The 144,179-nt window shown below is 30.9% G+C and overlaps 1 protein-coding gene across 1 annotated transcript; it reads right to left on the bottom strand.

The window, feature by feature from the left end:
• Positions 1 to 40,330: 40,330 nt before the first annotated feature.
• Positions 40,331 to 94,116, bottom strand: LOC116772754 (protein embryonic gonad-like). The gene is made up of 3 exons (XM_032665044.2): positions 93,640 to 94,116; positions 67,666 to 67,743; positions 40,331 to 42,421 (listed from the first exon to the last, which is right to left on the bottom strand). The coding sequence occupies exons 2-3, from the start codon at positions 67,741 to 67,743 to the stop codon at positions 41,498 to 41,500; spliced, it is 1,002 nt and encodes a 333-aa protein (XP_032520935.2). The 5' UTR covers positions 93,640 to 94,116; the 3' UTR covers positions 40,331 to 41,497.
• Between the last annotated feature and the right edge of the window lie 50,063 nt (positions 94,117 to 144,179).

Here is a 144,179-nt window from a genome sequence, read left to right as displayed (position 1 = left end):
TGACGGGACTAATTTCTTTCGTTTGCTTTACGTCTCTGATATTTTTATCCTCTCATTTAAATGTATCAACACCTCGCTACATAATATTAAAACAGATATTTTAACACCGTTAAACATATATCGTCTTTGTTATATCTCGTTGTTTGATTAATTCTTATACTTTTTCACTTTGATTCATAGGAATGATATGGTTTCGTGGGAAATCCACGATCGTAAATTTTAGAACATTCTCTTTTGTTTATTTTTCAAATTGGAAGTTTGATTTGGTTTTAGTCACCTGATATGATTTTAATTCAAGTAAGTTGATGAAAATAATACAAAGATATAGTTGGGAATGCCATCTACAAAAGAAAATAATGAATTTAAGCTTTTCGGATACAACGCGTTTTTATTACTTTGTAACTACGTAATTCCGACATTTCGGTTCCTTCACAGAAACCGTGATCGCGGACGGACGACAGAGACGAGACGAAAGTGTGACATTCTGAAAAGTTTAATTTCATTTAAATGAATAGACGCGAAAATCTTAGATATCATTAAAAAAAGGTGAAACTCTATATAAAAATAAAAATAATAGCGACAAAAGATTAGGTGAAAATGTTTAAGAAATATTTTGTATTCAAGGGTAAGTTAAAGATAAAAATATTAATTGTAATTTGGTTTTATGAAATCACTTAACAAAAAACTCAACTGAAAATATGTAGGAAAATTTTGGTATAGACACTAAGAACGCGTTCCTAATCTTAAATTAGAAAGATGAAAATAAGAAATTAATGATAGACAAGACATCGAACTGTAAAAATATAATTCTAACTGATTAGTGCAGAATAGAAAATAATGAATATAATATTAACGCGTGTGTATATATTGTTCTGCTATATGACATGGACAAACGCTGTGAAAAATGGCATAGGCTTTTGATTTAATTAATGATAGTAATAGCAAAGTAAGCGAATTACACGAGGGGCGGAGGGAGCAGCGAGGAAGGTGTTGCGGAAAGCACCCGTTATTAGCGGGTGTAATAACAGAAGCTATTGCTCCGCTCATAAATTATTTATGTCATAGAATAACAGATGCAGATGGTGAGCGTTACCAACTGAATAGATGCTCTTTTTGTTTAATAGAATTGTCTTACATTCCTAAACTTCGCGGAGTGTCCATATAAATTAGGAGGAACTTAACGGTCTTGAGTTTTTGTTTATTAAAAATTAAGTTTCTAAAGCTTAAATATTATTTTACTATATATTAATACAAACAGCATTCTTTTAATTATGTCTTCAGAATAGAATTATATTAAAATTTATATCTTTCTGATTGGGTCAGTATTTAGTATGCAATTAGATTCTTTTATTACATACGGAAATTTCTATATTATAATATTATCAATATAATACTTCTTTGTTGAATTGTTATTTCAGTAAATTATAAATTAAGAGGCAAATATGTATGAATAGCAAAATAAACGGCAAAAAATACTTTAACAGGAAATAAAAAGTAAAATTGAAAAACAAGTTTTACAAATACATGTACTCAATCAGCTGCATCAAAAGCAAATAATCTTTGGCACTATCTCTGACGGAGGCACAAATTGATACCGCCTTATATATTATTGATATTCTCATGGGAGGTGCGAAATCTATTCGCGTATAGTTGGACGCATGGCTTCTTGGTTGTGTGACCTATCCCACGATTTTACAGCCATTTTACAGACACCTAATTTAAATAGCTATCGTTAAGATGAGTGATCATTGCAGTTCTTAAATGGGATCTCGCGAAGTCACAGTAATCACACAGGAAATCGATGTAATATGCTGCCATCGATAATTAAATTCGTTAATAAATATTTTACATTACCGAACGAGTGGACGTGAACCCATCAAAAAAATCCTTACCTTTTTTACTTCATTTTCATTATTTTTATTCTTTAAATGTAATATTTAATAAAAAAATATATAGCTCATACTTTACAGTGAATTAGTTATTGAGTATCGTATAAAGTCATTAAAGAGGCGGTTACACTAAAATATGGTAATTTTTAGAAATATGGACTACGAGGCCGAAGTCGAGCATCCGAGAGATTGGTTGTTTTTAATTGATTGCATGTTTATTCAAAACTGAATTCTTAAGTGAGCGTGTAAAGAAATATGTTCCTATACATCATATAATTAAAACAATGTTTCGTATTACATTCCATAATGCACCATGAATATGCAATCACTGTATGAAGGCGTATAAATGTTTTACGAAAATACATTGTTCACTCAATATGTTACAGTATTATAATTAGTCATCGATGTATTAATGTGCTTTATTCCCTGGAGTTTAATATTTAATAATAATTTCAAGAATCATCAAAATTAAACAAAAAAAAAATTACTAGAAAATTGGATTTTTTTTTTAATATTATTCAGTTGTTTTGTTTAAATAAATAAATTTCGGACAACAAGAACTCTTAACAAATTAGATGCTTATATTCACTACGGAACACCACTTAGTCTGATACAAACTTATAAAATTTCTCGAATCGTGATTGCCGGAGGCCGAAATCATTTACAAAATACCTAATTAATTATTTATCGAAGGTTGTGCTAGTTGTATGGAAAATAGGTAATCTTTCATATTTGACACCTACCGGTTCTAAAGGCTGCACACGTACCACAATATATTAAAAATGGTAACATAATGACAGGAAAAATTAATTTATTGAATTAATATTTTTGTGCGTACGATAATTTAATTGATGTCAATAAAATGGAAATTCTTTAGTCAATTAAATCACCAGCAGGTTCCAACCTGTAAATACCTTATTCGTTTCATTCGTAATCTGCTCTTCATCTTATATATGCCACTGACGGCTACAGATTTAACTTGGACTTAAATCATTTCCCATAAACAGTTTTAGTAGATCGTTTGAAAAACACGATACACAACATAAATACTGAAAAAACATGTACACTAGTCATTTTAAATCTATAATTTGTAATCTATGAACGACGGACGCAACAAATCGATGTGCTAAGTGACATATTCTAGTGTAATTTTATGTGAATGAAAAAATTTCACACCACTTTGTGTTCTTTAAACAGGAACATGAATACTCCATGATGTATCTTACTGAATATTTGATACAACATGTTGAGTAAGGCACTAGCGAAGAGCGTTCCTCTCAGCGACCAAAAAATATTGTACAAATAATTGTCATACAAGAAGTATAAATATGTGTATTAAAAAGAAAATTGTAGTATTTCGTTTCATTTCCACGATCGAGTATATCTTCAATACGTAATATATACACACATTATATCTCCATGGACGATAAGTTCTTATACCTTAGACCTCAACATCGCAGAAAGATCAATGGGATACCAGCTTCTGACGTTTTTCTTTCACTCTAAGAACTTGTTTCAGCAAAAACTCTTTTAATTAGACTCTCAAGATCTCATCAGAAACGATCATTTGGCTCAAAGACCACGTACACTTGTGTTAAATACATTTCGTGTTTTAAAGGCAATTGCTCTTTATGTTTTTAACTGAAGGAGTGTTAAGAATGTTGAACCATTTGTGATTTGTACCTGACGTTTGTTATTTTAACTGTCATATTTTAACGATTACACGAAACTGATCTTACAAAAAAAAAGATACAGATATTCCTAGCAACCAACTATGTACCATATTTAATCGTTTTAAAAATATCTTCTTCAATGAAGTCTTGTTCTTTTGAAACCAGAGTATTTTTATACTAGTTTTTTTTTCTCACATTCTATACTTTGCCTTCGTTTTCAATGAATTGATATTCCTTGCATACATTTTTAGGATATTTTATTGAGATTTCATTTTCTATTACTACGCTTAACGGTTCAATGTCGCTGCACTTCATTTCGTTATCTCGCTCAGGGCTATACAGAAAACGGTCTAAGTGTGTTTAGAACTAATAAATAATAACAAGTCATCTTGAAAGTTATCTGACGGTTGTTTTACGATTATTTAATTGATGCCATTAACGTCTCATATATTGATTACGATTTATAGCTCTGTTAAGAAAAGGTGGGAGTTTGTTGAAAACCAAATAATATCGAAGATTAAAACCGTACATTATGAGTTTGTTGAAAAAAAAAAACAATTTTCATGTAATAAAACAGTTTAGTCAAATTATTTTTTATAAAAATCTTTTAAATTAATAAGATTCTCTCACCAGATATTCCCTTTACGGGTATGTTACACTTAACTACAATTATCTATAATTTAGCGTGCCGAGCTAAGCGAACTCAATTTTTAATGGCTCCTACATTTGTACTATAAAAAATATTTCACTAGAACCATAACAGTAAATAAGACATACAAATCACAGCCTTTCCATAAAATTCAATAATTTATACCATTACATTTGTCTGTACGTAGATCACTTGGTATCAATAAATAAAGATTGTGGACAGCTAAATTGCTCTGCTTCCGTACCACGCTGCAAATTTAATATATATCCATGTAATCACTTTTAATTTAAAACCTTAAATTCAGTGCATTTAAACCGATATTCGAAAAACTCGTTTAACACAAAAAAGAATATACCCGTTTCATATTCAATTCTATTCCCAAGGGATAAGTGGGAGTTTAGTCGGCAGGGTCTCTAAGAGAACTGGATTATTAAAATATGAACCTAGCTCTGTTCCAATTATGGTTGATATTTGAATATAGTACAGTTAAACTGCTACAATTATTTAGTAGCACGGTAAGATAACTAACGAGGTATCAGATCGTTCTAAGCGGACCCTTGGAAATGTCTTTTAGACAGCAACTCCTAAAGGGTGCACCGACAAATTGTTCTATTCAATGGTTTATGCTACGTCTAAATGGAGGTAAGCAATTATTGGTACGACTCCTTACTTTGGTATTCGTTTAATGAACATTGTTTCAGAAGTTCCCTTTAGTGAACCACTGAATAGTCTAAGATAATGTTGGCACAATGATTTGTTTAGTATTCGTAATAACTCTGTTAATTGCAATAAGGTAATTCTGAACAGAAGTATTGAGTGCCTCTGAGAATTACATATCGTACAATAATTTACACGACGCAATCATACGATTTTTGGACCTGACGAAATAATTGTATGATATTGGTAATACACAATGAATTTTAATGTAAGGAAAGTTTCTTAAGCAGATAATGACAGAGCCGAGTGTCGACGAACAATAAACTAAAATATTAATTGGACAATAATGGGAAAACAAAACTAACAACTAATTGAAATACATGATTATTGACAGAAACACAATGATCTCCACAAACAAGGAAGATGAGGATATGTTGGCGATTCAGAGGCGTGCAATTAAAATCATGAGATAATGTTAATTGAAAAACATTTACAAATGATTTTATTAAGTCGGGGATCGCCGTCTGCCGGAGTGGGTGTCACGCTGCTAACACCGAACCGGTTTTGGATAAAAATGGAATGACGACAATTTTTCGATGATTCGATTGTTCTTCCCCAGTCATTTTTCATCAAACTTATATACAATGTAATAAATATGTATTAACAGTAATGACACATTCAAAAGTAATCAACTAAGAATTTCATATATGCTGTTCTGTGATACTTTTCAATTCTTATAATAAATAGCACTTTACTGTGTATTTCTTGTTCTTGTCGTTATAAAGAAATAATTATTTGGAAAGTATTTTTTTTATATTTTGGTTTGTTATTAACACAATACTTTCAATTATCATAAAAAATCTAGGAATAGAAAAATCAGGCTTTTTTTTTGTTTATGCAAATGTTGCCACAGAATGTATACGAATTATCATAAAAGTGAGACACGCTAAAATAAGTTAGATTCATCCCAAATTGATTAAATATTTGACACAAATAAGTCATCCGCGTCAAAGAAATTCACAGAGTAATACTAAAAGCAGTACAACAATCACGGTCAATATATAATTACTGTTGGCTTTAGATACATTTCAGTAAGCATCGTATTGTCATCAAGATTAACAAGGCACATAAAGCTTTCAGGTTCCGTGTCCTCTGCATTCCGATCTTTACTCACATCCATTGAAGATAAGTATCGCCGACTGAAATACTAGGCGGAATTTATATAGTGTTGTGCATTACGCATCGGTGAATTCTAAGATGCCATTTTTGATTACAATGACTTTTTAATGTATTATTTATTATTAAATTATAAAACTAATAACATGTTCTCAACAAATTGTTGGGGTAAATTTTGCTACCTCCAAGTTATTATTCTTATTAATTCAAGTACATATTATAGACGTCTTACATTAATTAACTTCTGAATTTTATTCAACTTCAGCAAAGAAACGAGTTTCTAAGTTTATTAAAATGGTTAAATATTATTTGTCGAGTAATTAATTACACAGTCTTTTTACTCGGTGCATTAAATGTAAATAATTCCTGGATTCCATTTTAAATGGTATTCAATGGGCACTACTAATAAAGCCGAGTTGTGAGTGACCATTGAATGGCTCGAACATGTGATGCGCCAGCGCCGGTCCGTGGGCATGTTTATCAGAATTTATGTGACTTACAAGTTATGTATTTGGGTCTTGTATATATATTTAGAGTGTTGGCCGACGTTGGTTAATCGTCGGACGTATTGGTTTATAACTTATGCATTATATCAATCGTCGCTAATTGCGGCTCTTCTTGTAGACATTTTGTAAACTTCACGTTTATTAGTTACCGTTTAATTATACCCGACCTTCTGTGTTGGAATCTATGTAGCGACGTGAGAGCTGTTTTTTAGGATATCGTATATATTTATTAAGCATTCAATTGGTAATGTATGGTAAAATGATCTGGGTTGTTTGCTAGATGGAGAAATCGTGGTGGTAATATATGGAGGAATTTCTATATCTCGGAAGAAGTTTTCTCTTAGATAACCCAAAATCAGTTGAAAATTTTATCATATGGCTGTATAGATAATCGGCTATTCTTTTCACATCTTAAATTTTATTTGCCTTTTAAGATATATCGACGAGAGCTTTTTAGCATTAAGTCGAAGGTTTCACAACACTTAGATACTGGCTCTTTGTATGGAATTAGAAACATAATCAATAACTTGGTGGTAATCAAGAAGGCAACGGCCGCAGTAGAAACAAATAAATTATTACTTGGCAGGCCATATAATGTTGAAAAGTAAGTTCCTTGTAAAACCATACTAGGCTGGCACACCGGGCGCTGCTCGCAATGGTTGATAGAATTAATTTCTGCCGCTTCATCGGAATTGAATCGATACTTATGACAAAAAGAAACTGAATTTACGAGCTGCGAAAAAGAAATCGAATAATAATCGTTTTGTTTTGAACCTAGTTTGGTAAAACCAAACGCATATGGCGTTATATTATATGGAATCCCTTGGAAATGGTTTCAGAGAAGCTGGGTGGAGGTATATCAGTAAATTGAGTATTCGATGCAAGTTTTTGTTTACAACTTGGTTTTATATGAATTTGCCCTGTTTTATTAGGACGTGTAACCGTTTTCACTTTTAAATAAACGACTTTTTTAAATCTTTTTCTAAGGAGGTTTAAAGTAAAGGCACGTTGCTATTACACTTGTATGTTTTTCTCTATATGACGGTTGAAGATATCAATACCAACAAGCTGACCTCATCACATATAGAACTTAATAACTATAAATATTAAATTTGAAAATATATAACAGATGAAGTACTCTTATTCTAAGTATGCGTGTATTCATGAAAACAAGTTCGTTTATTTAAAACAAGTCCCATTTCCGAACGCATACGGCGCATTTATTAATAATACAAAATTATTTTTGATACCCATTTATAAAAGAGCTAAAAATTTATTCGATCCAAAAAAGAATTAAAATATTTTTTTTATATTATTAAATAACTCAATAGCATTGTTTGTGGCGCAATTAAAATTATTAAAAAAAATAAAACGATCTCCTAGAACAAGGCACTGCCGTTTATTAATATCCCATTATATTTAATAATAGACGAACACATGATCAGTTAGTTTATTTATAACCAATGATGTATGAAATATCAAACACATCTAATAAATCAAAACAGTGCAGTGTAGCTTCACTGAATACCATTAATCTACGGGAGCTAAGCCCTAGTAAAATATTATATATTACCCGCAGGTTTATCCTTAACATTTTAAGAAGTTCATCTTATATATCAATGTTTGAGTGTGAAATTACATTGTTATGACACGGTCTATGTTTCGTTATTTAACTGTTCTGTTCGTTTGAAAAATAATAATGCACTTAATACGAAAATACAAAGTTACTTTAATATTGTAACAAAGATAAATGTAGGAACAGAGACAATTAACACGACGTTATCAGGATACAATGAATAGCAAATATATTACTGAATAGGTGAAGTATATGCAAAGTATTCTCGATGCAAAGTTTGAATGTTATAAAAGAATATTTCACATTTAAGTAACAATATTAATTACAGGATGCACGTTTTCTAATATATTCCACTCGCTCGAGCAATGTGCACTTTAAATCATCTTCAGAATGCAAAACATTGCATTAACCGTCCGTTAATGAGAGCGTGCCTTGTGTTTGTGTAAGCTGGGGCCGGTATAAATGGGCCTTTTTGCACTATTTTAATTACCAACTACGCCTATAGAAATTACTTTATTCTGCTGAATGTACTAAGTGACCGGCGACGGTACAGATTGAATAGCGACAACAGTTATTGTAGTTATATATTACAAAACCACTACATGTAGCTGTTGAACAAATACATATTTTTAGGTCCAGAGAAATGTTGTAATTTGGTTTTAATATACCAAATGTTTGAAATTTATCTTTAAAAAACGAGGTATCTTCTAAGCATTTCTATTTTATATTTTTAGATACAATTTTTTCAGTTCCAATGTATTTAAAAGGATATGAAATGTAAATATCAAATTATAAATTATTTATTGTTACATTTCTATTAAATCTTAGTTATAGTTACTAAGACTTGGATATATCAAATTTACTTTTTCTTGGATCTCTTAAATCTGATTTATCTTTGCGGTGTCATTCATTTAGATATAATTAAAGATTATTGTGACGTGTAGATCTCCATCTATTAAAGGAGTATTTTATAGGTTATTTGTACTATTATAGTAATAAATGTGACAACAAAAACTGTCCTTTTCCCATTTCCTGTACGCTAAAGCTTGTAACTCGAATCAGATTCGATAATGGGTCTAGATCATGTTGACAAGTAAATTGCTAAATTGTAACTGTCGGCAGAGCCTTCTTGATTTATCCCCGGATAAATTGATTTACGACTATAAACCGTATCTTCTGTATCATTAAAACATTTTTTGCATAATGTCCAAGTAATTTGAATGAAAATTGTAAGTGATGTTGATATATGCTCCCCGATAGAATACGGATACTTGAACTTGAGATATTTTTATATAATTTACTATCGCATTAGCGCAATAACTCGTTCTGGCAGGGAGAAGCGACTTAGCCGTGGCTCTTTCTTAAGTTATACATTCATGTTTTTGTGACAGCAATCATTATTAAGTGAAATGTGATGAACAGCCCTTGGATTCAAGTAATCACATCGGTTTTATGTTACTTCCTATTACAGGACTTTGAAAAAAATACCTCTGTCTTATATTTTAATCAATTTTTTTTAAGGAAATGAAATAGAAATACAAATAAAACTAAGTATAACACTAAGGCGTAATGTTTTGATTATACCTATATTAACTTAGCGACACTTTCATTTTTGTTTGAACGTAGCCGAATCCCTCCAGATTTCACCAGGATTATTTAGTGTATGAACTTATACTTAAATATATTTGTATGATAAAACATTTGTTTATTATAAAAAAAATCATAAGGTAATATAAGACGTAATAGTAAATAATGTAAGATTTGTCTAGCCTTCGATTACCGGATACCGCATTCGAGTGTAAATCAGTTATTGAATTCTTTCAAACCAAAATCCATGCTGTCATTGAAACAGTTTTATATATATTTAGTGAATCCTTTATAATCGTTGTAGAATAATGCTGTAGAGATGTCGTCGCTATTGTCAAATAGTTATAATTCTGTTTTTACTCAAAAGAAGCCTCATTTAGAAAATACTTCCTTTTTTGTCCTTCTTCGTCATTTGTTAAAGTAATTTAATCAATTAAGGTTGAATTCTAAACACACGCACACACATACATACACACACACACATATATATATATATATGTATACATACATATTTTTTTAATTATTATCACACTATTTATCTTGACTTTGTCATATTTAAAAAAAAGAACCAGTCGTAAATTACGAATAAGCATTGCGATGATGGTGAAAATTTTACTGAGAGTTTAAATTTATTACTGAACTTTTAAAAGAATTACTTTTAACTCTTAATAAATAAATGTTTATGATATTTAAATTAAACTTTTTGATATATTATCTTATTTTAAATGTTTAAGACTTCTGAACAATTTATATTAAAATCAGGTTAAAGTGATTAAATCCAAAATTATAGTTTTATTTAGTTAACATAAAATTTAAATTAATATTATAAGGTTTAGAATCAAAAATAAATGAAGCTAGAAAAACAAATAATATGCTCCCACTGTATAAAATGTTCTAAAACAGTTCACCTTATACAGCTCATCTTACATTTTCATATTAAACAAGGAAATGTAAGCTGACTTTATCGTCTTATTACAAAATAATCATCGGTACACTTGAATATCATAAGGTACGAATATAATTACCGAGTTGACTCTACACCTAACATAACCTTATCTCCTAAGATATATGGTTTAATATCAGTTAAATCGGTTGCGTACACAATGTTGTTATTAAAGCGGCCCATGAGGTGAAAGTAGGCGCATCCGAGGAGATAACCTTTGGCTTCACCTGTCGTTGCTGTAGTATTGTGAGCGATACACCTATTAGCGAATGGTGCAAACATAAAATATCATAGATTACGTAAATTGATTGCATGTGAGATACTATTAATTTGGTCCATATAAGTCTTACGGGATGCTGTGAAATGTCACCCGTTAGCTATAAAAGCTTTGAGGTTAATGAAGTTGAAATATTCATGATTTTGGATAGAACAGGATAATTGTAACTATTAATTTGAGACTCACTATGTTTTACAATAATGTTTCTGCATACATTTGATATATTTAAGTCTTTATATTGTTGTGAAGTGCCGTCGAGATTCCGTTGTCACATTGGTTAACTGAAAAGTATAATAATATGATCTCACTACACACGGATCGTAAATAACAAATTTATCTCGAGACGCTTGGAATTCGGACAGGATCTTTAAGTAATGGCGGGTAATTAAATACTTTTTGGACTTCTGTATTTTTACATTCTGTTCGCTTGTTTTTATGTTTTGTTGTATATTATTTAGACAGTTGTTAGTGAACATTTTTACTTTATAAAATATTTCATATACATATATATATACAAGTATATTTTTGTTCCAACCTGAAATATGCCGATACTTAAAGAAAAAACAAATAATTTTATTAAATTAATGTTAAATACGTTACTCAAATTGTCTTAATTGGGTAAAAATAATTTAAAGTATTCATAATGCACAATATATGAATCTGCTAAGTAATAAGAGAGCAACATCTCACCGCAGTCCCATTCCGTTTGATGGTGCTTATTAACATGAGTTCATACAAAAAGTAGAAATGATCACGACTCGACTCACGTAAGTGCTTTTTGGAGGAAAACCTATTAATTTTTATGAGTGTTTTCCATACTTGTCCTGCTCCAATTTTTTGTGTTCAGTATTTTTAATTCCCTTGCTTTATAACCTCCACTGGAAGCGGCATGAGTGTACAGTTTGAAAAACAATCATTGATCTCTCTTTGCTTCTAAGAAATATTATTTTCACACTAGTTTTAGGTAGTATATCAACATTTATTTAATTTATTAGTATTTTGTTGCTATGTTAATAAAAATTTATGTATAGTTAACTTTTTTGTTACTTCAATAAAAACGGTACATCTAGACTGTTGTATCGTCTCAGGCGGTTCGGAGGCTGCAACGAGATCTTGATCCTCGTAAAATTTTATGTCTTTCGGACAAAGCGAATTTTGTTAATTAACAGTTCCCCTCCCCCGCCCGGCTGCCTCCCTCACCCCCCCTTGTGCTCCGGAGTGCTAGATATTGTTCATCTTTTTATATAACCTTGACGCAGCTTCTCAAATGATGCCAAAAAGCCATGTCCGTCGATCTTGTATCAAAATTATTTGTCTTTTGGTATGGTAATTTTAATTAAGTGTATTACTTCTCAAAAATCGATTTCGTTAATGACCGAGCGAATTATATTTAATAAAATTTTAAATACGGCCCTCGCTAACTATTTTAACGAGTCGTTTAAAGAATTACACTCATTCTTAGTGCGATATAAAATGTTATGATAGTGTTTATCATATTTGGAAGAAAAAGAAAACAACACAGACTATTAAAATAACTAGATTTTTATATAATTTAAGTATTTCTAATAAAATAATGTTATAACTATTTAAAAAAGCGACTACATGTTACGATTAAAGCTCCTTCAAAAAGTTAAAATATAAGTTTTTTTACATAGATAGTTATATATAACAGTTCTCTAGGAACTATGTTTCTAATGTAATTAATAAAAAATATATATCTACAAGACACTTCAATGTTAAAAAAATAGTATTTCGATCTCTTAAAAAAATAACTGAGTAATATTAGTTGCAACCTTATTTAAAAAATATAAATAAATCCAGTTGTTTTTGGGTCTCAATTAATGCTTTCCAATGCATACCGATACCCAGAGGGGCATCTTCCGCCATACCTGGACAACTGCTGCACATGATATTGCGGAGGTACAGATATGTCTTAAGATTATTCTTACGTATTGTAATCGATTTTTCTTTGATTTGAAGAGCGTGCCTAAAAATTTATGTCAATCATTTAAATGAAAATTACAGCTTTTTTAAATTCCCTCACTTAATTCAGTTTACCCTTTTAAATTATTTTATTTAAAAAAATATCTTAAAATTTAAAAATATTTCGGGATGTATCACAAGAACCGTTATGTCTGTGCGCGTTTTAAAGTCATCAATAAATCAATTGTGAGAGCGGTCCTTTTAAAGACGAAAGTTGATCATACAGCCTACGGAATTGTATGTTTGGGGTAATTCTTTTCAGGTGGTCACCGTATTGCATCGAATTATATTTTTTCTTATATAAAACTCGATAAATTTGTTTAAATTATATCTCATATAAGGTCTGTCTTTAAATTCAATCAGTGTACAAATTGTATTGGTTAAAATGTAAAAATTTCACTTCACTAAAATGTAATATTTTATATTAAAGAACATACTTCAAATACGAAATATTCATCTTGGTTGACTAGTATTCTGAAGGGAATGTAAAAAGTGTATTTTTTATTGGTAACATCATGTTTGTTTAGTATTGTGTTAATTTTTTTTAGTTTAAAACTATATGACTATAAAAATATGTAATAAGTGCAATATTTTCCTTTGATAATAGTATGATTGTTTTGTACTATCATCTGATTTCTTTTGTTTGCTACAGTTTCTGGTAGTTTTTGCATTCCTTCGGATTTTATGAGTTGCGATATTCTACTTTGCTTATTAAAACAAGAGAGTTAGAGTTCAACAGAAGTTCAATCGGTTTATCCGTCCCCTTAAGCCTGATTGAAGATAACTTGAATTGCACATATTGCAATTCATATATCCACGAGTTAAGAGATCTTAAAATGTTAACCTTATCTTAATGTTAACACTTTATTCGAGCTGAGCAATTCAGAGCAGAATTGTTTTAATCGCACTTAAGGCTAAGGCAGTAAGTAGGCTTTTCTCAATTTATTTGTTATTATTATTTATAGATAATTTATGTGATTTAAATTTAATTTTTGGGTAAATTTCATTGAGATTCTTTTTTTTACAATGTTTTAATTTATATAAGACATACATATACAAACCTATAGAATCTTTGTTTCATGATTGAGTTCATTTTGATTTTCTGATTCTCTCCAATAGTGTTTTCTTAGACTATGTGGTAAAAAACTCAGTACCGCTACTAATAAAACCGTTAATGACGAGACATCAATTATTCAATTAGAGATGCTAATACCATTTTGATTGTTTAATGTTAATTTAACAATTTCCTTTAAATTAGTTACATAACATCTAATATACTGTTTTCCACAGAGTTCATGATCTCTACCGTGTACGGTATGAATGTTATAGTGGAAGCCATTGAGTTTTAGTTTGTGCCTTAACGTTTTCGGTATGTTCGCCAAACGACATGTAACAAGTTATCGCAGCAATAAAGCACGAACGTCAAGTCCTGATTATAATTATAAATAATGCACTTAAAACGTCCAACCACCAAGATATTCATACTTTACTTATTTAGACTGATTTAGAAGCTGTGATCTTTTATCGTCAGTTTTTTGTAAATCAGATATATACGTTGCTGCGGTCAGCCGAATTTAATGCATTATTTTCTTCAAATATTCCTTTAGTTTAGACATAATCCATTAATATGTTGAGAGTTCGTGTTAAATAAATTAAATTAAGTGTTCAGAGAAATATCTTAATAGAAAAACATAATACATATACGCATATAAATCTCGCTATTTAAAGGATCTTTTGAAAATCGTATAATTTAAAGCTAAGTGCTTATATTATCTTGGAATCAGCTAGTATTGGTAATTTACTACAATTCAAACTACATATTCGATCTTATTAAATAAAAAAATATATAGAAAATCTGTCATCAACATTCAAATTCGTGGGGAACGTTTAAAATCTAAAATTTTAATTATGTTAGAGTCCGTACAAAACCGTATAGTCTAGGAATAGATAAAGCTAGACCAAAATAGGCTATCGGTTGAATCGGCGTCGTGCCAGTTACGCGCACCTCATTAATTAGCTCTTCCCATTAACATGATAATAAATAGGCGTTCGAATACAGACTTTGAGGTATTTGTTAGCCATTACAACCGAAGGTGCTATAAAAAAATATTAAACACTTTTTATGTGTATATAGCGAGAATATTCTGTGATTCTAATTAAAAAAAAAAAAAGAAATATTTCGTTACTTAATTTTTACTAATATAAATTTGCGGAACTTTGTGTTTAATAATACTCCCGATTATTACGAATTTTTTTTTTTCACATATTGATTGATATGCTATTTAACATGTAGATGCCTAGCAATAGAACTGAAAATACATGACATACTTTAATTTGTTCCACCAATCTCTAAATTAGCTTAAAGGTATTTTTTTTTATATCGAATTTTTATTTAAATCTTATGCGAGATAAAATTTATAATTCGGCTTCTTTTGTTACGTGGCGCATCTTTATTATTATTATTCTCACAGATGCAACATATTTAACGCCTGTGATTTATATATCTTTGTAGATTTGTATGGCATTATTATGAAAGTATTCCCGTGTTTATTCGAGGCGCGTGTCAAGAACTCTACAAACGTTTGTCTTGAAAGCGAAACGCCAAACAGTGTGTTTGCTTAACCTGCATGACGTGAAAGCTCGTGTGTCGTATGTATTTCTCTGCATTCATGTAAATTTATACGGATATATTAATATATGTATATGTCGCTTGAGAAAAAATAAGCTATACGTTAAGACCCGCTCTCGTATATAGGGTTTCAATTATATGTTACCCGAAAATCTATGCTTATTTTTTTCTTACTATTAAATTCGTCTACTAATTTCAAAGGCGATCCCGGATAAGCAGTAAGCCAAACAGACAAAAATGATTAAAGTCTTGGATTGTGTAAATATTCACTGAAAAACATTTATGTTAATATATTAATTTCCTTTTATGTTTAAATAATATTGTATTTTACGTACATATTTTAATATTTATACTAATTAATTGTAATCATGAATGACCAATTTTATAAAGAAGTCTTAAATGCAATAGATTTCGTTTATTCGACTTTTTAGCAAGGAACATCTGTAAGCTTTATTTACTTACTCGTTCTAACTCAGAGTACTAGAGACATTATAATATTTTTTGTACTGATTTCTCTATTTGCTGCTGTATCTATACCTCTAAGACTTTTACAATGTTAGATAAATAATGAAAAATGTCTCAGAGTCTACAGTAAGAAGTAAAATATATATTTTTGAAAAATAAAAAGCTAATTTAGTAATACTTCCATAGGTTAGGGAAAATCTAAGTAACGATTTTTATATTAAATTCATATTTTATTTTAGAACATCTTCATATTTTAACAAAACAAACGTCATAAAAATTCGTTCGCCGAGATTCGTTTGCTGATTTTTCGTTCGATATTTTTATGTGTGTACGATTTGAATTTTATTGTTCTCTGTTCCAGGTTTTAAGTTACGCTTCGATAACATTCCTTTAGGTGGAAGTTTTCGTTTCGTTTTGCTAACATATTTGCTGACTGAAATTAAACAGTCACCCATATAAAAGAAAATCGTACTACTTACAATATTTATAACTCAAAAACAGCTGTTCGGATTTTTCTGCAAATCAGTGGAGACTCGTCTTAGAATCAGAAGACAGACAGGATACTTATCATAGCGTTAAACTAAAAAGAAAAAAAATAACTGAATAATATCCAAAATCTGTTCATTGACTGCCTCTAAGGTGGCACAGACTTTGCTCGGTCAGCTATACACTTCTAATTTTAAAACTGACTCATACGAAGTCGCGGTCAAAAAGTGTTATAATATCTAAAATATTTACTCATCCGATATACATTGTATGCGTCGGATAGAAAAACTGAAAATTTGTTGCATAAAAATCGTGCATCAGTCCTACACATGCAACATAATTAAAGTAAAATATACTTCAAAACCTTACTACACATATGCATATAAATTTTAATGTCATAACGTGTCCGTTACTCTTTTGTTAACCCGTCATCACAATGAGATTTTTGGAAAATCTCAAAATAATATAAAGAATGATGATAAATTAGTGTGCCGGTGAAAGTTCGCCTTGTAATTGATTCTGAGCTCAACACAAAATTAATTTTTGTATCGATACTGTAAATGAAAAAAAATAATGTATTATACTACATAATTGCAATTTTCAAAATATAATTAACATCAAATTAATATTTTTTGTGCATATTAAACATCATTTATGAATTTTATTGAACCCATTAATAACAAAACAAAATACGAAACCGAAAAGAGGTTATTAAATTCAAAATACATATAGGAACAAGCGTAGGCAGATATTATAGCGCGTCGTTCATCATTGTTGGAAGGTGCGATATGATCGAGGATAATATTCCAAAGTGAATTTGTAGGTCCTAAACAAATTGTTTTCTTCTCGTTAAGAATACAACAAAAATGGCGAACACCCATCTCGAAATTAAAAATGTCAATAAATTAAACTAAAAGGCAATCATTGAGGAGTCAAGATTCCTTAAAATACCGCACTTACTGTCCTTTACAGTCTTAAAAATAACGAAAAAAAAAAAATGAACTCGACGTAAGTTATTTTACAGTTTTATATCAACTTTTTGTTCACATTTTAAATTAAAAGCGTTCATTAAGAATTTCATCGCATTGTAATGCGCATAATCGTCACCGATGTTCTTAAAGCTATCAATGGTTGATCACGGGAACACTAATTGTGTATCAGAAATAGTTATGTCTAGCAATTCTGTATTATGAACTAACATGTCTTAATGGCAACGAGATCTGATCTTATCTCTTACATTAAAACGAAAAAAATCGAATACTTGAGAACGAAGAAACGACATACTTTATTTAGTGTCGCTACGTTCATGATATTAAAAGGAAAAAATTAAAATACATCCAGTAACAGATACTTATCAGATGTACAGCAGCGTGTTGCTGTCCGATTATTGATAAGACGTAATTAATAGGTGTCGGTGAATATTATGGGCGATATTGTTAACATTCGATGAGAAGCCGACGTGACCTTCTGTAAGCCTAGCCGAAATACTTGAATCGGGTGAATTTGAATACTTGACTTGGTTCCTGTGAAATTAATGACTATAACGAGAAGTTTTTAATTTTTGTTTTTTAAGAGTTGGATACACGTATATACCACATATATTTATTCCGGATAATTAATACGTTGTTTATGGATTTTGGATGTGTTTTTGGATTTAGTGCATTCAACTTAACATTTTTAGAGCTCAGTAAAAAATTTTATGTGAATGAATGTTATAGATTAATAGAGGGTTTTGGAAAAATCGGGGAACGTTTTATTGATTTTGTTAATACATCAAATAATAAAGTGAATAATGATTCAAAATCATCAGAAGATTACTGTTAATTTACATATTTCTTTATCCTTTACTATAATATAAGCGAGAAATTTATTATAGGAAAATAAATGAGGCTAACTTCAAACTCCTCACTGAACAATCGGCCTATGATATTTATATCCTAATAAAACCATCAGTTCCATCGACTGCCAGAAAAATGTTCTTATAAGGAAATACGAACCTTATTAACTTTGATAGCTTAAAGAATAATTTGATACGTTAACAATAATTTATCGGGAGCACCAATTGTTTCACTCCCCTGGTCACCTGTCATACCATATAAGGCCTCTTTGATTTAATTTAAACTTCAAATATCACTAGTATAGTAATAAGCCTCTAACTTATGAACATTTAAGTATTGAATGGCCTGGGGGACATCATCTACCAGTTTAGTAAATGTACACGTATGTTGCATGTTACATGCTAAGTTTCACAACAAGAGTGGAATATTTTTATTTAGAGTTTAATGAAAAAAAAAAAAAAAGTAAACTCTACGAGATAAAAATGTGGATACTTATATGAAATAATCCTTTTCATTCAAATAAAATTTACTCGATTCATAAATGTCGAATTAATCAAATTAAGTTATATGTAGCACTATTTTTATAACATTCTCTTTAATAACTAACTAAGTAATGCCAGCGCTAACAATGAAATTTCCTTAAAAAAGGATTCCTTAATGTTTGTGTGTTACAGTGTTAAAATAATTTGCCTCATTTGAATAAGCTCGTTCAATGTTAAATAGATGTTGAGAATATAACTCCTATACAAGAAGTCCATCTTATATAGGCCGCAATAGTGACGGTGGTAAGATGGGGACAAGTCATCGGATATATGTCCTGAATCATTTTGGTTTAAGTAAGCTCACTAACTACGGGTATAGCTAGACGACGTACTTTCCACACTACGTCAATTGTAAACAATATAATGCGAAAGCTTCTAATGTAAGTCTATAATTTTTGAGATTAAATGGGCTTAGTCAATAATCTATTCACCCAGACTAGTATATATGAACTTTAAACTGATATTATAATTGCTCATGTCTTACGCGGACGGATGTTTTAGCATATCATTTATATAGGTTGTTCCATTCGACTTTAAGACCTAATCTTATTAGAGAGACTTTCTTTATATTTGCAGTACGATATTATAAAATGCGTCTCATAGTTGCTAGGCCTACAATAATTACGTCAACACACACATATATAGGTAAGACCTGTGACGTTTTACTGTACCTGGTGACACTTTTTTTTGATCATCCTTACTTTTTCTATAGCACATAATGTGGTTGTTGAATAATTTCATATTTATTTAAATCTATCCAAGTTTTTATATGAGTTTTATTTGTGTTCGGATTTAAAACGTCCAAGAGAAATAAAAATTTCTATTGATTTCAAGTAAAACTACAAGTTGTCTGTAATTTTTGAGTTCTATAAATAACTTTCGTTAATGAATAAAAGAAACTTGAAATAATTGTAAAGTAAGTTTGATTATTCCTAAAAATATTTTCTTAATTTATAATATTCAAATTTTCTTTTTGTAATTTTTTTTGTTTATTTAGATATATCTTAATGTTTAACATTTTTCCAGTAAAGTTAATATCATTGGCCCAAGTTCTCTATTCCGCGCTCTAAACTTCGTTGTTATAGTTCAGAAATGATAGTTTTTATGTCTTTAATGTCTATATTTTTTTGATCTTAAAGATTCTTAATATATGTAAATTTGAATAAACAGGTTTAGATTATATATAGTATTTCAATTGAAAAAGCGATAAAGCAAAACAAGCGAAGGAACTTATATTTGGCAAAAACTGATGAGAACAGAGAATGGCTGGTTACTATTAAGTTAATGAAAATAACTGGGTTTTGCGTGGTCCCTTTACTTCGATTATCTATTTACTGTTATGGCCGAGCCGTGGACGGAACAGTAAAAAACTTCTGTCAGTACGTTTCAAGTAATTTGGTATATTGGTTGGTTTTTGTGCTGTAAATGGGTTATGATTAGTGTTTCTGTGTAGGTTGAAATACAATATCTAAAAGTCATAGGTTAATAGATAATTACTTTTGGCCTTGTGCTGAATATGTTTTTAGTTTTAAATGAATTACCTTGCAATATAATTATAATAAACAATAAATAAACAGCGATTTGAATGTCAAGAGATCAATAAAAATTGTTTTGTTATAAATAAAAAAAAATATCCAAATGTCATTTCATTCTGTCTCGAAATAATTTCTTCATTTATTTTTGACAAAAACTTTGTTTGTTGTCATTTTATTATATTTTGCATAAATACCACATTGATAAGTTGTCAAAGATATAAATATAGAATGAATGCAGATGTTTTACATCAGATACAACATATTTAATTATAGCCATCAATATTATCTAGAAAAGATATAAAATGTAAAAGGAAAAAAATCTTTATTCAATCAATTATGCCTATAAATAATTAATATTTTATAATTTTTTGTGTCAAATGACTAAAAGTTTAATTATACAGTTAGTAACGGATCAGATTTTAGTTGCGTATTGTAATAATGTCTGATCTATATGTTTTATTTGAACCACATTACAGTTATGTTAATGATCTGTATTAGCCGTGTCACATTCCATATTTTTCACGTTTACTTGTCAGTCCACTCAGCTCATATATTCCTTAAATTCTCCCTTAAACAAACGCAGCCCGGCTACCTCAGTAGTGAAACAAACATAACACGGTCCACTCAACTGCATGTAATTTAACTTGGCTAACATTAATGTTGTTTTATGGTTTTTGCTCGACCACACACGACGACGTCCATCAAAACTTGATGATACCTCGGATACGTCGCCTTTATGAAAAGGATTACTCAGTTCTAATAACTTTCTTAACGTGTCGTAAGTTATTATTTTAAAAAAGCAACAAATATAACAAAGGTATATTGTATTTGTTACAATATATAAGAATTTATGAACGAAAATAAGAGATCAAGATTCCCTTTTTCGTATGAAAACGAAAAATAAAATAAATACTAAGCTTTCACCGACCTTTTTTGTTTTGGGTAAAACGATTCCGAGTTTAAATTTTTAAGCAAGAAAAAATGGCTCAAATTTATGCGCGCGATCCGCCATGTTTCACAATGCGCCTGCGCACCCAAAAACGTGAGCTTTAAAATAAGAACACTTCTTAAATAAGTTACGGTCGCGCATCGGAAATTTATTGTAAGGACTTTGTATGAACTGTAATTCTGATTCCGCGATGTTGTCATTATGAAATAAATGCAGTCCCTCCAAATTGCATTTTATGGTTGGATTAGTCGTTAATTGTGTGTTTGTATTAATAATTATTTCCAACGTAACCGAATATCTCTCATTATAGAAATTCCGTCTTACAAAACGTTGGAATACAGCAAATGTGTAGACAATTTTCCTAAATCACGGTTAGTGATACTCCTATTGTTTACAAAACAATGATATTGATCGCGTTGTTTACTACCGTACACCTGGTTCTACATCGAATAGGTTTTGGATTCACGTACGCGACCGGACGACATCCGACGACAATCGGGTTAGGTGTTTGTTATAAGAGGAGCGGGAGGCGATGTGTTACTTTTTATTTTTCCATGTCTCTCAGAATGAGTAAAACGTGGAGTAAAATAAAGGATAATAAAAAAACTCGCCGATATAATAGTTTTATTTAAATGCGTGTCCTTGAGAGTCAGAATCAAAAGAAAATTTATAACCAAATTGTAGGAAAAGAGGAGAATCGATATCATGCAATGTAAATGAAACGAGAGTAGGTATACATGGAAATATTCATGTAATAATATTAAAATACTATCAAAATAATAATAAAACAGTCTAGTCTTATGCTATACGTATAAACTGCATCTAAAACATGCGAACACGTACATGAAGGTAGCCTTACAAATCATATGGAGCAGACGGGCGCTTAGTTACTTTACTTTACTCGTACGTTCTATACATAATATTATGCTGTATATCGAAGAAGTTTTATTCATCGTATTATTGTATTTAAGCAATTATGTTTTAATATTAAGCAATGCTGAGATGATATTTGATTTAAAATCTTAATTAGAATATAATTAGAATATATAGTATGAAATATTTATCGACTCGAACAGGAATCGAACCTAAAACCTCCGCAAAACGGCGTTTCAGTTTCTTTACTAATCAAGATATAGTGACGCAGTAGCTCAATTATATTATTGCGCATATTTTTGATGACCATTTCCTCATGCTTCTAAAATTATGTCCTTTAATAGAGAGGTTTTATCAAATGTTCCTCTAAATCTCACGAAGTGATGAAAAGTATATTTGTTGATACACATACATACCAGTACTTTTTACATCGTAGCACGATGAATAAGCCGTAAATTCCCGCTGTTAAGTATCAATCTTCTAAAGTACATAGGTTGTGTACCAGGTGTACTCTCTCTATTAAGTATGAGGATAATGGTAGGTATTGTTACCTTCAAAAATTTCGTGACACAGCTAAAAGAGTTTCGAGGCCTAGTTTCCGTGAGGCTCAAATATAAGTTCGTTAAGACAATAGTTTAAAATGGGAATTTGAAGAATATTTTCCTTTAACAATATTGGTATGCGTGAAACTGGCTTTCATTTGTTCAAAGAAACGATTTGCCTAGATGTGGTTACCATGTGACGGAACACGTTATCTGATGTAGGCTTCAACACGAAATAACTTCATTCTTATCTTCATCTGAGTTTTCATTCACTCGTTCTTATTTATAGTTTTATAATTTCAATTCAGTACACGTTCCGTTTTCGACATGACTTTACTTCCTGAATGTTCATCATAAAAATAAACTGATATCATCAACCTCTATGGTTGTTTTTTAATACATGATGTAAAAAATTAAGTTTCCTACAACAGAAGACACTAATAAAATATATAAAATGTATCATTGTGCGACATTAAGTTATTTTTAATAATCGCGTATGCAAATATTTGCAAAATTAAATTTGCATAATATAATTGCTCATTGTTTTTAATAGCTGGGCAATGTCGTGTCGTTATCGTATCGTCAATCATAAAAGTCATTAAAAGATCGATAAAAATGGAAACTTGGAGATCCAAGACTTTTGTATAAAACGCTTCCTTAATTCATTATACTAATTAACTTAAACAGAATAGTTTATTTCTTAATAAAACTTAAAATAGCTAATACATACAGTATTGAAAATATTCTAATAATTCCATTCAAAAGGAAGACCAAATTTTTTTTTTTTATATATATTTTTTATTTTGATCTTATCTTTATCAACATTTTATAGTTATCTTATAATAATGGGAAACATTGTGTTATATCTTATAATATTAAAAAAACGACTTATGAAACACAGATCTTAGCGATAATATTTATATTAATAAAAGGTTATGCATCAGGAATTCATTCGGAATCAAAATATAACTTATCTCTATAGGCCGTAATGTTTATATCTCAATAAGATATATGAATGTTATCGCAAAATCAAATAATATGTATGTTGTTCAGATAAATAAGTTACTTTTACATATCATTTAAAGAGAATTTGTTCATATTTTTTTATAGATCCATCCATACAACCTCACAAAACACCTTGTACGATATTACAATATGTAAACATCATAGTTAAGTCATAATACATATCAATAAACTTGAGTAAACATCTCTTGTAAGTGTTTTATCTGTTAAATTCTTTACCATATTTACGTCGACAAATATAATTACTTTCGAACGAAATCTTTAAGGAGTATCGCTGTATGGCACTTAACAATACATTTTATTGGCGAGTTTGACAGAAATCATTTTACCGGGGCCTTTGGATTAAAGTATATCGAATTTTAACACTGATTATCATAACTAAGGACGCCCGTCGGGGAGCTTGATCGCCCATCAATATCGCTGTGAATTGGGTAGTTTCTTTATAACTGTGATTGCTATATTTATTCGTATTAATATGTTTAAATTAAAGAAGATTTTACATTTTAATATTAATATTAATACATACAACCTTAATATATTAAACGCTGTGTTGTAGATGATTGTGTTAGACTTCAAGTATCGCCTCGTGTCGCAGTCGCCGAATGCAATTCATTCCTCGTAACTTTCGGTGCCTTACATGGAGTGCCCTTTATTTGGTTGTTCTGATTTATTGGTTGCAGGTGATCTGGATGTGTGGAATATATTTGATATATTATGTATCTTGGATATAACTGATTTGTTCCCATTGGCACTTTTCGTTTATTTTAGAGAGAAAAAATAAAAAATTTCGATAAGAAAAAAATTGCGTTTATGAAACGGAAAGAGTGAATGCTAAGTTTAATTCTAATTTTTATTAATTGTACATGTAATATTGAAGGTTTATTAAAATAATGAAGGCTGTGTAAACTCGTTTTAAATAGAGTAAACCATTCCGTCTCAGTTAGACGTGATGTTTTTCCTATCTAATACGTTACCCTCTTAAGGAGTCACCGATCGCATTTAGATCATACTCTGACCATAACTTTGAAGCCATTGATTCTTGTACCTCAGTCACTTTGATATAAAACTGTCAATGTTATAATTTCGTTTGCAATTTACTGCGTAAATTTGGTTATATCTTTATAACGTAACTTCTTATTTGGTAATATTTGTAAAAGTATATTTTGATACGATCGTATTTATATATGTTAAGAATAAAATAGGTTATTTAAATAATAAAAATGATAATTATAACAAAACAAATATTTAGTCACAATATGGATTATTTTAGCTTATCAATTTTTTGCGTCCGACATTTCTGTCTCACGTGTGTGCAATAACTATAACACTTAGAAGTAAGGCGTAGTGGTATTAAATATTACACTACATAGACATTTTATTCCGGTTATTAACATCTAATTCTCACTAAGTCCTGACCCACGCCATATGTGGATACACATTAGGTAGTAACTTGCAATGAAACTTTACGGTAATGTTAAGTGATTTTTTTATATATTTGATATGAAGACTTTTTGTGTGTTAACTTCATAAAAATGTATTGAGCATTTTCAAAACCATCAATGTTAACAAAGATTATGCGGATGAAATTTTAATATTTTTATTCATTTATTACTATTGTATGCACTACATTTTTTATTTTCGTATTTCTTTATATATTAAGCAAGTAAATAAGAAATTGCATCGGATAGAATATCTACATTAAATTAGCGTGTAAGGTTCAAACGTGTTTCATGTGTCGAAATTAATTACTGGCTTTAGGCGCCAACCTCATTCAGATTCCAATTTTAAATATTTTAAAGCAACGACAAATTTACTAAAAATAAATAAAATTGTTCTTATGAAACATTACTTTAAAAACGCTTATTTTCTGCTAATGCGAAATATATAAATATGTGAACAATTTATGTATATATCCCCAGAAGCTGCTGATGATATTACTATATGTATTGTTCCTCCTAGTCAAATATAATAAATACATTTTTTAGATTGTTTACACGGTTTATGTTTCTCGCTCAAGTCAACTGACTAGAGCTTAGCCGATAGTGAGACAAATTTTATTTATAATAAAATATAGCTAACTCACATCCAGATACATTCAGTTCCACCTCCAGACTTTCCATGATCACTTTATTGCTAAAAACATCTGATAAGAAAACTATAAAGTATTTTTACCGTTTCTCTCGTATTACAAAGGATTCCATAATAAAATTATCTTTACGATGTGCTTTTAGAAGGTTGTTAAAGAATGTTTTTAACATAAACGAAACAATTTAAGGCGTCGCCCTGTAAGTTGAAATACATTCTTTATATTTCAAGTTATTTGTAACAAAGTCGAGGTTACACTTCAAATAGGAAATATAATCTAATAAAAATTGCTATATACCCATCCGGGTCGATCTAGTCAGAGAAAGAGTAAACAAACATGGCGTATTTTAAAAGATCAGTTTTCACCGAGTCTCGGAGTATAGTATTGGGCTTAGGTAAAGGCTCCACTTATATTGGAAATAAATCCTAAGCGTTCAATTATCAGTTTAATATCATTTATTGTCATGGAACTATCCTGACCTTTGTTATAATTTATTATACATAAAAATATGTTTCAAATATTAGTACTTGCAATCTCTAAACACAGATGTTTTAAAGACTCTACATGGTATATAACACTGTGTTTCTTATTAATTGTATCAAAAGGGTGTTCTGTGGATAAAATATTTATTAGTATCAGATTTTATCTCTTCCGCATATTGATATTATTTCTAATTAATCGAGCATAAGCATCTTACAAGTCTTATACTTGACACAGATTTTTCGACACACGCTATGTAATAATAGATCACTCTTAATAACCATTACATACCAAAATTAAATAAATTTCAATCCTTGAATATTAAAAGAACTGTATTTCCCTTAAAACAACAATAAATGACAACATTTATCATACAAGTTTAACACACTCCTCGATGTGCGCTATCTTTATTAAGTCAACTCGTAAACTTAACGATTCTGTCATGACACACTCGATTCTGAAATGTTTTTTTAATGAGATTCAATGCAGTCAATTGCCAAATAACACGCTAGTTTTTTACCAAAGCTTCTCCAGTTTTAAAAACATGTTCCTTTTATTCAGAAACATTGAAATTTTCTTAATTGAAGACAATCAATTATTACATCGTTAGACAACAAAGATAGGCACCTTGAAAACTTATCCCGCGTTTAATGTTTGGTTAGTACTTTTCAAATGTTTAACCCAATTTAATAAATTATTTTTCTTCTTCAACCGTTATTCTAGCTAATAAAGAAACACAACTATAACAATAAAATAATCTTTTTTCAAAAACTTTAATATTATGTGATTACCTAAAATTATTATTATTATAATACTATTTATCTCATTATAAGTGACAACATTTGTAGTCATTTAAGCGTAACTTCCAGCTTAATTTACATCAACAAAATTTAACCCCAAGAATGACAGGTAAAGAACAGTTGGATTAGTTATAAGAAAAAAAAGATCTCGAGCCTCTTATCAAGCCAGGCCTCTGTATAATAATCCTATACAATCTGCATATCTATGAGGAGATTCAATTAGTTTAAAAACTAATACAGGCATGTAAAGAATTCAACTGAGTAACTGGCTGGGTAAGTTTCTTACATTTTTTTATGTTTTAACTCAACGTTATGTTAAATATCCTATAACCGTTATCATTAAATATTTTTACACTTTACTCAAGAAACGAGTACAAATAAATCCACACATTCGTTTACTGGAAATAACGTTCCAAGTTCCCAGGTTCTATTAGGTGATAGGCGATCAATATAGTGGACATTCAAATTGCCCCAAGGCACGCTAGATAGAATTAAACCAGTTACAAATTGCGTAAGTAATTTTCATGTGTTGGATTGTCTTCTTTATTTTTATAGCATTCCGTATTTGATATTCGTTGAGACGATCATGTTCTTATAAATGTTATGTCAGCTTGTTCGTCGATGTGAGTTTGTAATGATGATAATAATAAGTTTTTTTCTTCTTAATTCATTTTACGTCATATTTTTAGCTCTAAAATATTACCGGCCTAAAAATATATAAGATATTTTTAGTAAGAATTTATTTAATGTAAAATTGATCTCCAAGCAAGTATTCTTATGTTGATTTCATAATTATTGTGTTAAGAAAAAAGCTATTTCATGAAATCGTTTTGCATTTCCGATTCACCTATCCGCAGTCCGCCGTCCGAGTGAAGCGTGTGATAACGTTAATATTTGAAATATTCAATATTGTCGGGTCCATAAATCGTGAAGCGATGCTATCAGCCGTCCACACGTCATGACACGGCCACACTCGCTGTGAGATTGAATAAATCAATTAAATTTAAGTTACTGCGTTTCTAACGACGCGGAATAAGCTGAATGCTACATGAAGCTACTCCTATCTCGACTTATGTTACAAATAAAATTTTTATGTGAGCCAATAAATTTAAACATATTATAATCTTGCCCAAACTTATATATAAAATATTAATAATTGTAAAAATATATTTCTTATAAATAAATACGAATTATTTTCATAAAAGCATTGAAATCTGAAATCGGAACGATTGATAAATTCAAGCAAATATCTAAAGGTGGTACACTAAAATCTACAATGGAGTTTAAGTGGTCGCGCTATCCGCCATTCCCACGATTCGCTATTTAACAAGGGAACAGTAGTCACGACGGGGCCCAGGACCGCTTTTAATTGATGTTTCTGATAGTTAGAAGTCAACTTCGCGTGAATTGCTCATAAATCAATTGTGGAGCAGATTTAGGCTAAAGGATTTATAGTGGGGCTTTAAGCTTTCTAACATACACAAAGTGGGCTTTGTAGAGCTTTGAGATTATTGATATTTATTGCGAACGGTCGAAGACGTTTCTGATTGTTTCTCCTTAAGCTTCACCATGACGTGTTTAAATCGAGAAACCAAAATGCAGTTCAACAACCAGAATAATTATAAAGTTGATTCTTAATTCTGGATGTGTTGTTATTTGGCGGGCGAGTTTTTTGGACGTTCATGTTGGTACCCAGTCTCCGCTTATCTGGAACGATGTTTTTATATAACATGTAGTGTCGACAATTTGTCATAACGGTACTGATATTTTATTTATCATTTCTGATACATTGTTTCATTTTATTTGGATGAGGTTTCTTCTTAATCGGCGGAGGTTCGCCTTTAAACCGTCGATTGTAATTAACATTACGGTCATATCAATTAACAAATGATATTAAAATTGTGTTTTAACTAATCTAAGCGAAAATTTTGCCATAAAAAATCAATGGTAATAAGCAAATAATACAAAGAAATGCCAATTAGTATCGGTGAATGATCATAAGGCGCTATTAATTTAAATCCACTGGGCTGTCATATAAATAATTAATACAATACATCATATGATACGCGTGATATTTTTTCGCGCCATTGTATTCATAGTAATGGATCCATAATTGATTACTTGATATATTAATGTATCACTTCAAGCGGTGTGAAGATGAATGTGAATGCTGATAGTACTAGTTTTTGTTATCGCATACCGATAACTAGTGTGCAAATGTATGAACACTGACCTAACGTAATACTCCGCTAGAATGACGTCCCATCATATCAACTCCTAATTAATTTTACCTTATATAAGCGAGGTAAAAACTTTCTCATTGTTAAAAATATTGTCTCATATTAAAAATAAATACAAAATAACATGTACCATGCTCCATAATTTAAATCAATGTACCAATAAAGAACAGTTGATTGAAAAAAAAAATCGCGAAAGGAATTCGTAATTCGAAATGTAATTACAAATTAAGATAGCCATCAGAATTCAGTCGGTATCTTATCATTATATATCTAGAACGTCAGGAAGTCATAACCTTTTATAATACAACAAAAAATTGTGAAACATAACTTTCAAAAGACAGAACGAACGGGCGACATTTTTGTTTACTCTGTGTAATCAATCGATTCGTTTTATCGAGTGAGTCTCTCGAATGATTTATGGTTGTGACACGTACTTTTTGTAACGCACTTGCGGAAACAATTTCGAATTGATGCTGAACCGCTGCACCGAATATGGCTCTGAGATGAACAACCGGAGGGGCAGGTTTCGATATGCTCCTCTCAAAATTTTTACCCTTTTTTATTTGTTCCTTTTGGAATATTAATTGAAATTTATGTATTCTATTTTAAATATAAAATAATAATATTTATAATGCTAAGTTACTTCTTTAGATACAAATGCATTGGGTATATGTTTTTCTTGCTTATTTGCGCTAGCTTAATTTTTTAGGCAGAATTAATAACACATCCTTGCCACAGCTGTACATTATGTATCTGACATCAATTTAAAATTTTTTTTCTTTTCAAAGTCATCATAAAAAACTGAAAAGCTAATATTTTTATATGTTTAAAAGTCGAGACTTAGGAGTCGTAAATGAATGTAGTGACAGAGAGCTTTATAAATTTGCTTGTTACTTTTTGTATAGTGATAAACCGTAATAAGTCATATTAATTTACTTAATAATTGTTAACAATATATATAATTTAAGAAACATCTTTATAACTCGTTTATTGCGTTATAAAGGAATTAATGCGTTAACAACAGAAATAAATGCCAAATGTAACGATATCATAATTTCATTTAGTTATTTACAACACTGTTTTATGAACGTTAAAATTTAAGCGTTTAAAAGGGCATAAAGAATTTTATTTAAAATATTCATTAAAAATGATTGCGATCATTATTTTTGAAGATTCTTCACTAAGGGCCGATGTTCATAATATTACGAAATCTTGTGTGAGAAACGACGGCTGAAGTTCCTGTGAAAGTTTATAATCACCAACAAAATATTTAATTTTACTTTAAATTTTTTTTTCTATTAATCATATTAAACAAATTATATACTTATATATACATATTTCAATGGCTATAATAATCTAGAACTTTTTATTTTCTTTAAGTTTATAAAAATTGAAATTGAGACGAGACAAATTGCGAGTGTATTTCTTATAATGCAAGCCGACAGAGCCTTTCTTGAGAATACATAAATTTTCATGAGCGCATATGCTCCAATTTTTTGTTGTGCAAAACATGAGACCGCCTTTAGTTTGATACCCATAAATTTTTATAGCCCCAGAAACCTTTAGAGTCAGGATAATATAACCCTTATTTTTATTTCCATACATTATACAATCGATTAACTTATTTAGTCGCTCGTTTGCGGATACGGCTATAGGTAAATATTCAGTGAAATTATTACTTTCGCATATATTTCGTTGAAAACATGAAATAAAAGTTATTATGTGTAATATTAGTATTCAATAACATTTGAGGTCTGATATTATGAGACGTTAAATATAAATTTATTATGTTCTCACAGGCTAATACAAACAGTGTATTGTGGATTCATAAAATGCCTTAAAATATTTTCTCCATTTTTACGTGAAATTAATGGGAGCACGTAAACGTTAAAACAAATTTAATGTTCGAATAGCAAAAACGCCATATTCTATAAATTGCGCCATTATAACTGTAACTAAAATTCGTTTCAACAAAAACCCGTTCAAGCGACAACTCAAGGGTGCAATTAATTAAACAATTAATCAGCTAATTGCCGTATGATTTGCTTTTTACGGTTGGAACAATTTGTCCGAATCGGGATGTAACTGGTTCACAATGTTTAAATTTTAAAAAAGGCTTTTTAATCTAAAAGAATTTAAAACAATTCCCGTCATAAGCTCAACCTTTACCTAATTTACATGACGGTACATTGTGAAGTGTATGTGTATTTGTTTGTGTACTACCCTATTGCGTAAAATTGTACAAACTTACATAAATGCCATTTCGATCTTTGTTACTATTCAGCAAAAAAATGTAATGCTTTCATTCATTCTCAGTTGGATAAAAGTGAAACGTAAGTATTTTAAAGACTCGATGAACCTATTTATAAACAGGAATAAGACTCTAAGAAAAAAACAGAGTAATATAATTTAATAATGATTAAATAAAATTTAGTTATTATACTTGCTACAGTTTCCTTTTATTTCTTTTACCACTTAAAAACCATTTGGCGAAGATACGTAGCTTTTTAAGGTTTCACAATTCATATGTATCCAAGGTTTGATAACGTCCTGTTTTTTGTTGTCCTGGACGATCTCTAGTAGTTAGAAAGAAGCATCCTTTGGTTTTATGGAGTTCTGATACAGCCCTGTATTTTAATATTGTAAGGCAAATAAAAGTTTAGGGCCACAAGACTTCGATTTTTCAAAAGTGAAAATGTTTTAAATATCAAAAAGAAATGATTATTTTTTATTTGGATTGTTTTTAAAACTTATTCCACACTTGTTCGCGGCTTTATAATGAACTGTGTTGTTCTTTCAAATTCGAATCTAAGCTTTATGTAATATTTTCTGGCTATATATATTTCTGGGTATATATACCAGAGCACACAAAATAAAAAACAGTGACATCTCAGTATAATAAATTAGGAACGGAATGACAAACAAGATGTTGCTGACCGCAAAACGCACCCAAATCGTATCCTAAGCAAATATTTCAAATATGCAAATTTAAATATGCAAAAATGCACCATATTTCAATTAATGAAAGAACCAAAACTGTATCACATAATTAGCTTCAGTTATCATCACAATCCAAAACAGTGTGCGCAGATATGAAAGTTTTCACGTATGCCAAAATATTATCTAATGACGTTATTATGAAGGAATAAAGTCGTGCTTAATAATTTTGGTTATTTATGTAATAGTATCGGGGTACATCCTTGCCGGATATCTCACGTGTATATCTGCTACTGCTTGTTAGTGATATCTGATGACTGCGGGTCATCAATCCGCTTGATTTGCAACGAAAAAATTACAGCATCTTTTGATGGCCGTTGGATGATGAATTTAAATTTGTATAATTGCGGGACGCATACTCTTTAGGTAATGTAATGTTACTGGGCCATCAAGAAAGTCGCATGAAATGCGTACTAGAAAATAGGATCATTGGCTACCATTATGACGTTACTGCTAGCTTAATGTCAAAACATTTCCGAGATCATTTAAGTTCTTGTCTGTATGGGAATAACATAATAAGGCGTAAATATAATAAAGGAATGTAAGCTGTTAAGTGATAGAAATGTGCGGCTACCGTGTTGCGTGCTACCTCGTGAAATTAAGTCGGCGCTCACGAACTCAGGGAGCGCAAACATTTTCTTTGTATATAATATAATAATATAGAATTAACTCATAAAAAATATTAGTTATATTTATAAAAGATACATATCAATATGTCCTTTAAGGTAATTCAAATTTAATACAAAGGATTCTAACTCGACATATTGTAACAAATTTGCGAAATACAATTACGTCGATTAATTCAAACAATTACAATATTAAGTAGTTACAGGATTTCGTTGACGGTGTATAATGTTACGAGTGAGAGCGTTATAAATCATAAGAGTCAGCTAATACCTGCTTATCAACTCATTAGCCTCTTGACCAAAGGTTACTCGCAGTTTATAGGTTAATTGAATTAATATTCCTCATAAATAAACTTGTTGATTTATTTCAACTACTTTCCACCGTAACTTGTAATTTATGTCTCATTGCTTAACGTAAATCACTATCAAACTTAATTAATATCTAAAAAATATACACTATATGAGACCCTAGTTTAAACAGGTTTACGAAAATATAAAATAAAATAAATTGATTATAAATAAAATTGAATATAAATCAAAAATAAAAATACAGTAATAAAAGCTTATTCTCATATCTTAAAAACATAGTTTCAGTTTAAACGTGCATTGACGGAAATCTTTGATAATATTACATCAAAAATAATAACAGTTAATTGTTTGTGAAAGCTGACAGCAGCGGCGCTCGAAAAAGGGCAAGTTTATCGTATTAAGAAATATCCAAGTGTTCATAGTGAAGTACAACTAGTAAATAATATTTATTATTGGAGCAGTTTAAATACTAATCTTATTGAATTTAGAAACGGAATACTGAAATTATTATCATCCGATATTGTTTTGTTATACTACAGCTGTGTCAGAAATGTAACCAAATGAGACCTCTAAGTGTCATGTTAATAGCTATTTAAATGTCAAATTTAATAGTCAGTCGGTAAATCGACGTCTCACTCGTCATCATTTCACGACACGATATATAAAATTCTTCCATGTCTTACATACAAACCAGTGATATGTTTGTAAATCTTCAACTAAGGTGATGTCTTAATATCCTCCAGCTCGTGGTTCAATCTTATTTTCCAAGCTACAAATTCCCACGAATCGGTAAATGGCATGGAGCATTAGTCCATTCAACACTTCCTATTCGCAATCCGAACTAATTCCAACGGAACATCAAAGCTATCATCAGTCAACTTAAGGTAATGAAGATATAAGAGTGTCGACAGTATTGTAATTAGCTGCCTTTATTGAGCTTGCTTAGCTCTGATTGGTTTGCAAAGATTAATTACACTCTATTGCAGATTATATTAAGATGCATGTTTTATCTAACGGGCTTTTGACTCTGAGAGGATAGGATAGATCTTGTATATTCGATATAATTTAATTTTGTATTATATTTTAGTACATTATATTAAGATGCAATGACGTAACCGTGAAGCATAAAGTCACATTTACGGACAATCGTAATGTTTAATGTTAGGCAACCGGCCTTTAAGATAAACTAAATTTTAACAAGAATATTTTATTCGGTCCGTAGTATTTAAATAGGTCCGTTAGAGCATCAACACAGATGCTCTTTGCACATGTGAGAGATAAACTTTATCTGAACGACAATAGCATTTAAATGTTGCCTGTCTGTTCTCCAAACCATCATTGTTGTATAATTAATCGTCCTGCCACGGTTCACACTTCCGCGGTTCGGAGCGCTCTCGTAATACATCAGTAGAACCATATACTGTAGAATTAAACAAGCAAAGAGACATCGAAATAGGTACAGTAAACAAACTTTTTACTGATATTAAATTAGTTACCAGTCAAGTGTTAATGATGACCCTTATGGCTATAATGTCTATCAGCTACGGTAAACACTCACAAACGAACGGACCGATTGCTCCTTTGCCATCTTTAAATGAACGTTAAAACGGCGTTCAATAATCCAGTCACCAATTTACTATTATGAAGTAATGGTTCTAAATTACCTTAAATCTATCATAAAATCATCCTAAAATCATCTCGACTTGGTTATTTTTCAACATAAACTTTTAAGTACTTTATAATTATTTATGTCCTTAAATATTGTTATGTCTGATTCCGACCTTGTGTTATTTTCTGTTCAGTGTTATAAAATCATTAATTAAAGTGTGTATTAATAGATTAATTTATTGCTTAATTCAAATTAACTTAACATTAGGAATGACTCGTAAAGTCTGGTTATAAAGAACTTAGAGCATTCATTATATAATATTAAAGCTAATTAGAAACCAAATGTATAATAAAAATAAAATTGAGTCGAAAATATAGTTTTATATCTAATATTATTCCGATTATCACATCAGATCTTATTTTTATATTTCAATAAACATTCCTACAGTACAATTTAAATATCGAGAGACATTAAAAGTTTAATATACAAAAAAAATTTTAACGAAATTAAAAATATATAATATTTTTTAAACTATCAATAAATAATAAAATGAAAATATTAAAGACACTTTAAGAGAATCAATAAAATTATTTACAATTTTATAGTTTGTCAAACGAATCTAGATAGCTTTATTATAGTGACCTTTGCTTAATTTGATTATAATGTGTGAATAACTTAATAGTTTTCGCTTTATCTATAACATTTTAAGACTTTTCAGACAAATTGAAATAGTTTTGGCGACCCCCCGGGAGGCTTGGCTGGTTTTGGACTAAAATATGTTAGAATTATGTTAAAGTTCTAAAATTAGATTATGTTCAAAACCAATCGATACAGCTAGTTTTTGCTTGCAAATTCGTCCGTGGATTATTAGACTCTAATTAGGTTGAGAGAGAAATAAAGTCTGTTTAAAAGATAGTTGCGGCACCCAACCGGCCTACATATATAATCTGCTTCACGTGAGTTCAAATACTCCGTGAATATTTGATGTTGTCTCAGCTACATTACTGTAGAGTTCCAGCTCAACCCTTTAAAACTTATTCCTGACAGAGCAACAAACATGCATACATTCTCGCAAACTCGCATTTATATTATTAGAAGGATTAACACGGTAATAGTCTTTTATAAATTAAAACGCACCATATTCTAAAATATCAGTACACACTTAGAGCAATGAAGTTATGGTTAATTCTATATGTGTTATTTTATATATACATTTATTAATAATTTATACGCGGATATAATCTTAACGTTAAATACCAATAAAGTGACCACATACTGTTATATACGTACATCTTAATAAAGATCAAATCCATTAATACTAATGTAATGTTTACTACCAATATACTAATACAGCGGTGAAGTCACAACATTCTTTGAGTTTTTCTGAACTAATTCTCTTACTTTCAAGAACAATAATCTTAGTTTGAAACTTCCTCATCAATGTTAAAAGTTCACTATCAGAGTTCACGTTTAAATCAGTTCACGATCAGTACAAAATTACTGATGAACCGAGGAGATTATGTTATTACACTGTCACATGTAAATATAAATTTTTCTATAAGAATCGTTTAAAGATTATACATTTTTACTACAGTTTAATGTTTATTTTTTTTATATAAATAAAAACTATATATTTTTTATAACTCCATTGATGTTATCTTTACACGACACAATTCCATTTACATGAATATGCAAAATTATAAATTTACATAATTATTTGTGATCACATATGAATGGATTTTATTAATTTTTTATGTTCGTTATAAACAATGGCCTTAAGGTTGCGTAATAAAATCTGACCTACTCACATTCATATTAGAAACAAAATAGAATATATATCTTTATCACGGAGTATATATTATTTTCATATCGTAATATATGGGCGCGATCGGTGTTCGTGACGATAAAAATATTGCTTATTAGTTTATACTTGACCAATATCACGTGTTATTTAAAACGGTCGCTAAAGAACGTCATATCGAGAGCTCATGAGTGCTGTTTCAACATTTTTATTGGTTTTATAAGATTTTTTGATAAGGATATAATTTGCGAGAAATTAAATTGGGGACAATAACGAGATATTGTCGACGATAATACATTTCACGTGTTTGAGAGCGACAGGTAACGTAAATCGCGATGAGTTACAACACGTAGATACAACCGGAAGGTTAGGTTACACCGGCCGCGCCTCTGGAAACTTATATATGTTTATTACAGAAATGTTTATGATTTTATTTTAATATTACATTCTGATGCAATCAGAGCCTGGGATCCACGTTGTTCGGGAGAAAGATTCTTATATCATCGGACGTGTTTTAGGTGGCGTTGTGGGGAACATAATTTTTGAGTTTTCAAAATAAAATCCTAGTAGATTGAAAGTCAATGCTTTTTCATGTTCTCGAGAGATATAATAAAAAAAATAGTAAAAATTTATAAATTTTGTAACATATGACTCTGTATTGCAAGGAAGAATATATAATTTTTAAGTGAGATTTTGCTTTACTATCATTAAGTCATATAAACTGAATGAATAATTTAGCTTTAAAACTTAGTTATGAAAATTATATCACATCTGAATCACCACACCAGCGAGCTTCGGTCTGAGATAATTTTGTCTTAAGATTGTATTCAATGATGAAGAAATTATTAAATTCATGAATTGGGTCGTTTTGCTAACTGTTCTCATCTTAGCCAAAGAATTGCTATTAGAAATTTATGTTGTATTAAGGCAGTTTATTTAAATTCATTGTAATATATTTTTTAATATATTAATAATTATGTCGTAGTAGAGACGTAATGACAACAGCAATTTAAATAATGATCAGCAATTAAATATAATTTTCAAATCTCACATAAAACTAACCATAGACAGGTCATATAATGTAAAGACTACAATTTGACAAATGCCATAATTAGCAGAGCTGTTAAAACTCTTAACAGGTTATTATCACATTTGTCAAGTCCATAAACCTGATATATTCCTATTAAAACATAACCAGCTAGTTACTCTCACATTGTTGTATACAACAAAATAATCTGTACAAGCTTTTGCGGCGGTTTGCGATGCTATCGTAGCGGTGTTACAGTTCCGACAAATAACTGAATCCAGATATTTTTGAATCATTTTTCTCATAACAGATGCTTAGTTTCACTATTTGACACATTCAGTTGAACAAATAAATTATAAAAGAAGTGAAGTGAAGAAGTGATGAAGACAAGTTTTTCAAAATGAATTGAGAAATTCATTTCGATAAGTTTATTAAGATAAATAAACATATTTAACTAAAAACCAAAAAAAAAAACTGTTTGAGATATTTAAATATGGCCACTGTTATCAGTTTAACGAGTATAAACAAAACTTCTATAGTTATGAATATGTTCCTTACTAAATGTTGTAATTATCTAATTAGTTTATTTATTAGTAATTATATAATTATTTTAATCCTGTAGTTTCGTCTTCTTCATTATCAAATCTGTTGATGCCAATTAACAGAAACTGGACTCGCCGAGATGAAGCTGGATGAAAGTTACTGCCATAGATATGTCATCTTAAATAACGATCCGAGCACTGAGTGCTCTACCGCTCTTACTTATAAGAGGAATGTTGGTTGACCAATTTATAAGTAATATAATGATTTTATTAGTACTAATTTAATGCTACAATTAATGTCATTAATTTCGAGTGCACCGTATGACAAAATAATTGCTGTCTACTTTATGAAGTTGACATCTGAAGTGTTGGAATAGTGTTAAGTATGCGTTTAACAACTTAATTAGCGTGAAAACCTTAAGAAGATCAAAAATCTCATTGGAATCCGCTGCTCCACTTCCGAAATGTCTATTGGGCAGACGTCTTAATAAATCAGAGCCATGTAAGGTTGTAATGACATGGTTTTTTGGAAGAATACAAGGTGTAATCTCAATTAGGACAATATATTTACTCGTTAAAATCAGACTGTCTTAAGTCTTTTGGATGGTACAGTCGTGCACGCAATATATAACCATTCTAGCTGTGTTTTACCCGTGATAACATAAACATGTGCAAGGTAATTAATTATCGTTAACACGGACAATACGCACATTATTTATAACAAGAAATGTAATTTATATAACAGTTGAAATAGTTCCACGTAATCTAATAGATCGAGATCCAGATAGAACGTCACTGACTCAGCAGGGTGTAATTTAAACCTGCCTTTATGGGATGTAAGCAAGAAGCCTAATTACCTGCTAAGATGACATTTTTAAACCCCTTATTTAGCATTCTATTATAAAAAAAGAACTATTTCAATCATAGACGATAAGGTATTTTTAATAGTACTTTTCGACGCGGTTGTCCTCTACTCAATAATGTAAAGTCCCCATTAAACTCACTAACGAGCTACATTTCTTTTCGCCCGCAAATGCCGGCTATATCTGGGAATGACTGACCGCCGGGCATTCTGAAAAAATTATGATTTGTTACTACACAGCGGCATGACTTCGCATGAATTGAGTGACAAAAATCTTGTCAAAAGCACTATTGTTCTGGTTTCGATTTTATCTTATTATATACTTCGTAGAGACGATATCTGCTTGGCCGTTGAGGTGTTGGGTTGAGAAAGGAAAGAGTTAACAATATCAATTAAATCTGTTAAGGCTTTATTGTGCTCGCCTTATTAAGATAAGTACAGTTACGGGAACAAATAAGAGCAGTTTGCATGTAGCAGATCATGATGTTAATTAAATATTAAATTTATTCACGATTTCTATTTTTCATAAAATTATAAGTATATTTACATGCGTTCTGAAACTCTTCATAAATAAATGGGTAAACAGATGTAAAGTTAGAAAAATGGCAAGATTTTTAAGACATTACTTTTCAATATTCTTTTCCATTAAGCGCATTTTAAAGAAAAATCTCAAGTTTTTTGATTCTACATGATGATTTATTTTATGTCGTAGTTTAAGAATCCTGAGAGCAAGCATATCCGTAGTGAAATGCGTACTTTATTTGTTTTCACAATGCATTGCCTCCGTCCAATTCAAATTACACAGTTGTTAACAGTAGCACCACTGCATAATGTATACTAAAATATTTGTTTTCCGACCGATACTTTCCTAATACAAACTATAGTGTACACAATACATAGTCAGTATTATAATGAATAGGGATGTGAATGTTGATTTATGTCCACCGATGGATATGTGTCACGGGAAACGCTCAACCAAGTAGTCATATGAATATGTAATCCATTGTTTGTAAGTCATATTTACAAACAAACTTAAAATTTCTAATCCCGTTGAAAATTATGCAAATTGAGTTTGTCAAACAAGCTATGATAAACTATGATTATGACATCTTTTAAATATACGCATAAGTAAGGATGAAATAAAAATAAACTAAAGGCACTCACATTTTATTTATCTTTCAAATATATTATTTTATAAACGTTAAAAAAATATATAAACACGTCGATAAATGTATCACACTGATAACAGACAACTATACTTAAATTAATTATATCAAAGTTTATAGGAATCCTCGTAATGTACTACACAAAACAATTACATTATTTATTATTTTAAATGACATTATTTATCGAATGTATAATACAGTTTGTTGTAAACTATTTTAAGAACAAACATAAAAAATAGAAAGATAAAAGACGTTATCAAATAATAATTGTAATAACAGAACAATGAGAATTAGAATAGTACTACTACAGCTAAAAGGAATGTATAAAAAAACTCCAACAAAACTAAAGTAACAATGACGAAGTTAAACAAAATGTTCTATAAATTATAAAAATAACTCTAGGAAACTCTTACATAAAATGACTCAATTAACTGGCCTAACTATAATAAATAAGTGGACGATGAGAAAAACTAGAGCTATATATATTTATTACTTATTTGTACATTTTAATTTTGAGCTTCACAAACGACTGGCCGGAATCCCACTTAAATAAACTAACATGGTAATACAATACAACTGGCATAGTTTTAGCAACTGGCACATTCGAGTTTTAATATTAATACGAATGAATCTTTACATTTATTTATGAAGACGTATAATACAAATGATATAAATGAAATTAAAATATTACTAAAAATTAACAGGCTACCACAACACAGGTTCTATATCACAAAAACTGACTTAAAACGGATACACATTGAGTCAGTCTCGTTTCTTTCGGACGGAGTTAATAATTTAAGTGTGTATTATGCAAATGACCGTACAAGTTCTGATATATTTTCTTTATTAAATAATATCCATGACACATATTTATATCACCTGCTCTAAAATCCACTATAATCTTTTATTACTACTACTATACTACAAAATTAATATAAAAAATCAACATTACATTATGGTAGTAAGTTCAGGTAATGTAAAGAGAAGGAATGTGAATTACTTAAATACAATATGGCGGAGCATTTCAGAATCATAAATTGATCAAATCTTTACTATAAATATTAATAATAACACAAATATTTACATATTCTTAAATAGTAACACGAGATTCATGGCTCTGAGAATCATATATTAAATATTAAAAGTGTTTTTTTCTAGCCAGTCATCGGAACTTCCTCGGCTCGTTTTGATACAAGACTCAAATCGAGGGGATTCTTCATTATGTCTTTACCGTTATCGTCATTCAGATCGATACTCAACTCGGGTTCCGAATCACTCACTTCGGTTTTTGAATTTCTAAATATAACTGCTGTAGATTTAATAGACAGATCTATGGGTTGGTCTTGTTCGATGGCAACGCCAGCAATCGCCGGAGATTGGAGTAACAAATCCCCGCCACTACGATTTTGCCAAGCTATACCTGATGGCACTGATCTCATATTTGCCATTGGTGTTGGGAGATAGGGGGCGCTCCGTGAAAACGAAAAACCAGACGCAGCTCCCATGGCACCAAATGGTGAAGGTGGCAATGTTGATGGCTTTTTTCTTCTCACATCTTTATTTTGAATTCTGATTGCCTGTATCCGAGTGTCTTTTTCACTGCTGGGCGAGGAGGCGGGTCTGAAAATACTCAAGCCGCTGGTACTCCTAGAACTGTTGTCATCCTCTGGGTCAGCCGAAGAAGCACCAGAATCGGAAGGCGAAACGCTCTGTCGCGTAACTTCGTCGGTGAAAATATTCTTTTCTGTACTCTTATAATACTCCGCAAGAGCGGCTGCCGGCAAAAGATTTGTTGGCAAAAAAGATGGGCTGATGGAAGTATTTAATGTGGTTTGTGATTTACTTGTCTGTAATTGTTGCATGTGTTGTTGCTGCTGCTCTTGTAAAAGGCAGTGGATCTTAAACCAGTTCGATCTTCGCCCGTAACGTGATCCTGATTTGGACATGCCGACTAGCAAACATTTCCGCAACCTGCATGCCTTGCAAGCCGTCCTGTTTTTCTTATTGATGACACATTCACCATTGTTCTTGCATTCAGAAATCGAGGAGAGGTTGTTGTACGTTCGCCCGAAGAAAGACTGCAACAATATAGAAATACAATATTAATAAAAGAAAATTAAAAAAGGGCATCGCTGTTAGTAAAAAAACCGTCGGCGTCCATTTCATAAATGCGACTTCATTAATTTAGTTTAATATATCGACAGAGTTCCGCGGCTCTCGCATAAAAAATAGTAATTTATATCCCTTACAGTTAAAAAGTCGCATGTGGTTCATTTGGGACCATCTCTGTACGGAATTATAAACATTTTTCAAAAAGTCATCATAAAAAGAATTGAGACGGCTTATCGAAATCTGGGTCACCGCTGGAAAGGTTAATATTGCAGAGGCAGTCTTGTATCCTGTTGTGTCTTTGACGTAAATAATGAGAGTGATTCTCAGATATTTTTGGATAAATATGGAAGTTTTCCCGCTGTGAACAGCCTCGACTCATTTTTTACTCAATTAACGTTTTACGAAAGCGTAAAATACGTGTATCTGCTACAGTTTCATCATGCTGTTTACCGTAAATTATGATCTGTCACATTCTTCGAGATTATACTTAATAATAATTTTGATTGCATATTGCATTTGACCAGAACGTTTTGGACCTCGTTGAATTAAGTTTCTTTTGGGGATTTGCATATTTTGTAATGTCTAAAATTACATTACCTTAAAGATCAATAACAAATATATTTTTATGAACATCAAAACTTTTCTTGAATCTTATTTCACTAAATAAAATTTAAATTTTGTGTTTCTAACATAGCAACAGACAGATATGATGCTTACATAACAATAACATTTATACATTAAGCTTTACTAATTTGTTTCTTCTTTGTCTTGATGAAATGTTCTCTTTATTCGTATTTAAAAAATGTGTTGACCATTTTTAAGATGATCAGATTATGAGTCAAAGGTAACCTTGTTTAGAGCGCGCCCATAACGTTCTACATGATGCTATGCCAATTGTACCGTGTCCAGCAAACAAGTGAACTGTATTCGCGAATGAGTCACTAGATTAGAAATTTCAGATAAGTCCTTCTTCGTTATGGGCGCGGATGTTATGTTGCAGATACGACCCTCTAATTGTGCGTATACGTGACTTGATTTACTTCTGTTACGAGAAATGTTAGATAACTCTACAATATATTTTAAAGCCTATAAAATATTATGTAGGCATGGGAGATGAGATTACTGGCTACATTGAAACGGAAACAGCTTTATTAACCTCTGTATAGTTATATGGGTATTAATGATATACTTTAATATAGCATTGAACAATCAATACACGCGTATTTAAAGAACCAATTCTAAATTGTTTCTCTCCGAGTCACTCGAAGTGTTAATCATAATGCAGTGATAGAAAAGTATAATCACGAGAGCCGTCAAAAGGAAGACAGTAATGAGATATTTTATACAGTAAATTGTAACGCAATTATTTTATATAACATGAATAATGGATGACATGTCATTACTCTCGATATAGGTGTCGATCGCCAAAACGGTCAGAATATATCTGATGCCACGAGAAACTAGACGGCTATCTCATTTAGATCGATATTATCTCAAACTTTTGTTGAACTGACGCTTTTTATAGCGACGTATCATACTGGTTATAATAATGGTTATGATTACAATACGTACTTTAACAACACAAAGATTTTTATGAATTATAATTTGCAATTGATCTATTTGAAATTCGACAAATTAATTGTAATCGATATAAATAATAATGTAACTTTCTAAATCTACCTTCGGTATCAAAAGTATCAGCAATCATTTTAATTGAAACGACATCAAAGTCCGTTACAGATTGACAGTATAATCACAGTCTTCACTGACAGCTCGTCGGTTGAAGACTCGTGTCAGGCAGGAAAGAGGAAAGAATAACCGAATATTTGACTTAATAAATCCTTTAACATTTAACTATTAGTAACAACAGTATGTTCAATAACAACATTTAATTTAAAAAAAAATCTGAAAATTTACTCGTTATTTACATTTTAACTCTGACGAAACTGGGATGAAATCTAGACGTATTAAAAATGAAAAATATTTTCAAACATCTGTTTAATGGTTGAATAAAATTAGGTTTGCATAAATGTATTTTAGTTAAAATGTGGGGTTAGCCCAATCAGATCAGATTTAGATCAGATTCTGATAAGAGAAATTAACGTAATCTTAATAAGAGATTTTAAATTACATGTTTAGGTTTTGTTACCTTGCGTACATAATATTATTAGGAAGTTTTTTTTACATACGCGGTACAAGATTTGCTTATAAATGACACAAAAATAATAAATTCATGTATTTGATAACAACTAATTAACACTAATAAAATAGACAAATCGACCATTCAAATATTTAATTATAGAAATTTAGTATAAATTATATGTAATTTTATTAAACTATGGATTTTATAAGAACATTTACCTAAGATATATACATTGTCTTTCAGAATTGTTTATTATATCTGGATTATGAGATGGTCAGATTAAAGTCTTAAAGCGTATCATAAAATAAACAGAAAATTAGAAAGTAATTATAATTTTTACGACAAATAAAACGGCTTCATCGTACGAATAACGTTTAAGTCGTTTACGATTCTGTAACAAGTATCTTGATTGAGATATTCATGCTACTGGCTCATGTAAACTTTACTGAGGGCCATACGAATATATAACATAGCGTTATAGGTTATACGAGTGTAGCAAAGTAAAGATATAGATGGTTTGAAACTATAAAAATCTTAGAAAAAATTATAACATTACTAAAGACAATGCCACGAACGAAACGTTTCGTAATTTTTATGACTGAATACAACTAGTATAATGTAATCGGGTATAAGTCAATTGTAAATGTACATAAAATGTATAAGCTTGTTTGTTTATATTTAACGTTATTGAAATGGTTTAAAATTAACTCAGTTAATATAAAATTTGATGCACCTGTTTTTAGTGTTCAACGTTATCTTATTTAGGAGTTAATTGTGTTTGTTAATCAGCGATCACTGAACCATAATCATCCATCAATAAACCTTTTAACTATGTAGTCGTTAATGTACCTGTTTAAAGTAAATGAACTTCATTATAATCTTACAGCTTTCCTAAAATTATTATCATATAAAATGTATATTGTAACATTTTCATTAAAAAAAAACATCACACTTTTCTTAATCTTTCAATGAATGAACCGAAGCCTGCGAGTATGACTATTTAAAGCAGCCAGTTTGAAAATACAGTTACAACTATATTTCGTTGCTTGTTAAATTTTACAACGACCAGCCTCGAGTAATCATGGACTTTAAGACGTATGTGAATAGCGTGAAAAACGTTCATAAATTAAACAAAGATCCAAATCATATATCACGTGGTATGTCAAATAGTAGGAATTTTGATTGTGCGTGTAGGCGTGGCTGATATTCACACGGCCTTTTGAATAATAAAGCTATTTTTACAATTTCGAATTTACCATAAGCTTATAATATAAGTGAGTTATGATTGGAACGGACACCAAAATTTGCTTTGAGTTCATTTTAATACAAGATTGTCTGGTCATAGATTTTTTTTTTGTGGATAAATCAAATCATTCTTGTAATAACTCATTTTAAAATTGAATCAATTATAAAACACTTTATTTTAATGTAATTAAATTTGAATTGCATGAGAATAAAATTCAAAGTAAACATTCCTATTTCAATTGCCTATATTCCATATAGCGGTGTAAGATTAAACATCAATGTCGCGAGTTGCAACACGTGTCCGGACTAACGGATGATCCTGTAGGGTCCTGGGTTCGGATTTACATAACATAGCGTTTGGCCTAAATATAAATCAGGCTGTCAATGCTCTAATAATTCTAGCATTGCATCGGATAACATCTCTGTAGTCATGACTTGTTCTTAAGCTCTCCTAGTTTAATATGAATGACTTATGACTGTTGTATACTCGTTATGTGAGAAATGTTTTATATAATTGTTAGAACATCTGGATCCGTAAAACGGACAAAGGGACAAAGTGATTCATACAATAAGGTTAAACGTTACACATTCAATGTTTACGGACGATAATTACATGCTTCTGATATTCTCACGGTGATGTTTGTGATAAATATGATTAAATAACGTCTGTTACATACCATTTCGTCTTCTGACAGCTCATCTCATAAGATGGCAACGAATTCTGAGCTGGTTCGTCTCATAAACTGGTTCCCTATAACTGTGCGCGAAACAACATAGCAATAAATAATATCTCGAGGTTCTGAATGGGCTCGGCTTAATAGTAACGTTTTAATACATTCTTATACATCAAATTGTTTTATAATGTCGTAAAATAAATTAGAAAATAATTATGAATACTAATACACAAGTATACATACACATGTATAACATTATAAATAATTTGTGTTTAAAATGTTATGCAATTCATATCCAATTGCATTTCGCAAGTGATGTACAATATATGGTTATAACTATTACATAAAGGTGTCAAGTGTCTGTTAATATTGAATGTGACTTGCACCGAGATATTTTATTGAGTGATACTTCATAAATGTCAAACATTCGGTGGAAATATTAATTGTCGCTTAGATCATACAATTTGTCCGGTTTTGTCATTTATTTAAAATATTTACGATAAAAAATTTTTCATGTACATACCTACAGTTGTAATATTTGTCTCTAAAGAAAACTATAAATATTTTCCATTGGAAATTTTGGAGGTAGTAACATTTTTCTAAATACTATATGTCTGTTTTTAGAGATCTCATAAGCATTGATTGAGAGATCAAAATCAAAAAGTATCGTATACGAAGATAAAGTCAAAAATGTTTTCTTAAATTTTATTCTCACTCAGCCGCGGTTCAAACCCACGGATATGCAAATCAAGGGCGAGACTTTATATTTTGAATTTTTATTGTACTTTTTATTCGTGTGTTAATATCAGGCTTAGCTGTGATTTTGAAATGTTGCTGGGTCGTAGGTCAACATGTAAACAGGTTACGAACATCCAAATAATTTACAATATAATGACTACGTTGCTTGTACGCAATATTCTAGATTGTTTAGGGCAAATCTTAGAACACACATAGTTGTCCAGATGCCAAAGAATCTCACCATCTGACAATATAGTCACAGATAAGGATCTGGTAGCCCTTTAGATTGCAGTCATGTAACTCGGCGCCTTTGTAACTACTTCCAACATATTATCCTTATTTCACAACAACATAAAATTCTTCGAATTTAAGTTATATTTGATACGTGAGTGATACGGATCTAGTAATATGGAGTAAAAATTCCTATGACTCAACAAATGTAGGCAATTGAAGACATCATATAAACAGTCACATTCTATAAATATATATTACGAAGGCTGTATTTTATGCAATAAATACCAAGAGCTATACCATTAAAATAAGGTCGCATTAAGATGATAGGATATTTTTTCTCGTCTTTATTTTATATTGTACTTAATTATGGAAACATATAAAATTATATTCAAGTGTTGGTAATTACGTGAACCAAATAAAATCAAATAACTGCAACCGGTTCAGTAAACATCGTATTAAATATTAAACAACGGATTTATAGCATACGTCCGAGTTAATAATCATTAAATAGAGCGACTAACAGAAATTGTACTAACATGATAATATTATAAACTAATTAAATTATAAGCATTTATATTTACAGTTTTGGAATAATACTTTTTTGTTAAAAAGAAACCAAATCCATGTGAATTTGGGGTATAGGGATCATTGATCACTCATAATTTGTGAAATTCTCCCAAAAAAATATTTAATCCGACAGGACGTGGCACGCCGCGTGTCAATAAAATGTCTTTTTTATACTTTACAATTTGAGCTGTATCGATAGTCGTATAATAAGAATAATAAACGATGCACGAATACAATTTGACAATAAAGGGTTGGCGTAGGCGAGGATCGCATTATGCAACAACCGCTCAGAATCTTGAGGTCCTTCATTAAATTACCTATATGTATTAACTCATTTATTACTTGAATTTTTTTTTCGCTAAAACTGTTAACCTGTTATCAATAATTTATTTCTAAAAATATAACTAATAAATGCCATATTTAACGTTGTTGAAGAGATATTTAAAATTGTTCTTTACTATATGAGACATTCAAAATTTCAAAGAATTTGTCGAATGTCAGTGAAGTGTTCCATACGCGTTCTCATCAAATTTCTGTTAATTAATTCAATTCCTTCCCGACTTTATAGACATTTTTTTTATTCGGCTGGCACGAGTCCATAAAATGACAGCCTGAGACAATATATAGCCATGAAGGTTTATCAACATTTATAATAGAAAACCGTGTACTATATAATGAATTAATTTTAAATAAAGTATATTTGACTCAAAAATTTTCCTATGAACAATATTGTAATAGAATATAACGTAAAGCTGTCATAATAGGTAATAGTTTTAAATAATTCGAAAAAATTAAATATACGAAGAAACTTAAAATATAATAAAATTTGAAATTAATATGAAGCTTTCTAGCGTCCATTGATTTGAAAAGCCATCTATTAGTTTATGACTTAGCTGAGAGAACTTTCGTAAATCGATTTCCTTTAGTTGGTCATCTACGGTCAGTTCGTTGCTTTACCACACGACTACGTTGTCACAATACAAAAGTTTCGTCATCAGTTTTTAATCCATAAATCTTTGTTGTCGATAGTATCAACGTAGATATTTCAATGCAGAACTCTAAACGCTCCGTATGTAGTGTGACGGTAGAAGCGTGTGGTAAGAGTTATAATGTCACATTGTACGTTTATAATGTGACAATAAAAGTGAGGTGCATTGATGTATTTATTATCCTATCAGGTAATTGCTTTGAACCAAGCGAGATTTCTCCAAACTACGAACTGATTAAACTTAACAATCTGTTTTATGGTTTTGCCAAAAATGCTATATATATATATATATATATATATCCAGTTCTCATTTGCGACGTTATAAATGTATTCGTATTCATAGAAAGACGTCAGGGTTACAAATATCTATGAATTCATTATATAAGTCGTACACATTTTTTTGCTTATTATTATTGGGGATCGAAAGAAATTCATTTAAATTTAAGTTAGTCATATAATATTTAAATAAGAAGCGGTATCAAGAAGTTTCTATCTAGGCTCTTCCTTAGATTACTCCGTCGTTACAATTGTGGGCGCCATAATTTGCTGCGCCTCTTTATCTCAACGCATTTAATGCCTTCGGAGTAAGGTGCGCTTACAGGTCATATCTCTGATAAGCTTGTAGTACATTTTGTTGGTCCTTGATAACAGGAATCGGTTATTTAGAAGCGAAACTTAAAATAATTTAAATAACATTGTATATATCACAAGAAAAAACATAAAAAAACCGTTGCGAATAAAAAACAAGTCAATTTAACGTTATTTTGATTGCCACAAAACTGCCTGAAATAAAGATTGATGTTTCTCAAAAAGTGGGGACTGCAATTTGTAATTATAATACAAAGTATGAGCTGGACTGAGTGAGCGGTTTAGTTATTGCATTATTTTTTATAACGTAATGACAACAGAATGTTTTAATACATAAACATTATAACACGAGTATATAAGCGTAATTGTTATCGGCGTTAGTGTCTTCAGTTATTTAAAGTTATTTTAAATAAAGATAAATTAACATGAGGTTTTTGAAGATCAAAAATATTTCGTACGGAACTTTTAATGTGTAATAAAAACGCTAACCGCTCCTCTCATCACCTCGTCCTCGTGTTACCTTTGACCATCGCAGTCTCATAGTAATGGCTGATGCTCGAGCACAGATAACAACTATCGACTTTCCCTACATTTTTAATTAGATTACTTAAACTTTAACGAAGAAAACTTTTCTCATATATATCGTTACAAAGTTACTATTCTTGTTATCTCCTCTTTGAGAGCCCGGAATCGTATTTTTATGTTTTAACTGAATGATAACCATCGAGACGCTGACAATGTTATTTCTTACTTCATCGATTTCTTCATCAAAGATCTTGTCTGTCCGATTTCTGGAATGTTCTTCGTCACAATTTTTATTGAGACGCTTCTTGAATTGTACAGTTTAATTATATGTATGAACTTACTAAAGTTATATTTAGTAAATTATATTTAGCTAAAGTTATATTTTGACTTCGGAGCTGGATCTTAACTGGACAAAGTGTTCGAAGATAGCATGTTTTATTTTTGGTTTTGTATGATTTAAAAACTCTGTAGATATAGAATAGAAGCAAACTCAGCAAGATATAAGAAAAATAGATGTTCTTTGTTAAGTGGTAGACAAAATGTGTTCATAGATTTGTGTAACTAATCTACACTAATAAATGTGGCCGTCAAAAAACACTTTACGATTCGTTTTCAATTCAATATCAATCACACAACTCTGATGATACGACGTCACTTCAACCGCCTGTGTATTATAAACTTCAAGCGATCATTAAACGGTTTCCTAAAGGAATATAAGAATGTTTAATAATTATCGTTTTTACATATAAATATTTGTTTATTGTAAAAGGTCTTATCATAGTTTTACCAATTATATATCGTTATGCAAGTAATTTTTGTCAATCTTTATTCTTTTAATTCGCCTCTTTTATAAGTTTATTAAGAATAATTAATTATAACAATTGATTCAGTCGCTACCCTCTTCGTTCCAACTCGCTACGTCCCACAACATACGCCAGCAGCTATCACCGTGGTAATTGTTTTCACCATATATAAAACATTTATTACAATATTTCAGCTTGTCAGTCCGTCTATTGAAATTCGAGCGTGTCTTATCGATGATTGGATATCATTATACGGGATTACCTGCTGACGATTTGACTTAACTAATGATTTATTGGATAAAAAATACGCGCTACATCGGAACAATATTAATTGTTGTTATTAAATTAATTTTAATTCACCGACATTCGGCAGCGCCATTGTTTTCATTACATGAATGGACCATTTTCTAGATTTATGTCTCTTGATTTCTGAACGGTTTAACGAAATAACTCCAATGTTTTAAATTCTAAATGTTATATCAAAGTAAAAAAAAATATTGACCAACCAATATGAATTTATTTGAAAGGAATCAGGCAAGACCTTCGTAATTGTTAAATAACACAAGCTTCCGTTATTCCTTGATTGATATTAAAACTACTGTTCTAATTATTCGAGCGATTAACGAAAGCCAACTTTCATTCTATAAAATTTCGCACATCTAAATCATCTTACATACTCATATTTAATTATAGTTTTCAAGTACACCCTTAGGCGCTAACAATGGTCGTATATCTTCAGGGGCCCAGTAGTAGACCCGCGGTCGCTATCCAGTAGTAAGTAGACCCGCAGGCGCTATCCAGTAGCCCCGACCGTTACAAAACACTTAGATATCAATCTAATCAGATACACATCCATTACTCATCTCGTAAAGATTTCTTTTATTCCAATGATAATACCTTTCATTTCATTAATTGTGTTCTCTCTGATGATAGGTTATTAAATGTATTTAACCATTTAAATAGGTGAAGCGGATGACAGTTGGTTATTAAATGTTAGCGCATACTTCTTAAACTTAATGGAATTATTAATGGAAAAGAATGTAAGTATCGTGGTCTCAAATGATTCGAATGTAGTCATATGTGTGACGACATATTATACGTACTGACTTCTTCTCTTATGCTATAAATATGTTTGTAACCACAGTAAAGAAAATCAATATTTGTCTCGAATACTTAAGTTTTCCAAGAACATTGTTGTACAAGTGGGTTAAGTGTTCAAAATAATAAACGAAAGTGCATTTGAGGTTTTTACATAATATATCAATATGTATTTATGTATTGATATGTCGAAGTTCAAGCTTACTGGCCCATTTACACATTAGACAAGGCTTCACAGAACAAGCTCGCAGAAACAACAACGTATACAAACATGAAAACTGTACAAATATTATGATACCGAGGATACTTATAACGTTTCCAAATACGTATCATACATATAATAGCTGTTATGATATATTCTATAATCGATTACATTAAAAAATCGATACTTTTAAATTTAAAATCGCCAGGCATTTCGACTTTTTATTTCTTTGTAACTAATTGAAATGATGAAGTATAGTTATCTTCCTTTAGAAGAAAATATAAAAAAATAACTACCCGATCGTTGAAATTTGTATAAAATATACACAAAATACATAAGAGGAGAAACTTAATTTTGAAATGATATTTAAAAATTTTCCAAAAAGACACTTACCTCTTACTACACGAATCAAACAGTTAGAAAATGATAAAAAAATAAAATAAAATATGAGAGACAATAATATTAAAAGGTAGCGAACTTAAAGGTGTGTTAATATAATAAAGATTCCACCAAACAACAGCATTAAATTCCCATGTCGATCACCCGCGGACGGCTCAATCACTTGAATTATAAAGTAACGCTTAATGACGGTGTATATTGTAATTATCAAGTGCCGATACAACCGGTCATTACTCGTATTAGATGTTAGGATAAACACCACCAGCAGCGATGATATGACTATATACGAGCTATACTATCGTCTACTATAAAGGTTCAATAACTGAGTATTATAGTGTGCTGGTACTGGTGCGTCATTACGACGATGTATATTATAGCTCTCGCTGTGTAACAGGTGTATTAGAAACTCGTAAAAGTTTTTCTGTCTTCAATGTAGTGACCGTAATTGGAGCATTTAGAACCATGTATTAACTATTAATTTATTGAATACATGTTTAGAGAGAAATCTTTTAAAGTTAATCCTTACTTTCGAGTTAAGATATAACTGTGTCTCAAACGGTTTTTCTATTTTATTATATACTTTATAAAAAAGACATCTGTTTATTATTAAAAAGTTTCTTATAAGCATTTTATACCAGAAATTAATTTAAAAGAAATGAAACAAAAAAGTTTAACTGTAATTAATTAACGGTTCATATTATTGTGAACACAGGTTTACAACTCACACATGTAAGCACATAGCGTGTCCGTACACGGTGACCTCACCCACACTGCAGTAAGTTCACCTGTAGACTCACTCGTGCCCACTGTCACATCTAAGAGCGCGTCATAAATTGTGTTTTATATTAAAAATGTATAAGATGTTATCTCTTTAAAAGTATCTAAATATATTTACATTCTTGAAATTTAGAGAATGCATGTTCAACTGTTTGAATATATCTAAGCAGAATTATAAATATACGTTTAAAATAAATGAATTGAGCGTAGGTATAAAATTAATCAAGAGTTATTATATTACTCTATAAAAATAACTAACGTTTTCATAAAATTTACATTATAAATACAAACGTCAAGGAAATAATAAATCTGATCTAAAAAGTTTTTAATTACATTGAATTAAACAGAACATTAAATTTCTATGTCTGTATTGTACAAAACATTCCACTCACACATCCACAGACGATACAGTAACGTCACCTGTCAACCCGTACTATGTTTTAACTGTTGGTCAATAAGGCCCAATAATGTAGATAAATGGAAACCAACCCTCAACCACCGTTATAAAATTCAGTTTGGATTGCATTCCATTTCGAAGACGTTCCACTCACACGAATCGAAAGTGTCGGACTATGTATGTGTGAACATTGCTTTTGAATTTACTCTGCTAGCTGTATTTTGGATCTTATCATCTATGTAAAGGGTTTCATATCGAATGTAATAGGAAGTAAATTGGATAGTGCACAGCGAAATAGCTCTGAGGTCGTGGGAAGTCGGGTCGTCGGTTTGGTTACTATTTTCAGTTATAACGGTTGTTTTTTGACAAGGTGGACTAGGTGGTATGACTTTTAGTTTGTAGGTGAAATGATTTACACATAGAGGCACACACTAACATACACGAACTCACTTACACGTGATCTATGGAGATTACAATAAGTGAGATAACACAGGAATCAAATCTAGCTTTATTTCTTTCTAAATTGATTTCCTATAAAAAAATATTAAATTTACATGTTATTTATGTATATATTTGTCGAGCGAGTTGTATCTTTATACAATCTGTGTCCATAACCGTACATTCTATTTAGTAACTATAATAACTAACTTCTGTCTATAATACCGTAGAATTGATTAAATAACAAGTTTCTCTTTCATAAGTCCTAAGGCGATAAGTGTGCGGAACTTTTACGACTGCGACTTCAAGAACTTTCAACTTACACTTTGATAAAATAACAGAACAATAAACTGTTTATAGATTAAATGTACAATAGTTATTTAAAAGCACTTGAACTATTAAATATATATTGGTTGATTGTATACATATTGCCCTTTCTTAAAAATCGTTGATGGCGCCTAAAAAAGCTTTTTTTAAGAACGTATAATGTATATAAAACAAAAAGTATGAAATCGTTGAGATTTGTTAGTAGCATTTGTATGTAAGGTCACTTATTAAAGAAATGTTCTGGACACATATCTGAGAAGACATCAAAGAACTAAGGATTATAATCAAAAAACATCGAACTTAAAATAGATTATGAAGTTAGTTGTACATTAAAACATACAGCCTGCTTTATAATTCGAGAAAAAAAAGAAAAACCTTATGCTTTCATTGTCTCGGAGCTTGTCTCGTAAGCTTCAAGAATTAGGTACTCGTTCAAACAACCTGCATATTCTTGGCTTGTAAAATTATGTAGCTATAAACTATTCATACAATTATATGAATAATCTTATAAAACTATGAATATATAGTGTCCTACTACCGTAAAGTAAAGAGATTAATGAGAATGAAATTCAAATATCAAACTAACGAAAACAAGAAATCTTTTATCTCATAAATATATAACTAAAATATAAACTCAATATTGTTTCCACAGAAAAATAGAAACTAAATTTAAGGTACTTTTCATAGATTATTTTTCTAATAGAAATGTAAAAAAAATGTAAATTATTTTAATCATCGTCTTAATACATATTAAAAATACATGTTTCAGTTAATCAACACTTGATATGATATATAAATATGATTAAAGCTAATCGCTCTTTGATGAGGCCGCCGTCTTTCACGTCACAACAAAGTTACAATTTAATCAATAATTATTATTTCATTAATATGCTAATTCTCAATCAAATCAATTCGTTGGTGAAGATGCGAATTTGGTTCCCAATAATTGATGAAGTCATCAACTCACGTCTTATAGATTAACTGCGATTAACGGTCTAGGAATCGAAGGGGAGAAAACATTACAACGGTTAAAAATAACTTATTAATTTTCTAAACAAAACTTAAATTCTAGAATTAATCTAAATAAGAATCTCGTTCTGTTGTACCCTAAAGGAAATGTTATCGCAGCTTAATATTGCACCAATTATTTTTAAATACCACGATGAATAAGATGTCGTGATTTATATATGAACTTAATTAAAACATGCAAATTTCTAGATAACGGTGACTTCATTTCTGTTCAAACTGTTTCATATAATTATATACAACTAGATTAATATATATAAAAAACATATCTTTAATGTTTATTTCCGTGATCGAATCCGTGGAAATATTTTTTCAAACCATAATTAAAAATAAAATTAATGTTCAGTAAACAAAATTGTACAAAAAATCCAAACAGTTGATTAGTCGGATTAATTTCACACGGATTATATCTTGATTGAAATCAGTTCTTAATAATTTTGAGATTAATTAATTGTAAGAGATGTTGTTAATATTGCTCAGTGATTAGGCGCTGGCGATGAGTTAGTCAGTTAGTTGGATATCACGTATGAATTCGTTACAGAGATGTTTTCATTGTGTGTCAAATTTCTTTCTCTCGTACAAAAACTACACTTCTTTAGCATTGGTATTGTTATAAATGTGAAATTATTTGTAATTGAAATTATATATTTTTTAAACATTTAATATTACCTAATAATAGACAAAATATTAATGAAAGAACAAAAAGAATAATTGTTTTATTTTGTAAGTAAACTGTAAACTCTTATAGCCACAATGTTGATCTTGTTAGAGCTAATATCGTGATATTAGACGCGATGATGAACATAGAGTCAAACGAAAGTGCATCCATAGCACACGCTAACTAGCTCTAATTCCTAGAATACCGCAACTGGTTTATAGTCAAAGAAAAAACCACATAGATACTGTCCTTAATGACAAGCGACCACGGATTACAAGTACTCAGTTCTGAGCGCTCATTAGTTAAGCAAACAATGTTGACAATGTACATTCCATTAACGACCGTATATTTACGGAATAGAGTGTGAATCCGTCCGCCGCTATATAGTGCAGGTTAAACCAACTATAATTCCCTTGTTTGCACCTACAGCCACTTAGTGGGCCGTTATGTTGTTTTGGTAAGATCTTGTTATGCGTTGCCGACGCGGGAGGTGATACTCAATATTTGTTCTATGGAAGGTTTCGCCGGAGTTTCATGAACTGTGACTTCATTGTGTTCCGTGATGTAAACAAATTTGTTAAATCTCTATGTCATATGAAATATAACAAACAACTACACGTGAATGGAAGCCGAGGTTTCATATCAGGTTCTTATCTAAACAAAATCTTTTCAAATGCAATACAATACATATAAATTAATTTGATAACAGCATCTAACATTTAAAACTTTATCAATAACTTTAAACCATAAACAGTATACTTCATTTGCTTCAGGCAAATTAATTCTTCAAATCTATAAATAATTTATATAAAACAAAAATATTTTAAAGAAACTTAAAGATATAAGAATGAAAGTATTTAGCTGTCAATTCAAGATTTTGCACTGAAATAACTAATCAAGCAATAAATCCTACGTATTTTACTATTTATTGATTTGAAATATTTAGTATACATTTATAATTTTTTCATTTATTCACTGTCATTATTCAATTAGATTTAGATTTCATGTTATATTTGCCTTCCACGTGTCTATTAATAAGCTAAAATAATGATGTGTCCACATTTTGAATGTCTCTGTTTATTATAAATGATTTAAAATAAAATAAAAACAACACATACACGATGAGACAAAAATCTATTAAAATTAAAATAAAAAATGTGCCATTCCCCTCACACTCAACTTACAATCCGATTCAGAAGATTAACGAATTAATTTGAACGAAGCAAGTCGCATTTAAATATCTGTCAATATTGAATAAATTTATAGGACATAGGTAAAGTAACATAAATCAATTCAGTGTACAGCAAATATACGACATATATAATGATTTTAATCAAAATAACTCTTATTGAGGTGTATCGAGAGCTTGTATTATATAGATGTGACTGAAATCAACATAAATCAAGCAACTGAAAGGCAGCCAATAAAACCCTCATATACCAGCTTCATCTTTATCCATTGTAACTTTCAATAACTTTAGCATATTACCTTTTGAATGAATATTTTAATTAGAACCGTCGTGTGGACCTTCAGGCTTGGATATAAGGCTTTATATAGATTGTCTCATATATCAAATGTTTGTACAAATGGTTTTGCTGATTCTTAACACGCTGGAATTAAAATACAATGCCGTTTCCAAAGCCAATATGTGACGTCGGTAAGTTGAAAGCATTTGAACAGCGATATATCCTTCAGTCTCTTGTAATAGGGCTGATAATTTCAATAAATAGAACTTCTTTCCGTCATAGATCATGAAAATTGTAATTCATAACATTTCAACCCATATATTTATTGGTGAGCAACATTAAATATTCATGTCATGAAATACATATACATGTATTTATGTTCAGATGCTGAACTATGCGAGAGTCAACCCTAAAAGCGCGCGTGCTCATTTCGTGCAATTCGTAAGCAGATCTCAACTCGAAACAAACAAGGATTAATATTGCATGCGCTTATCTTAACACTGGAGTGTCAAATTCTCATAAAGACGTCATTTGCTGCAATCGATTGTAGATGTTGTTCGTTTTAGAACAGTCGTGCAAAGCCACATAAAGCATCCCATGTTGATTTTATGACATTTCTATGTTATACTATATAAAGTTTAACTATATTTGCTATTTGCGAGAGCTCTACGTTCATTTGAACTCGAAAGCTTACAGAAAACCACATAATAGTGATAGTTTCTAAAATTCTCATGAATGATGTACAATGCAATATACGGCTTGAATCAAAAATCACTTTTATCAAAACATAACGGCTGAAAAAATATAATAATCATGAAAATTATTTGAGAAAAAACATTGCTACCATAGTGTGTAAAATCTTCTATAATGAGTTAATAAAAGATTCAGTAAATATATATATGTATATATGTATATATATCGGGGAATGAGCGCTTGTAAAGCTTCAAATCATGTAGTGAGTCTTATCTATTTGATAATTCGTAATATGTCTCAGTAGAGAATCAGACGGAATAATGAGCGTGCGGTGTTTTTGCACAATCAAATGAATACATTTCGATGACAATCACACAAACCATTGTTTCGCTATCTCTTATACTGTGATTTATAAGTCAGATAATATTATAAGGCATACATCCCTATTGGAACAAAATAATAAAGGTAACGTCTATCATATATTTTCGTAATTCATTCTCACATTAAAACATTATAATAAATTTTCTGTCAGATTTGATTAAGACTATAAAATGTAGAGTAATTAAAACAAGACGATGATCGAATAACAAGTTTTTAATATAATAAGGAAAGTTTGGACACAAATATTATTAGAGTCACATCGCGAAGTTTTTCATTGGATGTCAATAGTGTACGTACGGCGACTAGCAATGATCGGACATTGAAGTAATGTCGACATGTTGATTGATTTCTATAATGTCAAGTGCGTAACATTATTGGTTTTATTAAAAACAAATACTTGTAATAAAACCTGTGTACAATGCTAGTAAGAAGGTCACTTATTTTGTATGTATACTAAATCCTTGACTTGTCATTCTAATACAATATTTATTTTATTAAGACCTTAATGATTTATTTCTAAGCAGTGATGTGTAACGATGTTTTTTTTTGGAACTTAATGCTTCCCTTCCTGGGTTTGTTTCCAATTCGGTTACTTTGATATGATTTTAAATTACTAAATTCATCAAAAATGTTCATGTATCATCCTGACTGTAAGAACATCATGCCATTATATTATATTGTAAAATATTGAGAGGAACAACAACAACAACACTATGTTACTTCGCTATTATATGTAAGATGAGTTTCAATCACTACCCACGATACAGTTTGTACACTTTACACTTAGATCCTCCGAATGTGTTTTCTTGGCCGCGCAAGGACTAACAGTTTAAGCGTATTTTATTGACATATTACCATAACATTTACATACTTAACGACTAGACAGTAAATAGTTGAAATTTTATATAAATCGATTAAATCAAATTTATGGTACAATAAAAAATATACTTCTTCAATATTTATGTAGCATATAATTTATTCAATAAAATTTATTTAAAAAATTATAATTTAAAAAATACCGCCAACCCTAACAGGTAATAAATTAAAAATTCATCCTGTGTTCTCAACTTAACGCCACGCTCCGAGCACCTTATACCAATTCGATCCTTATAGTTAGTGTTATAAGGCAAATTAAGTCCTATAATAACAAGATAGAGCCCATATTAGGTTGCTCGTCATATTAATAATTAGAGCCTGTGGTGACCGCAGAGCACGCGGTAAAAATGAAGACAACGTCATTTATTATTCCCTAGACGAGTTTATTATGTAAGTGTAAGTAGATTAATGGGTCAATGTACTTGTATGAGGCTTTATATTGAATGTAATCAATTGTTTGCATTTCAATCACGAATCAGGTGCATTTGAGTCGGGCGAAACGACGACAGAAGATACTGAGGACGATTTAGTCATGAGATATACATATCTAGAGTGTTATCTTGATGAAACTACAAACTTATTTGAACTAAAGAATAACTTATTTGAGTTTTTATTATTCAGATAACATATCAAAATTAGCTTCAGTTAATTATTAACAACGAACATTGATGAAATTTAAAAGAATAGATTAAAGTAAAACATGGGAACGATCCATTATCACTAACTGCTCTGTATAAATAAAAATGGCGTCGTCTTATCAAAAACGAATAAGAATAGATATAGTAATGGATATATGTGGTCGAGATATGATTGGAAAACAATAATTTACCTCAATAAACTGATAAAATACAATAAATGTGAGTATAAAATAGATTAAACACTGAATAGAACATTTCTTGAAACTAGAATGGCATCAGGTTTACAACTAACGGTATGTTACGCAACAAGTGATATCAGCAGTCGATTTTATAATAATTAAATTTAACCTAATTGTCGTTTTATATCCAAAGCCTCACATCATTCAAGCGATGAAGATTTATGTAGATAACATAGCCGCGAGGAACATATACCCTCTAGTGGGACCACCTTCAACGTCTTTGTTTTTGTCTTCAACTGATAAATGGTATCAAAAGCCCAGTTAATTATTCCATACGTTATACTATGAACTATCTATCGACAGTCTATCGAGCGCTTGGTAGTACAGGGGAAAATACAGAGCAACAGACCACGAGGAAGGAAACCGATGAGATGGATTAACCAGATCAGAGCGGCTGCGGACTTCCCCTTGCACCAATGTGCCAAAAAGGCAGAAATCAAGGAGAAGTGGCGGTGGTTTGTGAAGCGGGTCACTGATACCTAATGACCACGACGAGCCTAGAAAGACTCTTGCGACGATGAATGAAAAACACTTTTACCATCTTATTTATTCAATAATTTTGTGTTTATTATTAAATTGCATTAAAGGTTTCCACTACGGGTATTGCCATAGTTATTGAATAAATGGATTTGTATGCTAATCATCATCAACCATCACCATCCTCCGGAACAAGAGTTTGTAGATGTGAAATATAAGGAAAGCTTTTGTGAAACATAGTTTATAACATAAATCCTATAATGAAAGACTCAATCGTAAAATTTCTTCATTCATACCGAGCGATCAACCAGAACACTCGAACTCATATCCAATAAATATATTACAAACATTTTAATTACACCCAAAACACATCATCAATAACATTAATAATTTAAAAAAGTAAATGACGCAATAAAACATACAAATCGCCAGACAAGTAACTAATAGCTGTTCATAAATTAAGTCCAAAGTAATCAATAACGAATTGATAAACCTTTTGCTTTCGTTGAAACTTACATAGTTTTTAACGTTTTATGAAACAAACTTCTAATAACAGAATTCTCATATGTAATAACAAGCTAAAGGACTGTAAATTATACAGCTATTAAATAGATTGTTCACAGAACAGGGCGCGTTTGGCTGCGCGTGCGCACATTAAACAAATTATACGCGTCGTCGCGCCACTGACGTTGCTATGACGTGTGCAACGCCATGTTATTAATAAGACGTTTATAATTTTAAACTGAGTCGTTTAACACCGAACAGTAATCGCTGACAGGATCGACCAGTCGTTAACTTGTGCTTCGATGTTTAGTGACTTGATTACAAATTGAACTAACAACTACATTATGTGCTTCTGCTCGGTTTCAGTTTTACTGTAGCGGTGGACTGCAATCCGTTTTATTGCACCATTGCGTTTTGGTCGATAACATTTTATTAATGAATATATTATTTTTCAGTAAATAATGCGCGCTGGCAAGTGGAATAGAATTCTAAAATAAACAAATAATAGAGAATATTAAAAAAACAACACGCCAATTGTTCCAATGCGGCGTAATTGTGAATAAAATGAAATATAAATAGCTTTGTTTTTATACATTTTCTCCTCTGCTCGAATGGGCCGGGAACGGGTTTAGTTTAAATTATTCACTTTATTTGTAATTGTAAAACAGTGATTGTTTTCGCCCTACATGTAATACGCCGCGCATTCTGTCACCTGCTGAGTAAACAGCCTCCCGGTGAAACAGAGTAATGTCTCTTGAATGATAATAGGTTCCGTATATGTGTAACTAGTCCTAACTTGTTTAATCTGTGTCCTTTAAGATGGAACAAATTTTTTATATGTGTTTTTATGTGAGTCACTACATGTCAACATTAATTCTATTTTGTTTTATAACGGTTGCAGTATACGATTTATTTTTATTACTGTAAAGGGGTTTGGTCTTAATATCAATGGTTGTGGTTGATTAGAGATAAAACATTATAGGCTTTAATAGATTTCATCTCGAGTCTCAAAGAATTCAATTAAATATTTATCTTCTTCACTAACGATCTTTTATCATTTTATAAATATTTTTCGTATTCGTATTTTCTGCTATATTAGATATTTAATTACGCCCACATAACATTTTTACATATTAAACGAGAGGCTACCGACTGAACTTCATTGCCTACGCCTTTTTATAATGTAATAAATAATATATAAATCAAGTTTGTCTATGAATTAGGATCGGAACTCTAAATGACATTGCACTTGTATGCTATACATAATATTTGATATACAATGAAGGGAAAACATGAGATGATAGGGATAAGATAATAACTTCGATGTAATGTGAAATTAATAAAAAATCAGAAGCTAAATTCGATCTCGCCGCGGTAGGTCGGTGAGCCAACAATTTGATACAATTACATCAACCTTATTTATGATTCCCAGTTATTTTCCGAGAAAGGTGACGATAAATACGAAATCTCATGTCATTAAGGTGTAACACACACTTGCGGACGTGCGTCTGATAATATTAATACGTGTTACTCATCACATATCACCAAACATCAGCTCCAATTTCTTAAATAATTTTAAATTATAATTATGTTATAAATAACTTGAGAAATTTCCATAAAATTTTAATATTTTTTTGTTGTTGTCGCATGTGTGCACGACTTCTTATAGTTTCGATAGGCCTAGCGATATACATCGAAACTCTTAATACAGCGGAATAAGATTCATAAATGAATTTAATATATTAGTAATTTTAAATACAGTTACGACATTACATCAAAATTAAATTAGCATTAAGACGATCGCGTCTCAAGGGATTTTTAATTTCTATTTAAAACACTCAACAGACAAACTAGTTGAGATTTTAATATATTCCGGTAATCAATTAAGTGTGAGTCAGATTACTGAGAAGTTTTCTTAACGTAACTCTGTGATCTACATTCAGTGATGCGTCTATCTTTTTCCTTAAACATTCACATTTTAGCTGTATTCAAAATATACCGCAGATTTTTGGACAGACAGTTATTTGCAAGAATTTTATGAAACAGGAAATAGCAACTTCAAATAATATAAATCAAAAATGATTACAATATCACTAAAGTTCTTGTTAGAGTTTGGGATCAAAATTAATTTACTAATGTGATGGACGGACGCGCAAACGCCGGACACACATTGTTCAGTTTTTAAACGTATATAATAATTATTAACGACTACATTAAATTCGCACGTCATCCCGACAAAGTCTAACAATCTCACAATCCAGTCTCGTTCCAAATTTCACAATAATGATCGATAGTTCTCAAACCGTCTGAATTTAATGAGCATTCTATTTGAACATCCAAAACTCAACAATAGACCCAATCAGAGAAAATCACAAGCCACCGTTAGCGTCATAATTCGTAAGTCTAATGAACGATTCAGCTTGCCCGACATCACAACGCCCTACCGTTCGTGTCACAAAGGAAACGAAAGTTAGCACTGTAACACGCTAACTACGATCGAATTCGGCTAACATTACCGATGTTTTTGATGCACTTTCACTCGTCTCTCGATTGACATCTATAAAACTAAAAATACAACGCCTGGAAGAAAATTGTCCGCGTTAAAAGAAAAAATCTAAATGAAAGTGTCCATAATCACGATATGGTCAGATTGATATTAAAATGGCGTAAGAGCATTAAAATTACAGATCGCAGCGGGCGCTTTGGATACCATAATGATGTATAATATAGTTACAGTCCATGAATAATGTATGAATACGAGATTCATTGGCTTGTTACTCGCTCGTTCGGTGTTTAACTTGGGCGCTTCTTATATTGTAATTATTAATAAATTTATAATAAATGTTATAATACCATCATAATTTCCCCGCATTAGTTCCAACTAATGACCGGTTGTTAGATTTAGTTCGTTTTTAAACAAAGCCTCGGCCGTTCTGTGATTCATGTACGCAATTTGCTATTCCTAAGCACAATGGCGAAAGCCTTAAAAGCCTACTACCTAATAAGATATAAATTATAATAATTTAGGTGATAATACAAGAGAATTTAATTTCCTATAATTCAGCACCAAATTATTGTTGTTTATTACATATAATATATTAGCTTTGCGTTATATGGCACTGACAGGACTCAATCGGCGTAAATAACTGGCTAATAGTCGGTACGACTATTAGAGGTACGTAAATAATATCATTTTATTTATTTTACATCTCAGTTTTATACCATTTAATATAGAACAATAAAAGTGGGACGTTTTCAGTGTAATTTATGAAATTTACATTCTTGGAACCGTTTCCCCTGTATTAGCTAATTAAAATTAAGTTTCGATGGTGACGTCACAGCCACAGTTCTGTTCGTTATTTTAGCTTACGGTTTCTAAGACTATATTTGATTCACTCTCCATTACATATACATATATTGAGAAGTTACGTTCCGTGTCAATCATTCTGACGGCAATTTGCGTTTTTAGATCCTTATCAGATGTTGTTGGATGTAGTGTACTCAGACAGACATGTTTGTAATATGATTTAGATTAATTTGTACATTAGATATCGTGCTCCAATTATCCTACGTATACAATAATAATAATACAAAATATTTTTGTTACCGTGAAATAACAATATTTAGTGGGAATAGATTGTTTTTAATTAGGATATCAAAAGTAATATTTATAACAAATAAATAATTAATGGACACTTAGATTTTTATTTAAAAATAGTAGTTCACGGAAACAAACAGTAAAATGAATTATTGTGCTTCATATAATTTATTTTTCATATAAAAGACATTCCGATACTTTCAATACGTATAAAAATATATCAAGAAATATCCAACCAACGTTTTGTTGGTAAGAAATTTCAACAACATGTTAGTTGTTTCGCTCGAGTTGGCGTCAAATGGAACGTAAATAGAATGTGTCACATCTTCACGAACCAAGTCATTAATAATTCAAATATTAATTAATAAAATATACGAGATGACCACGGGCGGTCTCTAATATATTTAATGTTAAATTTTTTAACACACCTATTACGAATTTATATTTTTTTACACGAGATTTCATCTTGAACTCACATCCACATTCCATAGAATTTAAGTACATCAAAAACCCTTTAAATACTTAATGTGTAGTAAACCCGTGTAGACCACACGGCGGTATGTAAATATAGTTTGTGTTCTGAAATTTCAAATCTAAAAGTATAAGAGACCGGCAAGTGACTTACAATATTATAACACTGAGAGTTAAAGCCGTGTTAACTGTTCACAATAAATCAGCTTTATGTGGAAATTAATTTAAATAAATGCTTATTTATGTTAAACACCTAATCGTCTGCGGAGATTATTTTATTTAATTGTGTCAGTCATACAGACAGTATGGCGGACTTGTGGATGCGATGCGTTGAAAACTTGCCTAATTACTGATACGGACGGAGATAACAATCGTAAAAAAACGGAAATGTAGCCACGCCAAATCAAGCCTTATGTTTTTTTTAGTTACGTCGTGAATTCCGTGTGCCATATTATTATATGCTATACATATATGAATGTAAATTCCTAACATAGCTCGTATTTCGTTTAATGTTATAAATACTAATCTATTTTAGTTGTTATATGTGACAGAATTAAATTTACGTGTTTTTGTCATTGATAAGAGGTGATTAAAACGGTAGTTCATAAATTATGGATCGATTTTATATATTGATTATATATTAATATTTAAGGAACTCGTAGACTTCTGTACGTTTCAAGTTAGATTTTGATAAACCTCCAGCGATATCCTTATTTGTCATTTCTCATTTCTCTCGGGCTGCCTCCGTTAGTGCAAAACCTGTGGAGGCGTCTTATGCACTTAACTGAAAATTGAATCGACCGACATTACCCGACAAAAACTGAGCAAATTGATTCGGGTAGCAAATTGCCTGCCGCGACAATTTGTTGTCGCTCCCTGATCTCGAATCATGTAGCGGGTCTATTCATATAGATTTATTAATTTAATACATTTTCAATATAACAAAGTGTAAATTCACTATCTGTAAAGCAAGCCCTTTAAAAGTATAGTTCCTCTATGTCTATCGCGGAAGAATATGGAATTGTAGACTTTTGATTGATCTAACACTTAAAATAATTTTAATTTATTTAAACTAGTAGATATTTTATGTACTTTAAGATTAAACTTATAGTTATGAATACATAAAATAGCTATTATAATTTTTATAGCAGTTGTATATAATCGTCAATTAAGCAGAATTTATTCTCAAAGGCTCCATATAAAAGGGACATAAAAAGCTGCATATTAAATGCATGTCATGTAATGTTAACTCGAGTGCGAATTAGCGATGTTTTAAAATTACGAAAAACAATGAAGTCAACGTGAAAATCCGTAATCGGACAATTAACATTGCCAGCCACAAAAAAGCTTACCAGAAATGGCCACAGCAGTTCACAATTAACGTACCTTTAAGTGTGTAGTTTTATACGGTTGATTTATATGTGATGTAACGTGTTTACCAAGAAGATACAAGAGCCGGCCATAAAAGAACTACCCCTTAAACCACTAACAATTAAATTCGTATTTCAAATTCCAATTATAGAGAATAGAGTAGATATTAACGAGAATATTGATAACTAATTTATAAAAATCTTTGCAAATATTAGTTCTTGTTTATACAACATCTGATGAGAAACATAAACGATACTGTAATTGAGCATAAAAATCAACTATCAGTTTGAAAGCATCAAAGAGTTAGAGAGTGGAGACTCTAGTTTGAATATTTTTATATTTGTTAATATAATATGAAGCCGACTGATAGGATAGCGATAGAGCGTAATAAAATCACAAACATCCTTGTACCGCGATGCAATCTATCAAGTGCTAACGTTTCGCCATTGAAGCGTCAATCGCATTCAAATCGATCGACATTTACAGCTAATATTTATGACTTTACCATAAAAACGCTATTCTTATACTTTTTATGTTTGGTTATTCTTAAATTATATATGGAACATTACCTAATATAACGAGTTGTAAATTTAAGCCATTATAACGTTTATATGGCTGGAATGTGTATATGTTTTCTGTATTTTAAATATATTACATGTTTCTATTTACCTTACATCCTTCACACGTGAAAGCACCGAAGTGAAAACCAGCCGCCGGTTCCCCGCACACCTTGCACTGCTGATTCATCTGAAACAATTGTGTTCACTTGAATTATATTCACTATATGTATTAATAAGACGTTAATATACAAAATACAGTAAATACAATACATATAAATATTTAGATTAAAAAAAAAAAAATTATGTGATCAAAAATTATTGAGTAAAGCAAATTATTATACATTTTTGAAAGCTGTATAGGTATTTGGAACCTGTGATTAATTGTTGCGTAACACAGGCCACTGAGATGGCCCGAGTCCACTCCTAATGATAAAAATTCGAGCATTCGAATTGACATTGATTATAACAAATAAATCGTGACACGAACATAATAAAATCAAAATAAAAATTTACCGAATCATTACCAATTCAACGGTAGTATTATTTGAGGGACCGGAGTATTTGATTTATATTAAAAAAAAATAACTAAACATTACGTTCATTTCGTTTAGAATCTGATCGATTTTGAGTCTTACGTGTAATACCTTCAAGGTTTAAATGAGTGTACAGGCGACATCCGCAAGTCAAGTAGCGGTAAGAGGTCGTCAACAAACGTCATTTGAAAATGATGGTTTATTTATTATTTAAATGTATGCCACAACTCAATTATTGATGTCATTCGAGTCTTGTTAAGTAACACTGATTTTTTTCTTATATATATATTTTTTTGTTATAATGTTATTAATTTACCGCATGAACGATTTTGAAATTCTTATTAGTGACCTTAGTATTTTTTGTTATGAATACTAATACGGAATCCATGGATTTGATTTTCGTAGTGGCGAAGGATTTACGTCAAATCAAACATACATTATTTATGTGCTGTCTTATTTGAATTATTATTATGGTTTAAAAATTAACCATGATCTAGAATTGTGAGGCTCCGAGGGTATTATTAAAGCAGTCGATGTTTTAATTAAATTCTATCTTTCGTGGCTGTTCTTAAAATATTCGTTATAAACAAGCCGTTAACTTAATTTTGAAAAAAGTATAATTAACTTTAATACAGGGGCTTTAACTATTGTTCTAGAAAGAATATTACAAATTCAAATGATAAATTTCATTTGGTTATAATGTATCGCTAAGTAGTAGATCGATAACGTATCAATAAGTATCGATGTCGCTTTGAGTTAAAAACAAAACGCACTTCACAACATCCGCAGTGGTACATCGCGTGATTGCAATGTGTATTTTATTTAACAGATTTGAGAGTTCCAACGAGAAACGAGTCCACATATTTCTTAAAAATTAAATAAATATACGATAATAATACGTTGCAAGAGTTAACTGGATTGCGTGACTGTGAACGACGTTTACTCTTTACGTTCCGTTTTGACATGTTAACTTCTCTTACGAAAGTAATAAATCGAGTGATGTTTGTATACGTTAACGAGACAGCGCTTCGATGGGTTTGTCACAGTGTTGTATGGAGCGGACCACCTGCTTTGGAACCATATTTAAGCTAATATATACGAGACTATTAAATAATAAACTAATGTACGATTAAAATCATTTTTTTCATATTAATGCTACCTAACGGTGATATAAAACGAAGTGAAAAAGATGAAAATCGCTTCCAAAATAATTTTCCAGATAATGTTTCTAATAACATTATAATCCAAAGTTCAGTTTCATCCGATAAAGATAAAAAAAAAATAGAATGATTAAATTTAATGAGACTTAACAAACTCCGAAGACTTGCTAGAACATCTCGAACATCCCAGTATTTCATTCCATAACAGTATAGCAAATTTTTGCAGTCTGCTATTATATATTTTTATTCCCATTTAATACAAATGATTACAGCGCAATGTACTTAACATTATCTGAAAAATCAGAGGCATGATATGAAACAAGGTCCGGATTTAAATGCAGCCTTTTTTTGTAACAATTAGTTATTCGAGTGTATTGCATATTTCTTGGCCCGGCTTATTAGCATCGGGGACTTATAAGGCAGAGATCGGGAAACTCAATTTATTAGGTATTTATACACGAATTTCGTCTTTAATCCTGTTTCCACAGAATCCGTTTATATTTCATACATGAACAGTATACGTTGAGAAGCTGAATACTCTGGTAATATGTTTATATTTTTAAACACGAAGGTCAAAAATAATATTTTAAATATAAATAATCTGAAAAGGATTCCTACATTAATGCATCTCCGAAAGCTTTAAGTAGCGATAAAGAACTGTCAAAGTATGATATTAATTGTTCTGATTTAATCTCTGCAATCATCTCGTTGGTTTGTGCCGAATGATATATCAAAGTCTGAAATTTGGGTTGGATTCTGTATATTATCAGATGCTGGTAGCGGTCGGGCTAATTAAGTAATACTGAATGACGGACCCCGAGGTATCGGTGATCAGTTATGATCCTTTTTTGAATACTTACAAATGATTCAGATTTATCACGAAGTAATCTTACTGTCTTCAATTATTCATATTATTATTGCAAAATATCTGACATCGAGCAATGTCCCTTAATGTTTCCAGAGTATGTGTTAAGAAGAATAATTAAATCATATTATTGATTGCATATATACTGTATATATAAATTTAATGTAAGTAAATTTCAACTAATTTTAAAGTCTATTCCATTCGCACTCGCGATTGACAAGTGAGAAACATTTCGTTTAAGGAAACTTCTGTATAAGGAGCTATGTCTAAACTTGGTCGTACCGGCTCGCTTTGCATACCATCCAAGCACAATCCGATTCAAAAACTATAGAAATTGTCTCACGTAGTGGCAGTGATGGGCTCTTATACCTTAAACTCTAACGGCTTCCATTTGTATAACATTCTCTTACATAGAACCTCGACGGGTACTGTAGTTTCAGCTTTATTATTATATGTGCTTATCCATCAGAAATAACATATATAAATAACATTTAAATAAAAAAAAAACGCTCGGGAGTCGCTCAAGGTTCTTAAAAACTAATTACTCACAACTGTTTTTGTAATTAGTTTTCAAGAACGCTACGCTGTCAGAAATATTTGTATAGTAGAAAAATAAAGAGGCTACTTATAAAAATGATTGTATACTTGAGTCATAACTGTTATTTTTGCTTCGGGCTTAATAAAAGCAATAGCAGCAGTAGCCTCACAACACAAAATAATTAAACCATGTAAATGAAGCTCCTATTAGTTTAGCTAATACTAGATTTATGTTAAATTTATATAAACCAGCTATTTAACAATTTCCTGTATGATTATACTATTGACATTTCATTAAACACGTCTGCTAATATTAAAACCACTTATAATGAAGAGTTTTTCGCTTAGTTTTTACTTACTTAATGAATGGATACCAACACTTACATGAATAACATCTTTATAATTACGCTTAATATAACAACAATGAAAAGTTCTCATTATAGTCTGAGATATTATAATAATAAATATATTATATTTACACAAAACGCATTTATTTAAAGTTTATAAAACTATACTTTAAAAATCTAAAGTGCAATCTCGGTCCGTAAAATGTAACTATATCGTAAAATATACTTTTTATTCCGCGAATTTCACCAAAAGTTCATCCTTCCACCTGCCTTAAGTCGACCCAATTACAGCGCATAAATCTTTGGAAGGCGTGGCCATGCTACCACGATATTTGAGATCATGCCGAGTCATTAAAGGATAATGGCGATTTACGATACCAGGGTACAAGCTCGCATTACATAGTACAGGTAACGTTACAAGGGCAAACACATCGTGATTGAAAATATTAATACATCGAAAACATTATTGTCATATGAAATATAAATTATGCTTACAATTTTTTTGTGATATTCTACATGACGTACATAACATACAGCGAAGGGCATTAAAAACACGAGAGATCCATACATGGGAGTCAAAACATAAGCAAATTAACTGAATAAAATATGAACAATTCTTGTAGTAACTTTTGATGTCTGAAATTATGAATATTAAAGATCGCGTAAACAAAATAGAAAAACGCCAAAAATAAATATCATTTTAATTACAACACGACAAAAGCCAAAGAAATGCACAGAAAAAAGGCTAATTTGATACATATATAAGGACCAATTATCTTAGACAATATCCCTTGTAAGATTATTATGGTGAAAATTCAAACCTCGCCTTTTACAATTTATAGATATTTATGGGATAAAGATCAGTCTACGTATTTATCTGACACAGCTATATTCAAAAACATGTGATACTTAACTGTTACAATTAGAGATAATATATAAAATTTGACAATTTATAAAAAACTAAAGAGAAACAATAAAAAGGCTTGTATTGAAGAGGTGAATGCGTTTTTGCGGGTGCATTGTAAATTAATACTAAATAAGCAATTAATTCGATGCCTAGAGAATTCACAAGTTAATAGCTCAATTAAACTGACAAAGACGAAGTTGACAGTAACCAGCTCCCAAACATGGTCATTCGGTAATAAGTAACTGATGCTAATTAGATCTTGATTATATGTTGCTGTGATAATAGGGTTACCTTAAACAATATCTCATTTGTATATAATGGAGCTATATAATTATAAATCAAAGCAAAAAATTAACATAACAAGCGCTATTTATTTATGTACTACCTTTATAAATATATAAGGCACTCGTAATGTTTCCAACACAAATATAAAAGTTTTTTATAGCTACAAAACAATTATTATAAAATTAATAAGTCAACGAGTGTCCCCTTAAAAATGACTTTCATATTTTTTCTTTATGAAAATCGTTGATAATTTCTGCTGCACCTTATAACAGAGCTGTCAGCTTCTCAATCAAAAATTTTACAATAATAGGAGGCCAATTAAACCAATTTTGAATTTCCGCCAAGCTGTCGCATTAATGAAGAAATTTTTTTAAAAAATTGAATATGGGGATCTCGTAATTAACGATCGCTATCTTAAATTGGAGCCGTGTATGAAGACATCATTGTGGACCAGCTAACTGTTACCACAATAAACCAACAGATTTAATATTAGGGTTGCTTGCTTTAAATATTATATTACATTTACTTTTACAGAGAGATTTATTGATGTTTATATTGTATTTTAGTTTCCTGTTGAGATATATATCATGATTATGTATATAAAAAAAAAATATTCGATTTTAAATTAAACTATATTTGGATGAATCAAAATTAGAAAAACTTCAAACCAAAAATACATAGAAGCAACATGAACAATTAATGCATGCGTTTTGAATATGAGTTGCCCTTTTAAAATTTAATTTAAAACCTTCAATCATGTACGTGGCAACTTTTTGTTATACCCTCAAAAATGAGGCTGACCCTAAAATAGCTAGAAGCAATTTAAATTGACATTTGGTTGTAATCATATGATCAATCATTACAAAAAACTCAAAGAGCTTTTCAAATTAAATACACGCTGTGATAAAATATAATTTAATATTATTTTCAATATCCTATGTGTTCACCAAACTAAATATCAATTACACTAAACTGATGTCATTCTCTTTTGATTTGATCACACAAAAACTTGTAATAATTACTAAAAAATAACAATATAACAGAACAGAACAACGTAATACGATTTTATGTAGTGTAATGGAAAATAAGAATATTTTATATAAATTACATATATAACAAAAAAATATTTCATGACGTGACGTGAAAAAGAACTTTCCTTCCTTCATTCTCAAAGCCACGGACATGATAAAAGTGTTGACAGCCAAATTCGTTAAGTCTGTAAGCAATCTGAATGTAATTACATACTTTAAGATGTAAACACGAAATCAATGAGAACTTTCGTTACGGGATTACAATCTCAGATTGTTTTATTTTCATTGTGTCAGTCAAAAGATTAACAAGACTGACGAAAAGGAAGACATCGGAGACTGCGCTTTAAATGTTTTATTAAAAAACCTTTTGCTTTTGTACTTTTTGTGGTCAAACTTTATAATATATGCAAAAGTATTTTGGTCATACTTCAACGTCAACGGAATACTGACATTGATCGGTCAAATATTGATTAGAATGCAAATTCGCGTTGCATTTATTTGTTTGAAGATTATTCCATAAATCATTCGACAAAAATCCTGCGTTCGATTGTAATAAGAAAAAAGATTCTTAAAAAAACATTGTAATGTAAACATGTTTTGCTACAAAGTTAATATAACAACATAGTAACGTCGCTTACGTGGATATAAAAGCATATTAATTAAAACTGCGAAATCTATTTCCATTCATAAAGAATGAAATATTGTCTGTTAGTATCCTCTATCTAATTATTGCGAATCGGCATTCTTAATTACATTCTTTGATTATCCAATAAACAAAACAAATTGAATTTATCACAGTCCGAGTTTTACTATCGTTCAGTACAACGCAACACCACACAGTCGTATGTTCGCCTTCACTTAATTAATATATTATTAATTATTTACTACTAATGACTAGGCGTGTAACTTTATTAGGTTTTATATGGTCGTTTCAGATGTACATGAAAACAAAAAACGAATTAATGGAACTCCTTAGAACGCATAACGTTTAAAATAATCTCGTTAAAATGTATATAATATTATTATTTTTTTAACTTTTTTCAACTATCAATGTCTCCTATGTCAACCGTTATAAAATATGCTACACATTTCACACTCACGTTTGAATTAATTTCATGCTTCTTGCTCCAAATTCTGACGTTTCTTTTGACTTTTAAAACAGAAGCGTGATCTATTGTCTGCTAGCCTAAACAAAAAAACAGACCAATCGGAGCTTTGAAAAAATATAGACCGTTAAAATCGGTCATTTTCGCAGTTGCTACCAAAAAATATACAAAAATATATATATACAACATATACAAAAATATACAAAATAACAAAAGCATAGCAAAGTTTCGTATTAAAAATCTTGATTCAATTAATAAATAAATATTTAAAAGTATTGTAATGTGAAGTGAAAAGAATTAAAAAATCATATAAATAATATAAAATTTAGAGTAAAATTACACTAGCAGGATTCGAACCCGAACTTCGCGGTACAGCGATCTCTCCGACTTATACGTTGAATCCATAAACCGTTTACTGAGACAACTAGGATTCTAAATATTGTGTTCATCCTAGTATCACAAGAACACAACAGAGATAATGATTTTAAATTAGTATGATTATGATGGAATTCACATACGATACTAATATTTTATTAATATTTTGAAAAATTACTTTTTAAATCGTATGCAAAAGATATTAAAATGATTACTCGACATATATTTAGTTTAGCGTGAAAAATTTTGCTCTCAATGAAAGGTTAACGCCCGATGTTGGGTGATAAATTTTATGCACCAATTTATGTAAGAGAAGTTCAAAGTCAACAAACAATATTATATCTTTTGATTTTATGACTAAAGTTCATTTTCATAAATCATATTACGATATGACTAATATTCCGTAAAAGCAAATAGAAAATATTTTAACGATATTTGCTCTCACATGTGGGTGGATGTAAGTAAACGCCGCTTGCATTTTAATTCAGTTATTAAATCAAGGCGTGGGAGGCCTAGCCTTAATTGTTCATGAGAGTACGAGGAAACACCCCGCCTTTCCAAAACTTCTCAGTGAAAGCGATTAACATTTAACTTTAACAATACTGGTAATGAAATTAATATTATCTAATGTCTTTTTACTTCTTTCCTATTTCCTATCATAATAACGCTTTAAGCGACATTATTCTCGTTTTAGATCTTAATTTTTCTATAGTTTTCTTCCATGTTAATTATTTCACTCATAATCTTTATATTTTTATAAAGTTACAGTAAGTTCGTTTAAGTTCCTCGTTGTTATTGCCTCGCCAATCTTCGTTAATATAGTAAAATGACACAAGAGACATTAGCATTATTTAAAATAACATTCAGCAATAAAAAGGAGCTCAAAGTATTCAATCTTCACAAATTACTGCCCTCAAGGGTTACTCAACCTGTGTAAAGGTAACCCGCCATTTTGGAGGTGAAAATCCATTAATCAAAAGTCGAGAATCATAATTTATGTAGAACAGCACTTTGGCTTACAAAAAAATAATGCGCTGAAATTAATAAGCGAAAGCGGTATTTTGTGTTAAATTTAAATATCTGGAGCTAATTGGTTGTATTTTAAAATTTATATATTAACAAATAACCAAAATAACACGTAGGACCATAAACTTATTACGTAGTATTTCTCTTTTTCATTACCTTTTGTTGAAATTCCAATTGAATTCGTGTTGTAAACAATGTCTTACAAGTAATTTTTGAGTTTTTTTTTTTCAACATGTCTTACTGCTTCATCCGATCTAAATTTATAAGGAACTAACTTGAGAAGAAGCTATCAAAAACCTTAGGAAAAAAAATGAAAACTCTGACAGGCGAGTTCGATGTTTTTCTTCAGTATAAGCTACTGGAAGTTCTAATAGCAACAACTAAACAGCTTCACGGTGTTAATTATTTCTTTAACCTTTACCAGGCACACCTACAGAACTCGTAGTAATCCTTTATGTTGAAGAAATTAATCACGCTACCACACAATTACATTAAATAATGAGGAATACAAGAATCTTCTTAGATTTAAATACGTTTAAGATGTTATTCATCCATTCGATTAATAATTTTAAAAGCGTTACGTAATCAATAATTCAGAATTAATTAGCCTTTGAACTATTGATGTCTGTATTTTAACCGTGGACATGCGTCACTTGTATTTACATTTGATCCTTAGAGCGTTCTTAGACGTTTCGAAATAGCTCAGTTTTAATAAAAACGTATCCGTTATATCACCAATACATTTATATAATGGGGTTCATTGTATTATATCAATAAAACAGCTGAATCATTCGTCAATTATAATTAATTATTGGAGCTGTCAATTAATGTTTAAATCAAATTGTGTTTCGTTGGTCATAATTTTAGCTTCAGGTTATAAGTGACCTTTTGATTACAATAAATAATTTAGAAAAAAAAATCGCAATTCATTTGACCTACACTGTTGCAATAGATTAAAAATAAATGTATCTTATACACCTCTCAATGTTGCACCTGCTACAACAAAGATCAGACGTCCCTCGCGTTATAATTATGACGTCTCCGATTCTATTGCTGTAATGAATTTGTATAGTAACTGTTACACGATTTTTGCGAAGTCAAATAGAAAGGTTATGTTTTAAAAATTCTATGTAAAAAAAAACATTGGACCCAGTTTAATGCGTTCCTATGTCGGAAATATATAATTATTTCTTTGTCTCCTAACTTTGTATGTTAATTCGTTTAACATATTTTGAAATCTATTTATACCTCTTGACTTCAACGGTAGCATATGTTACATAAATTTTACATAAACATATGTCAATATTGATCAGATCAATACGTAGATATAAAAGTACAAACAATACCTTGAATATCCAACAAACTCGAGTATTAAAAGTGTAAGATTATTGAAGATCCTGTTCCTATTGATTTCACTGTCAATAAGGTTTCTAAACTTTGAGAGCTCTTGTTACAATGGACGTGTAGGTTTGAGTCAACACGTCGCACTGCAATAGGAAATATTTCTAAAGATGTGGATGCTGCAAACGGGCGTTCCTCGAACTTTACAAACAAAATATCCTCAAAGGCATCACTTAACACGCATTTTTTAAATTTCTGATCCGATTCTAAGAAGATCCTTATATTAGTATACTATTTATAATGTGCGAATTCTTTATCTTTATAATAATTTATAGTCCAATAAGACTTGATTATAGCAAAACTTGCCAATTATGATATTAATCAAAACAAATCTGGAAATAAATTAATATATGAAATAAATCACAGCGATTGATTAGTAGATTACTAACAGCGAAGTTTATGTATTCTCCTGTATAATGTTTCTAAATGATTTTTATTTCAATAAAATCACGTTCATTATGTTTTTATTCAAAATTGATTTCTATTAATATTGGTGATGCTAAATATTTTAAAATATCAATGCGGTATTCATAAAAATAATATAATTTGTTATAATAACCTCAACAGACTCGACATGCGCATGACTGTATACTATATACAACACTTAAAATACAAAATTAGTGATAAATAGAAATTATGAATAGTGTTTAATGAGCGGTGATAATGAAGTTTGAAGCGAGGCAGAGTTTGAGAGTGTTTAATGTACACGGATAAGGCGCCCTGACTCGCCGGTCTGCGAATGTGGACCCGTATTCAATTCTTGTGTGAAAAACCAACAAATCGCCGACGTTTGTCAATTTGCCGATACGCCGCGTTCTCGCCAAATAGCTGTAGTGACGTTCTCCAAGATGTTTCACATCGAGGTGGCCTGATCTTTATTGTTATAGAACAAAATAATATGCAGAGTTTTATTAAATATATGTTTATATATACATATATATTCCAAAATGTACTACTAAGGGAGATAACATAAATGGCTGACATTTTATTATCTGTGACCCGTAAATGTTGTGTTAATTTTGCCAGCCCCTCGTTTATCGATCAAGATAAGTATCACCAATCTAATTACAATCATATTAAGCGAAGTTATCCTCGTGTTTGTAAAGGAATACAAAATGCGCCGTAATCTGTATCCATCGAATAAATCGACGATTCATTGCTTATCGATTTAAAAAAATCGATTCCGACCACCAACATTTTGCAAGTAATGAACCCATATATTAACATCGACACCTTATTCCAGATTATAAACAATTACTCATGAAATCGATTCGGTATTTTAATTTATGTTGCAATGACACCGTTATCACGACCGTTAGTTAATTCATATTGACCGTTATATTTTCTATACATAATAATTTTTATATAATTGTTTAATTCTGTGTGTGACGTTTAAAATGATACTTATGAGTCCTTGTAAGAGAACATTATACAAAAAGAAATGTTATTTATTTACAATAAAGTATTAAAAAGACTTTCCGATGTCATTATATCCTCTGATGGTATTCTACTAATTAAGATAAATATATATAGTCGTTAATATTATGACTGGACTGGAGTTAAGTAAACGGTTAGTTAAGATTATATTACGACACCGTTGAATATTTTCATAATTTCACTTCATATATACATATACATACATAGAGTACATAGCAATAATATTTTTTTATTTATAAAATATTTTTCATTATTACCATAAAGTTAAAAGTTCCGGGATTATATGAACAATAAGAATAGCTAAGAATTTTTTTTCTCAACCTATCAATTAGTTAATTACGGCTCGGTATCTCGATCGTAGTAATCTAGGTAGACTAAAAACTTACAAAGTTCCATTCTGTATGTATATATATATATATATATATATATATATATGTATGCTCTGATTCTCACATTCCTATGATGGTGACGATAAAAAACCCACATTAATGTTCTCGTTATCATAAACTGCTGACACTAAATACGACCAACGACCTAACTTCAAACACACACATAAAAACAATATAAAATATAATTGAAAGCATCGGCTACTAGTATTAAAATCATCTTCTAAGTACACACAGATAAAATATAAGAATTAATGTAAATTGAGTAAGAACAGAGGCCGCATGTGAATGTTATTGGGAAATCATAAGTTAGAAGCCGTTAAAACTACGAGCCTGTACTATGAAGTGGTCAAGAAAAGTATTGCGATAAATTTCCTCGAGCGTTATACGATTCTAGTCGATAATACATAAAATTTATGGACCAGTTTCCCATCCGACACCCAACGTGTCAATGCGATTATCAGGTCTCGTCTCAATTTCTATGCGAATGAGAATGATGATATTATTTTATACCACGTAACCACCCACGTTTGTGTATGGCCCAAGTTACAATCGAAAGCATTTCGTGGTAACATTTGTTTTCCTCATCTGATTATAGACGACATATTTTAAGGTATTTTCTTATGAACACCCATACTGAAATCGAATATTTATTTACCATAATAATTAAAGCATAATTCTATTAACAATACATATTGGCATATATTTCATATTAATTCGCTAGTAACTTACAAAAATGATTTAATTGACGTCACTAATCCTAGATTAACATTCTCACCTATTTGTAGAGTGTATGGTAGCGTCAAGGTGCTTATATTTTATATGAGTTTCATATGTTAATATATTGATGAGCATAGCTATGTAAACAAATTATAGATGGTCTTAAAACCATCCGATATATAATGTGTAACGGCTGGCTTGAGTTCGTCTTGAGACTTGAATAGTTTACAGATGCTACACTTTTTGGTAGCAGTTTGATGATAATTTACAAATGTGAAGGAATATTTTACGTCTCATTTGAATATCTGAACTTAAGATGTAGATCTGTTCTAAGCGATTGAGTACTATTTCGGTTTTGCATTGTATAACGGCTTACAATAAGTTTGTTTTCTAAGCGGATGTTAGCCTATTTACGTGTGCTACTTAAAGTATATGTTATGACACTTATTATTTATCACAGAAGCTATACTGTGATCTATTTTTGTTTGGCTCATATTTATTACTAGTACTGAAGTGGAAGCATTTTTATAAGTCCTCTTTACCAAAAAAATCTTTATAATGACACTGATTTGACCCGGTTATAATCCACTATTTTGTTAACGTGCCAATGTGTTTCTAAACGGGATATTTTTAATTAACATTGAAGATATGTAAATTGTTAAAACTGTATTAAAATCCAACATTAGAACGGCGTGGTGGGCGTCAAAAAACAATTAAATAAAGAGCTAATTATAATCGACTTCGCCTAAACATTTTACGATTCACAGAATTTATGTTACAACTACCTAATATGTCTCATTTAATATTTACTCACAATGGCTCTGAACGCTCCACTTCTGATTACGACCTGACGAAACTTGAATAAATTTGTATTAACTGTCGCTACATTTAACACTACCTTCGAACACACCGAAAGATATTCCCTTATTAAATATCTGAAAAAATAGACTTTTATATAAAATACACGTATTTATGTACTTTACCTTTGATATCGTCTCTTAATTGTTCTGATTTAGATTGAAAATGACCGCAACGCATTTCGTTATTTTCATTAAGTTTAAAAAAATATATCATTATTTAAAAATTTAAACAAAGATAACCTGACATAAAAAAATCATAATTATTTACAGCATCGGTGTGAATGACGTCCGAAAGCTATTCACGGTTGTACACGTTAGTAACGAGGTTGCTCAGATTTTACGAGTGTCTAATCCGATGAATAAATATTAGAGCATTCCAATATAGTCACGTCGAGGTGGTCTCCTATACGAAACACTAAGAAATATCAGACATTTAAACTTAAAAAGCCATTGACAAGAAACTTAAATTCGACTAACTGCTGAATGTTACGTTTTATTCAACTGTTTCCGTATTTATTGTTGGTGATTTGTGTTTAATAAAATTTTACTACAATGCCACATAATTAGTAAGCCATTATCGTTTCGTTTTATGCAACAAATATCAAGAGTTAGGGAAAATACTTTAGGTTGGTTAATTCGTGGCACTTAATATATCCATTTAAGTAATAAAAGTTTTATACTCATTAAGATCCAAATATATTTATTTAGTTTAACGTTTTTAATTAATTAAATTTAAACTAAATTAAATTGATAATTATTCGAGTGAAGCTGATGTTATACAAAATCCAATTAGTTTTTGCTATGGACTAAGAGAAGCGATGATATTTCACTACTTTAAGTCCGATCTCCGCCGTTGTAATGATCGTAATATCCGCAACGTATCAAAAGACCGCAAAATGTAAAAAAATATATAACAGCGGATGTAGAATGTCCTAAATTTAATCAGCAGAATTCCCAAGCTGTTGCTGTGTATCGAATGTGTATCATTTATCAAGCGACGTCTATTTGTTAACCACTTTTTTCCAATTGTAACCTTATTTTATCAGCTTAAGGAATATATTCGTGAAAGCTTGGTTTCATTTTGGTCACGTAACGTAAACATTCTTATATTAAATAGTCATTGTATGTTTATTTAGAATCATTTCTTTAGTTCCTTTTCAGTGGCTTTGTTTGTTGTTATTTGTCACTTAAAGACAGATGCGGAGTACCTATATATTAATGATTTCATCTTAAGTGGAAGTAAGTTTTTTCTAGAAAGTGCTCCGTCATCAAGTATGTAGTGATTGGTGACAGTGTTTTTTTTTTTAATATATATATATTTCTTTACAGATACTACACTTTCATAAGCTTTAGAAAGGTTTAAAATCCGTCTGTGAGAATAAAAGAGGTTTTTTATTTCAGCTGTCTGTCAGATGTATGTGAAGGCTTACATAAACTACTTCTAGACGCTTTTAAATAATATCAAAACTGTTGAGTTCTAAGAACAACTTCAAAAAAGAAATACGAAAGCGTTGTCAAACATTTTTAAGTACAAAAAATTGCGAATAAATTTTAATAAGAAATAAAATATGTCATCCAATATTTCGATAAATTTCACAAGAAGAACTGTAAAAATCAAGTCCCATGTAAAAAGTTTGATATATTCATAGATCCCTCCGTCTCTACATGTTTGAAACTTAAAATACCTCTAATATTATATGTCATGTGCTTGATGAAATTAATTAAAAGCGGTGATCTCGTTCCACCGGAACGATTTCCTTCCAAAAATGCAGCCTCAACACAACATTAATGTTACAGATAAGGTTCTGATTTATCATAACTTTAAATTCAAAAGTTAAGAGATCAATGTCCCTTCAAGTTTCCGCTCATGAATATTAAAATGTTATTGAATGATAGTTTTTCTGTTTCATTACTATTCAACGCCTTTTTAAATAACTTTGTTACTTTTTACTAACATTGCAGTGGACGTATTTTTTTTAAAGATGTGAAAGGTCATCAGAATATATTCATCACTGCAAAATTTATAGTCATCCATTATAATTATCAAATCGTTTAAACAAAATCACAGTTTTTGTAAAAAGTTATAAATTTTTAATTAATTTATTACTTTATCTATGTACGTGTCGTCGTCACTCCGAAAGATAATCAAATTGAGATTTATCTTTTTTACGACAAAACTTCCACAAAAACACAAGTAATACGAGACTCATTTACGACATTTTCATTACATTTTTAGTTTTCCAAAAAAAAAGTTTATCGCTCGATATAAACCTTTACACTATTATAGATGCAAATTGCCTATTCAAATTCAATAGTTGGAAATTGTAAGTGAATACTTAGAACAAATACTGTAGCTTTATTGCATTACATTACACACCGAAAATGGAAAATCTTGAAATAACTATGACACGTGTAATTTTACTGTACAATTTGTACAAGTACTAAGAACCCAAACATGGAGACCGACACATATTAATGTCATAAGCTTAGTTGCCAGAATGCAATAAAAATTCTTATAAGCGACAGTAAAAATGCTAAAAAATATTCGATTAATCTGTTAATCCATTCACTTAATACATTTAAATGTTAAAACTTCAGTCATTGTAACTAGGAACCATTTTAACGATCGTATATTTTAAACTAAACGAGCATATTACATGTTACTATATCAATAATGAGTCTTACGTATGTATAATGATATTAGAACATTCATACCAATGGGAATCATTATGAGAAAAGCACATCTTTCAAGCATATGTATAAAAAATAAACAATTTGTCAAAGAAAAGATTTCAAAGCCCGCTGATAATCATTTACATTGTTGCCTACGGTTCAGAAACAGTAAACATCACATATAAATGCACTTGAAAATAATTTCCTTTCTATTAATACTAGAACCGTCGGTATTAGTTAACGCCAGATAAAAGGAAAGTGGTCATATATAAATAAAGCAATGTCGTTTTTATTCCTAGCGCAGTATGTGTGTAATTTGTGTGTCAATAAATGTGAACTTAGACCGCAGAGCGTGGTAACTGGGACATGAGAGTGACCATCTTGAAAATGCAGATTTAATGTAAGGATCTTGAATGTAATATCTTATCTAGGCGATAGACGATTTCTATGGCGTAGCAATTAAAGAGGCAGATATTTTAATCGTATGTATCTATCAGCGTGCTCATTAAATCTATAAAAATAACAAAAAATAATTAAATAAACAAGAACGAAAAATCAATAAAAGGCATGTCGTTAAACAGATGCTCGAAATAAAAAGCGTTAAGTGTAACAAAACGAGTCGCCGGTTTGAAAAAACTGCATGAATATTTGATCCCCAATGAGAATCATTAATCAACTTTTTTACTAACTCCTAAACCGTGTTGCTTGTGCTGATCTTGGAAGATACAGATAAGCCAATATATGTCTTAATACACAGTAATAAAGGTGCCTTGTTTTATATAAAGTTATAACCGAGCGAGTCGACCGTTCTTTTTGTCACACGATCACATTATAGCGATTGTCCTTCTTCCTCCGGTTTCGGTGATAGTTCGAGAGAACATCATTAATCAAAAGGAACACATGCGGATCTATTCTTTTCAGACAACACGATACTGCGTTTTGATTGTAGACTGCAAGGCTTTCGCTAACGATTCTGGCATGTTTTGATACAATTCTGTTATCAACGTCCTTGTGAATAAGGATGTATATTGTGTGACGTGAAAACCATTTATTATCAATGTGATCCTATATTTACCTTAGGATTTTCACCTTCTTATGTGGGAATATTCAATTTGTTTGCGTCAAATGTTTTTGTGCAATTGACGCGTAAATCCTTAGAATGACTAATGATCCTTGGTTTTAATGGTTTCTTAAAGATACTGATGATTTTAATAATTTAGGAATACATGCATCAGTTGAACAGCGAACACATTTCGTTGATATTTTCTCTTTTTCTTCTGTAATTAAAAGAAATGCTAATTTACATGGTACATTGTATATGTTCTTTTCAAATTTGGTTAGGTAGGGAGAGGAGCTCAGACAGTGGAGGTGAGCGTTTAACGCGCGCTAGTAGGGGCTCCTTAAACCTACACCTGGGTCGCAAGTCCCAGGCACTGTTGAAGCTCCTCTCCCTGCAACGCGATGGACCCGCACGGTGAATCCATTGATTGCTAAGAGGTTTTGTCTCCTCTTATATATATATAAATATATATATATAAGTATTTGATTACGCCAAGGTTTGAGTTTTAGATAAATATATAGCTATCACAATTCCATAAATTCCTAAAAACATTCAGTTGGTTGAGAAAAAAAATGCGACATATATAGAGTTTTTTCTAATTGTTCTATATGTTATTCAAAGATATTCTAGAACAAGAGGAAATGTCATAATAAAAGTCCTTATATATAAAGGAGACCATGATTTTAATAAATGTCTCCATAAATAGTATTGAAATGACCAACGTAATGCAGTCTAATACCGACATTTCATTCATTTTATTAGCTGTTAAAGTTGATCATAATTTTCTCACGACGACGCACTAGCAAAAACTGTTATATTTACTCGTAGTGTCGTTGACATAATTAGAAAAGCGACGCCACAGTGTCCATAGATTAGAATACATACGCTTCCAATAAACGTTTGCATATCGTAAAATTCAAAACGATATTATTTCGTAACGATGAAAGACAAGCGCATTAAAACGTCGCGATATTAACCTTTTGTATAAATGTATATTGTATAAATGTATACAGTAAAAAATAGGGTGGAGATGGTACTTGAAAAATTAATCACGCTGTTCATTGTATGTTACTGGAGTTTGCTAACAATATTGCGGTACAATGCATTTGTATCCATTGTCGGGATAAATGATACAGATCGGGATCCCAAATGTATTCGTGCAAAATTAATGATGACGTCCCTCGTGTAATAAAAAAATTATACTACGCGTATTGTGACAATTTCGCTTTATAACTTTTTTATTTGTCTCCTAATAATGAAATATTATTTTCGCAATATTAATATCGTTCTGTCTTCATTTGTATAATTCATATTTAATGCAATGTATAATTGTATTTTTAACAGAATGTATAATTATTTGACGCCTCTGCATCGAGATCAGCGGTCTAATATCTGATATTAATTATATAATTCGTAGTAATCGTGAACTGATCGATATTCCAACGTTATTTCGGTTAAACTGGTTCAAGTTTGTTCCACTTGGAACTATATTGTAATGTAAAAAAGCTTTTTATCTTATTATGATACAATTATTATTCATAAACCAGTCATTTATTATACATTAAAGTAAATATATATATAATTTTTATGATTAAATTAAAATAAAATTTAATTTGTGTCATACTTTTCGGTTTAGTCTCATAAAAAAACGTGTGTATATAAAAACGATCAAATAACTACGAATGAAAAACAAAAGTCTGTTGCGGAACAAACCATCACTAATAGTCTTCTAAGTACGGTAATACCCTGTAATTTCAATTTTATACGTGGGAAACGATAACAGGTCGGACTTACAGATAGCATACTTTCGCTTTTACGAATATTATGATTGCACGAATACGTACTGTTTGTGTTAGTTGAAATACGAACTAGCATTTGTCGTGCGTTTAAAGTTATCAACAAAATTATCCCGGTTATGATTCATTTTAAATTAACCCGGTCGTATTAAACATCTCCATTGATTTAATACTAAACAAGACTTTCTCAAATTACTATTAAAAGGTAAGGAATGGCAAAGAAAGTTCTTTATGTACGACATGGGTGATGAGCCTGACATGTTTGGGTTGTACCGTCGTATGTTCTTTTGTATCACGTCAAACGCTCCTCAAACCCGTCATGTGCTCACAATCGATTGTATTGGATGAAACTAATATCTTCAATAAAAACGACAACCGACAACTTGGATCGTGTTTTGTGATTTTCAATGCTGCAAATTCTATATCATTGGCGTCATTCCAATTTTTACGTTTTGTCAAAACCGTCAAATCAGTTAGTCTGTTCCGTATATTTATTCAAGTCGAGAGTGTATCAGGAATTATTGTAATAATAAATATTTACCGACATCGAACCACTTACACTATAATGACAGTTCATACATTCGCGACCCTTGAATGACAAAAAGCGAACCCTCGAACTCATTTCGCCCGATTGCCGCCATACAATGGCGAGAAGTCAATCAAAACCGGTCCATGCAAGGGTTTAGTGCATTATTTAAATATAACACCACTTAATAAACAATGCTTACATACCAGAAGTAAATTTTATAAACTGGTCCTATAATTTAAAGAGACAATGCATTTGATTTATAGTTTCAAACGAGGATGCATTTGACGTGTTATTTTATTTTATTTGACTACGCCGAGTCTCTTAAACATGGCATTTGCATTTGTGATATTAGATAAGCTGTTTTTTTCCTATGGTTCTGAAGCTATATCTGTTTTATATAAGATATATGTATAATTTTTATTCAAAACGACCATTAGAGGGTTGAGATGTATTACGTTATTTAAGAATCGAGTCTTATTCAATATAGAGATCTTAGATATATTCAATAGAAGACAAACCCGTTCTTAATTGTTTTATGATTGTAATAATTATCATAATAACGCAATACAAGACTGGCTCGTATTGAAATTTCAGTACACCCACAACAACAACAACAACAACAACATTATTGTTAAAAGATGAAGCCGACGGTAACACTCTGGTGCTATTATACAAAACCTAATTAATGATTATACAGTGAGTGCTCTCATTAATGGAATAGAAATAATTATGTGTTATAAGCCTTATTTTTTTGTAAAACATCCGTATTACATTAATAACATATAATGATTTACTTAACTTAAATTATATTATGATATCGGATATGATGTTTTTATAAAATAATTATATATATATATATATTGTATGCTTACTCAAGCGTTCAAAGGCAGCTGAATGTTATTTATCTAACTTCTAATTTTAACACATTTGTATTCATTCAGTTCATTTAAAACAAAGAATTCTCATTAGTAAAGAACTTTAAGATCGTGGTATGGGACGGAGGATATACGGATCTAATTGTCAATGTATTTAAGAGGAAGACAATCACGGAAAAGTCCATTAAAATCAAAATAATGTATCGATCCCATTATATATGTTCATTATATATCTAAAATCTAGACATACCTGAATACAATTTTAAATGCAATATAAATTATGTGGTATTTATAACAAAAATAGTATTTAATAGATCGTTGACTTTTATATTTCATTTATTATTATAGGATTATTTAGTTTTATTAAATTATTTAAGAGTATTCCCCTTAACGCGATAGAAAGTGCTGTTGAGTGGATCTTCATTAGGACACCGTAATTAGCAACAGGTTTACAAAACGCTAGACTACAGTTAGACCCCATACTTCACATGCCTGGCCTTTATATCAGCTATCATTTTATCATTCCTCTTACTGACATTTACCGCAATTAATCATGTTGTTGTTATAGGCGTTTATATGAACAGACAAACAAAAATCGTTTATTAACTAACAATATACAGAAAAACTATATACATTTCTGGTTTCTAATGTTGATACTTTGTAACGGATGGATAAAAAGTGACAGCGCTTGTCTTTGTGACTCCATAAATGGACTTTGGCTGGGATTCGTATGGGAAGTTGCGGTTCAGAAGCTAATTGGGAACCGACGAGCTAATTATTGACCACTCTGAGCCGTTAGTCGCCGATTCAATTGATATTTAAGGTAAGTCTTATAAAACAAATAACATACCATTAGAAGTTAAAATCCTTTAGTATCAATTCAACTTTAACATAAAACTATAGAAACGACATTATTGGCCTTTTAATTTTTTTCGTTTGAGGATCTATCGTCCGTGGAACGATGACCGCATCCGCGCTTAAATTGGACCGAAGGCTGGCTATAAAGTACACGCATAGAACTGCCGAGGCAGAGTTCAATCCTAACGCCGATTTAGGTTTATTTAACTTTAATGTGTCGTTAAATGGTAGCTAATATCCATGCTTACAACTTTACGTTTATTCTATAAAGGAAGTCCTTAACATACTGTAATAAAATTACAACATACAACCCATTCGATAGAAGAAACTGTAATGTTACTCGGTACAAACTCTACCCTGCGAGTATATCTGACGTTTAGGCTAAATGTCATACGAAAGTGTTCGTATTGAACTGTGACAAATAAGGATTTGGAAACATAAAACTTCGCAACGGACAGTCGCCGGGTCGTTGAATGCCAACACTTCCAGTTTCCCAGTTTTACGATGTAAAGAAAGCGAGTGGTTTTGTACAGAGTTTACGACGGCCTCTATTACGCACCATTGTGATGTTTCCCCGCTGGAAACCTCTTCTATTATTTGTTACTTTGTTACTGTGTGAACCTTTGAACTGTAGCAGATAATAAGGAAAACCGAATAACCATTCGTATTTTATGTATCTGTTAATTTCTGTTCTGAAGACGGTTCATTTAGTACGAACGTTCTGTTTTATTTCTCCGACGACTCTCAATGCAACCGACATTGCTTGTTCGTATATTTTAATAGGGGAATGGATATTATTATGGACTTGTAAACAAATTGAAATAATATGTTATAATTTAAACTGCAAAATATTCTAAAAGCAAATCTAATCGTTCAGGATAAAAGTCATCCATAATCTATATGTCTATACTCGTATGTCGGTTTGTGTACATATAAATAATTTTTCCTTCTTGTTATTGTTTGATAATCATTTGCTTATAAACCACAAGATATTTTTAGATATTGGTAGAACAGCTCATGATTTAAATATTTCGTTAGTATTTTTCTATCGGACAACAATAAAAATAATTTATAACAAAACATAAAGGAGGTAAATTAAATAAATTCAAATGAACTCGTCCGTCACTGGAATGTTAATAATTTTGACATGACACGTCAACATGTGCGCTCACGTCACTCCGTGACAGCCTGCAATGGCCGCCAGTCGGACTTAGAGGGCGCGAGGTCATACTATAATAATCTAAATTGGACTATATACAGGCTGCTCATCTATATGTTTGATCTATTTAGAAAAATTTACTATTAAATTGGATAATATTATGATTAAACATGTACATTATTATGATTAGAAATGAATTAAATATGTTAATTATAAATACTTTTAATAGTAAAGTTGTGTTTGTTTTGAACGCCCTCTATTTAGTCAGGGTCACGTGCGTCACGGTCACGAGGTGCGTGTCAGTCAGATCGTGTCAGCGTGTGAGCGGTAATGACTTACAGAAATTAGAGCGACTTTTATATACACAATGTATGTTTGTGTAATTAGATAACAACCTTCGACGGAAAAACTTTACTGTGGTTAATATAATGAATTTTAAATATTTATGTACTCTGTGAAAAAAGTATAGTTTTTGTCTTCTCATTCTATATAGATGTGATTTTGTTTCTCTAGTCCTTACTTATTCAGTTTCAGTCAATGTTTTTATTGATTTAAAACTTCCAGCTTCATCCAACCTGCCGCATTCAGGTCTTAATTACAAGTGAACAGTTCGAAACTCAAATATTAATATAAAAAAAAATAAATAAATAAAAAATAATAATAAAACCGTAACATACAGATACGTCACATTCATACGGTATATAAATTTCGATCATTATTGTAATTTGCTATTAATATAATTTTCAAAACTAGCCGTATCGATGATAGTATTATTATAAATTAATTCTTATTATACATTTCTTATTATATTCAGAGGTATAAGTTAAAAGAAAAATAATTTGTAAGTAAAATATTTTTTTCTTATCACGCTGAATATCATATAAATTACTTTAGGTGTTTGTAAAATTATTCAGAATAAACATTTCCAAATAATTGTATATTCAATAACTTACGGTCAAGTTAGTAATCTGACACCGAGCTCGATACGTTACTCCTATGGCATAAATAACCCATAAACATCTTAGCATTTTCATGGGAATTCGGGGTCAATGGTGTCACATATGAATTTTAAATGTGATTTTATTTGATAAAATTATATCTCATCTTAATAATTATAATATTGCAATAATATTATCGTTTAAAATTTATGAATATAACGTTAGTTACATTGAAATAAATTATTTGAATTAAATTCAATCATTGAAATATTTTAAAGTATCTATCTGATAACAATTAGTAGAAAGAGGTGAACGCGTTGATGTCTTTTCTTCAGTAACAAAAACCGTCCAGGAGACTTTTATAAGGAAGCATGAAAGAGTGGTGATAAGACCTGAAGCGTTCATATAAACATCGTTATCTAAATATACATTGTACATTTTAGGAAGACTTTTAGCATGTCATACAAATTTCACGTTTATATATGAAGCGATACTGGTTTTAGTTTGTTTCATTTCCTATAATAAAACCTTAACCGACATCGAAAAGGTGAAATGCCATCACTTGTCCCCGATGACCGCAGACACTCCCTGTAAAAACCTTAGATGTAACTTTCTACTTTGTTCTTTGACCGTCCAAGTTACAAGAAGTAGCGATTTTAATATTTTTATTTTGGATTCGATGAATTAATCTCAATCATTTTAAAGTTTTATATAATTTTAATAAATTGTGATATTTTTTTTATAAGGAACCATAATAGACAGTTTAATTACAAAGTTTTCAAAACTTGAGTTATTTCAAAGGATAAAAGTACGAGTCAGTCACGATATGAAAACTATGTGATGTGATCGCTATAAATGTGTCTACATTTTGCTTACTAAAGTATGAAAAGGCAAATGCTGAATATAATATAAAATTCTATTTGAAACATCAACGATCACAATTAATATTAGTGTTCGAGCGCTCCAACATATACTTTTAATTCCCCGCTACACTGTCGAAACTTGCAGCTGCATCACCAGCGACATGTTCTGCCCTCATGTCCTGTTGTTCATTACGAGATGAACCGGCGGATGCTGCGTCTTGCCACGAGATAATTATATGTGAAATATTGTTTACATAAAACACTTTACGTATCATCACATCCAGCTTTAATTAATTATATTAAAACATATCAATAAGTTGATTGTTCTTATTACTTTTAAAGTAATAATTTTATATTAATTAAAGTAAGTTTTTAACTGAGTCTTAATTGAAATGTTAAAAGGTTGGATTTATTTAACTTCTTGTTTTTGCTTTATATTAAAGGTGCCAAAAGGTATGTTAGCGTATATGTACGTGGTTGTAACACGGAATCTTCGAAACGGAATCGCGTAAAATCTTGCGTGTCCCTAATATTGCTTGAATAATACGTAACTTTGTGTTGATGTAATTACAGTATTATGGGCTTTAAAAATTTTAACAAGAATAAGAGCCTCTCAGCTAAATGTGCGTTATTGTTGGCGCTATATTTTTTTAAATTTAAAGTGACATTATTACAATGATGAAATTCTTTTAAAGAATTAATTTGACTGAATTTCAATTAATTTTAAATCAAATTTTGTTTGGGACTAAAGCAAGGAACTTATTCACAATACGTAGTTTTATATTATAATAAAAACAAACATAAGGAGGCAGTATAGTGTAATACAGATGAAGACTTTGTTTGTATATATTATTATAGATTAATTCTTAAACTTTATATATTTCGCAAAATTTCTCTGTTTTATATAAACGACCCCAGTTAATGTACTTATGTCATTTGAAGTACTATAAAGTGGACCAAATCAACTATAAAATAACAAAAATACGTCAATTTAATGTTAGAATTATAAATCTATAATGCATCTTATGTGTGACATTGGTTCTTGTTTTAATCAATTATCTTCAGACTACTGGCTTAATTATATTTTTGGCATTCAAAAAAATGTATAATAATTTTAAATGTTGTTATTTAAAGAGTGATTTATCATTCTGCTGACGCTAATTATGTTTGGCTCTATTGTCGCGACTGATAAGGAAAGAAGAATCAAACCTGTAAATTCGATTAAATAATTCTAATTAAAATATATTTTCATTCGAAATTCAACATTATAATAATGAATAAAACATATAAATACTGTCTTACGTACCCCTTATATATATTAAAACACGGGTTACAGTTTATAATGACCAGATAGAGCCATTTAAATGTTACAGACAATGGATTATTGAAAACATTAACCTTTTATGAATAAAAACAATTCCATCGATAATTAAAAAAAAAAACATGACATTTGAATGCGCTAATATCGTTATAAGTAACCTTTTTGGTAAGTTTTTTTTTTTAATTTGATCAATTCGATCCTGTCAGTGTGTTATTTATTAGGTGATATAATGAATTGAGTTGCAGTTTCATAAAGAATTATTGATGGCTGATAAAACATTGTCGCGAAAGTTTTAAGTTAAAATTTTAATAAAGGAAAAAAATAACGGAATTAATTCATCAGCAACAAATAAGAGTCGAGACTATGGAACTTTTTTTTATCAAATCATCTACATTTTATGCGTTTCTTTGCTTTTTATTTTAATAAAATACTGTTTTTATCATTGAATTATGCAGATTTATAAAAATAAGATTTTATTACAACTATTGACGCGTCTTAATTGACACGAAATCGATAAATTGACTAATTTTTATGACAGAAATGGATTAAATATTTTTAACATATTTTAGACGCTTTATTGGTGTTTTGTTTAGTTTGACATTTTAATATCTTCGAATGTCTTCGTTTTGGAAAGCGTATTTAATTAAATTCCAGAAACATTTTTTGTTTGTTGTGACGTTTTAGACAATAAGACTGAATATAAACGACAAAAAATATGAAGCCATAAATACATTATCAAACTGGTGTTTCATTTCCACATGTGTAATATAGAGGCAAGATCGTAACATAAAAAATGAAAATAACCGAACAATCCATCACGTTATTTGAAGTGACCCTCAGGGATCACAGAGTAAATACATTTGATTGGAAGTGATCACAGGTTGGAGGGGGTCACTATTGGGAAACGATAATCTGTGATCGATCAATTATTTATGACTGTTAAATTAAATGTAAACAACGATACAATATTTATAAAATTTATTGGAACCATAAATCGAGTAAGCTAAGTTAATCACATATAAAAAAGTATCTTACCTTGATTACTGGTAAATCTGTCAGTATCAGAGGTTCCGATATTTTCTTTAAAAAGTTTTAATTAAACACTCAACTGTTTTCTCATAATTAACACTTGCACTACTATGAGACACTATTTACTAAGCACGAGTTTTTCAAAATATAAAATGACAAAAGAGTTCCGATAGGATCCGCAAAATTTAAAATTGGAGCGCGCGCATTCATGCGTACGCGCCACGCGAATCGTTCCTTTTTCAAACCGTCCCCGAGGCTCACTCGGATGTGGCTCGTGTGTGACTGTACACTCATCTTGCACTTCACGAAGAAGACACACCCGCCGTCCCCCTCACACACACAGGATCAGATGTAGCCGTCCCTTTCCCTCTTATTATCAGAGGTTAAACCGCGCTCATCTGTCAGTCGGCACGCGGGCACCGGGTGGGAAGGTCGCGTTCACAGTTTACCGTTACTTTCTCTATACCATAAAACACGAATCGTATGCGCTGCTATTTTGTCGGGTCGAAGCTTCTTGGTAATTTATTTGTTTGGCGCGCAGGTGCCTCTACGGCTTATTGATGGGTATAGGTGTGTCCGTAAAGGGCACGGGTCGAATAGCGGTTCCCTTTACGATTGTTTCGACATTTATGAGACATTTACCGAATGTAAAATTGGGTCAAAGTTGACAAAAACTTTTATGTTAATTTACTGCTTCGACATTTACGGGTGATAAATAATCGAAACTAGATCGCCGAAAGCTGTGGCGAATTTTATCAGCGACCAATCGGGTGGTCGCGAAATGACATATACGCTAGATCATTCGCTTAGATGACCGGCGCGTGCGCAGCACTGCCAGCGATTGGCGTAAAGCGCGTAAGCCCCGCCTGTACCGTTATAGGGGGGCAATGACTGCCTTCCAAAAGTGGGGGTTTGTAGATCAATTCAAACTAGAGGGGATATCATACGCCATTTAATTAATATTCGATTGTAATATTCCAAGCACAATAAATAATAGATGATCCCGGAACTAGTCCTCACATCGTTTCCTTATTGGACAGGCAAAGATGCTATTTAATTTTATTCAAATCAAGTACATAGATATTAGTTAAATGCCAATATTATCAACATTATTATAAGTATGCAGTTCCTTGTTTGATAAATAAAGAGAATATATATAAAACAACATACCTTCTGTGCACGTACAGGGTGATTATTGGTAATCAATTAATTATTAGCACTTTATTAGTTGAAATGTTGAAACAGAAAATTTATCATCAAACAAAAACTATTATTTTTAAATGCTATATATACTATTCTAATAATTAGTTATAAATAAAATAAACTGAAGCGCAGTTGCGGTAATATCCTAGTCCTGCCGCAATGTCGCAAGTATAATGATGTAAATTTAATAAGTTGTGGTCAGGCATCAGGTGAGCTAGAGGTCAGGACTAGAACGGTAGGTGGTGAATAAATTACTGGCTACCTCCACGACTAAACTAACAGGTTGAACCGTTCGATAAAAATTGAAATATATTTATACAATTCACATTTCCAATTCGCTCTTTAAACCGATAAACCGACTTTCCATTCAATTTAACTTTCAATGACGTTTTTCTGAATGGATGATTGACCTTCTCTATAATATTTAATGTCAGGTCGTAAATTGTAATAATCTTAATATTTATATGTTAATTTGTGCCATATAATAATTAGGAGACTTAGGGGCTGGTTTTATTTTGACTACACCTAGAAAAACATATGGCAGAAGACTAATTATTTAGTAAGAGAAAGAAGGATTAGGTGAAAAGACATTTGAGTAAAACAAGTAAGATGGGATGATGAAATTGCACAAAACAAGTGCGAGATAATTAAAATTGTAGGATCTAGAGTTGGTATACTGTTTCTGACGACGTGCTCTTAACAATCAGATACTAAAAAAGTCGTTAGAGTGCCATCAGTAATGTTCTTATCACGGCTTGAATTCTAGTCTCTCAACAGGAAGGTAAAATTTGCAAGTGACTTGCAAGTAAGTTCCTTTTCACTATTTTCAATCAAGTTGTATTGTCTTCCACTACTAGGTACTTTTAGGCATATAGCGAAAAATAAATAATCTGTTGTTTCTTCAAGCAGCAACATATGGAACATATAGAGAAAGCTGGGGAATAGTACACAAGGAATAAAGAGGGGTACTTCCAAGGTGGAAATCTATTATCGTGGAACAAAACATAGCTGGCTTGTTCTCGTCAATCACCTATGGGAATTTTATACCGCCTGTTCCGAATCAAACCTCTTGAAATTGATATCCTACAATATTAATTCTCTATAAAATTAAATAAACTCCTAAAAGGAGAGCAAGATATAAGTTCAGGTATCTTCTGAGAGTACCAACCATGTTTAAATTTATTATTCCTAATTTCTAGAACTTATAAATCTTCAACTTCTTTTTTTTTAGGTGATCTAACTGTTTTGTTATGTTCAAGATAAGATTAAATACATATTTGTTTTTTATATTTTTATTATTATTAGAGCATTGCATTCATGTTTTTTGGATTTTATACACAAAAGGTTGAATAAGAGATAGTAAAACCTTTTAAAAATTATTATACAATAGTTTTAAAAAGCTTATAGGTATATGAACAAAAATTTAGTTGCCGATTTCAACCTACTCTTAAGGTTCTTCGTTAATTCTGAAAGTAAAGTAATACTTATGTTATTATTTATGTAAAGCAATGAATTAAATTTTACATATTATGTCTAAAGCACCTTTGTATGTTTGTTTGTATTATATAAAACACATACATATCTATTGAAATATAAGGAATTGAAAATATTAATAATAAAAATATACAATATGTTCACATCGCTGTTTCATGGGATGTAGATTTATAAAATAGTTGATAAAAACTAATGTTTTGAAGCACTTTATACATGCTAATCCCACTTACTGCTAAGATTTAGAAAATCGCCTGTTATTAAGAAGTCCCCTCAAAAGGGGTGTAAAAATTCAATTACAACATTTTAAGGGACTTTTATGTAAAGTGCCAGGTTTTAAATTCTATTTGGTATTTTTTCACTTACGATTTCGATTTGATATTATACATTTTGTTTTTGCTTTGAAGGGATTTGCTCGAAAATGCCTTAAGGTTGTTAAATTCAGATAAGAAATTTAAAACTTTTTATAACTTTCTGGTTTGTTTTTTGAGATAGTTACAATTTCTAATTCGTTTTGTTCACTAATTCTAACAAGAATTGAAGCAGAGTGTCTTAACAGATCTTGTAAGACAGGAGTCCGGAACGTCAAGTTTTGTAATTTTCTTACACATTATATGTTATTCGAACTTTAATAATAGATTTGCTGTTTGAAATTAAAAACTAACAGTTCATTCATGACTATTCCTAAATGAGAAACGTACGCTTCTGTTCTTATTGTTAAATTCTTTACTTAAGAATGTGTTCGTTAGCTTTAGCAGTCTTACTAAAGAAACATCAACAGATATGTGAAACCATACCAATGAGGAGATTAATCGTATATTACACAATTAATCAAAACCACTTTAACGTAAAAACCATAGACCTATTTACATTCTTGAATGAAAAATGTTTTTGACTAATACATTAACAATATTTACTAGGCTGGTATAAGGCTAACTTCTTACTGTTACCTGTAAAACCTTTTAAGGCCTCACAGCGACCGCTAATAAATAAATCGGATTCAACTGAGAATGTTAATACCGATTATGTTTGGTGCTGGGACGCATCCTCGCTATGCGTTAAGCAGCCCTAATATTATAAATATTTAAAAGCCTAGTTTTTCATTCATTTGAAAGTATATCCATGAAGAATATGCGATATTATCACTCGCGCCATATTCGTGAAGCTGTCATTTCCAATGGGAGACATATAGAAAGATGCAAACGGACATCAAATAAATATTAAAAGCATAAACAGTTAGATTGTCATCAATGTCATATATTCGTATTTTTTTTTTAATTTATTTCATTCTTTAAGCGATTTTGGTTTTTCTTGCAAATATAAACCTGTTATTTAAATCCATTTTTAGCGATGGTTCAAATTAGATGGATTAATAATGAAGCCAGCATCCTCGCTAGTTAACCATAAAAGTGTGATGCAAGAACTATCAAGCCTGGAAGAAAAAGTTGGTAAAAGATAGCAAAGTTTTTATGTTATAAAAAAACACATACAACAATAATTAAACATACATAACTTGTTGTATACTCATAAGCAAGCACACGATCGGCTAATAAATACGTTTCGCGATTAAAGCCTCTCCAAATATGGCGTCATATAAAAACATCAATGTATACATTTGTTAGGCCAATATGCCAATAAAACCTTAAACGATTCAAAGTGCATTTACAGTGCAATTCCCTCATTTGAACTGGTTTCATAATGTATCTAAAGATCGCCATGAATAAAACAAAACAATATATTTTAACTGTTAAACAAATAGTTAAATGTATAATTTAGTTATAGGTACGTATAAAAATATATGATATTTATCTTAAATCTTATAAGTTTCATAAAAATAATGAAACCAGTATGTCAAATATACATTTGTGTATAATTTTAATTTATTTTTCATTTTATTCAAGCTATACTTTTTAACCTATTTATTACGGAGAAAACAGTGCTTGGTAATTATTATTACGTAGTATTGGTGAAAAGGGTTCTTATACCTATATATTTAAATATATTTTAAACATATATCTATGAAGCAAAATTTTTATTAATATCTATTTAACAATAAAGTAAAAACTCTTATAAAATAATTCTAAAATACAAATTAAATTTTGCCAGTCCTCTTTTTTAAGAACCCTAATCTATTAAACTAACGCGTAAGTGCGGAAGCTTTGTCTCATAATGAATTATTGATCGTTGAAATTTCGTGAGTTAAGCAAGTTGTCTACGCAGTTCGTTCCGCTGTCCACAGATGGCGTTAGATGTACCATCGTGAGATAGGGAAATATATTTTGTATTAAAAATATTGTTTGTGTTGACGGTATACTTTTTATTGCACGATATTATAAATTGATATTCGTGGTTGGACGTCATATTATTTTAATTAAAAATACAAACGCTAATAACGATGTGGTCTTTTATTTATAAATATAAAGGTCTGAATTCTGTTTTGTCTAGATTTAATTGAAACTCTACTAGGAACATCCCAGGTGGTAAGAAATACGGACAATAGATCCAAAGTAAAACGAAAATTTAGATCTTTATGTGTCGATAATAAATTATTGTCTTTGTAAAAAACCTTATTGAGATCTCATTGGTTAGCTTTTAAACAAGATATACCAAAAGAAGAACTGAATGAGATATATTTTAGTAAAAAACGTAACCCTCAATAAAGTTTCTGACCCTGATACAAATTCACATCATAGTTGGTCGTTCTCAAAATACCTTTTGATTATGCATTTGTAAGCGACGAGTATAACATTGTGCGGTTGTTTCATATTTCATTGATATATAAATAAACTACAACCAACGAAATTGTAAAATAAAATTCCAGCCGTGTCTAAGGACGTGAATAATAAATTAAGTTTTGACACTTCAGACGCAACAAATAAACACAATTGTTTTAAAGAACGAAGATCTCGGCGTTCTTAGAATGATAAAAAATTTGATACCGAGAAGGAAGGGAACTCGCAGGGCTACTGATATCATTAATTTTGTTTCTATCGCTCCATATTTTATCGTCCTCCTCAATATGCGGGTCACGAGACAAATACTATACAAAACTTGAGATTTTTTTGTTCGATTCCGCGAAACATAGACAACTCTGCTACATTTGAAAATCTCAGCATTACGAATTATACAAAAATACATATTTAATTTCAGTTATTAATTATTTTAAATTTTTTTTGCTTTTTGTCTCAAAATTAAAAACTTATTATTTATATTGACCTCGAGTCTAAATTGGCATTGATAGCACAGTCTAGGAATGAGTTTTAATCATATTCCTCTACTTTGTTACTATTAAATACTCATAAGTTATCGCAACTTTTTCCATAAATATTAAAAATATTTGGAAAAAGAGACAATGTGAATGGTAAAATTTTATTCTGTGTAACCTCTCTAAGTGTTTATAACATTAACAGCAATAAAATTGCTTGTGAAGTATATATATATATATCTATATATATACATCCATACTTACCTACTTTTATCATAAATTTATCATATATTTTATCATAAATTTGGGAAAACTTAAGCGAATCCAAATACCAAAATACTGATTTTAACCAAATATATCATTAATAGGACATAATACTCAAAACATTAGCAATCACTAACTGTTGCTCAAAGCTTATCGAAATAAATATATGAAGAAATATTAAATATCCACGTGGCAGAGCTCGCTATGTTGGAATGGTTCGTATAACATCACAGCGGTCCAGCAACACCGTCACAACTATTACGATAATTTTGTTATTATTACATCTTAATATAAATAAAACTAATAATATATTTTGATTACGGTTGCTCCAAAGTAACCGAAACGTCGGAGGTATTCAGTTTACAATAATAAAAAGAAGCGATAGGAGATCCAAAAATATTAGTTTTATTTTATTAAACTTAGTTTATATAAAAATTCATGAAACAAATCAAAAAAATAATTTTGCTGTTAAAATATTCGTAAGCTCTATTGTTACTTTTCCGTTTTAAATATATTTTAAGACAGTAAAGTTTTTCTTAGATGTTGTAATATAAATTATAAGTTATTCAGTTTATTGACAATGTTGGAAGTAAATTAATCTCTGGTTAAATAATAAATTAAAAATTGCTCAAGTAAACTTACGCTTTTTTATATCGAGTCTCATTCAATGAACAGCCAGAGTGTGGTTTGATGAAAGCTTTGAAAGTTATTGTGTTCACAAAACGAATTTAACAGCGTAACACATACTTTAACAATAATTTATATTAAATTTAAAAGTATTGAAAACTTCGAGGACATTTCAAGATAATCTAGGGCAATAAATAACTGACAAAAGACTAGGAGATACAAAGAATTAGCAACCTTGACTAATGATTCAAAGATATACGATCGATATTCAAGAATTAAAAGAAAACAAAAACTCGTCGGGTTTCAAACTTTATGATATAAGTGTAAGGGCGTTTTTAACTTTACGTGTTATGTGGGGTGTTATAATAGTGTCGCTTTAAGTACAGACAATTGCATTTCACTCGACACAATATGGAATAATGGAATCATTTGACACGATCTCTCAAAATATTTTAGTAGCAAATGTGCAATATTCCTCGTGCCACAAACTACAGGCGGTAGCGGGCAGATTGCGCTACCTATATTTATTTCAAAAAATATATCCACTTCATTCATATGAAGTTGCTCCCTCAAATTTTCCAAAATAAAAGATAGAATAAGAATTATGCTAAAGATTACGATAGAAAAATACATGGTTTATAAAACATGTTGTCATACTACCAACAAGAGGTTTTACAAGAGGTTATACAAAGGTTTGGGGATACGGGAAGTATCTTATATCTAGACCAAACCACAAACGGCCAATGTCAAAGAGACAATAAAACTATAAGTGGGGGGTCCCTTCGACCCCAATATGCGATTGAACAAAAACGTGTCAATATTGTGTAGAATGTTTTCGTTCGCTTTGTGGCCAGCGGAGATAAATTACTATCATTCACAAATATATAGCACAATTTGTAGATTGATTCTGTTTGTAGCTTTTGTATGGATAAGACATGTGAACATATTTTTTATTACTCTAAGTTTCTTTAGCTTAAACTAAAATGCGAAATATAATTATAATTAATAATGAACCTAAAAGAGAATCTTCAATATCATTAGAATTATAAAAAAAAAATCACGTTTACCTTGTTCACAGTATTTACGGAAAATTAAAAAACAGAAAAAACTAAAGTTCTGGAATCAAATTTTGAAAGTTATAAATAAAACATGATAATATTTTATATTTTATGATCCACACAAATTCCATCACACTTAACCGATTCTAAGCGCAGTTTATCCGTCACCGCCTACCGAATATTCTATTGTTAGAACCATCTGTTTTTCTCAAAAAAAGATGGGTACGGGGTACTAACGACCCACAGACAGCCAGGTGACGGTTATCTTGTATTGGTTTTTGTCGTAATAATATGTTTGATAAGGTCGCTGATAAAATGAGAAAAATTAAATAAAATCTCTCGAAGAGGGTTAACGCTGTCTGTTTTATGGAATATTCGGTCGGTGTGCTGTCATAGATTCTTCGAAATAGATCTTTAAATAAGATGTTCGGCAAATATAATTTCAATTGAAGATTTGATTCATACTTAGGGACAACTTGTGCTGGCAATTACTTTTTAATATATTGAACGATATTATATCAAAAAGTTTAAACTTACATATCCAAGACAGAAATCGAAACGAAAATAATATAAATGTATAGAAAGATATGTACCACACTGAAAGCATGAAATAAAATCAAAGCAAATAATTAAATTACCTTTCATAAGACATGGTGCATTAAATTTATATAGAATAGGAATAACTATGCAATGTAAAAGGAATAAGAAAAAACTTAATGATATAAATGTTATGTAACTGAGAAAAATTTAACGAAAAAACTAATTGTGAAATCATTTATAATGATGTGAAATTTTTCCATAAAAAAAGTAGTTTGATCCGACCTTAAAATGCATATTACCAATACTTTATCATCTCCAGACACTAGTCACAACCTATTACCTGCGCCTTATCGTAACTGAAGTTGTATTTCTATAGCACAATCTTGTCTAAACTAAAAATGAATAAAGTGCAATAATTAGTACAACAATGGATACATAACATTCTGGACGTACTGTTAACGATTCGTTTTTAAACATTTTAGTCACAGTGTTCCAGAGACAGAAGGCTATAAATTCAGCGTTTCTTACTCGCCTTTGTCAATTTTGTATTGAGGACGCGCCATTGTCGGGCGGTAGTTCGATTTTGTTCGGATTTGTTTTCATGTGGTGCATGCCTTGAAATGTCGTCTTCATATTATTAATATTATACCTGACGTATGACAGGATGAGTTTGACGTTTGAATTACGAAATATCTGCTAACATTAAACCATTGAAGACTATTTTTTTTCAAAGTATTTATTGAAAACATTTTGAATGAATTGGAATGATCTTAATTAATTTTACATGCCGACGAGCGTATCGCATAAAATAAATATTTCGATAGCAGTATTTTACATGGGTTGTTAATTTTTGTAATGCATCTCGTGACTCGCACCACATGAACATAGAACGTTTGATTTTACTCAGAGTCTATATGACCCAACAGCCGCTTCGTTAGGAAGGCGAAACATCACCACGGGTTTATAGATGTTACGCCTAGCGATAATCTTTTACGTTTATGCACCATTAATCATGTTGCCTGTTGAAATTATTGTACGAATATTTAGTTTTTGTACTTTTATAAGATCATAACTTCACACACATGTCCCATACAGCTTTAATTATCAGGGAAATGCTTTTGGTTTCTCGATTTCGTAATAACAGTCGCCGTTTGCAACTGAAATAATCACCATCGTAAAATTGTTCCTAGTGACTTACATAGCAGTGAAGTGTGAAACGTAGGCGTTATACTTAAATAGCATTCTGATTTATCGAGTAGGTACCTATTTGAATATGAATATATTTGTAACATTGAACCAGTAATAGGTATGTGGATGGAAATCAGAAGCATCTCAAAAGTAGTGCGGGTTATGTGGAAGAGCTTCATCTTAATACCACAGAGATATTTTTCATGACGGATGATGTACTTGAAAAAATGACACTCTCGTGATTATTTCCTGCTACCAAATGAAGAGGGATCGTTTATTACAAACATGAAGACATTTTATACATATAATATAATTTTTTTTTAAAGTCCAATAAAACCTGAGTATAGAGGGTCCAAATGTTGTGGATTCGTGTGTCAACCTTGAGGCAGCCGTGATTTACTTCGCACCGAGTTTATTAGCATAGCTTTAGTGTTTCTGTGACTAAGTCCGGACAATATTGAAATATGTCGGAACATTGATATCTACCACAATAATCTCGACGGGACACATTCGCACGACGGTGTTTTATTGTTATTGTTTATTGTTAATTGTTTTCTTAGCTTGTTACTTCGTTAGAGGTATTTCATTAATTTTACTGAATTTTAACAATAACTGACCCGAATGGCTGCTGTAAAAAACGTTTTCTATAGCCGATTGTGTTTTATTTCTAAACTTTAATGTTCATAATGGTACCTTATTAAATAAATTAATGTAATGGCATAGTGATTTACGACATAACATATTTTTTATTGCAAAAGTACAAGATTAAAAGTCATCGTAAATCAATTCAATTTATTCATCGGTCTATAAAAGAAAGCTCCCGTTTCATTCAATAAACATTCCTTGATTATTAAAAAGCCATAAACGTCCGGATTATCTATTACGTAGTAATTTAACTGCGAAGCTAATCGTCGTACAAATTTGTCGCGCCCCATTGCAATAACGACTTTTTAAATCACCCGATTCTTACAGTTTCCTACTAAATTCTTTTTTGGATTACAAACATTTCAATTCATGTTCTAGAAAGTAATGCCTATAAATTATATCTTATTTTAAAGAAAACACGGTTTACAATAGTTCATTACGATAATCCTAGAGTTATGTACAAGTTTGTATCAAAGTACTCGATATATTTCTACAGTTTTATAAACTGGCTCACGCATCATAAATAAAATTAACAAACAATTGCCCTACAAAATCCACGCCACCCCAGTTAACCTTAAACGCTGAGGGGTAAAAATATTTTGACATTTATTAAATCAATCTAGATACATAGATGCTGGATGTGTCATTTGGAGTCGTGTAAATAACCTATTTTAAGAATAAACATTCGAAATATTATGCTCGTAACACATTATAATACGCAATCAATACGAAGTATCCGATCTGAGAACATTCGCTTAAAACACCCAGAATATAATCTGCATCGGAGTTGTTGCACCATTTGGTTTTGTATATCTTCGTTTTGTAGAGAACAGTGGCATAAATCTTAACACTTCGTCGGTTTCAAATACAATCGAGCGGAGTTGAAGATTACAAAGTCAATGATTTGTTTGGCTCATGGCTCATAAATAAAAACCTAATGTGTAGACTCCGTTTCATAAAAAATATATATATTGATGTTATTGGAAACTAGATGTTATGTGGAGATTGTGTTTGTCTTCTAAGTTATGTGTTGATTAGACAATGAGGAATTTTTCTTTCTGATACGGAATTTTATCTTATAATTTAAGAAATTAATATTAATCGACATTAAATTTTCTAACGCATATTTAAATGAAAGCTCGTTCTGTACTTTGTTTTGTAAATAACGAACAGAATGCCATTTCGTTTCATATCACGTCATAATGTCGTTTAACAATATTTATTTGTGTACGATTCTCGACCCATATATAATATCGTTCGAGTACTCGTGTCGAATTATGCAAATGTTGGAACCACGTACATTTTGACAATACCTATTGTGTGGCCTTATTATTATGGGGGTAAGGGTCATTTTGGTTGTTATAATTTGTGCCCTGTAGTACCATTGTTATTGTATGACTAAGTGCATTATACGGCTCACTGAAACAGTTGAACCAGACATTGCCAAAGACTAATCTGGAGTGCTGATAGTAATTCAGCGAAATTATTTTGTTTTTCGTCTCATACCTTGATATATAAAGCTGCTATGGTACACATACTTTAAATTCCTACACAAATATACGTGCCTATTAAAACACATTTTAAAAATGATATAAGTTTTTTTTATTACGCATTGTATTAAAAAAACTACCACCGAGGGAGTAAAATTTATTTAAAAAGAAAAATCCTTTACAATAAACTTTTAATAAGAGTGTACATGTTTAATATAGTGATTGAGTGCCAAATTTATTGTGGTCATGTAGTTTTAAATCCGCATAGAGTTTAGTTGTAATCGCGTTTAATTCTGTAAAGATAATATCCAAGCACAAAAAAATACATCCAGATGACATAGCCCCTAGTTCTTTTACTTGGTCTCCCATTGCTCCAAAGTTATATTTAAAAATTCTCCAATATTTTGGTCCAGTATATATATATTGCCTCAATCTACAAATCAAATGAATTAAATAATCTAATTATTATCTATAGATATAATAGACAGAACATGAACTATCTACAACGTTAATCTATCCGTCATTACAAATTCACTATTAATAATTTATCTGGAGCCGGTGTGGGCGGCGCTAGACAATGCGAAAGCTATTACAGATTTTTATTCCAACTGTTGCGACACGCTCGTTATGTTATGTTACGGCTGTTTCAAATTAAAATAGAATTATTCACAGCAAACATGTTATTCGATAAATAAGTCAAATGGAAAATATGAAAAGGTACTGCGATATAAGGTACGTGTAAATGAGGAAGCACAAATTTTACTTTCAATAGACACAAGGTGAAAGTAAAAAGACGTCTCAAAATAAGATCTCACTTATAAAACTATAAAGTTAGCGTCGTTAATCAAATAAATATTAAACAGTGAATTATTCATACAGCTGATTTGTTTCGCACCGAACGAAATGCTTGATCGGATGATAGATCGAATTGTATCAATAGTTTGGTTCGAGCCTCAGACTGATTGATTGATTGATGTCGCTGACTGATTTATTTACGTCCAGTGATTGATTGATTATGCGAGTAATATATGCGCACTTTGGAATTAATGTGACACGTTTGTTTTTGTATTTGTTCTTACATTCGATGACACAAACTTAATAGAATTTATTTTATTTACATCCTAGAATGAATAGAATTCAAAAACTATTCTTACAACAATGCCTTTGTACTAAATGAGAGACATGTACGAATTTCATGAGACGAATGTATTAGCCAGTTTTTAGAGCGTACACTGTGATGTCTTATAACAGCATCCTGATATTCAAAATAAATCAGTACTGTGTTATTATTTTCTGATAAATATTTAATGACTATTACAACTGGACCAGATTTCGTGTAAAACACAGTATGAGCGGCATCACAGATTACAGATAGTGCTCTCATACCCGAAATGTACAATCAATTTAATAACAGATTGACGCCATCACAGATCCCAGAGACTGATATTGCTATCATTGGATTTCATTATAATTCATCGACTTTTATTTATTATTATGAAAGCTTAAATATATTTTTTTATTTATATTTTATAGTTAGAATTTTAATCTAAAATTCCAGTACAAAAACATATGTTATGTTTGAAGCGATGTTGTTTTATTCGTTATCGTAATACTAGTTCTGTGATGTGGTCAAAACTCAATAATACTTAAATTTATATGTAGCGAGCAATTTGACGCGATTTATATCTCGCGAAATGTTAGCGGTCTATAATTACGCGGAAGCGATCTGTTGTAATTTAATTATTTATCATACCAAGAAAAATGTGTAAAGTTTAAAAACACATTAAAAACGTGTGCCCCTTATCTGCCTAATTACAGTGCGATAACACCTTAAAATATTCGGTCGTCTCGAAAAAAACGTCGGCATGGAGAACCTTTTGAATTCTTACACAAATGGAATCAGTCGAATCTTAATATTTGATAATCTAAATAATTTATTGGCTGGATCGTAACAATCTCGACGAGTTATTGAATCACATTATGAGTTATCAGCACACAAACAAACAGAATATAAACAATAGGCGGCTGTAACAATGACAGAAAAGAATCGTTTAATCCAATTACAAAGATGTATACACACTGTTGTAATAGTATGGATACTTCGTCATACATTTAGAATTAATATTTAAAATGCTTAAAATTAAATGACGGGAATCTATTTATTTCTTCTGATAAAATTTGGGATTGTTTTTATCTATATATAGAACTTTAATATTTAGGATTCTAAAGGTACTTAAGCTGACCAAGTATTCATAAAATGAATATTCAATTTCCGTTTTTCGCAGCTTTCGCAATAATTATAATAAGGCATGAATTGTTAATTAACATTTCCGTTAAGTCATAATAAGCACTAAATTATACGTAACCGTTGTCTCCATAAAACAATACAATGTCTTAAAAGTCTGTTAATACCAAATAATTGTAGGTGAATTTGTAACAGATACAATAACCCATATTTAATTTGGGATATAACCAGCAATTCTGAATTGGAGCGTACTTCCACGCTATGCTGTCAGCCTGTTCACAATAAGTTATACCCCGCGGCAAATGGGTGGTCCGTGTTAGTGTTTTATCAACTATAGAGCATCCTATAAACAAGGGATTTATTGTAGCCGACGGATATTTAGGGAGGAGACGATTTATCAAACGAGTTACAAATGTTTTATTTTGCATTTCGGTAAAATATACTCGAACTATATCATGGCACTGCTACGATTATGATGATATGATATGATATGATACGATTAAGTAAATACAGACGAAACCTCTTAGCATTCAATGGATTCACCGTGCGGGTGCCGGGTCCATTGCGTTGCAGGGAGTGGAGCTTCAACAGTGCCTGGGACTTGCGACCCAGGTGTAGGTTTAAGGGGCCCCTAACTAACGCGCGTTAAACGCTCACCTCCACTGTCCAAGCTCCTCTCCCTACCTAACCATATTTGAAAAGAACCTACTAGGGCTGCCTTCGAAGTACGTTCCAAGAACGAATTGATGTGAGTTCTGGACAGGCCCAAGTCTTTTAGCAGGTTGTAGAGAGATTTAGCCGTTATACCTCTCGCTCCCACTTCTACCGCGTATAAATCCACGACGAACCTATTTCGAGTGAGTTCGTTTGTGAGCTCGTAATATTTGTTGACCTTGATGGTATGGTCTTTGGGGATGTTGGTTTCCCAAGGAACCGTAAGCTCTATCATCACAACGCGCTTTAAGATTCGCGAATACATAAATATGTCTGGTCTGGAGGCCGACGCACAAATATCCTCGGGGATTTTGTATTGTTTTTCATACGTATCCATCATTATAGTCCAATCCGTAGCCGCTTTAAGGATGGAGTAAGGCTTAACATTTGTTTTTATAGCCCTAGTGCCCTCTCTCACAAAACCTACTGATCGCTCGTTTGTGGTTATTTCCTTTTGCGCTCTGGCTACCGAAAGACTAACCGCTTCACGTATGATTTCTAGAACCCTATCGTGACGACGCGAGTATTGACCGCTATCGAGGAGTACCTTACATCCCACTAACAAGTGCCTAGCAGTTCCAACTGCCTTCCCACAGATATAGCAAGTCTTTTCGGTACCTTTACCCCATCTCACTAAATTACTTTGATCTGGGAGAGTCATCTGGAACGCATTGAGATAGAATTTTAGCAATGCTGGCGACCAATCATGGATTAAGGTGCGCCATTTTAGTGCTAATGGGATGCAAAAATCTCCTATGTCTAACCACTCGTTCTGCATTTCTAAACTTATTGCATGGATCTTATATTTATCATTCTCGTCTTGCCGAATAAAAGACTTCAATATATCCGTATCTTGGACCTTCCTACTTGACCCTAACCCTACTCTGTTACTTTGCGCTCCTATCATAAACTGCTTGTGGAATTGAAGCCTTGACTCTAGCTCTGGGGCATCTTTGTCTTTTGGGAGCGATGTAACGACGTCATCCTGGGATTTCCCCAGGATGTATCTCTTGGAAACTCTCAGGTGTTTGTAGAGCTCCGATGGCCTGTTTAGACTCATCCCAAAACTATTGCGATCCCTAAATAAAGCCGATGAATCAGCCGTTAGCGCGAGCCCGAGCCACAACTTCAACATCTTTATGACGCCTGCATCTAACTTTGACAGAAGGGTTTTATTGAAATCATAAACGAGGAAAGGCCAATTTAAACGTGAAGTTAGGTAATTATCGTAGATCCAAGCTTTTTTAACGTTACTGATCTGTTGGCTATCTACCTTGTTGAGATCGTTTAAAAAGCTATCTACTATACCTTCTAAAGATGGAGTACGACCTATATTATCAATCTTCCGACCGAGAAATTTAAACGGTGCATTTTCTGTAACCGTAGAAATGCATTGACCGCCTAACGATAATCCCGGATCGTATGAGGTGTATCTTGTACTCCGCCTACCGAGACACAGACAGTGACATTTACATGGTTTTGTCCTCAATCCATCGGTCCACTCACAGAATCTATCCACTTCATCTAATAGTACTTGACAGTGTTTGGGGTTACGTGTCAGTATTGCGAGATCGTCAGCGAAGGCTAAAATGGATTCCGTGTATTTATTATTAAACTTGAACCGATACCCCCATTTTTTCTCGTTGCTGCTTAATTTATCTACTAAGATGTTAATTACAATATTAAATACAATTGGAGACAAACAGCAACCTTGAAATAGTCCTACATTGTAACTAAAAGTTTTTGAATGGCCTTCTTTAGTTGTTATAGAAAACTTTAATTTTGAGTAGTACGACGCGATCATATCGGTAACTAGGGGCGGAAAGTTGTACCATCTCAGCGCGAATAGCATCAATTCGTGTTGTATCGACCCGAACGCGTTCTCTAAGTCTATCCAACAAACTGTAATTTGCCTCTCGCTTTTCCTAGCATCTTTTAAACTCTCCGACAGCAAAGTGTTGTGTTCTAGGCATCCAGAAATTCCGGGTAAAAACCCTTTCTGGTGATTTGGCCTAAAATACCTGTTGCTGAGCATGAATCGCGTCATTCTCGTTTGTAGAACTGAGAAAAAGATTTTGGATATAGTATTTGTTAAGGCTATCGGTCTAGTATCTTTCGGATCTGTGACTCGATCTTTTTTGGGAATGAGGACAAAATTGCTTTCCCGAAGCACTCCGGGATTTGCTTCCTTGACCAGATTTTATCGTATATATATGTGAGATGTTTACGAACCGATGGACATTTTTTAAAGACTATATATGGGATACCATCGGGTCCCGGCGCAGATTTAGACGATTTTTTCTTTATCTGAATACTTATCTCATCTAGCGTTGGAGGGATGCCGTGGAAATCGAAACGAGGAATTCCAGGTTTTTGATCGTTGGGATCCGCATAGAGTCTTACACTTTTAGGCACTTCGTATGTGCTCTTAAAATGATCGTAAATTTGTTCATTGGTCAAGAGAAGCTGTCCGCGTTCTTTCTTAAAAATGGTTTTCGAATACTCAAAAGGGTTTTTATCAAAATCTACTTCCTGTTTTGCCCGGTCAAAATTATCGCGATTTTTTGCGGTTTGCGCCGATATTCCTTGAATTAATTTTAGAATTGATCTTAACGCCCTAGCTAGTTGATGACTAAGGTGATTGTCGCCTAGGGCTTTGGCTATACGTAGATTTTTTATTAATTCCCGTTTTTTCCTCCTCATTTTTATCTTGAAAGAATTGTCTTTATTTTTGCGAGCGTAATGATTTCGAGGTGGATATTGCTCGTTAAAGTAGTCGTAAATAGTATTTTGGAAAGTTTCTACTCGCGAGTTCAAATCCTGCTTCGAGCTCGGATGCTCTAACAGGTCCGCTAAATTGTCGTAAACTAACATGTAAACTAATTACACGTAAATAAAAAATAATTATGTAGAGTAAGATTTATTCGACATATCTTAATTATTACATAATAACATTAAAGCATTCGACATCCCATCCAACCAGCGCTGGTTCACGCTTGACTTCTAATATCAGTCAAATAATACTTCATTCAGACATATTTTTTCCCTTCAAACTTTTTACAAATATGTCACAAAATCGTTAGCTTCATGTATAAACATAATTTTCAACAAATATCAAATACATAGGAAGTATGAAGCGTGGGTGTTTACATATCCGTCTAATGCATTTTATCTAAAGCAGGCCGTTCACAATATTTTATGTGCGCTTTGGTTGACCCTACACATGGCTCCACACAAATTCAAAGTGGTATTGAAGTCTGTCACAATGCTACAGGCCGTTATCCACTTATACAGTTCATTATGGATTTAAATCTAGTCTATTCCGTTAAAAAGGCCCGGTTTTTGAATATAAATCGACATTTGGATCTAAGCGGTTTATATAGGGAGTTATTGATGATGTCGAGATATTTTTATTGAATGCAATATCGATTAGTAGTTCTGTGATATGGCACATTACGCTCTTATTTAGTGGTTTTTATAAATCAACGGCGTGTCAAAATGTTAGAACATGAAAACGGGGAAAACAAATATACGTACATAAAAATTTACTTTTCATGTCATTTGTCATTCATCTTTCTTTCGCTAACGACCTGATACCAAAAACTATTTAGCATTGACGTTCAATACACCTGGAATCTGAAAGTCCGTAATAAAAGTAATGTGCAGCAGGAAATCGACTTTTAAAATAAACTTCTATAATAAAATACGCCGTGCTGGAATGCTTTCTCCAAAACCATATCAATAAATCACATAACTATTTATTAGACATTCGTTAAATATTCAAATCCGAAGGTTCTATTACAAAATTGAAGTGATAAATGGTGTTATTAGAAGAATATACTTTCATTAAGCTGTACGCCCCAAACGGGTCAGGGGTCAAACGGAGCAAAAAAAAAATCGCATCAACCAATCATCCATAATGCTCGCGTTAACGCCAATCACCCGGATGATTAATAAACTTGGATGAATTCACGTGAGCTCATTAAAGCTATTCATCTTTCTACGTTTTCTAAAATCATAATGCATTAGTATATATCACAGTTGCGTGTACGCTAATTGACTTTTCATTGCCTATTGGACATTTAAATAGTATTAATTTATGTTCCGTAATTCGTAACAGCGTCTATTTTTAATATTGTAATATCACGCTAAATAATATATAGACTTATTAATGGCATAGCAAATATAAATAAGACGTAAAGCGAAATAACAAGATCCGAACAAAAAGCGAATATAATCTAAGCATCAAAAGCATCTATTACGCATCCCAAAGTAATGGCGAGCTAATGACGCCGCTGTATTATGTCAAATTATTTCATAGATCGGGAAAAGTCAAGGTGACCGATTGTGAAGTGCTCAGCACATAATGATGAGGCAGGCTGCACAAAAATTCGTTGGATGCGGCATATTAATTTAGGTTAGTACATAGTTAGGGTTACAAATTTACTGTTTTTTATTTTTAATATCTGATGCCCGAGTCTTAATTTTAAATTTTAATTTAGATTTAAGTCTTTTAAAAGGCTGAGTTCAATCGAATCCTAGCCCTAAATATTTTTTAAAGCATCACCGTATCTGCCGGATGATAGTCGAATAAGTCACTATGGATATTCAAAGTACATATTTCGAGCATTAATTCTGTACGGTAACAGAAAAAAAAATAAAAATGAATACGTGCTGTCATAGATTATTGATATTCTTCGTGGTGCCCTAGTCGCACAATACTCATTTTCTCAAATACACTATAATTATTTATGTATTTTAATTCACTAATATTTTTTCTATTAAATCCAATCGCAACAACACGTTCAAATTTATCAATTATACCGCATCCAAATTTTCGGTAATGAATTGTTGCAATCATTGAAAATATTTATAATAAAGGCATAAAAAACACGATCTCCGGTAAAGCGAGCGTCCTTACGCTTAATGTACTCACATTAGTGCACTTGATGTTTCACGGTAACCATGATTTTGACCGCTTTGTATTTTTTTTTCTTTATGATAAAGAATTAAAAAAATATCTCGAACATTTCTCTTTCATAATTAATTAATTTTACCAGTTTGTAAAGTAAACGAATAATGTAATAAAAAATTTACTTGTAAATTATTACAAGTAGAACTGCCATTAGACAGAGACTAATTAAGAATTAGTTAAAACAATTACGAAATTAAGTTCTAATATTTTTTTCAAAAACCAATTAAATATAGAGATCTGTTTTAAATCCCATATAAAGATACATAATGTTTATATGATTTTAATAGACATGCTCGTCACCCCAGCTCTGCATGTTCATCGTGATCTCCAAACAGCAAACAGCATCTACGCCATCTTGCGAACGCCATGGTATAATTTAGTATTATGAGTTTTTGTTCTGACGACCCTGACTTCTGACGGAATTAGATTGTGTTTACACCTGTGCTAAGCAAGTTCATCAATGTTACAGACTCGTATTAATAATTTTGTATTACCCTTTAGATCATAGTAAAAAATAATTGGCAAACTCCAAAAAAAAGTTGACTAAAAAATATAGAATGATCATTTTATAAATTGATCTTAGAAGCTAATTGAGACTTAATATTAGACTGTTAATAGCATCATGAAAATAAGAAATACATTTATTCTTTGTTTATAATATTAATACACGCTGGTCTATCTTCTAAGTACGATTAACATTATAGTATTTTGGTAAATTTATTAAAAACTGGCAAAAAAAAAGCAATGAGTAACTTGTACATACTTCTTATGTTACAAATTTTGAAAGAACATATGACCCTTGTTTTAAAAGTACCTTTACCTTTTGACAAATTTTGGTCATGCAGTTAAATATTATAAAAAATATATTCAATATATATATTGTACACATGATAACAATGAAAATTTATTTTTTATACAAAAATTCGTAATAGTTATAAACTGCAAGGTCATATTTTAAGTCCAAACTTCCGTCGCCCACCGTACACGACCTGCGCGACCCTAATACCTTCGTCACTAGTTTTTGCGCACTGCAATATCCGCTTGAGGATAAACACTGATACAATTATTTTTATGAATCTAAACGCATCATAAAACAGTTTCTAATAAACAATTCACTTTTGATTTGTATCTAATTTAATGAATGACAAACAACCCACAAACAAATCTCTAAAGCGGAGTGCACATGATTGCATGATTGATCCATCCGATTTCATTTGCCCACGTGATCCTGAGGTCGTGGGACCATGGTGTACTAACCTTCAGATACAAATACATTAATAGTATTGTTTGATGCATTATACTGATATTTGTAGAGTGCATCTATAGAAACCTAATTGAGGAATTATAAACTAATATATTTGTTAATTTTCGTAAATTTTTATGGTTGGGATAAATAAATCAAAGTATTGAATTCCCCGTGTAACGATCTAGGTAAAACATTATAGAAATGAATCATTACTTAATATATTCCATTTAAACTTATTCATAAATGTTACAACACTATATTTTATTACAAAACACAGGTCTTCACTAATTTGACACATGATAGATGTGTTGAAAACGATTTATGCTCGTCCTTCGGCGTGAGTAGACAAAAGACAGACGGACACACGAAAACATTTACACTTTCATTTTACTTTATATTAAAACAGATAACTTATGATACTTTTGGTGTTTCATTACGATCATAAACTAAACCCATAGTCGAGTCAGTTAATTTAAACTTTTATTTAACTTTATACTGTTGGTGTTTGTATCGTGTCACACAAACGTTTTTTGTCTGCTCTTCCATGACATGTATTGCAAATCGGAGGTGTTAAAAGAATTTAAGTTTGCACAATAACAAAGCCGACCTAATCGATAGACGTCTCCTTACCACGGGTCAAATTAAATTTATCTTCGACCTAATGTAACGTTATTTGAAGAAACATTATTAAGCTTCATATATTTCAAAGCGTGATATCATATTACATAGATTTACTTTCGCTATGTAAATAGCATTCTTAAGTTTTAATGTAACAAACAGTTCTGAACAATCATTAGTCCCCGCCTCGAAGTCCCGAGAGAAGATTACTCTATCATCTATGATTTTTTCTGCAGGATATATATTGCGGTGCTAAATAATTGTGCCTTAATATTATTAATACTAAAATAAGTGATGTTCTCTGACGTCGTTCTGTGCAATAAAACACGCTTTATGACGGTCAAAGGTACACAAATCTCATAGATAGGCCATCTCAGTTTATTGAAGCCATTTACTGACTTGAGTGCTGTTCATATTTGCAATTTAAGCTTTTAATTTTTTTATGTGCTTTATAGATCTACAATAAATTTATTATTGCCTTTTTAACGACAATTTACCGAAGAAATGTTATATTGTTTTATAGATTGAAGTGAGGAAAAATTAAGACATAACAACTATAAATTTTATGTTTTAAAATATATATCTACAAAACTCATTGAAAATAGCTTTAAAATTGTTTAATTATTTTATATGATTTTTGAATACTAAAATAAGTTATGATTATTTTAATATCACTATCAATACGATATAATTGTTCCTTCCAGTTTCTAGAAGTAATAGTTTATTTTATAAGTAATTAAGGTTTCGGATCTCTTCAAAGTATTTTAGGACATTTTGTATTTGTTGAAAAAATTGTATTCAATGATACATTTACAAGAGCTATATCTTATTTATTATAATGAATAAAATAAAGAATATTTCAAATGATATCATATTCATTCAAATAAACTGAAATGTCTGCTGTAAAATATCGTTTGAATTAATTGAGACGATTGATTTCAATAGTATATAAGAGGTACATTAACCAATGACAACTGCGTAGTGATTTATTTATAACTAGATAGTCACAGGTTAAAAATCGCAGTTGTAACGCAGTATATTAATGAGGTGCTCAGTCTACGAGTTCTGTTCGTGTAGGGTCCCTTTACAAATGGCGTCGCGTCGGCTGGGAGATGGCGCGATATATCCAACGCAAGATAACACCACACACAGACACACACTTTTTTGCTAGCTATATTTCTGTAAACTATATGATTTGATAAAACGTATTTAAAAGAAAAAAGGATATTAAAAAAAAAATTGTAACATCTATACAGATATATGTAGACGTTTAATTATTTAATTCCTTTTTCCTTTACATTGGATACTAGAAATTATATTAAAAATGTTTGTATATATAAATTAATCTAACAATCAATTTAATCTTTGCATATGTAAAATGTTTATAAAATTTCAGGTTTTTTTTAAAAGTCACAAGCAATGTTCTTAATCATTTATTGATAACTTCAGCACGAAGTATATTATTTTCACATTACTTTGTTTATTATTTTATTTTGTTTTTACTTTGTTTGTTTGTTATTTTCCTTAGTGTTTTATTATTGTCTTTATTGTGATCCCCCCTTAATGGTTGGAATAACCATTCTCTAAAATCTGGAACTGATTTTAGAGAATGGTTATATACCGTGAACCAGGTGTTAGGAAGTGTTGACCCGTTATTGACCTCCTTCCGGTAATATTTCTCATCGTTGATGGCTTTTTAATAATTTAACGTGATGACACCCCGAGTGTTATTAGCTCGTATTAAATCGATCGAATCGTTGGGAACCTCTATTCTCACCGTTGCACATTACCTTCAAATTACCTATATTAAATTTACTTTGTAACTGTGCTTCCGAACGAATATCTCCCACAGAACTTGATACGATTGCATTATAACGGCGAGTCAGAAACCCGGATTTGTGTGATTTTTTATGTTTAGTAAGTATTCAATATCTAAAAGAAACTCTAATTAGCAAAGCACATTGACGTACTTATGATGACGTCATTGATGTTTGCGATGTGTTTGCTACACTCGCCATTAATGTTATTTCCCATTTAGAACTGTTAATAAAATGTACCGTTATGTTTTCAGATAGTTTGCTTTAAATCTTAGACAGATAATTTCTATAAATATAACTATAAAAAGAATCTGGCTGGCTGGAAGTTACAGTCTTAAGGAATGACATATATTTATTTTACATGAACATTAATATTAGTAATATAATAAATGTATTTTTTACGGTTCGTTATTGAAACTATCAAACAACTTAACGTTATTTTTTAAATTTTCATCATATCAGTTATTAGTTTTTACAATCCTGAAATTGAAAATACTTAAAACGTGATAGGAGCATAACCTCCACAATCTCAAAAACCTAGAATAGAATTTAGAAATGTATTAGCAATAATTCAAATAGAGCCTCATTGAATCCAAGAACCTGAGGCAAATTAGATTCAAATCAGAGTCCGTATAGCTGGATACAAAATTTTGTATTTGTAGAATAAGAAAATGACCGGATATGGCGGTTCCCATGACAATGCTATCGCTCGATGGGAGCTGAGTCGTGCGACAGATGCGCTCGCCTATCGACGCCTACGCAACTGAAAGAAACGTTTATATGGATTTAATATATCTTTGAAACATTCAAAATCTCAGATACTATAGTTACAAACCTAATATATAAATACGTACGTATCAGACAAGTATATAGAGCATTATTAAATGTATTCATGATGGGTATTAAAAAAAAAATTTTGACATGTGACGACAAAAATTGGTCGAAAATTTGTTTCTACTTGTCACGTAAATCAAAAAGTATACAATATTCATCGAGATTTTAGCCTATAGTTATTAAATGACTTTGTTGATGATTATCCACACTATTCTTTCTTCTTTACGGATAGAGATCAATGTGAGTCCGTTTTGCGCATGCGCACTCTTGCCAACATTTTATTACTATCCGCATAAACCACAGCCCGAGACATGGACAACAGGAATTAAACGAACACGATACATGTATAACGAACAATTATATTGTTATGTCTCTAACGATGGATTGGAAAATTTATTTAATCTATACAACCAATATACATTTAATTGAAACATATAGATTAAGAGCTCTACTTGGTAATGATGACGAGGATTATATCGTCTTAAGATATCGTCCGCTATAAATTCTAAAACATATTTCTTTTCTTAATTGCCATAGAAGATTGACGTTGTCCCTGAACAACTTTATTATGGATACACACCATGGACATTATATTTATTGTGACATGCTTTACTCTAACATAAGAATAAGGAAAGCCATGAATATGCTAGTTATCTTACACATCATATAAAATTCATCTCACACAGCGGACGCTGGAAGATCAGCTCATTTGCAAATTTCTTTAAATTATTTATAACAAGACTTTTCTAATAATTAAGCAACAAGAAATAAACTTTAAATCAAAAGATCGTTTCTGTATAAATATTCAAATAATCATTTAGATCAATTAACTAATAAAATTGACGTCCGATTAAAAAAAACAAGTGAAAAATAACACAGAACACTGACTCATACATAAAATATGAAATCCTATAATTGAATTCCGCATAAAGAGGCATTATTATTAAGTTATGATATCTGCCGTATGAATGTATCACCTCGGTCACGGAATACGTTTCAGCGTTACAAAAGCACTAAATATTAAACAAAGTTTTATTATGCAAATAATTGCTGGAGCTCACAACGTCTTCCTTGCTTCGGTCACAATATTTCTTTCTGACGTTGATGTGATCGGTGCAACACCACTTCTTACAACACGCAACACGCGCGATATTCGACTGTATTATCAGGTGATAGAGTCCACTGCGGAAATATGTCATACTTTGCAAATATAGCTTTGTCAGCAAACTCGATGTTCGTGCAAATGATCCGATTTTATGTGATAATATGTCTTATTATAATGTACAAAGGTCGCAGTGTTCATGCTGGACTGTAATTATAATGTTGTCGAGTAAAAACGACAATGTCCATAGTCATTATCAATGGTGGCACCACGTTTTCACACTCTAGGTGCCTCTAACGGTACCTTCGAATTAGATCTGACGGATGCATTACAATTTCGCTTTGACAATTCTATTATCCCCGTCCTTCTTAATCTCCTTTTGAATATTTTACTTACATATATTGAACGATATATTTAGTGATTTTTACTTACAATATCTAATACTGAAAAATTATTTTTGTCATTAGTATGTGTATCAAATAGAGGTTTCCTCTAGAGTTCAACGATTAAAATAGTCAAACGAAGCTCCCCAGATGTCTCGTGATGGCAGAACCTAGGATGTCATGGAGACTCGATAAATTATAATCACGACCTCATTACCATCTTGCAAAGTAATCACAATAAACCCTTATTGTGTTATTCTGAATCGAGATTCGTAATGACTAATACGAACTAACTTTGAGACGCTGTCTTTAATATTTTATAAACAAAAGCTAATCAAAGTAATAGTATTCATTTGTTCGCATTTATTATTATAACCGTTTTAACGTTTAAAGAAAAAGGCACTTATTGTTGTTAACAGAAATAAAAAAATCAATGTTAAAATATTTTTAATCAGGAGTTCCTAAAGTCTATATAAAAAAAATATAACAGAAATAAATAAAAAAATAAAAGTGTCACAGAATAAATTACATAAACTAATAGCTGTTTAATCATCACAGTGTAAAAAAACACATATTTTTTATTATATAAAGAGATGGTATTAAAACTATTTAAGTAATGACCTTTGACCCGCTAAATTCTAATCACGATCAGATAACAAAACCTCCGAGTTTAATTTACTATCACGGAGATTATCTAATGTTCCCAACAGTCACACGCCAACGCAGCCTTGCCTACTGTAAACGGTGCTTAACTTAACATATGTTAAATTATATAACATTAACCATTACTTATCACTAAATATAAAACTAATTTTAACTTAGAAAATAACTCATATTATAAATATAAATGATTATTATTTCTTTTTTAAATACATACGAAATGATTGTATCAAATCTAATTTAGGTTTGTTTTAGTTTAGTTGGATGTAAATTAAAATTCTATGTATTAAATAAATGAATATTGCATGATTATTAATATCTTCACACTGTGAATTGTTACTGGACTGTAATTGTCTTGTCACATGTTATGTACGACATGAAGCTTGCATTGCAATATGTATGTATTTAAATTATTGTTTTTCAAATTAAATTCTTCCTATTACGCTTTCAGCTATATTTTTTATTGATTATTTTTATTTGAAGATGAAATATCAAACATATACAACTCTCCTTACGTTACGTCGTTTCATATATTAAAAGTTATAGGTTCAAAGTAAAATTGGCAAAAAGATTCCTAATAATGTCGGTAATCTGTAATAAATCTCAATTTAAATAATAATTTTAATTTGAATTCGGTCCTTTTTCTTAGAGTATTTCCGTAAAGTACTTCGGTACGTTATTAAGTAAAGCAAAGCTCATCTAAAGTAACCTTTAAAGTGTAATATGTATAATATAATAAGTATATGAGAATCAATCATTGTTCTCACTTAAGAGTCTGTGGGTGTACTCATCTAGTGTAGGCTCAAAGCACTTTCCAATGAGAGCCCTTGAAGAAACGCCCTGATTAGATATCACATGTGGGTGAGACCTTGACTTCAATAGTCTATTAGTCTGTAACATTAATATGACCTCACTGCAAAAAGTTACATGGGTAGACCTATGCAAAATTAATTTAAATCAATTTTACTTAAAAAGGAAGTCATCAAACAATCTATAGATTTCTTTAATTTTAAAATTCATATAGGAAACGTAAATGTTGAGGCGAGCCGCATTATACTTACATATGTGTACGAGTAGCCATATAATATGTTGTGTTGTGTTATAATATTGTGGTAGTATCCGCACCGTCCTATGAATGCTCATATTAAACCCGATGACCCATGAGATCCCGGGTCGGAGACCATTAAGGAATATTTCACATCGCCACAATAGCGGCCATCGTTTACTAATAACAGTGCGCGCGCAATTAACGAACCGACCTAGGCTTGACGTGTGTGTTAAAATTTACAACCAAGTTAAACGCAAAATTAGTCCGAGATATATTGAATATTAGCTAGATACGTCCATTCCCGCGGTTATAACTCCATGTAGACAATGGACGCTGCATTCCTTGCATGTAAGCCTCATTTTATAGTCTCCGTACTATAGAAATATAGATTTATTTCTTACTTCCATAACATCTTTTATTGCTTCTCTCTGAATCAATAAATCGGATGGTGATTGCTGCTTTAAAAGTAAATGCTTTAATAAGTATGATACAACTTCAACGCTACGCACACAGCGTTCTCGAGGCCGGCCGAGTGTTCTGTAGATACGCTATCTACAAATTTCGTCTCTAAACGTACAATTTTTATTCTGAAAACGTGACTTTAGTATTTGTATTATGTAAATTAGCGATTTGTACCTTACCAGCGCTTCAGTGGCAGGACTTCTTTATTTTGCTGTGGGGTGTCATATGAAACCTTTAAGGGATTCGAGATTCTATTTCGTTACAGTAGAGTTCAATATCAAACATTAATTGCAATTGTATTTTATAGAGCGGAGAGTAGTGTGACAAAAACAATTATAATTTTATTAAATCTCCCAGTCTTATTCACAAGGAATATATTATTTAAAATAAATATACCCAAATTGTGATATATATTATAATTGTAGGTCTTCATATAATGGTCAGCGTTATTTCAGCACAAAAATTAATGAGAGTTCAGTCTTTTCTTATATTGGTATTTAAAAGTGACACGTTGCTAAGAAAACCAAAAACCTTATATTCACAACTCCATACAAATTTAATACAGCCAGAAGACAATGAGCCACAAACCTTGGACTCTTTGAATTAAACTGTTTTATGTGCGGCATTAATTACTTTCCTATTTCAGTGAGGATTCCTGGACGGTATTTATGGTCTCTTTGAAAATTAAACTCCTATTCAGTATTGTGACTAACATTCCAAAGTTTGCGATATTTTTTATATAAAACAGTAGATCGTGCTTCCGAAAACCTGCCCGAGAAATCGGTAAAAGCCTTAGGCTGAGACGTTTCTTTTTAAATATCTGACTGTTCGAAATACCAATAATTATCTTTTTCCAATAGCTACCCAACATGTTATGACAGAGCAAATATATTTTAAAGTCACATCTTTAAAGTTGACTTTGGTTCAGTCGTCAGTAACGATATCATTGTGAGTAATTTGGCGCCATGTTCTCATGTCGTGAATAACTGTAACGGCTTGACGAAACGCATCTCAGTTATTATTTATTATTTACTCGAATGGCTATAATTTTCGAGTTCTCGCTCACTCGAAAAACATACACGGAGTTATTTAATTTGGGTCCAAATTGTTTTTTTAAATATTTCGTTTTTGCTTCAGCAATTTTACGCTTGCTGTGTAATAAATTTGATAATGGTTAATTTTGTGAATTAGTCGCAGTGTACTATCACTCTATCTGGCGTCACAGTAGTTTTTATTTCATATATATTTTGTTTGAACGTGATCGTAAGGCAACTGGCGATGAACGCTCGAAGGTCGATCATGCCTTATATGACTTCATATTATGATTTAACCTGTAGTTACAATATTATTTTAATAGAGGATGTTTGATGTAAAATATTATATTCAATATTCATATTTCTAATAGATGATTACAAAAACTGCAACGCCTTGAACGTGCTTCATTTAATGTATTGCGTGTTTGATTTACCCGACCAGTTTTTCTTTAGATTTCTAAAAGAAGTTTTTCAATTCATGTGTACGTAAATGACTTAATATATTTATATATTTTTTATTTCCAGAAATCAATAATACGTTTCTAAATAGCACGTGAGTTATTAAAATGAAAATTATTTTACAACGCTTGGTTCACATTTTACTAAGCCGGTGATGATCAAACTCAAAGCGTGTCAAAACAGAGTAGTGAGCCTAATTCTAAAATTCTTTCATACAAACTATGTCTCAACGTACCAAAAAGAAGTCCATGATAAATAAGATCACGAAGGCTGTGTCTCATCGCATCAGGAGGTCTATTATTAAAAACCATAAAATCGATTGCATATAACAATAATGGGTTCAGACAATAAGTAATTTGTTATCATTTATCATTGCATAATTATTTGTATTGACAGATTGTGTGCTCTGCTTTGTTCTCGTGTGACTTTCACTGGCGGGACCGTTAATTACAGCATTAGGCTGTTATCTCTTTTCAATGAACCGGCACATCTGTAAAATTAATGAAAAAATAAATATAATACCTTCGAGCAGTAAAGTATAAAATATCTCATCCACCGCGAGCCCAAACAATAACCGCCACCGCAACTTATTTGCAAAAATAAAACCAAAGCCCATTACAGACGGCGCCGGGGTTGTAGGGTAATAAACTAATTTATCGATATTATTCTATCGACGTTTAGTATTATAGTGTTTGCTATTGCGATCGAAAAACGCTATGATCTCTTACTCTATTCATTATTCGTTAGAAAACTTGATAATGACTACATATAAAATAATGTTATATATTTGCAAACACTTTATTATATAAATATTATCATAAAAAAGTCAGAACATGTGTAGCATAATAATTATTCTTTCTCTTATTTATGGACAACGTATAATTTTAATTATAAAGAAACTACAAACATCGACATCGGCACATATGTTGTGTCGCTCACTCCTACATTACACTATGTGGCATAAACTAATCATTTGTCTACTTGACTAAACTCAATCGTGTTATTTTTATTATTATTTAATGACAGTAATAATTGGACGCTGCGCCGGCTTCTGTTCTAACTCTCATTTCTGTGAGATTATTCGTATCATTGTTGTTAAGAGGAAGTGCTTTAAATATTTCTCAAAAATAATATATACATTTACAAAATAGAATTCTGCTTTAACTGGAAAACTTCGTTGTAATCATCATCCCAGGACATCAATTCTTTGTAATCTAATTATAAATATAAAATAGCCCCATCGACATAACAAAGATATAATTATCAACATGTATATTATACGTGTTATTACATATATGTATATGTTTGCTTAAGGCTCTCTCTTTTTAAGCAGCAAGTGAAAGTTTCGAGCAAATAAAACATTTTTAAAATGAAATAAACTCACAATATGACTGACTGACTTCATAAATTATTATCAACCATAAAATCAAGTTATTGATTGACACGTTTGTTACTTATTACTACCTAATGACCGGTTCACGAGGTCACGTGTTTAAAATTCATTGTGTGTACGTGTTTATTTAAAAATATTTATATTTATATATATAGATATTAATATTATGACAAGTTTATTTTTATACAGGAGTTCTAAAGCAAATAATTATGAATGACAAGCAACTCTAGGTATTCACAAAAACAAATTTACCAAAATTATTTCTCTTGCAAACTGCAAGCGTAAATAGATACGGTACTGGAATCAAATTCTAACAACTTATGCTTAGTAACTAAGCTATTCGTTTCTTTTTTTTACATAAACGCTAACTCAACAAATACGAGTACTGGTTCCTACTTGTGGAGTAATATATGAAGTACGACATAATAAGTTAAATAAGTAATATTACAATATGATTGAATATCCATATGCATCAGCCCCTTAACTCATTATACTATAGAATCATACACCGCTCGTGACGGCTCGGTTCGCACGATATTTATTTTAGACCCGCGTGACTCGGCAGCGTTTGATTCATTTACACTTCGATTTAAATCAGGTTGTAATTCACTTGTACCGATAATTGGTAATTACTTTGTTGTCTTTATCGTTATGTTTTAATCGATTTATTGAATAAAAATATTATAAACATGTTTTTATTATCGCAAATTTCTACGAATCATTGCAATTATGAATGTAAGTCTCTTAAATGTTAGAGTTACGAGCTTTGTGGAGGTATGAGGTTGTAAACGGCTACGACTATAATTATATTGTATTATTTTACAGCAATAACTCATTAAAAGGCAATCAGAACGTTCGTGTAATTGCTGTTTGCTAAAATATTATTAATTAACAGTTTACTTACTGATAATAATTGTTTTATTTCATATTAAGAAATAGAACATTCGTGCTTGATGCTTTTAAAACATAAATTATAATTAAATATATATTTACATGTTACCAAAGCTTCTCCATCTTGTCCGCAACAGATAAATTACGTACGTTCGCTTCAAGCTGATTTTTTTCCAATGTTTTTTATTTGTTGTAAACTATATTTTAATGTATAACTTGTGTCTATATGGTTTACGTCGACCGAACGTTTCTATGGCTGTATCATGATGTTATCCAAATAAAATAAAATTTGTATAAAATATATCAAAGCTAACCCCACAAATTTGTCTTCTAGTATAAGCTTTTTAAAACTGTGCATTTTTTATCAAGATACATGTGACTGAATTATGAAAATTGGTTGTTTCTCACAGATAGCGCGGTATCGTGAGGGTGGGACTGCGTTTAATTGATATCCACCCACTTCTAGCGCTCGTTTTCTACCATCTGACCCTACTAAGCCTTAGATATTCCGTCCACCAACAATTACCATTCTATTATAATGTTTCTAAATAGTTTTTTGTTCGTAAACACAAGTTGTCAGTTTTGTAACAACTTATAGTTTTAATCTTTATATCTCAAATACAATCTTGCATCGTGAATATTTTCTCATGATTATAACTTTATATATACATTAATTGATTGTTGTTTTGTTTGTTAGCAAACAATTCCATTAGTGAATGAAATCAGTGATGAGACGCGTGTTTAATTAAATATTTATCCGTGTAGGGCGGGGCGACTCCACCCTGGATCTTTATCGATATTTTCTAGATTTCAGATTAACTGTGGAGCCTCTACACCATCGATTACATCAAATAATATTATAAAAATAACTGTATTATGCACATGATTGAATGTATATGTAAATATTTTCATTTATTAAAATAAGTATAGTGTTAAATAATTCGAAACAATCCCTAGCAAACAAATAAAATGGAACTGCCTACAAGTGATTAAAATTGTAAATATATCGACTTTTACAAAAAAAAAAATTAAGAAAATATTAAAATAATTTGATATTTCATTTTTTCAACCGTTTCGTATTGGTAAAAGTATATATTATATTTATAATACTTTAATAAACTGTAGTTCTCTGGCCACAGACACCTGGACTCAGTAACGAACGCGTCACTCCATCAAAGGTCACTTCAACGATCACACCGTGTCATGTCAGTGAAATTAAAAGTGACTTGTTCGTTTCTGTTCTCGTTGCATGAATAAAAAGTAACTCCAATGGTACAATAGTACTGTTGAAATACAATGATGTAAAAAATCCACGAAGCACCATATCTTTTTAAAGTAAACAAACATGTGTATATTTTAATTCTATATGCATATATATAAAATAAATTGCTATAAAATACTCTTCCAACAAAGCCACGTTATAAGTTTTGTTTTCTGGTACAAGATTATCAAATATTTATCAATATATCTCCGCTAACGCTTCACAATTATAATGAGAATGAGATTCTCCATCTCATGTATCCAAAATTATTAACATACATACATACGAACTAATATGATAATTACATAGAAATCAAACACGTATTTCAAATAAGCACAAACTACAAAAGAAACATAAATCGGGAACGGGTTAAGACGCCATTATGAACATACGGTTATACGAGACCGTCGTATTAATATAATTATACGATACGTTTGTTTGTATATCTCTCGAAAATAAGTTGATTATCGACTCACGATTGTGATGTTAATAAGTTAAATACGAGATAGCATTTAAGATTGTCGATACTTGGTAACGACAACACTATTGTGTTCTCAAATGTTAATAGCAAGATATACATATCGTACTTGAATGACTAGTTATATATACGTATAAAAAAAATTAAATTATAAGATCAAATATGAATTATTTTAACTCATATTAAAAATGATTTAAAATTATTAGTTTTATGGATATTAAGATAACATTAAAATTTTCATAGCAACATTAATCACGATACTGTTGCTGTATATCATTAAAAATATTTTCCATTGATCGGAAAATGAATATAACGAATTCCTTACGCAACTCCGAGTGTGGCTCTCGAATTACATAACACATAAATACAATGGACTCTTATTTACGGCTGGCTTAAAACTAAAAGCTCGTATATTTTATTGCTGAGGAAGAGTAGACAAGCGAAATGAGTAACTTACTCTATCATGAATAAAAAATTTGAGAATAAATCTATTGGAGATATTTTTCAAACATAATTTGATATTGTGGAATGTATTTAAATTATATTCTTTATTCGCTCTAATCGACTAATAAACTAAATCGTATTGTTTTCTGTATGTGTGTGTTTTAATCGATTTGTATGTGTGTTTTTATGTGTATGTAGTTTTAGTAGTAATTGATCCAGCGGGGTAAGGAGCAAAACTTAGACTTATAATTTGGCTGTATAACAATTTGAATTGAGACTTTCAATTTAAAAAACTTTAAAGTAGTATTTAACTAACAACTTAATTCCATTGATGACGTTAGTTACTTTGTTTCCGGGGACATCGACTGTATTATGTCTGCTCAACCAGACGCTAGTCTCTAATACAGTTGGACGTGCGGGTCTCTCTGACCCAACCTCACGATATATTGCGTCCAAGACAGACCGAACGTAATGCTCTCGTCATTATATTTAGTACTAGGATTTGTCTGACTTCGTGCGCGGTGACTCGAATTAGGCAGGCTTAGAGAGAAATGTATAAAGTATTTTAAAATAATATATATATAGGAACCAATCGGCCGCGACATCTACAGTCTACGTGACTTCATATACAATACAACGGTCACGCCTTGATCCTAGGCTAGCTACACGGATTTTCATGATAAATTATCGTCTATATCTGATTCTGATATCTAAATTAGATTACTTCAAACTTTTATTCAAAATTCATAAAGTAGTTCCTGCGCGGAGATGCATCAAACACCCGAACATCCATAAATCCCCACAAATGTTTTCATTTATTAGTGAATTCATAACTTGGAATATAGTGAATGAAGTTACAATCAATAATTTGAAATGATTTGAAATTATTCACATTTTCTTCAAGAACCTGTTTCCAGGCTTCTCGGTAGTTCCAGGCTTTTGTGTATGACGTTTTCTTTACGTGTTAATAAAAGCTTTCAATTTAGATCCATAAAATATTATTTAATCGTAACTAAATTTTCATGTTCATATACTGAGAAAACGTTCACGCAATACATTTATTTTATGAGCTTAAGTTGTTCTGAAAGTCATAATATGAGTATTTCAATATATATTGCTAAAATGGATCTATCTCACATCACCTATGATAAGGCGTGTATTAGACATGACGTTTATATATCTTTACAGTTCCGTCAAAATTGAAACATTTTGAAATCATCAGTTGAAGATATAAGTTAAAAGTATTATAAAAAGCTAACAAATCAATATAACGCAGCACCAGGCAGTAAATCGCAAGTTCAAGGGGCACAATTATAAATTAAGCGCGCAGTACGTTAACACGGGAATATTCATTGCCGGCATTATTCATTGTAAATATACGAGAAGTATGCAGAGTCACAATGTACCGGACACAATACTACCGGCCGGGCTTTATTTACTGTAACTAAATCACACAAGCAAACGTAATAATGGATTACCTTTATGAAATATCACGATACGTTTGATTTCCCTTGATTAAAACGTCCATTCAGATATTTGACTTTGTACTAAATGATTTGCGTATAATAATTTTATTAATACTGTCCAATATGTATATATCAAAGATCTCTAATATGAGACAGTTTCAAATTTATTTTATTTTTTTGTTTTATAACAATACTATTTTTTCGAACGATATTTTAAATAAATATCACAGAATCGAAAATTAACTCGCAGAAACAAAAAGCAGTTATGTTGTTATCATATATAAATATAATTTTTTCTTTATTTAATGTTCTTCTACGATAAATATAAAAACAAAACATTTTTCCAACCGATGAGACAGATGCTCACTCAAACGTTCAGTTCTAATGGAACCGAAATCGAAAGTCAGACACTACTATTGCAATGTTCAAATACAGTTTTCAAATCTATTGCAACATATATTTTCCATATTTTATTTGCAAATTTATTGTAGCGATGTTATTGTCCGTCAAAAAAGTGTTTTACGATAATATCATTAAAATGTAAATTTGTAAGCCAAAAAAATAATATTACAAACATAAACGACAATCACATATTAAAGATTCATTCATTATGTGTCGACGAATGCCGTAATGCCATCTAAGTAAATATTTTGCAAGACAAAATAACACTTGCACGGTTTCGGCTAGGTCGTCTGCTGACCCGCGGGTCACTGGCAAAATGTCACTAGGAGTCCACATGCGAACGATTTTACAACAGTTCTGTTATTATATAAAGCTATTAATTGATGCCAGCATATAATATATTATGGCTTTTGTAAGGCACTACAGGCAATTCCTTTTTTATGCTTGTAATGACGTCATCGTCTTTGTTTTTTGTTGATTATTTAATAAATTATATGATAATAACACATTTATATAGTTCTATATTTACTGATCCACAAGTTGTAGGCTACCAAATTATCTAGACATGAACCTACCAGGATAAATCGTTCTAAAGACATTTTATACGAAATTGTATTAAAGTGAAAATCATTTGACATTCACAATTGTTTGGATTATGTAATTGAGACACAGCGTAATATCTTTTTAATTAGCTATGACTTAGAATTTTAATGTTTTCCATGAGCAAAAGATTTTATATTTAATATATCGAAAATGTCAACAATATATAAAATCGATTGTCCGTGACCACACCGCCAGACCTCAAGAAACAAGTAGCGCATTCTGTGGAGCAGTACCCCAGTAAATTAAGGAATCGTTGGTAAGTTGAAAAGTAACAAGACTAAGTGGTGTCATTTTTTCTGCTCGTGATCACAGCTGCTGTAAACCATGTCTCTGACAATCATAGTTTCATTTAAAACATTTATGTTTTTATACGCAGTTCACTTCTTGTAGCCTATGGTCGGTCTTATTCTAAATCGTTTATTAAACAAATTCCGGTAGTAAAGACATTCCTGACTGCTCTCTAAAATAATATTACCCACGCGTACAATGGATTTATAAGTTATATATAGATCTACAAATTTGATGGATGTGGTGTCTGTATAAGTGAAGTAAAATTATGTATACATATAAAATACACATTAAATTAATCGCCCCTCCGATGCACGCGTTCAGTTTAGAGATTAAAATCTTAGTTACACACGTATATTTGTTTGAATATTACTAAAACCGCATCCAAAGTTTCAGACGTCAATGACCAACTCCAAAAGCATTCTAGTGTTGATTGAACGGATTGTATTTAGTTTGTTTCAAAAGAGTCTGTTTGAGGGCACTTCAACAAATCCCACTAAACCGAAAGCTTCATTTTCAAATTTTTTTGGAGAGCCTCTTAGCTTGATGCAGTCCCAGAGCTTCGAAATACAGTTTTGTTTGGGACATTTCAATTTCTTTGAGATTTCAAAATTAGAATTTAATCAAAGTTCATATTTAAATTATACTTTTACATTTAGGGTCGGTTGCTTTCTAAATTACCGCATAGTGATTTATTGATAATTATAAAATAAGTAAAAAATACATTTACAAAGCGTTTCATTCGAAATACATATAAATCTTGAGATAACCTGTAAATTTTTCTCATAAAAAAAAATTACAAAAAATTCATGTAAACTTTACTACTTTAATCTTGAATTAAAATAATATTTTTACACTTAGTATCACAACATAAATTTAATAAAGTAATATCTCCTAACAAAAATAAATCTTGTACTGAAATAAAAATAATAAAAACCTGATTACAGCATTGAACAATCGGATGGTTTCTTATTTTATAAGTGCGTTTCATTACGAATGCTTATTAAAAAACTAATCTTAATAGCGATCATCAGTTTACAATATTATAAACCTGATTACAAGGTCGATCTAACGTGTTATTATAAGAGGCATGCGAGGAAGCCTTGCAGTAGGTACCTAATGCATTTCCACGATGTAATGTTTATTATTTTAATACTGACATCATGTAAAACAAATCGTGTCCGTTCGTAACGATGACCTATTTCACACAATTCCTTGGATACCACAGATTGAAGAACATTTAGATCCGTCTTCAAGCTATTGCGGCCCGCACGATAACAATGACATGTTGGTTCATTCTTCATAACATTTTTCAGTTTCAAAATTATTTTAATTCTTTAATATCATATACATATATATATTTATACTAAAACATACCATGGCATCAAATATATATTTTAGTATGATAGATATAAATTTAACTGAATAGCTATTCAAAATTATCTTTAGGGGTGGAATGAAGTAGTTGAATGTTTTTCAACAAAGACGTGGAAATTTCAATTGTTCTGGCGCCATCTATTCGTTGATAGCTCTTCCCACCCAGCTTCACGATTACTTAAATTAGATCATCAGTACTCTAAATTCATTCAATAAACAAATCGATCCCGTCATCGGACGATTCTTAATTTAATCGGATGCTGGCCGACCTCTAGAGCTCGTCACGACGCGATACTCACGACGTCGGTACAGTCACCAACTAAATTATAATTAATTAGGTTTCATCTACATATAAAACATAGACGAGACGATTTGAAATAGTTAAATATTACTAAAATATAAAGAGATGTCGTGATAGAGTTCATTACACTTTCTCTTAACATGACACAAACAGCTGAAAATCTGTGTATTTGCAAACGAGTTTATTTAAATAGTTAGGAATAAATTAAAGATATTTTTTTTATATAATATATATATATATATATTTGACGAGTTGTTTGCCATCTTTAATGATAGGCAGATAAGTATTTTAAAGTTATCTGTCTCTACAGGTTTGTCACCCTCGGTCGAGGAGTCTTATTTACTATAGTTTAGTTTACCTGTTCTACAAATAACGGTATTTCTAAATATATACATATATGAAGAAGAATATGACGTATAATTTTGCTAGCTGTACTGTTTTTGTTTGTTTGTTTATACACGTATCTGTTAAAGGTCGGAAATGATATCGCAATATATATTAATATTATTTTTAGCGTCCGTCGTTCCGTAACATTTTATTAATTGCTATTGAGTTTACTAATTAACTGAGAATTGCCTTTGATTGATAGTTTGTGTTGATTTTAATAACTATTTTATGAAAATCACCGTTTTAATTGATGTTGCCAAAATATATATAAAATTATTAACCAACAAAACTGAAATAATGTGAGTAATTTGTGTCTATATTTTCGGAATATTCACGATCTTGGAGTTACGGGATAGTTAGGATTTTGATCAATTTCCTCGTTACTCGTACTAAAGTCAGTTCGACCAACTTTACACTCAAATCAACAAGATAAAAAAATACGTAAGCCTAAATTCAATAAAGCAACACTATTTCTCATTCATAAATACTAAATAATATTGCACCAACTAAATAAAACTCAACAGATGATGTGTCAGATTATTATTAAAAAAAACAAATTTCCCTTATATTATGTCTCGATTCTTCTGAACATACAGAACTTGCTAGTAATATTTAAGGCACACTTTTACTAATTATTATCTGCGGTGAAGTCTCATTAGCGAATGAAAATATGGTCATTTTTGAATGAAAGTTAACACTCGTGTCGTAAAAGAGATTTAAAGACTGAGGTGGTAATTAAATAGCACAGTTACTTCCAACCAACCAAGCCGTAGAAATTACGTGGTTTGGAAAATAATTCAACGTCCGACGCTGAGATTTTAATGAGCTATTTTTTGTCGTTGTTTATGTTATTGTGATTTATTTAAAAGTATTATTTCAAACTTTCATGCTGTCCCCGCACAGTTTCTATGAACATCTAGCTTCAAGTCGCCGTTTGAGACGTACTTAACTCCATTCATATTAGTCGGTACTGTAACATTGACTTATGAATAAACGTTTTACTTTTATTAAAGGCTTATCCCACTTAAATAGAGACCGGTAACAGTTTTATTCTATTAACGTAGGTTATGAATTAAAACGGCAAACGTTCAGTGTGTAGTCTGACGATGCAAACTTGTGCTAAGCATACAGACTAAAGTAATTACTATAAGAATATGACGTGAACTGTCAGACGTGTCTTCGTAGTGATTATATACAATAGTCGACATTTTTAATTACGTAATACACATCCAATATTACAAACGTATTACTATCGATACAAATGCGCGCTCACGCTTCAATGGCGCCCACGCGCGACTTACAGATGACCCATAATACAATTACAGAGCAACTAGATCAATAATAACCCTCAAATACATTTGTACCTACTGGTAGAGTGACCATTAGAGTATACATGATACATTAATTTAACTGAATGTTTTAATTGTTATTGTAGCTATAAATGACCTGTCGAGAGTACTTTTAACATAATCATTAAAAATGTACTCTTGATGAAACAAAATTACTAACACGTAACTAATTACATTTGTTATGTAGTAAATAAATGTGTCTCGTTAAAAAGAGCGTCTGTATTTTTGTTCTTTGGCTTAGCCGAGCTCATTGTTTAAAGTGACTTCATGACACGATTCCTAGAATAGAAGGATCCAAATCAGATGCGCGTGAGATGGTCACAGACCATACTAAATAGAACTTTTGTATCTCATGTATAAAGTGAAATCTAATAAGATCGTTTAATTAAAGCTAGCTAATTTGTTAATTAATTAAAATCATGTTTGACTACATATTAACGTCTCCTTTTTATCTTTATTTATACAGTTCAATACACCTCTATCTAACGAGATAAAGATGCACATGAAAGTTCACAGTTCAAACTAATTGTCGACTTAAACACTATTATACTCATAGGTTATTAAGGTGTTACGGAATTAAACATTTATAAAGCAACGAAGCTAGTTTACTGAATCAGTTTACAGATAAAACAGAAATGAATTTAAATATTTGTGTTTTAAAGAAAGATATCGAATTTGCAACTATCATACTTTGTCTTTAAACGAAATTTCAAAAAGACACAAATGTCAAAACGCATTTGTGATATCTGTTACATACTTCAAATTGTAAGATATTTTTTCCCAATTATTACAATCAAATTCGACAAAATTATTATATGTAATTTAAAAAGCATTCAACACTTTATTTCTTTTTTATGATATAAGTGCAAACGAGTTTGAACTCAGGTACAAATAATTGAACAAGTGAGATCATAAAAGAACGAAATAAGAATAAAAGTATTGAATATATTAAAGGTGCAAGCACAGATTTCCTTAGAAATAAATGTGTCATTGCCGTTAGTAAGCATGAAACAATTGAATAAAAAAATGTATTCAAAGCAAATACATCGTGATCTGAGGATTCCTAAGAAATTAGCGACATATTTATAGACAGACACCGGAAATCCCGTAAATGAAGATGGTATCTATACAACCTGTGATGGCACATTTGAATGAGATTTAGAATTTATTGACAAAGACTAAAATATTTAATTCAGATAGTATTTCAAATTTTGTTTTACTTTCTACCTATTTACAAAATTTGAATTATTGTCACGCCAGACTCATATAGATTATTTATAATTAAATTGATCACAACTGTTACAGCCTAAGTTGAGTGAAATATCTGAATAAAATATGTATTTAGCCTACATTATATTTACACAGCAATACAAATACTAGTAACAAAACAAGACAATACATCTGTATAAATTATAATGTACTTTCAAAAACTGTATTTACATGTCTATACTAGATATCTATCAACTCGATATAATATTTCATCTCAAATAGTATATTTACAATTAAAATAGTCTTTGCCATATACGTTCCTATTTACGCATTCAGCGCACAGTCCTAAGCTCGTGTACTCGTATATAGATCATTATATTGTTCAGTATTTAAAGTGCGCTATCGTCAACGGTCGCTACGTGAAACGAATCGCAATCCGTTGTAGATTCTATTACAAACGTTTTGTTGTTTGGCAATGGCATGTTCTACTATGCTACTACGACACATTATTATTTCTGAACAAAATTATTAAGTTATATTGACGTTTTTCAATTGTTACTATATCTGTCATCAGTATAAAACCGTTTTTTTTTAGTATACCTACTGTCAATTTTGAAAAACTGTCATAATTTCGGCGAGGCAACAGAATAAAACCAATTAATGCTTTTGGGATATGATGTATATCATATCTCAAATCCCAAACTGTAACAAGAATAATACGTTCAGAAATGAATGATTTCGTTCTGATTATTTTTATTATAGTAACATAAATATATGCACGTTTGTACGAAGCTTGAATATATAATAGTATAGACTCAGGTAATTCTAGTTAAACGTTTAACGATCCCAGCTCGTGAATGAAGTCATCACTCATCGGACGCGTTACATATTAACTAGCGTACTCTAACAATATATAGAGGTGACGTAATGTATATTATGAGTTCTTTAAGAGAAAATATTATAGAGATACTTCTTGGAATTTTGAAAGCTCTACATAGTGTTGATAACCGGACCCTTAAAGAAAACATTGAAGAAGCGTTACATTTAAAGTAAATGTTAAATTATAAGGTAATTATACGGGTTCCGTCATCATCAAGAGATCTTTAGTTTATTTATGTTTTGAAAATGTCAATGTTATATATTTCATAACTCGCCATCAATAAAAATACAATCAGTAATGGCAACTATCTGCCTTAACAATATATCATTTGAACAAAATATATCAATAATTAAAATAACATCAATATGTTACACAACAAAGTCATCAAATAATCAATTTTAAATAAAGGAAAAGCATAATTACATAAACATGCCGTCAAAAGATCGACGCTGGCAGAACTAAAATGGCGGTTGCGAGCTGCATACAACTTACCAATTTATCAAGACCACTTCGCCCCGTAATGGTGCCTTCATCGGGCTATCTCTCCGCCATCAATCAAAACAACAGGATACGCATAGTTGGGAACCATAGAAAAAAAATGTATCCTCCACGGAAAAAATTATTAAAAAAATATATATAATGTAAAAGCTCGCGATTAGGGATTCGTTGCGCGCATGCGCGGAGCGGAAACGGCACGTAGAGGAAACGTCAGAACGCGATACGATTTCGAATTTCGAATTCGGATTGTACCAACTGACATGGCGTCTAGGTTTTTTTATATGATTTTTGTTAATAGGTGTTTTCGGTATGTTTCCTCTTAGTATTTTTTGATGCAGCGAATGTACTCGTCCTTCAATTAACATTGCATCAAATACAATGACCGTTGCGAATTTTAAACTCGATGTAATTCATCGTCATTTTTTTACGTATCCTTATTCTCTCTGGTGTGTTATTCAAGTACGAACTTATTCGGAACCTTTAAACCTTAATCGACTTCTATTATCAAATACGGCGGTTAATATAACACCCATAACGACGAAAAACTAAAACAAGAAAGCAAAAAGTAAGTTCTGAATATTGATACAAATAATAATTATAATACCTACAATGTTTCCCATAGTTATATTTAGTGAATGTATTAAATATTTATATATAATCAGTTTGCAGACAAATATTTTTTTCAGCTGAAATATTTTTTTTGACCTTTTAGTGCATGACCAAAAACGAAAAACTCCTTAAAGAGTTTGAAAGTAGGTTTGCAATAGTCCTATTAATAAAAACATACCAACCTTTACAACTGCTAATGGCAAAGTGAAAATGTCATGGGTTTTAAATAAAGCATTTAGTTATATAAATTCTATTAAAATTGGTTGTTTCTATTAAATACTCCTTAGTATTTTTATTACGAACATTATATATTAATAACTGAAAAAAAAAAACAATTTGTAAAGTTGTTTCTTATTTTCGCTCCCGCAGTCAAATTTATAATAAAATGAAGATATATCGATCAATGTTTTCCTTATGTCTGAATATATATATTTTTTGTAACGAGTATATTAAATTTAAATTACTGTTAAATTTATGTTTAAATGATCATCCGTCAATATACAATTTAATTTTTCATTAACTTGCACTAAAAAACGTTATAAAATGGCACGAGTCACTCAAATTCGTGTTTTTTTTTTCGGTCAATCCAAGCGAGTCTGACAAAAAAGTTATTGCATTTTAGTTGGAACTACGCAGACGAGCGACCGTTGCTTCGTCCTATATTATATCTGTTTAGGCGTATTATATTTTTCAAGATGTTTAAATTAGCTCCAGATATTTTCTTAATTAATTATATTTTTCGATATAAACAAGTAAAATATATATGTTAATACAAATTCATGTCTGTTTCTCGTCTTCCTTGTCTCGTCTGAAGTTTGTGTTCGCAGTATTTTTTGTTCCCTAGATGTTTTGTAATTAGAACAAAATGTTTTAGATCGTGCCTCGGGTTTCAATCGTTTTCGCGGCAATTTCGGTCTGATTGGGTGATGTCACAAGGATATAGGTTAAAGGTTCGTTTTTTACACCTTCAAATTACAAGGTGGAATGATTTCGGGTTAGTTTTTTGTATTATAAATTAACATTTTAGGTTACTGCTTCTGTGATAAGTGTTAGCATTATTGTTTTTTACGGAATTCTAAGAAACTCCAATTAGTGCTGCATTTTTTTTTTTAATCTCCTAAGTCGTATAATTTGTGTTTTGCAACACAACGTAAAACGAATCGTATTTTATGGCAGATACGAAAACAAAAAAATTAAATAAGTAAATTTCCTAAATGCATTTGAATTAAAAACTAAGGATTTAAGTATTACTCTTAATTTATACGTAATTAAAAAAGCCAGGAAAATATAATTTTTTCGACTTTACTCGTATATTCAATTGTCCAGAATTACCATCTTGTATTTGTGCTATAATGGTTATAATTCTGACCAAAATAATTTTTCGTCAAGTTCAACATTAGCCTCTTTAGAAAAATTTGTATATTAAACATAAATATTACATTAACATTCCAAAAAGAATATATGACTATCTACGTGACTCAAACTTTATATGACTTTATAAACTGTAATTAATGAACCTAAAAACATTCTAAATGATTTTCTCTTTATAATCTCATATTATCATAACTCTAAATAAAAATTCCATCCATATTGGATACCTTAAGACAGCTTCACACGGGAAACAGACGGCGTTAACCATATTAATGACATGTGCTTTTGTTAGCACTCGCCTCACCAGCACACGTTGAACCATCCCTTTACAGAAACCGATACAGATTATCAACAAAGTCGAGAAATGGAGATGTCAAGATGGATTGGTGATTTTCGAGAGGAAATCTGCCGTAAAAGTCGCCGTGAGAAGAATTGATATCGTGCTTTATGATCGTCTGTGACTTGTGCGTGTGGTCATCACTGTATCACAAAGTTATATGTTAAATTATTTATTGGATTTGTAATTACTTGATGCTAAATTAATAAACATCTATCTGGAATAACTAATAAGTACTGTAAATATTTACTATGTTACTATAATCATTAAGATTGTAACCGTATGGTTCGTCACCTTAGTTTTTCAGGTAGCTTACAACAAATATATAAAATTGATCATTATTTTTATTTCTAAGGCGGGAACGCGACTTCGCCGTAATGAGTTTGGTGTCCTGGCTAAATTGAGAGGTTTTCAGTTTTATAGATGTACCGATTACAGCCATAAAATCTTAAGAATGTTATTGAAGATTGATTGCTTGGAAAACAAAGCTGGAAATGATCATGATCATTCCACATTCTTTATTTTGCTCTTAAACAAACCTTGGAAGTGTACGCCCATAAAACATTTATAACACATATAAGAGCGTTCAGAAAATGTTTGTTCGTTTATTTAAGTTGATAAAAAAGTCTCAAGTGATACTATATGACAGACAATTCATTTCAATGTAATATTCTTGTGTTACCCGCAGATTACTGTTACAAATATAGCTTGCGGTTGGGGTTAGGTACACGGTTGACGGTAGGTCAGCTTCCTTAGTTTTTAATGTCAAAAAGCTGTTGGACGTTCTTAGCTTCATTATGTCTGACTGTACCATTAAGAGTATTTGTATGTAAGTCATGTAATTGAACATTATAATATCATAACAATTTATAAATTATGTGTTATTTTAACTACTAAACATAATATACTTATATATTTAAATTCCTCAATTTAAGTATAACAATTAAAGTGTAAAAAAAATATTTCTTAAATATTGATAATTTATTATTTTTATAACTTTCTTTGGAATATTGACTGGCGATTTTGTATCAGCGGACCTGAGCGTGAGGTAATGATATATCGAGATTTAAAACTTGTCTTTAATCGTAAAGTATAAGGCCAACAATTTTACAGACAACAAAATATTTCTGATTAAATACAATGTTAAAATATCTATTCAAATTCTTTTAAATCAACCGCAAAAATTTTGTCATGAATTCTCACGAGATCTCATAGACAGACAAACAGACATAACGCTTCTATTCTTATGACAGATTATGTTATATTTATGACTCATTATAGTCTTTTATTTAAATCAGCAGGAGGCGCCACAAATTACAATACTATAGACATAAAAGGTGCTCCTTTTTATTTCTATTTATAGATCAAAAATATGTAGGAAAAATCGGTTAAAGAACAGAAACTTACTTTAAAATTTATTATAATTATGCAGCATAAAAAACCATTTCTATAAAATAAATTTTGACTTAAATAAAGTTTGTATACAATAACAATCATATTAAAGCACCCTGTACACAAACTGAATAAAGAATTAGGGATGCACAAAACGATGTACATTTCTGAGAAACAAAATGTTTTGACTTAACCCGTCCATTTTTTGTCCATCCCTTTGTTCTGGTGATAATGCCAACCGCAACCTGTAAGGGATCCCTTTGTCTGCTTGCTGAATGTACTACGCTTGTATGAATAAATTTGCGGAAGTTACTACCATAATACATAAATTTATTATTACTTTCATGCAAAATTAATACGTATCGTGATTTGTACGTAATCTATACTTCAATTCTGTACATGTAACATATTTTCAAAATAACTATAATGGGTTATAAGTGATCGATACTGCCAAAACTACAGTCAGTAATATTTTTGTTTATCTGTCTGTTTGTTCCTTATAGAAACAAAAACGACTCGAAGGGTTTTAACGAAACTTTACACGATTATTCTCCATACATCTGTGCAAGTTAAAGTATACTTTTCATCACGCTACAATCTATAGGACCAGAGCGGTGAAGGGAAATGTTGGGAGAATGGGAGAAATAACTTAATTTTTTAAGCTTCCGTCGCGTGTGCAGCCTTAATGATTAAAGCTAAATAGAAATCATGTATAGCCGAATATTCTACATAAAACTATATAAAAAATATCCCAGAACAGCATATGTCTATCTTTTATGGTTGACACACAATAACACGTGTAACTCCTAATAGCTTAGTAGTTCGGAGCGTTCCGATTCTACTTGTTTACTCTCACGTTTATAATACTTTCACTCAACCCTAATAAAAAAAAAATTACATTATAACCTATTTAACAAAAAAGAACAGGAAATCGGTGTAGGAAACCAAAAATATACATAAAATACGCTAATAAGCCATCGCGCGTTAATACTGAATCATGCTATAAGGATTATTTTTGTGCAACGGTTGCCGCGCTTGACCCGGCTCTCGGCGGTAGGGTATAAAAATGCATGATGCGAGCGCACGCTTCATTCAATATTTGGCTGTTGATGTATTTAGAGCGTTCGACTTTATTCACAGAAAATAATTGATTATATAAACCGTGCTGATGAGCGCGACTTTGAGACTTTAAAAAGTTTATTTTAATTGATTTTGTTGTTGGTTTATAATATAGGTATTAGTTGTTTTGGTAGTATTTAAATATTTGTTCAAATTCCAAATTATTAGTAGTTTCCATAGATTTGAGAAAAATAAACGATATTATTTATCCAGCTTGCCAAGATCGTCATTTTCTTGAAAATGATCAGCATTGAGATGACGCTTTATTAGATACCTGTCTGAGTGATAATCCACGAGGGTTACGCCATTTATTCGTAATATTGCTCGCCTTTTGTAATTTGTCAAATCCTGATCAAGTATGGGAAAAATATAAAGAAAAATTTTGCAGAAAACTTTCTTAGGAATATTTCTCACAATGATGAAGGCGCAGCTAATGATAATTTCCGTGATCTTGCCAAAATCAGTGCTCATTAACTCTTCAGGAAGACTTAACAGCAGTAGGCGATAAATCACTCCGTGAATATTGTTCGCCAACACCAACCTCAGTCGCAGAAGTTACCATTAGGGAATATATCCGCAGAAATTGGTTACAAGTCTTTGGAACTACTGGCAAGATTAGAAAACGGTGCCCAAATGATGACTGCAGAACAAAGTTCAGTATATGATCGCGTGTGCGAAAGTGTTCAGAATAATCTAGGAACAATATGGTTTTTAGATGCACCTGGAGGAAAACCTTTTTGACTAAATTAATATTAGTTTATGCGAACATAAACGGCAAGAGCAATTCTAAGCTGATTTCGAAAAATAAGCTTAGAATTGCTCTTGCCGTGGCTTCATCCGATATAACTGCAACATTGCTACCGGGAGGTAGAACTGCTCACACTATGTTTAAAATACCAATTGATTTAGATCGCATGGAAAGTCCAACCTGTGTTTCAAGAAATAGCGGCAAAGTTAAGGTATTACATGTGTGTAATTTAATAATGAGATGAATATACGATGGCCCATCGAAAAGGAGTAGAAGCTCTAGAACTCTAAAGGATATAAGACATATGATGGACCAATGTTCGGTATCACGGTTTTATTTAATGGTGATTTCCCACAAACCTAACCAGTAATACCACGGGAAACCCGAGCTGATGAGGTTAGGGCTTGCCTGAAGAGCTCTTATTTGTGGCGTGATATCCAATCGGTTCATTTGACTATAAACATGCGAGTGAGAACTGGAGATAACCCGGATGATCGCAAATTTTCTGATATATTTTTAAAGATTGGTGAAAGTACCTATCCACAACTACACCAAGGAAAACTTATTCTGACGCCTGAGTTATGTTGTAGGTAGTGCAATTCCAACAACATCTTATTTCGTCGGTTTACGGTGACGTAACAGACATATTAAATTGGGAAAATTATGGCTCTGGCAAAGGTCCATTTGAACTCCTCGCAATGACCAGACATCTGTTATTATTAATAAAATACTGTCTTATATATAGGGAAAAAACAAAGTTTATAGTTCAATAAATAGAATGGTCGATAAACAAGAAGCCACTAATCACCCGATAGAATTTTTAAATTCTTTCAATATGCCCGAACTTCGTTCTCTAAAAATTGGCATTCCGATTATTCTGCTCTTAAATTTTAGACCACCAACAACTTAGGAATGGAACTCGGCTAAAAGTAACCCAATTGCAACAAAATGTAATCAAGGCTCAAATTTTAACAGGTTGCGGTGCAGGAGAAACCGTCTTTATTCCCAGAATTCCCATAATACCAAATAATTTTCTATTCCAACTTAAAAGAATGCAATTCCTAGTATCGGTGTGTTATGCAATGACAATTAATAATGCTCAAGGGCAGATTTTTCATGTTGTTGGAGTTGATATCGGTGTCAGTTGGTTTTTGCATAGTCAGTTATACGTCGCTCTTTCCCGGGTTAGCAGTTCTAGAAATCTTCATGTTCACATGCCTGACGGGTCAACCTTCAACATAGTTTATCCGAAAGCTTTGCACTGAAGTATTTTCGTTCCATAGGTACTTAAACCTCATATGAAAGTGATCTAAACAATATTAGCAATACATTAACTTAATAAGAAATAAGGAGATACATATTATATTGCCCTACTAAAATATGAAAGTTAATCTGTCTGTACATCAAAAGCACTGAACCGTGAGGAAATTCATATGATACTTTTTAACGAAAAACGACGTAAACGCGCACGAAGTCGCGGACAAAAGCTAGTCATAAATAAAATGCTGACTTTTTTTCAAATATCTACTTTTATACATCTCAATTATTATATTTGTTTAAAAAAAAATTATAGGTACTATAGCCTTGACATATTTTCAATATAGACCAAACAAAATTGCTAACATAAATCGCAATGTGAAGTAACAAACGTGGGAACTGTGTCAAAACCTTGCCTAATAACCACCTAATGAGAATCAACGATTAAAAGGGGTCAGAGGTCCAATTGCTTTGTCGACTAAAGCACAGTATTGTCATTCATACAACTTTCTAGATTAATCCACAGATACGTCATCGAAGTTTCAATTGACTCCACATTAATGCACTTAATTATACGCTTTCAGATCATTTCTTTTATATCTTAGACAAAAAAAGACCGAAAGGAATATTAAACAATAATATCCTACTTTTAACACAATATTTCGTCTTAGAGTCCTTTAATATTCAAAATGTTTCCCACGATGGTGACTGCATTCGACCCACTAACAAAATAGATTCGTTATATAAGCAGTCAATCACTTGCTTCAATTGGATTAACGTTACAAATAGCAATCAGATGTGAGCTTTGTTATGTGCGCCAACTTTTATGTTGACCTGTGTAGCTTTTTGTATAGAACTATTATGGTCATAGAATTGACAGTAATATTATTATTATATAAAAACACATATATCATGTCCTTAAATCAATACACATCCTTATTAATAAATTTATTACTAAATTATAAAACGATAACACCTAAATACTGAGTCAATACCATTACTTTTATTATCAACATCCGCTCACTGCACTTTGCATATTTTATACAAAATTTACCGATACAGCAATAAGATAATACGTTATTGGCTAATAAAGCCATTTATTACACTGATAACCCACTGACGTCTGATGGGTTAGAGATACCCATCTAACGACATTCATTTGCGATCGGGTTAATGGG

This window comes from Danaus plexippus, chromosome 12 (genome assembly GCF_018135715.1).
Source record: "Danaus plexippus chromosome 12, MEX_DaPlex, whole genome shotgun sequence".
In the NCBI taxonomy this organism is placed as follows: domain Eukaryota; kingdom Metazoa; phylum Arthropoda; class Insecta; order Lepidoptera; family Nymphalidae; genus Danaus; species Danaus plexippus.
Note: the sequence above shows the minus strand (reverse complement) of the source record. Positions and strands in the feature narration are given on the sequence as shown.

Coding starts and splice junctions, on each gene's coding strand:
- LOC116772754 (XM_032665044.2), bottom strand. CDS start 67,743: ATGAATCAGCAGTGCAAGGTGTGCGGGGAACCGGCGGCTGGTTTTCAC. Junction 42,422..67,665: donor TCACGTGTGAAGGATGTAAG/GTAAATAGAAAC, acceptor ATATTGTTGCAG/TCTTTCTTCGGGCGAACGTA.